The following is a 144,179-nucleotide window of genomic DNA, read 5'->3' as shown; positions in this document are numbered from 1 at the left end:
TAGTACAAAGTTTCTGCGCGTCCTGAGAGTTACGTGGACTGTACGTGAACATACATTGCGGCGTTAGGGCTAATCGTGCCGAAAGAAGCCCAGCGATGAGGTTGTTGTTTAAGTAAGGTCAAGAAGATCGCAGAGCCTAAAATTATGATCCCATACATTGTGGGAATCGATGTAAGCGAAGTTTTCCATGCTGGATACTTTGATTGACGATAATTAGCGGTGATGTTGACGGCGAAAGCTTAATTTCTTGAACGTTTAGTCTAACACGAGAGTAGTGAGCTGATATTAAACGTTACCATGCGTGCACCCCTGTTATTTGTCTGCGTAGTACAAAGAACACACATGGAGAGGTGTTTGCTTGAGGCGTTATTGTGCGCCACATTTCATTACATCTGAAAGAGCTGAGCTTCGTCATTGCCTCGCATGGCATTGTGGCAGACCATGCCGACCATGCCAATGGCCGCATATCTCACGTGTAGAGTGCGCCGGGGGTAAAATGAGGCGACACGTGATGCGGTTGCCATGTGACTCCGTGAGCCAATCACTCTACCGCTGGGAGAATTTGGAAAAAAATGTATTTCTCCCGGATGCCGGCAGACTAGCCACTCCCAATAATGTATACATGTTTTTTTTATTTGCTGTTTCTCACAGTTCGTTTTTGTTTCTTGTACCGTCGTGTTTCACAAGAATTTCGTGAAAAAATCCCCCATTCCCTAGAGTCGCGGGAAGTGCCGTGCCAAGACGAGCCAAGCCGCCTTTGGCATCGCTCACTGAGTGGCTTGGCATGGCAACGAAAGCAGCTTGGTGGTTTCTATTAGCCTGCAGCAAATAGTCGCAAGGGTAGACACCGTTTGAAATTTTAGAAGCAAGGTCGAAATTACAATGCATGAGCAGGTTGTAATGTATGCCCGAAGCCCGTAGATCTGGCTGAGCTCCTCGTGGGTCCTGAGGATATATAGATAGAATAAACTTTAATGTCCAACGGAAAAGGTGATCTACCCACCCCCCGACACACAAGTCAGGGGGCGAGTGCCGCCGCCTCAGATGCAGGCTGGGAGGTCTTGGGTCCCAGCAGCCTCTTCAGCTAGTTGGACGAGCTGGAGCTCAGAGTCCGAGCTGCGCAGCAGGGTCTCCCAGGTGTCTCTACTACCTATTTTGTGCGTTCCCCCGGGAGAGCACGGATATTCCCATATTATGTGGTCGAGGGTCCTTCTCGCCCCACAAAGATTACATTTATCGCTCCTGGCCTCGGGGAACATGTGGTTCGCCATAACCGGGTGCGGATATGTATAAGTTTGTAGTCGTCTCCACGCGACTGCTTGTCTGTTGTTTAATTTTGGGTCTGGCGGGGATACCAGTCTACGAGCCAATCTGTAATGCTGCGTAATCTCCCCATATTTTAGCATGCGCTCTCCGCTCCCTCGGTCGTCGGGGGGCCCCGTAGCGGCTCGGCGGTAGAGATCTCGAGCCAGCTCGTGGGCCGCCTCGTTGCCGGGGACGGCTTCGTGCGCCGGAGTCCAAATTATTTGAATTTTTCTATCTAGCTTTCTCTGGCTTAGGATTCTGGCCGCTAAGGGCGAGATCCTTCCCTTGCTAAACTTTTGTATGGCAGTTTTGCTGTCACTGATCACAAATTTCGCGTCCGTTCCAGCGCAAGCTAATGCGATCGCAATTTCCTCGGCAACTTCTATGTTGCGCCCGCGCAGAGTGACAGCGGTCACGGGAATACCCCGGCCACTGACGGCCGTTGCCACTGTAAAACTGCCGCTACCTCCCGCCGCGTCTACATAGGCCACCTCATGTTCCGAGATATTACCGAATCTAATTTTTAATGCTTCGGCTCGTTTATGCCTCCTGTCTTTGCTATGTTCCGGGTGCATGTTTTTTGGCAGGGGGGGAGGGGGATAATCAGATTTTTTCTAACTTCCCTATCTACTTCCACCTTTTGGGTGGGGCCTCTGTCCGGATTTATTCCAACTTTGGCCAATATGGCTCTTCCTGTCCTCGTGGTGCTAAGTCTCTCAATTTGAGAGGTTCGCACCGCTTCCGCCAGTTCTGCCCATGTGTTGTGCACTCCTAGAGCCATCAGTCTCTCTGTTGATGTACACATGGGCAGTCCCAGCGCTCGTTTTACGCATTTTCTCATTAGAGAATCAATCTTTTCTCTTTCCACCACTTTCAAGTCGAGATATGGCGTTGCATAGCTCACCCGACTGAATATGTACGCCTGTATTAGTTTAATTAAATTTTTTCCCTTTAGCCCTCGGCCTTTGCTGGCCACCCGCCTAATTAGGCTCAGGGTCTGTATTGCGTGATTCTGCAGCCTCTTGACAGTCTCGCCATTGTGGCCGTGTGACTGCAGAATCAGGCCCAAGGTTCTGATTTGCTCGACTATTGGGACCTCTTTACCCGCCACTTTAATTTTGATCTCCGACGGTGCCTTGCACCTTAAGTGTTTCGGATTGTATATAAACAATTCTGATTTCCGCGGCGAGCATGCTAGGCCTCTCTCGGCCGCGTAATCGACTATGATGTCAGTGGCGGCCTGGAGCAGGCTTTCGACGGCTGAATCACTTCCCCGGTTGACCCAGAGGGTGATATCATCCGCATATATACTAAATTTTAATCCCTCGAGCTTTGCCAATTGCTCGGGGAGTTCCTTCATAGGCACGTTGAAGAGTAGGGGAGACAGCACTGATCCTTGGGACGTACCCTTACTCCCTAGATCAATTGTGGGGGATTCCAGCGTTTGGAACTTCATGCAAGCAGTTCTTCCCATCAGGAAGTCCCTGATGTATCGATATGTTCTGGTGCCTACATTAATCTTGTTCAGCCCTTCCAGGACAGCCTCATGCTTTACGTTGTCAAAAGCCTTCGTGAGGTCCAGTCCCAGAATTGCTTTTGCATCTTTAGACCTTGAGTCTATTATATCATGTTTGATTTGGAGCATGACGTCCTGCGTACACAAGTGAGGTCGGAACCCGACCATCTCATGTGGCCACAGATCGCCCTGCGCCATAAAGCCCATCAGTCTGGTCTGGACGACGTGCTCCATCAATTTCCCCACGCATGAAGTTAAGGAAATTGGCCCTAAGTTTTCCAATTGCGGAGGCTTCCCGGGTTTTGGTATTAAAATAATGCTTGCCGTCTTCCACTGTTGTGGGAGCTCGCCTTTTTCCCAACATTCCTGCATGTACTTCGTTAGATAACTAATGGAATCATCGTCTAAGTTTCTGAGCATTTTGTTCGTTACCCCGTCAGGGCCCGGAGCCGACTTCGTTCTGAGTCTTACAATCTCTGCTCGCACTTCCGATTCTGTGATGGGGGCGTCCAACGCCTTGTTAGGCGCTCCACCATAGTCGGGTAGTGGAGTTCGCGATGTTTCCCCCACGAACGTCTCAATTAATTTCTTCATGAAATAATCATCGTTCCCTACGAACGCGTGCCTAGCTTTTGCCAATCTTATACCGGATTGAGTTTTCGAGCTTGCGGGGTCCAACAAGTGCCGGAGGATGTTCCACGTCTTGGAGAGGTTCGTGCTCCCCTCCATTTCGTCACACTTGTTGGCCCAATTTTGTTCGCATAGTGTAAAAGTATAATCTTCGATTTCCTTATTATGCCTAGCAATCCTTCTTCTGAGGTTGCGGTTCCATTTCTGATTTTTGAGATTTTTGACTTCGTGCTCTTGCCTGTTTAGACATTGTATTGTCTGGGTCGAGCATGTTAGTGAGTTATATGCGCATGTTGTTGCTGAGACTGTGAGTGTTTTCCGGTGCGTGACCCACTGAATAAGGGTTGTACGAATGTCGGTATACGTGACATACTGGGCCTTTTAGACGCTTAGAGTTTTTTATTATCGAATCAGTTTGTATTCGAAGGTTGCTGTTTCTTTTCTCGGACATTTCAGTTCCAAGATAATTATAAGTTGCTGCCTTTGTTATAGAATTTCCATCTAGTGTGAATGTCAGTCCTTCATATTCTGTTTAGACTGATCAATTACGCTTTTTCTCTGCTGAACCTGATGCATTGCACAGCCGAAACTGAGGAACAGATACCTTCTGTAGGTCTGCTGCCGACTCAGGCAGAAATACATTATCGTCAGCGAATGCCAGGCACGAGATTTTCGTGTACACATACCTCTTGGCGGTCGGTTGCTATTGTGGAGAGTCTCACGCCAGGTCCCTCGTCGTTTAGCGCTATTTATCTAGGTATTAAATATGGTAGGCGATAAAGGCCATCCCTGTTTTAATCCGGCTTGCAGTTTAACTTTCTGCTATTTTAACTTTCCATCGATTGAATAAACTGCTGTGCATTCTTCATGATGTGCCTTCAGTAATTGAATAAACTTTTGATCCAATTTCATGGTTTCAAGCTTTTCTATATCTAGGAAGGCCAGATAGAGTTGCGATTTTTCATTGCACTTCATCTTGATTGTTTGGGTGCGAGCGAAACTGTCATCACTTGTTCGTCCTTCTGGACGGAAGCTATTTTGGGATTCGCTGCATAGTTTTTTTTTCATTACACTTTTGTAATCTGCGGTTTAGAGTTGTATACTGAATATATTTAAGATGTTGCTGAGGACAGCTACTGCACGATGGACATTGATGTCATTTTCTGCTTTCCCTTTGCGTTTCTGAATGAACTATATTCAGGTTTCTTTCCAAGCTTCAGGTATGTCTCGTGTCGCAAGGGTGCAGTTGAAACAGTTTAGCGTTTCTACTGCTTTTTCTTGAAGAGCTTTGAGACATTTATATGAATTATTATCAAGGACTGATGCTTTCTGGTTCTTTATCTCTCCGATCGAGGTGTCCTATAATTCTTGCGTTGAGCTTTGTCCGGAGAAAGTCTCACTGTGTGGTGGCGCAGTGCAGCGTCACATTCCGTTGTTTGTTGGTTGGTGCAGTGGTGTCGAGTAGTTTGCTTTTACCGTTTCAAAGTGGTGTGTTGTGTATAGTTCTATTCCTGTTATGTCGAGAGTCTATTCTTCACTTGTTAGGAATGCAACAGCCTTGTGTAGGTCGTCTTGTGGTTACGCGGCCTGTATATAGGCCTAGAAATTCTGGCTGTGGTGCTGTCGCTCCATTGCTACATGCTCCTCATGGTGCTGAAATGCCTTGTCCATCTTTTTTGCGACCAACGTTTTGACTCGCTCTTTTTGCGTCAGGTATTATTACCAGATAACATCTTTTAAGGTCATGTTCTGTTCGGGTGTACGGCGGTGCTGCTTGGAGAGTGTCTTTCGTTCTCGTATCTAAGTTTTCAGCTCGATTTTTGTCGCACCATGGCGATGTCGTAGACCGCCCTTCTTTAAGTGGTTTTTTTCAATGGTTTCATGAACTGTCGGGAGACACTGTTCTGTGAATTCTTTATAAGCTAGTGGTCCTTCTATTGATAGCTTCAAGTGTCTAGCAAATGCTCTAAGCACCGGTCTTCTCCGACTTTCCAGTGTGCTTTGGTGGGCTTTGCCGCAGTGTCCTTTCGAGGTTGAATCCGCTTTACGCGTATTATAATTCTATTATGGTCCCCTCCGCAGTTGTTATACTTGTTTTCATATGTGTATATGGAGGGACATATGCATGTGTTGCTGTGTTGCTTCGCCATTGTACAGCGTTTGAGTCCTATTTTCCTACCTTTGATGCATTAGTTGATGAATTGAGTATTGAAGAGTTATGGAAGCTGTTTGAACTGCGCGATACATTTGTTCCTACTCATGTTATCTCATCTAAACGGTCAAAGGATAAGCCTTGGTTTAATCACCAGCAGCGCACACTAATACAAAAAAATAGGAGAGCTTATCTCAAGTTTCGGAGAGCGAAGTCCCCGAATACTTGGTTAGAACTGAAATGTTTGAAAAAAAGCTTTCAGAATCTTGCGGAGCAGGCCAAGCATACGTATTTCGAAAACCTTGGTGTGAAGTTGCTCAAAGATTCCAGAGAGTTCTGGAGATTTGTTAGGTGCAACGGTAAAGAAAACAATTCTATACCCCCTTTAAAGAGCTCTGAAACCATAATTGACGCTGTGAAGACAAAGTGAAACTTTTTAGTGATTTTTTCTTGTCAGTGTTTAGACCAAGGCGTTCTCGTACTCCTAATGTGATCTGCCAAATGGACATTAAACAAATGCCTGAGGTTATATTTGGTATAGAAGGTTTGCGTAAATTACTGCAGGAGATGAAGCCGACTACCGCTTGTGGCCCTGATGATATTCCGGCAGCGATTCTTAAAAACTGTTCTGGAATATTGTTTTTTCTTTTCTCGGTTATTTACAAAGTGTTTATCTGAGTCTTGTTTACCGTGTGATTGGAAGCTGGCACGGGTTGTACCCATTCACAAAGGCGGATCGAGAAGTGCCGTTGAAAACTACAGACCGATATCTTTAACAAGTATCACATGCAAGTTAATGGAACACATAATTTATACTTCAATCATGTCGCACTTAGTTAAGCACAGTATTCTAAGTTTTAGTCAACATGGTTTTCGACAAGGTTTTTCATGCTCTACACAGTTAGTAGAATTCTTTCATGATCTGGCCTCGGCAATAGACAAAACCAAGATAATAGACTGCATATTTCTAGATTTCAAAAAAGCCTTTGATGTCGTTGCACATGATCTTCTCATCTCAAAACTTAAGGCCTACAAGTTGGTCAATAGTGTCATAGCTTGGATTGCCGAATATCTTCGTGCAAGAGAGCAGTTTGTGGTGCTCAACGGTTTTTCTTCTGTATATGTTCCAGTTACCTCAGGTGTTCCTCAGGGATCAGTTTTAGGTCCCCTTTTATTTCTACTCTTTATTAATGATATTGAAAGTGATCTTACGTCTTCATTTAGAATGTTTGCGGATGACTGTGTCATTTATAGAGTCAGAGATAACGCAAATGACATTTCATTATTACAGACTGATTTAGACCTTATAGGAACGTGGTGCAATACGTGGGAAATGTCACTAAATGTTGAAAAATGTGTTCACGTCACCATTTCAAGGAAGCGCGCATTTGAGCCAGGCACTTATACCTTGAGTAATATGGCATTAAAGAAACTTGACGAATACAAATATTTAGGAATTTTAATGACGTCTGGCTTAAGATGGAACAGGCACATTACGCATAATAAAAATAAGGCAATACGTTCATTGGGTTTCCTCCGCCGTAACTTCAGTCAAATACCGAATAAATTAAAAGAGCAATTGTATTTCACTTATGTTCGTAGTTTACTTGATCACGGTTGTATTTGTTGGGATCCGTACACGGCTGATCTCACAGAACAGCTTGAAAGAGTGCAGAATAGAGCAGCTAGGTTTATTCTTAATGACTATAGTAGAAAATTAAGTATGACAGAAAGTAAAATTAAGTTATCTTGGCAGGCATTAAAAGACCGGCGAAAAAACCTGAGGTTGAAATTTTTCCACGCTGCTTATTATTCAAAAGCAGGGATTGAGAGAGAAAGATATATTAAGTCGCCTACTTATACGTCGTTGAGACGCGACCATGCGCTGAAAGTCCGCGAGTATCCTTTCAAGGGTGACGTCTTTAGGTATTCTTTTTTTGTTCGGTCTATCAGGGAATGGAATGCTCTTTCGCCTGACATTGTTAATAGTGAAAACAATGATGCGTTTTATCACGCTTTATGTATGTGATTACTTGTTCCTTCCTTTAATATGTAATCCCCCCTGCTGTAATGCCCGCATGGGCGATGCAGGTATCTAATAAATAAATAAAATAAATAAATAGACAATAGCCAACTTGCTTGAATTTTGTGATCGTGTATATGCTCAGTTGTAAGTAAGGTCCAGGTCGGCTATTTGTAGGTTGTTGTCAGAGGAAGCGGTCTGGACACCGACGAATATGGTTTAAAATATATTTAAGTATCGGCTCCCCCACGCAAGCCTTGTTCATTAGTTTGTGAAACAGTGGTACCGCGAGCGCACCTTCTTTGAGGATGGAGCGACATCCACAGCTAAAACTACTACGACTGTTTTCATTCCAGACCAAGTTACAAGATGGAGTCCGCGTCCAGCAACCTCCGCGACTTGGAGAGCGCCATCCAGTCCCTGGATTCTGTCCGGCTTTCGACAAGGTTCCAGCAGCTACTCAACAGGCTCAAGGTCCGAGGCGTGGATCTGCACGAGCCCTGCGGCAGCATAGTGGGCAGTGCCAAATGCTGGCTCACGGGGCAACTGCCAGCACTGAACGAAATCCTTTGGGCAGCGTTTGTGCAGGTCGTCGAACACGCTCCCGGCGTGCTTACGTTGAGCTGCGTACGAAGTGCCCGAATCGACAATATACCCACGGCCTCCTCACTTCTGGAGCCTTCCTGCTTGATTTATTGGCTTCTCAGGCATCATGCCTGCATCGAGAAACTCGTCCTTGGCTTCAAGACTGTTCCGTTGATGCACTTCCCTGCAGTGCTGAGTAAAGCGCTGCAGGCCAGCAGGGGTCTCGTAGAAGTTGAGGCTCATAGAAGGCGCATGTATTGTTGTGGTGCACCGATGGATTGCGCAATCGAGACGCGCGTCCTGTGGCCGCTCACTCCTCGACTGAAATCATTGGATGTCACACCATTCGAACTTGACCGCGCTGCCGCCGACAGCCTCGCCGAAGCGATAAGTGGTCGTAGCAACCTACGTCGCCTAATACTCGGCTTTGTGGCGCCCGTGGTCGCAAAGAAAGTATACGGCGCTCTGGGTGCCTCTCAGAGCTTGAGATCACTCCAACTGTTTATCAGCGAATCTTTCTCGCTGGAGAGTTCTGATCTCCTAGCAGCAGCGTTGGCGCGCAACAAGACGTTGCGGGACTTAACCGTGAAGAATCTGCATCATCCAGACGCTGCCCCTATCATACTCGCATCCCTGAAATACAACGACGTGCTTGAGGAGTTGTGGCTTGACGATGGGAACAGTCGCTACCACACTATGAGGGAGGGCCTCCCGGCGCTCCGCACTAACAAGTCCCTCAAGTGTCTCAAGCTTACGAACATGCGTCTTGATGACTTTTGCGTGGCACTTGTCGCCGACGTTCTTTGCCAGAACGACGCGCTTCAAGAAGTAACTCTAAACGGCAACGTGATTGGCGATTACGGAGCTTATACTTTAGCTGAGGCCCTGTCGCGGAACTCTACCATAAAGCGTCTGGACCTGTCCTTGAACGGGTTGTCACAACGCATCGTGCCTGACTTTGTGGGAGCCCTTTCTAGAAACAGCACGGTTGAAAGCGTGCATCTCGGCAGCATTGCCATCCACGAAGACTGGAGACCGCCGTTGCCCCTCACGGCAGGCATTTTCGCTCGACTGCAAGTAACATGGGGCAAAGCCCAGCTCGAGGAATGGACTTCTTGTCTGCAACGAGAAGAGCACTGCGTTCCGTCCCGTTGCGTTTTCTGGTACGATCGTGACCGCACCCAAGTTATCACGCGATTCTTTTCTGCGGCAGTCGTGACCGGCACATCGCTCACTGAACTCGTTGTCTACTTTCCTGGATGGGCGAAGAGCGCGGAGGCGGTCAAAGCGCTCGTGTCCTTCTTGGAAGTCACACTTACACTCAAGAAGCTTGAGATACGCCCGCTTCGAATGACTTACTCGTACCCCAGCGAACTTCTTAGCAGCATAGCCCGCAACAAAAGCCTTTGCGAAGCAGAATTCAAGCAGCCGCTAGAGCATAGTGACGTCAAGGCCCTTGAAGCCGTGCTGAAAGCCAACCGTACCTTGCAGCGACTCAAGTTCTTCAAGAACTGTCTGGCAGAAGAAGATCCGCGCATGCTAGCACGCTCCTTGAAAAAAAAATTTGTTTTCCTGAATCTCGAATTCTGGGCGGTCGATGTGCCGATAGATATGTATCCAGTTCTGAGTGCGCTCAACAGGAATCGCACCGCACTCAACAACGCAGTGCGGTGCGTGTTGGACGCTACAGCGGACGAAAGCTCGAGACGGGCACTTCACGCCCTATCCGCGAGTGACTCGCTTCTCGATGCTGTGGTTAGTGCTTCGGGCAAGACTCGCGACGCATGCATGTGCCTAATACTTGATGCAGTCCGCCGGGTTCACTTGTCCAAGCACACTGCGAAGTCGTAGGGCATTTGCGTGGGCCGGAGACGGCATTACCTGATTAGTTCGTCAGTTTCGAACACTGCAGCAACACAGGCAACGGCTTCATGCCTCCGAGATATGGAGCGTGCGTAGGGTCTCAAAGATGTTCTGCTGTACGTGTTTCCAATGGAAGCCGCGTGGCGGCGTACGCTGCGCATTTTGCCGTATAAGTGCTGAAGTGCAACTGACACTAACATGTAAAAGCCTCAAATGGAGTTCAAAGTAGCAATAAAAAATAAATGAACTAATAGCCATTCCTAACGTCCTTTCAGTCATATGCAACTTCAACGTTGCGTCAATATTTGTGTTTCATGTGCCCCTGCACAATAGCTGCACGTGTCCTTTCGATACTCGAGGTATGCTGTGTGAAAGCGTACATTTCAATAAGTGATTCCGATTACCGTTTCGTACATGCCGCTTCGCGTGGCCCTTAATGACACACTAAAGGTAAAATAAGGTTTAGGATGTAATACTAAATGCCCTTCTACAGTAACAAAACAGCCAGTCTTAATATACTGTGAGGAGAGGCTTGGTCAGCTCGAAAGGACGCAAACACGAAAGATGGCTGCGGATGCCGCTTGGAAGTTACCGCACCAGCAAGCCGCGACGCTATGTGCATCTTGACGGCGTCTGATATATAGGCAAATGTTCAATAGTAAGGATTGCCTGTCGTGTGTACTCAAAGAACCGAAAAACTTAAATTAGCAGTTTTTAAGAACTTTAGCTAGTACACAAGCAGCACTAGTACACAAATATAATTCGAAATTCCTGACGTCACAATGGCACACCAGCATTCGTGTTTCGGTGCGTAAGGATGCTTGGACAGCTGTAGCAAGTCTACTAAGATGCAAAAAACTGCAGAAATTGGAATGTGAGATATACAAAGATGATTTCGACAAATATAACTCTGTCATGTGCGAATGGCGCTTATCACGGTATCACTTGCATTCTGTAAATCTGAACAAGCAGCAAAGAGCGAAGCTGTGGCAATGTTCAAGCTGTGATAAACTTATTGTGTTTTTTGCACCTTCTTTTATATTTTGTGATTGCAAAACAAAGTGTAACATATTTTGGATTGAATGAGCCACCGCGGCACGTACTAAACTGCATAAGAACTGTATAATATTGAGCGTGGAATGTGCAATGATTATCTAAACATATATGGCTGTCATATGTGACTGGAACTTATCATGGTCTTATTTCCTTGTGTACATCTGAGGAAGCAGCCAAAAGCAAATATGTGGCAATATCCCAGCTGTGATAAACTGATTGTGTTTTTGTAACTGCTTTTATCTTTTGTGAGTGCTAAATAAAGTAACATATTTGGGGTCAAATTTTTATTTGAAACCATGTCTCTGTAGTGTGGATATTTTCTTTTAGAGATATCGAGTAATATACAAAACCTAAAACATTGCAGAACACGGGTCCAGCGGTAGCTCACAAACACCTAAAACACCTAAAGGGTGGTACGTATTCATTGTTGCGCACAAAAAGTGAATCCGGAAGGACGTCATGTTAGACTAAACCAAGTGAAGAAATCCCCGTCTGTTCTAACTTTGCACAACGCCCCACTGTCTTGATGGGGAAATAGCAAACGAAGGGTGCAAAATTTCTCTTGGATGGACACACTTCTTTTGCAGGCATATTGTGCCAGCGTCCCCCCTCCCCTACTCAGTGTCCCGATCTGTGCTACGGTGGCATGTCAGAATAGGTGTTTCCGCTTGCGGACATTCGTAAATAATGCAAAAACTATACACGGGTGACCTACTGTGACATCATAGAACGACACATCTAGAATAAAATATTTTTGCATTCTCATCGACTGCAATGTCGACACTAATTTTCAGGAGTGCAGGCGCAGGTTGCCGCCATAATAAGTGGGACCCGATAAATGCCACCACTCTGGTTTGTCCACAAATTATCAGAACTGCTATGCATGCCGGCTGCGAGTACTGTGTTTTTTTTTCAAACACGCTGTCTGCTGAGCCAGCTGCCGGCAAATTTACACATCGTCAATTGTGGCGGCACAATAGCAGTGATACAAAAATGTTGGCAGTTCAGTCACATGGCTGCAGCTAGCCAATGGGGGCGAAGTGCCGGCTACATAGACAGTTCCTGCTTTATTAGGTCCTTTGTCCCTCGGAGAGCTTACTGCATGGTTGCCTTGGTGCCTTATCTCCCACTTCAATTGCTACTTCTGAAGCCAGTACCATTACTTATTGTAAACCAAAGCAAACAGCACACAAAGCTTCTCGTATATCGATTCCCACAGTGCGCGGGATCAGCATATCTTGAGTGTGTGGCCAATACTCAAGCGGTTAATGCAGCGAAAACACTTCACCTATGTTCGCATTTATCAGCTCTGCGATCTCCTCGGCCTTACCTGAGGAATGAATTGATCGCCGGGCTTCTTTCTGCAGGATTCACCCTAACACCGCAACTATTGCCGTACAAGACTGCGTAACTCTCAGGACACGTACAAACACTCTACCAGATTTTCTCATAAATAATAAGCACCTGCGGCCGTGCGCACACAACGTCACAACTTCCGTACTAATGTATGGGCAACTGAATACCCCTGTCACACTGGGAGTTTTAATGTCATTTGAACCGAATGGCATTAGCATCGAATGACATTATTTGGTTGCTACACAGCAATATTTAATGCCATTAGCACCGAATGACTTTTGCAATCGAATGAGCTCGAGAAACTCATTCGGCTTCACACTCGGAGCGAATGTGTACTCTCAACCCCAGAAACAAAGCAAAACAGGACAGAGCGTTTGCAAATTGAAAGCCGTACTCATAAAGAAATAATAACTTTTTGCAAGTTTTAATTGACTTGTTATTTTAAAGAGACAAAATGTGTGCGGCAGGCTGTCGAAAATGTTGTTACTCTCCAGCTCAGCAGCGTCTGGTCGCCGCCCATGCCGCCGCCACTCTGCTCGTCGGCCATAGAACGTCTAATCATTTCCTCCGATTATTACGCCTTGCTCGTAATGCAAAGTACGCAGCAACAAATCACTTCACCTGCTGCAACTTAGCGTCGTCATCCAGCGTCGCCATGTCAGCCATTTTGTTTGTTTTCAATTTATCGGCTACTCATGTGGCTAAGTCTTGTTTTGGCTTATAGTGGCCACATAGTCTGAAATTGAACTTTTTTTTTATACGCATTACTAAAATAATTTTTTTTTCAGTGAAGCGACGTCCCAAAACTATTTTAAATATATGGATTGCTTATGCAAGCACTTGATACCTATCTTGTTCCATTTTAGTCGCCACGTTTTTTTAGGGATGATCGCCATTGATATCGCCACCAAATGACATTAATTTTTCTAGTGTAGCACCTCCGCGGGCGAATGACATTCGTTGCACCGAATGCCATTCGATTCGAATGACATTAAAACTTCCAGTGTAACAGGGGTATAAGTCTGCATGGTGCCTTCAACGATGGATAACAGAAGTTTGCGCGACATATTCCTCTGGTATGCCTCCGACGCTGTGGGAATGACACGGACAGCAGCAATACGGCATATGCGTGGTTTAGGTACCACCATGCTTAACAATCACACTGTTATGCACAGTAGGCGAAGGTAAACCAACACACTTACCAGACTCAGTCAAAATGGCCGCAGATGGTGAATGGAAAATTCAGCTCAAATGGTAGCCGTAGTTGTCCCGTCTGGAAACCAACAGTCACACGCGTGAGCCTCTGAGGATCGCTCAGGTCAAGGTCCGTGGCTCCATTCCTGTTTACATCATTTGCAAACAGGTGCGACACTGCGCCGTTGGCAAATGGGAAGAGGACTTGGCACCTGGAAGTTGCCACGTCCCAGAGCTTTCATGTACTCATCAACCCAGCATCATTCGGTACATTGACACCGGCACTCCCCCTATTCCCGGGCAGACTGGGCGGCGGGCTTTGGTTCGGGCCACCGGTCCTTCTTGGACAAGGGGGCTGCTGTGGTGCAGCACAACTGACTTACTGCACTCAACACACAAACAGTCATGTTAGTCCTTATGGACCTTTTCATCGGGCGAAGAGGAAAGGGCGCGCGGCGAGCCTTTCCTCCTCTCTGGCTTGGGCGATCCGGCGCGGCGCTGCTTGAAAGTATTGCTGTCGCGTGCTGCGGAACGATTTCGAGATGTTTTAGATCGCACTCTGTGAAATTTACGCACTGTCCGTTCATATAAGGTCGTCAGGGAAACCTTTCTATGCATCTTACCGATGCATAGTACGCGGAAATATCTCTTGGCGGCGCAAACATGTGACGTGAAATATCAGCATTATCAGCCGCGTTGTGTGTATGTATTGTGAACCTTTTTGCCTATATCGAATTTAATTTATCGAAGAGCACCGGTGTATCTGTATAACGAGCATGAAAGGGAAGATCTGCTCATTATCTGATCGCTTGGCGTAGGGGCTAAAACATAAAACGTAAGAGCGCATGCTCGTGTACGGCCAACCTAAGGCAACTACGAAACATCTAAGCGGCAGGCGCTATCAAATATTTGTTATATACCGGCATCGTTCTCACGCATTTCAAATCTAGTAGGCCTGAAATCACTACATGTCTACGCTAGCTAGCCTTCTTGCATGAGGCCGATGGCACTGCTCAAAACAGCGATCGCTGCGGTTGGTGAACCAGCATGATATAAGCTATGTTATTCGGCATTGCCTTTTTGTCATGTAAAGTCACAATATATGATAGTGATCGCATAAAAAGAATGCGATGGCTATTTTTGAGGACAATATTTCCGTAATACGTGGGAGTGCTTAGTAGAGAACTGAAAAAACACAACCGAAAAAAAAAATTTCAGCATCCTCTTTCTCGAAAAAGGAGGAAAAGGGCTAACGCCGCAATACGAGCTCGCATAGTCACGCCGCACAACGTTTATAGATCTATAGACGTTGATGCCGCATGCTGGGACTATGCACTATATACAACACAGATATCTGTAATCCAGCACCTACCACTGCTTAGGATGCTCGCACGGTCGTTTTGCTGGACAAGTATAGTTCACACTGTAAGGTATGCTTTTACTACTAACCAAAACTATTTTATTTGTGGGTGGAAACCTTATCCATAGAACCAAGTAGTCACGCAATGTAATCTGTAGCTAACAGTTTGAACGGTTGTCAAAGTATAACAGCACAGCTCCTATCGTAGCAGAACGTTACGATCGTCGCGTATGTTTCCTTGCTCCTAAACCGCAGCTTAGAGCCAGAGGATAATGCTGCAATAAGATCACATTAGTGAATGGAACATGCAGAAATGCAGAATTTATCTCTGAGGCTGATGGTAGGCTCAAACATTCGCGCACACATCACGCTGAATGCTCCGTCCGTCTCAACGCCAGCGGAAACTTCGGTCATGCCGACTTAAACCACTTGAGCACGTCTCACAAAACCGTTTGCCACGTAGAAGACACACAAATACTAATGAACCGCACGAGCGCGAAAACAAACACCAGAAACTACCACCGAGCGTATGCATGCCATGTAAGCCAGCATGCCGACTGCCCATAGATAGTGCCACTGCGGAGCAGTAAGGTGGCGCTTATGAAAAAGCGGTCTATAGACACAAGACTGAATGACCGTCGTACTACCTCGACACAAAAGTGGTCAAGGCGTACAACCATGGAAACCACCAAGGCATCCGCGGAGCAGCGCGACCACACGAGGGTCCGCCACGCCCGGTTCTGGGTTCCACTGAGCCAAACAAAACCCTGTGGATCGACTGACACACACGGCCGAGTCGAGCGACATTAGGAGCCAACTTAAGAGCATGTATCATTACTTAATGGAGAGCTTTCCACCCGACTCATCAAAAATCCCGCCAGTACGAGCCCACACTTCGCAAAACTTCTAGTCGCCCATCTGATGCCGCTCCCAGGTGAGATGGAACCAGACCTCCTTCCGTGCTTTCGCAAGCACTGCGTGAAGGCCCGTCGCCCATCCCCTGAAACAGCCTCACAGCGTGCCAACCAAACTTGGTATGAGCACTCGACAAGAACAAGTACGAACTGGTTGATCGCCTGTTAAGGCAAAGGGTGCAAAAATTGAACAGTCTGATACAGAACACGTGGGAGCCTAAAGAGACTAGCATTCCTTTGGAGATTTGCCGGAAGCTAACACTGCGTAAAGACATGAACCAAATACTCACGGTTGCCACAAAAAGGCCCCACTCCACGAGCTGGGATGGCTGTGAAGGGCCTGTAACTCAACGGCAGGCGCACCCTCGCGCCAGGCGGTATATGAACGTAGCTCGCCTAGCGTCGAGGAAACTCCAGGGACGTAATGAGCTTCCAACTAGGCCTGTGGATGGACAGATCGTACCTTTGGCAATGGGGAGGGAGACTGAGTGAGGATATCGACTAGTTTTTGGATTGGAGTTGAAACTACGTCGATGCCGGGGTGAACCTGCGTAGCCTTACTTACCAGAGAATTGGCAGCCGCCGCATAAATGGTGGACGGAGAACCTGGGCGAGGCACACAGTGGGAAAATGTGCTCTGCGAAAACAAGCGGAGTCGAGTGCTAAGAAAAAATGAAGTAAAGCTTCGAGTCAGGAGCATATCCGAGTTAAGAGCGACCTGGGTCCACCTGACTGTATAGTGCAGTAGCCACGACGCCTAGGTCGTGAATTCTGACTCCTCCCTTATCCTTGGGCAACTTGAGCACCTTCCGAGCTACACAACGAGTTTTCCCTTTCCAGAGGAAGCGAAAGAGGACCATCTCCGAGATAAGCTTGGTTCGAGTTGGAACAGGAGACACACATGCCACATACGTAAGGAAGGAAAACAGAAGTGAGCGAAGAATTGTCGATCGAGCCGTCAATGGGCATGAGAACGCGCTAAATTCCTGAATACTGGTTTCAAGCTTCTCCTTAGCCTGCTGCTAGTTTTCAGGAGAGAGACCGCCTGGTTCGAATTGGAAACCAAGAATGCGCCACCGCGTTTTAACGGGGAGATCATGAACAGGCTGCGGACTGGACGGAGTGGAGTTCAAGTACATGGCTGCACATTTAGACGTATTCAACCTTGCACCGCTTACCCTGCAGTAACTGTCCATGACATCCAAGACGATCCAAGGTGATGCCTCTTCCGGGACGACAATAGACAAGTCATCCGCGCATAGGCAAAGAGTGCAACCAGAGGGGAACCTGGTGGGAGTAGGAACCTGCCGATTCTACTGTCACATGACAACCTCTGCAGAAGCGGTTCAAAAGCGAGAACGTAGAGGGCAGGCGAGAGACGGTCCCCCTGCCGTACACCAAGCCCCACAACAAATGCCTCCAAGACGCGATCCTGTATGAGAAAAGCAGAAGTCTGTCGAGAATAGAAAGCTTGGACCATCTGCCGATGCGGCCTATTCAAATAAATGAAAAATCCAGAAATGCTTTTCTGAGATAACCCCTGGATCGCATTTAAATTTGTTGCATTTGAGAAAGTGAAATTCTAGTGTCTCTTGGAAGCGGAATTTCGATTTAGCGCCTGAATCTTGTTTAAATATCTTGAAAAAGTCGAACGAAAAAAAAAAACATAGAAGCACGACGTTTGCAAACTAATAGCTCTGCATCAAAAACAGACATCGCGGCTCTGTAAACGGAATATATTATAACAGTCAAAGCGGACAAACTTGGCGTGTAAATTTGAATCTTATATGAATTGGTTACGTCGTGTACAAGTGTTCTGCAAAAGCCGAATTTCCATATTATCTTTTTTGAGATTCAAGTGTAACAAATCAATTTTGTCCGCTTAGATGTAGTATTAGGTGCTATTCACAGAATTGTGATATCATTTTTCATTGTTGAGTTAGAGTTTTAAACTTGATAGTTTCGTTTGCGAAAAATGTGCGATTTTGGTCAATCTTCAATAAAGAATTGACAACCTAAATGAAAAATTCGAAACCAGCCGTCACTAGAACTAAAGTTTTTCTGTTAAATGCAACAAGAGAGAGAGAGAAACAACTTTATTGAACCGAGCTCGACATCTTCTTAGACGCCGTCGATGGAAGTGGTTCCCTCTTCACGGGACCCATATGCTTCCCTAGCCGCCTGGCCCCTGGAGATCAGGACGAGCTGGTCTTCCAGGGCGGTGCTGGTTAGCAAGGTCTCCCATCGCTCGGTAAGGGTGGATGAGGGATGGGGTAGGGTAGCGGGGTAGATAAGAGGTGGAGGGATCGCCTTGATGAAATCGCATACTCCAATGACGTGTTGGAGAGTGCCTAAGTGAGTTTTGCAGAAGTTACAATCCTCCTCGTACCTTTCCGGGTACATCTAAAAAAAATGCAACATCTAAAAAAATGCAACAAACCTCGTCAAATTTGGTGCAGTGGTTGCAGAGAAAAAGGAATTCCCCTTTTATATGTATTAAGATATGAGCACCCGAGTTAAAGCTTCCTCTTAAGAGGACCCAATTCTGACGTGGCCTATTCAAATACATGAAAAACGCAAAAACGTTTTTCTGAGATAACCCCTGGACAGATTTTAATCAAATTTGTTGCATTTGAGTGAGAAAGTCAAGTTCTAGCGACTGTTGGAAGCGGAGTTTCGAGTTAGGGCCTGAATTTTGTTAAAAAGATTTTGAAATATACAACCGTCTGAAAGAAATAGAAGCACGAAGTTTACAAATTCATAGCTCTGCATCAAGAACAGAAATCGCGGTTGTGTAAACGGCATCTGTGAGATCATTCAAAGCGGACAAATTCGATATGTCATTTTGCATCTTACGTGAACCTGTTACGTTGGGTACAAGGGTTCTGCAAAAGCTGTATTGCCATATTAATTTTTTTGTATTCATGTGTAACATATCAATTTTGTCCGCTTTAGATTTACTATCAGATGCAATTGTACAGAATTGAATTACCCTTTTTCGTTGTTGAGTTAGAGAGTTGTAAACTTGATGGTTTCGTTTTTTGAAGATTTTCGATTTTTGCCAATTTTTCATAAAAAATTGACGAGCTAACTGGAAAACTCGAAACCAACAGTCACTAGATTTTAAGTTTTTCTTTTAAATGCAACAAACCTCGTCGAATTTGGTGCTGTGGATGTCGAGAAAAACGAATTTTCATTTTACATGCATTTAGATAGGAGCACTCGAGCTAATGCTTCCTCATAAGGAGGAGGCCGAGTTGCAACTTGAGCACTACCCCCCCCCTCCCCCCCCGAACGAAATTTATGGCTACGCCACTGCATGCCAAGGAATCTACGCACTGCCTTCTTGTCGATTGGCTGCGGGAACTTTGCGATGGCAGCTGTCTTCTGCGGGTCAGGGCGGACTCCAGATTTGCTGATGACGTGGCCTAGAAACAGAAGCTCGCCGTAAGCGAAGCGGCACTTTTCCGGCTTCAGAGTAAGCCCTGATGACCTGATGGCCTCTAGTACTGTTGCAAGCCGCCTAAGGTGATCGTCGAAATTTCCGGCGAAGACAACGACATCATCCAAGTAAACGAGACAGGTCTGCCACTTCAATCCTGCTGAAACCGTGTCCATCACGCGCTGGAACGTTGCAGGCGCCGAGCACAGTCCAAATGGCATAACCTTGAAAAGAGGCCGTCTCGGGTGATGAAGGCGGTCTTTTCGCGATCTCTTCCGTCGACTTCTATTTGCCAATAGCCAGACTTGAGGTCCATCGACGAGAAGTATTTAGCGTTGCAGCGCCGATCCAATGCGTCGTCTATCCGTGGGAGGGGGTATACGTCCTTCTTCGGTGATCTTGTTCAGACGACGATAATCGACGCAGAAACGTAGGGTTCCGTCCTTTTTCTTCACCAAGACTACAGGAGATGCCCACGGGCTTTTTGACGGCTGGATGATGTCGTCGCGCAGCATTTCGTCGACTTGGTGCCTTATAGCTTCAGGTTCTCGAGTAGAAACTCGATAAGGGCTCTGGCGGAGTGGTCGAGCCCACTCTTCGGTTATTATGCGATGCTTTGCGACTAGTGTTTCTCGAACCCTTGATGACGTCGAAAAGCACTCTTTGTATCGTCGAAGTAGACTTCTGAGCTGTTGTTGCTTAAGCGTGGGGAGACGTGGATTAATGTCGAAGTCTGGTTCGGGAACTACGGTCATCGGGGTAGATGCGGCAGAATCCGAGAGGACAAACGCATTGCGCGTTTCCAGAATTACCTCGATGTATGCGATCGTCGTGCCCTTGTTGATGTGCTTGAACTCCTGGCTGAAGTTTGTCAGCAACACATTCTTGTTTCCTCCGTGCAGTCGAGCGATCGCTCTTGCGACGCAAATTTCGCGGTCGAGCAGTAGACGCTGGTCGCCTTCGATGACGCCTTCTACGTCAGCGGGTGTTTCGGTGCCGACCGAAATAACAATGCTGGAGCGAGGCGGGATGCTCACTTGATCTTCGAGCACACTCAAGGCGTGGTGACTACGAGGGCTCTCCGGCGGTATCGCTTTACCTTCCGACAGCGTTATTGACTTCGACTTCAGGTCGATGATTGCGCCGTGTTGGTTCAGGAAGTCCATGCCGAGAATGACGTCTCGTGAACACTGTTGGAGGATAACGAAGGTGGCAGGGTAAATCCGGTCATGAACGGTAATTCTTGCCGTGCAGATTCCAGTCGGCGTAATGAAGTGTCCTCCAGCGGTTTGAATCTGAGGGCCTTCCCATGCAGTTTTAACTTTCTTCAGCTGGGCGGCGATGTGTCCACTCATTACGGAGTAATTGGCCCCTGTGTCCACTAAGGCGGTAACTGCGTGGTCGTCGATAAGCACGTCGGGGTCGGCGGTTCTTTGTCTGGCGTTGCAGTTAGGTCTTGGCGTCAGATCACGGCTGCGTCGTGTTGAACTGAAGCTGGAACGTCGCGTCGTCAAGTCGTCTTTCGTCGGTGTAGTCTTTGCTTCCACACTTCGTCGGGACGGCGGCGTGTCGTTATGACGTCGAGGTAGTTTCTTGGGCGTCTTCGTCGGCGGCAGAGGATCTTCGTCAGTTCGACGAACAGCAACCGCACCTCCATCGGTTGCTGCTTTTAGTTTTCCGGATATGGGCTCGCTGACCGGCCCCGGTCTGGGCCAGTGTATGGACGGCGCTGCGGCGACAGGTAGCGGCCTGGTGACGGCGAACGGGACGGTCGTCGAGGGCTCCACTGAGTGGCGGCGAGGTAGTCGGCGATGTCACGAGGGCGTTCACCTTCCATCGGGCGCTGTGCGTTGACGGCGAAGCCTCGCAATCCCAGGTCGCGGTATGGGCATCGACAGTATACATGGTCAGCTTCGCCGCAGTGGTAGCAGAGCGGACGGTGGTCGGGGGCGCGCCAAATGTCTGTCTTCCTCGGGTAGCTGCGCTGGGCGACGGGTAGGCGTGCTGGCGGTGGTGGCGGTGGTCGACGGAATTGCGGCGTTACAGGGCCCTGGCGCGGTCGCGGAGGGGGACCTTGACGGCGGCGTAGGTCATCACTTCTGGCTGGGGCTGCGATGATTGTGGTTGTACCTCGGGAACTCCGAGCGATCGCTGCACTTTTTCTTTGACAATTGCGGCGATTGAAGCCACTTGAGGTTGCGATGAAGGGAAGATTCTTTGAAGCTCCTCTCATACGACTGCCCGGATGGTCTCGCACAGGTAGTCGGTGGCCATTGATTGAACTCCGGCGTAACTTGTTGGCTTGGTGCGTCGGTCCAATTGCCGGTTCCGCAATTCTAGTGTCTTCTCGATGCCCGTCACATCACGAAGAAACTCGTCGACGGTCTTCGGTGGGCTGCTTACCATTCCGGCGAAAAGTTCCTCCTTTACACCACGCATCAGTAGGCGGACTTTCTTCTCCTCGGACATTTCTGGGTCGGCGTGGCGGAACAGACGGCTCACTTCCTCAGTGAATATCGCGATCGTCTCATTCGGCAGCTGCGCTCTGGTTTCCAATAGAGCTTGGGCTCGCTCTTTTCGCACGACGCTTGTATATGTTTGCAGGAAGCCGCTTCGGAACAGGTCCCACGTCGTCAAGGTAGCTTCTCGTTTCTCGAACCACGTCCTGGCGGCGTCCCCCAATGCGAAATAGACATGTCGCAGCTTGTCGTCGCTTGCCCAGCTGTTAAACGTAGCGACCCTCTCATACGTTTCCAGTCAGCTTTCCGGGCCCTCAAATGTGGAACCGCGGAACGTCGGTGGTTCCCTGGGCTGCTGCAGCACGATGGGGGACGCTGGGGCTGCCATTGGGGTTGCTTTGGTCACAATCTTCTTGGTCTTCTCAGGTAGAAGTCCGTGCACCGGGGGCAGCTGTTGAAGACGACGGCTTGCTCGATGGTCGGGGACTACGTTGGTGTTCTCTTTGCGGTCCGGGCTTGGATCACGGCTTGTCGGGGGCGTCCGGTACGTGAACAAAAAGCACGTACACCAGATGTCACGTGGTGGTGACGTTGAAGAACACAGTAGCAATACTGTGAAAGACAACTAACTTTTATTGGGCGAACCTGTGCCCACAAAAAGATGCTACACTTATAGCACAACGATAGCGGGGAATATTCAATATCATGGAAAGCCTCTAATATCTCTTTTTCACTATATTCATTACCAGTATCGGTAGGTAAAGACAAAGAAGTAGAGAGTGTTTTTAATAAAATATTTGAGAAAAATGCCGCACGGTCGGCGATCGTCGAAAATCTGATCAGCGGGTCAAGCGCGTCGGCTTTTATACAGCAGTCGTTGAATGTTCCAGACTAATCGTTGGGACCCGCGTGCCTTCCACAAAGTTCTACACCATTCGCATCAGGCGATGAAATCAGATAACACAAGGTTCGGCGACAACAGACAGCGGATAGAAGCGTCGATAACTTTCCAGAAACTTCGGATACATGCAGGCGCGTCCCGCGCTGTGCGATAACATTTGTCAGGCGGCGAAACGTGGTCGCCCGATAAAGGTAAGTACGCGTGTCAATATATATATATATATCGTCCCAATTTTTGTGATCCGTGGCAACATACATGGAAGGCATATCCGCAATCGTTTTGTTGAGACGCTCAGTTAAACCGTTAGTCTGCGGGTGGTAAGCAGTTGCCGTAAGGTGCGTTGTTCCGCTCAGCTGCAGAATATCTCGGACCAACTGGGCAGTGAAGGCCATACCACGGTCTGTGATGACGACAGCGGGAGCACCATGTCGAAGGACGATATTTTTGATAAAGAAGTTAGCAACATCTGAAGCAGCAGCTTCCTGAACGGCTTGTGTTTCACAGTATCGAGTGAGGTAATCGGTGGCGACAACGATCCAGCGGTTATCAGCCGAAGACTTGGGAAATGGGCCGAGTAAATCCATCCCGACTTGTTCAAAAGGTGAACAAGGAGGTCGGACAGGCTGAAGCAGACCGGCTGGTTTCAGTGGTGGAACTTTGCGACGCTGGCAATCTCGACAACTTCTGACGTACTGCTTCACGGTTTTTGTGAGTTTTCGCCAATAGTACTTCTGCTTGATCCTCGCGAGAGTACGCGTGAAACCAAGATGCCCGGACGTTGGTTCGTCGTGGCATGCACGTAGAACGTTGTCGCGGAGAGTAGCGGGAACAACGAGCAGGAAAACGGTTGCCGTAGGGTGAAAGTTCCGCTTGTATAGGATGTCGCCACGTAGGCAGAAAGAGGACAAGTGACGCGCGAACTTCCGTGGGGGTTGTGGGCGGCTTCCTTCAAGGTATTCAATCAAGGGCTGGAGCTCGGAATCTTGGCGTTGCTGTTGAGCAAGGTTTAAAGACGGAAGAGTACAAAGAAAACCAGAATCGTCGTCAGTATCTAGTGGTGCGGGTTCGACCGGGGCGCGGGAGAGACAGTCGGCGTCAGTGTGTTTCTGGCCAGACTTATAGACGGTGGTCACATCAAATTCCTGCAACCGAAGGCTACATCTTGCGAGACGGCCTGAAGGATCGTTGAGATTCCCCAGCCAACAGAGAGAGTGGTGGTCGCTGACGACACGGAAGGGGCGTCCGCACAGGTATGGGCGGAACTTCTGGATGGCCCATATGACTGCCAGACATTCTTTTTCAGTTGCTGAGTAGTTTTTTTCAGCAGCAGACAAGGTTCGGCTGGCATACGCAATAACGCGCTCAACACCAGCTTGAAACTGTACGAGGGTCGCTCCGAGACCAACGTTACTAGCATCAGTATGCACTTCTGTGTCAGCCTCGGTGTCAAAGTGACCAAGGATCGGTGGTGTCTGTAGACGTCGCTGAAGGTCGTGGAAGGCGTCGGATTGTGCCGGGCCCCAAACAAATGTGACGTCGTTCTTGATGAGTCGTTGCAAAGGTTCGGCAATTTCACAAAAATTGGGTACAAAACGGCGGTAATACGCACAAAGCCCTAAAATCGGCGGACATCGTGTTTTGTCGTCGGTATCGGGAACAGAGCAATTGCCATGGCTTTGTCGGGGTCAGGGCGCACACCGGTGCTGCTGACAATATGACCTAGAAATTTGAGCTCCTCGTAGCCAAAGTGACATTTTTCGGGCTTCAGGGAGAGGCCGGCGGTGCGGATAGCTTGAAGAACCGCCTCAAGCCGCTGGATGTGTTGTTCAAACGTGGTGGAAAAACAACTACATCGTCTAAGTAGACTAAACACGAGCTCCACTTGAGGTCAGATAAAACTGTGTCCATCATGCGTTGAAATGTGGCCGGAGCGGAACACAATCCAAAAGGGAGGACCTTAAATTGATAGAGACCGTCGGGTGTTATAAACGCTGTTTTTTCCTGGTCCCGTTCGTCAACTTCAATTTGCCAGTACCCAATACGCAGATCCATTGAAGAAAAGTAACGGGCATGTCGCAGGCGATCCAAGGAGTCGTCAATTCGAGGAAGTGGGTAAACGTCTTTTTTCGTGATCTTGTTCAGTTTGCGATAATCGACACAGAATCGTAGTGAACAGTCTTTCTTTTTAACTAATACAACAGGGGAAGCCAAAGGACTCGTCGATGGTTGAATGACATCATCGTCGAGCATTTGTTTAACTTGATGACGAATAGCATCCTGTTCTCTCTGCGGCACGCGATAAGCGTGTTGGCGAACAGGTTGGACGGTCGGTTCAGTGATGACTCTGTGTTTGATTAAAGGAGTCTGTTTGACCTTCGACGTGGTGGCGAAACAGTCGCTAAATGAAGAAAGCAGAGTGAGGAGCCTCTCCTCGTTTAGGTCTAGCTGTGGGTTGACGTTGATGTGACTGGTCAAGTCCACATCGTTGGGTTCCGGAATCGAGATTGTCGTTACCGAAACACAGGCGTTGGACTCGGCCACCGCTTCAAAGTAGGTCATGGTGGTATGCCTCGCAAAGTGCTTGTATTCGCCACTGAAGTTGGTAACTAGAATCGTGGTTTGCCTATGTTGGAGCTCTACGAGACCTCGTGCGACGCCGATTTCGCGATCCAGCAATATGGTGAGGTTACCTTCGGCGATGCCTATTCCTAGTTGGTCTTGGGGGCATTCATTCATTCATTCATTCATTCATTCTTTATTTACATCATATTTTACAAAATACAAAAGCCTTACTGGACCCATAGCCATTGGCTAGTCCCGGGTCCATAGTGAACTTAGGCTATAAAACGCAACAGGCGAGCACACAAAAGCAGCAGACATATTACATAATAGTAATATAAAACATAGATAACTCAGACACAAAAGTAAATATAACTCAGCGTTCTTTTATCCTCAACGCGCGCGAGCAACAAAACAGACATAATACTTAACAATGACATTGACATTCACAACTTGAGCAACTGACATGTACAACTTAGACAGGGATCTAAATTTAAAGTAGTTTCTTTTTATCGACTGTATTTTTCAAAAAAGTATTTTCTCACAGCAGACCTAAAGTTACGGGCTTCTTTTATATGTATTGGCAAAGAATTCCAGATAAGTACGCCGTTAAATTCCACGAGTCTTTTCCCGTACAGATTTTGACATGGGGGCAAATTAAAGCACTGATTACTTGCAGCTCTTGTATTTCGTAACGGGATTTTAAACAAGGTAATCGGAAGTGGATTATTGTTTTCGATAATACTATGAATTACCTCAGCAATTTTCAATTCATACAATGCCTGCACTGGCAACACATGCAATGAGCTATACAAGTACGTACTGGATTGTGTACACCTAGATGAGGTAATAATTCTTAATGCGCGTTTTTGCAGACGCAATACAGGCTCAAGGTAAGTTAGAAAGGTGTTTCCCCATGAGTCAATACAATACGATATGTGGCTCTGAATGAAGGAGAAGTACAGAATGCGTAGGACAGGATATCCGAAACATTCACGAGCCTTAAGAAGAATATAACATCCGTAAGCAAGCTTAGAACAAAGGTGTTTAATGTGAGTTTTCCAGTGCATGTCTGAATCAAAGAAAATACCTAAATATTTGTAGGAGACAACTTGTTGTAGTTTAATGCCACGTAATGATATGTCCAGCATTTCAGTATTGAGCTTTTTCTTCCTGGAATGAAAAACTGTATACTTAGTCTTAGTAAGATTAAGGGTCAGTTCATTAGACGTGAACCACTTAAAAACATTATCTAATTCTGCATTTATTTTATCCTGTATATCGGGCAGACTGTCTCCAGTAAATAGAAGAGCGGTGTCGTCAGCATACATCAAAGCCTGTGAATGCCTAAGCGTTGCAGGGAAATCATTTATGTAAAGTGAGAAAAGCATGGGCCCAAGAACGGAACCCTGTGGCACACCAGTAAGTACAGTTTGTAAAGTAGACGTATAATTTTTAAGTATTACTTGCTGTTTGCGGTTACTAAGGTAGCTTCGAAGCAGGTTCAGGATTTTGCCCCTAAACCCTAGATTGTTAATCTTGTTCAGTAATATCTGATGGTCAACTGTATCGAAGGCCTTTTTTATGTCTAGATAGACAACGACCGCAATTTTATTCTGCTGAAGCGCCGTATTAAGCAGGTGCGTTAGGGTGAAAACAGCGGTGGAAGTTGATTTCTGAGGTCTGAAGCCGTGTTGGTGGGGGCTCAGTATATTGTATTTGGATATGAATTTGTTTATGTGCACAGAGAGTATCTTTTCAAATACTGTGTTGATCACGCTAGTAATAGAAATCGGCCGATAACTTGATGGACTAGAGCGATCTCCGTCCTTATAAATCGGAATTACTTTTGCTATTTTTAATTCTGAGGGATATGTTTCGGAATCAAGGGAATGATTAAATAGGTGAAGGAGGGGACCCGCTAATATGTCAATGTTGTCCTTAATTAGCTTAACAGGTATTTGGTCCAGCCCAGCTGCCTTAGTTCTTAGCCCATTAACAACTGCTATTATTTCATCCACTGTGATATCCTCAATTACCATAGTATTCACCACTGATTGGATAGGCTGCGTACATTCAGTGACTAGAGGAAGTTGGTTTGCTAGTTGCGGTCCTATATTTACAAAATACTCATTAAATTCATCAACTGTTTCCTGGTTAAGTACATCAGGCAACATACGCTGCTCTGAACGAAGCCCTACTGCACCTGTTACAATATTCCAAATTTTACCTGAGTTGCCCTGAGCATTAATGATAAGAGAAGAGTGGTATTCTTGTTTTCTTTTACGCATTAGAGACACCGACAGGTTCCTGAAACGCTTAAACTGGCTTAGATAATAATTATTGGTTTTATCACGTTTCCACTTCTCGTGCCATTTTTCTTTCTCCTTCAGTATGCGCAGGATGTCGCGAGTCATCCATGGGCATATAGGTGCAACATATCGACCAGAGAACTTGTGTGTGGTGCTCTGCAAGACGGCACTCTGGACAACTGTAAAGAAGTTTGTATATTCTTTGTTTATGTCTGTATCATAGGTGTCCAAGAAGTTTACTTGCCGCAGGTTCTCGCGAACTAATTTATAGTCAATCTTTTTCTGCCGTTCATCACCAGATATGTTCGCAGATATCTTTCCTTCGATTTTGAAAGCTAAAAATATGGGCATGTGTTCGGCTATTGGATCTAGGTAAGTTCCACCCCATCTGTTACATGGGATGTTCGTAAGCGCATGATCTATTAAAGTGCTTGAACTACCTGTGATACGCGTTGGCTCTGTTATAAGATTGCATATGTTATATGACTGTAGAAGTAAGGTGTAATTGTTAGTTTCTCCAGAAACATCTATATTAAAGTCTCCTACAATTACAACACGGTTACTTTTTTTAGAGGTTAAGATTTCTATAATTGATTCAAGTTTCTCAATAAAAACTGAAACAGCAGAACTGGGAGGCCGGTACACCACACCGACCGTTATACCACACTCAATTTTGATAAAAAGTGCCTCAATTGTAGGGTCACTGATAGTAAGGGCAGGAAGGACTTCAAAATCAATACTTTCTTTTATAAAGAAGGCAACACCACCTCCTCGTGCCCTTGAAACTCTTGGCAGAGAGGAAAGTTTGTAGCCTGGTATAAATGGTGATTCTTTATCTTTGAGCCAGGTTTCCGTAATAGCGATCAAGTCAAAAAGAAATGTGTGCTTTGATAGGTAGGCACTCAGTAAGTTCAGATTTTTTTGGATACTGCGCACATTGCAATGAAAAACTGAGAACACATCTTGGTGTTTTATTAATTGATCAACTTGATCCCAACTAAATGTCATGATGAAACAGAAAGACAACGAGAAGATATGCACAAGAAAAAAAAAAAAAAGAAACTGTACAATGTGAGCCAGGTCGCTATCACTTTCAATTCTCAATACAGTTGAGGTTTCTGTCTTCCTCATGAAGATCTTTCCTTGCGAAACCCAGGCAAACTTCCATTTTTTCTCTAGGTGCAGTTGACGTGCTTTGCTCAATAGTACTTTGTTCTCAATACAGAGATGCTCATTAACATAAACCGGATTGCATTCTTCGAAGCCAAGAATTCTTCTGGTAAGCCTTGCCTTTCTAGCTGCAGAGAAGAACTTATCTCGCACAGCACGAGTGGAAAAGCGCAACACAACATTAGGTCTATCCTTGTCCTTTGAACGGACGCGGCGCACAACGTCAATGTCGTCATCGGAGACATCGACACCCACAGATGTTGCCATCTTTTCCACTGACTTGCGCAGATTCTCATCAGGCACCACTGGTATGCCTTTTATTTCTACGTTCTGGCTCCTGCTGTATTGCTTGAGCTCGATAATTTCTTTCTTAGCTTCCAATAGTGCCTTCTGCATCTGCTTAATTTCATACTGGCATTGAGAATTCTGCGTTTTGACTTCAGTCACCTCGCGACGGAGCTCAACGACATCCTTCTTGAACTGCTCAAAATTCTCATTCATGAAACCCATAGCCTCTCGTATTCCCTCTAGTTCAGAATGGATATCAGTGTTTGATGTTCGCACGGCTGCAATTTCGTTCGTCACGTCAGTTGCGAACTTGTCAAGCTTCCCTAGTACCTCGCCTAACACTTTCACAACCTCTTTTAAGCTATTCGGTTGCTTTTCACCAAAAGCCGTGAGAACGTTCCCGAGAGTACCCGAGTTTGCCATAATTCAAAGAACAGAGAACACCAGGGAACCGCAAATGTCCCGGCAAACACAAATTTGGCGACAAGCAGGCAATAAGCAATACACTCGTTGCAGCAACAGCGACGGCGCGGCGTAATATTTCCACAAATAGGAACGGAATTACCACCAACCTGCGAAAGGTAGATCAAGTTGGTTATGACGCGTCTGTACGCCGCCGCTGCTGCTGCCAAAGTGAATGTGGCACACAGGAATGCCGCCCCCTCGATGAAGCCGATAAGCCCAGGAGCAGTCTCCGGTCAGCGAAAACAGATGGCAGCAGGCGTGAGTCCTGTTGCACTTGAAGTACTGGCCTTTCTTCAGGATTGGCAATGCACGAAGGCAGATATGTTCCGGAGCCCTTACAATATGGTGGCAGCGCGCTTGTCCTGCTCCTGCGAAAGGTAGATCAAGTTGGTTATGACGCGTCTGTACGCCGCCGCTGCTGCTGCCAACGAGGACGAAGGTGCTACTTCGAGGCGGTAACGTCACGCAGTCATCGACCACGCGTAAAGCCGAGCGGTGATGTTCGTCCTCCACACTCGTATCCGAAGAAACATAGTTAGAAAAAGTCACAAACAAGTCACGAAGGTTAATGATCGCCCCATATTCCTGGAGAAAATCCATGCCCAGTATAATAGCCGAGAACACTTCGGCAGCACAAGGAAAGACGCTACGAAAGTCGAAGTAGAAATTGCAAGTCTGGCGGTGCATCGTCCAATGGGTGACACGAGGTGTCCTCCGGCCGTAATCAGATGTGGGCCGTCCCACGCTGCCAGCACCTTGCGTAGCCGAGTGGCCAGTGAGGCACTCATAACCGAGTAGTCAGCTCCCGTATCGACAAGTTCAGTTACCGGATAACCGTCGATGGAAGCAGTAATAGCAGCAGAAGTTATTTTTGCAGTTTCGAATGAAGGCGTCAGCGGTACGTCGCGAGGGGATGGCGTCGGCGGAGGATATGTGACGGTTCGCATGACAGCGGCCTCACCCCCGGAGGTCGCCGTTTTCAGTTTCCCCGGCCCGGGCTTCCACCGCTGACTCCAGCGGAATCAAAGGCGGGTCGAGCACGGTTTGGTGCCGCATACCGACGAGGTGAAGGCGACCGTGACTGTCTTCGCTGTGGGGCAGGAGGAAGCCGGTTACTTTCTAAGTATTGCTCGATTTCGTGCGGGCGTTCGCCATAGCGCGGGCAACGGGCGTCCGGATGGTATCCCCGCAGACCAATCCGTCGGTACTGGCAATCGCGATACATGTGACCAGCCTCCCCGCAGTGATAACACAACGGACTGTTGTCGGGGGCGCGCCATACTGTAAATTTGCGCGGACCAGGATGAAAGGGTGCTTGCGGATTCGTGCGGTGGATCGGACGTGGGGAGCGTCGAGAAATCCCAGCAGGCGGCTGCGAAAAATGGCCCGTCGACGGCGCGCAAGCCCGAACAGCATCCGCGTACGAGAACGTGAGAGGTTCGGGTCGTGTTGGTGGCGAGGGGTGAACCACTTTGCCGATTTCTTCCCGAATGACATCCGTAAGAACCGCGGCACTGGGAGGTGCCGGAGCCGATGCATAGGACTTCTGCAGTTGTCGAAAAATTTGTCGTATTAGCTCGGTAAGTGACTCCCTGTCATCATTTGCAGGTACGAGAGAGCATGCAGCAGTCATGGTGGTCTGGCGTTCATACTGCGAGAGCCGCTGCTGAAGCATACGTTCCATGACTGTTGCCTCACGAACGAACTGAGAGACTGTTGTAGGAGGGTTGCGCATGAGCCCCGCGAAAAGCTGTTCCTTTACGCCTCGCATTAACAGACGCACATTCTTGTCTTCTGGCATTAGTGGATCGGCCCGACGGAACAATCGCGTCATGTCTTCGACGAACATGGCGACGGTTTCGTTCGGCATTTGGAACCTCGAAGACAGTGCCTGTTCGGCTCTTTCTTTCCTTTCGGGAGTGCTGAAGGCTTCGCAAAGCCATCGGTAAAACTCCTCCCAGCTGGTAAATGAGGCTTCGTGGTTCTCGTACCATACTCTCGCCGCGTCTCAAAGGGAAAAGTAGACGTTCTTCAACTTACGGCGATCGTCCCAGTCGTTAAAGGCGGCGACCCGGTCGAAATGGTCCAACCAGTCTTCAACGTCCTCAAAGGCGCCGCCATGGAACGGGTTAGGCGTGCGAGGCGCGTTGAGAATGCATGGTACGGCAGCATTTGGGATCTCCTCGGTTTGGCTTGCGGTAGTTGTTGACATCTTCCTCACGGAGCCTGCCAGGGGACTGTATTGCGGTGGAAGACCTTGGAGGCGACGGCTGCTTCGATAGATTTCTGCCGTCCCCGAGGTACTGGCGTTGGTAGCTTCTGGTTCAGGACCCGTAGGCATACGATGGATGCGTACCCAGCATTTACACGAGTTTGTCACGAGAGGAAAAGCCAGTCAGTCAGTTCTAAGCGAACGGCCGTTTACAGTTCGTTTTTGCAGCAGCTACCACGCACACTTCTTCCTCGACTTCCTAAAATTTTCCCTACACAGTATGAGGCTAAGTGCCCATGGTGGGGAGAGAAACCAGATCTATACCACATATCATGGGCCTGTCAAAATATTGAGTCCCCAACTATCTATAAAATTCAAAACCCGAGTGCGGAACAGTGGGAGAGTATGCTTTCCAGCGTAAGCTTGAACGGCCAAAAGCGCCTAGGAGAGCGAGCTCGCGGGTTGGCCATACTCAGTGGAGCCTTGGACTAGGGCACCAACCCTGTGATTGCGGCCAGAAGAATCCATCAGAAGATGGAAGAGGCCGTCTGAAGCCGCGAAGATCTCTTTTCTAGAGCCCAATAAATTTTTTCCAATCCGATCCTCGACTTCTACCGTAACTAGTGCGTGCCTATATATATATATATATATATATATATTGTAAGGACGAAGATAGCACAAGCGTTACGGCGGCCGCATGGTTCCTGAAGTGAGAAAGACAAATACTAAAAGGTCGGTGTCGCTGTTCTTGCTCGCGCTGGCGCTTGGCTGGACTGGTTCGGCTGCTCTCTACGCTGGACCCGACGTGACTGCGATTCCCGTTAATAGTCAATAAACCTTGTAGCATTTGGTGGAAGTGCGGGGTACCCTGACGACTCGCCCTGGAACTCCGGAGTCGTGCTTTGCCCACCGCTACCACCACGACCGTGCCAAGCGACGCCGGTGAGCGACCCTCTTCGTCAATTGTACCAATCACCTGCGGTGCCGTTCATCAACGAGGCCCACCTGGGTTCAGTGGCACCGCTTATACTGACGTCGACGACTGGCTTTCGTCGTACGAACGGGTGAGCAACCACAACAAATGGTACGTTCCGATAAAACTCACCAACGTTATTTTTTCATCTTGCGGATGTCGCCAACCTCTGGTTCCGAAACCATGAGCCCACTATTCGGACATGCAATGACTTTAAGGCTGCTTTCGTGGAGGTATTTGGCCATCCGGCCGTGAGAAAGCCTCGCGCCGGACGCCTCCGCCAACGAGCGCTAGAGCTGGGCGAGAATTTCACTAGTTATATCGAAGACGTCATCGATCTCTGCAATCGAGTGAGCCGAACGATGACTGACGAAGAGAACATCAAACAAATCCTCAAGGGTATTGAAGACAACGCTTTTCAAATGCTCCTGGCGAAGAATCGTACTACCGTTGCAGCCGTAGACACCTACTGCCAAAGCTTCGACGAACTACCCCGGCAAAGAGCGCTCGCCCGCCAAACTGTTCCGCACGTGGCCTTCCTTTCCAGTTTGGCGACTGCTCCCGGGCAGACTGATGACCGGCTTCTGCTGCCTCAAATCAAAGCCTTCATTTGTGAAGAGGTGGCCCGCCAGCTCTCGCTGCTTACTCTCACCCAGGGGCCTGTCCAACCTTTGTCCTCGGCTGTGCAGCAGGCCATCCGCGAGCAGGTTGCAGAGGCTTTCCAGCCAGCCCACCAGCATGCTCCGATGGCCGCACCGCTGACGTACGCTGAAGTCGTGTCGCGTCCTAGACCAACGACGCTTCCCTATACCCGACGCCCCCACCGCGCCCAGCACTTCTCCCTGTGCCTCAAATGCCCCCTCAGTACTTCCGGCCCCCCAAGATCCATGGCGCACACGGGACAATCGGCCGATACGCTTCTTCTGCGGTGTGGCGGGACACGTGGCGCGCTTTTGTCGACGCCACCTGCCGCGTTCGTACGACGTCGCTAATCCACACGTACCTGCAGCCCTCCAGGATGCTGATTCGAACCTGTCACCGAATTTCTGTACCGGTCGTCAGAACTTAAGCAGCCGTCGTTCACCATCACCGCGTCGCCGTTATATATCGCCGAGGCGTCGTCGCCCGCCTTCTAACGAAGGAAACTAAGTGCTGCAGCTTCTGAGGCAAGAGCTGCACCCTTTTCGAAATGCCCAAGACCTCCGCTATCGCCGGAAAACATTACAGAATCAGAAGTTGAAGGAGTCGTTACATTCGCGCTTGTCGACACGGGCGCTGCCACTTCCGTCATACGCGAGAATGTTTGCCGTAAGATCAGGAAGGTCACCACATCACTTTCTTGCCTTGTACTCCGTACTGTCACCACGGAGCCCGTCAAACCTTCAGCCACATGCACCGCTAGGATCGTTATTCAGGACGTACTTTACACGACTGAATTCGTTGTGCTGCCTTCCTGCTCTCATGATGTCATCCTTGGATGGGACTTTCTCTCGCGCCAAAGTGCCGTCATTGACTGCGCCCGTGCCGAAGTTGCTCTGTCTGCCCTTAGCAACACTCTGCCGGTTGCCTCTCCCGCCCCCTCAAACATTAATGTCGCCGCCGATACTGATCTGCCACCAAGCACCTCAACATCAGTCCCTTTGTTTTGTCCATCGGAGCCCGACGCCCAGGTGATGTTCACGCCCTCACCTGCTTTTCTTGACTGCAAACCTCTACCGCTTCCACTCGCCGTTCTTGACGTAACCACTGGTACAACTATGCTTGTGCACAACCCGTTTGCATACCCGCTCACTTTCCTTCGCGACGAATCCTCAGCTATGTCGAACCCAATGACATATCGGATTGTTTGGACGAGCCGGTCTCTTGTTCTGGACTTTCGCTAGACGAGGTCTTTGATTTGTGCGTTGACTCCAACCTTCCCTCCAACACAGCGACCAAAGTCTCTCTCCTAGATAGTTACCTCTAAAGCTTCCTCGAGGGGAAGCTTTAGCAAGGCCCCAACTCCGACGCGGCCTATTCGAATACATGTAAAACACAAAAACGTTTTCCTGAGATAACTCCTGGACCGATTTCAATGAAATTTGTTGCATTTGAGAGAGAGAGGCAAATTGTTGTGTCTGTTAGAAGCGGATCTTCGATTTAGGGCCTGAATTTCGCTAACAAGATTTTCAAAAATTCGAAGTTTGAAAAAAAAAAAAAATGGAAGCACGAAGTTGCGCATCAAGATTATGGCTTCTTTCACTAGTCGATTCGGAGCAGGATTTCTTGCTCCGCGGCAACGGATCCGAATATTACTGGCCGATCTGGAGCGGGTTCGCGCGTTCCACTGGTCGTTTCGGATTAACTCGCTCCAGGCCGGATCGCTCTCACTTGCTCCGCCGCCGAGGCCCGGATTCGGGCGGAAATAGCTCGCGTCACTTCCGTCTTCAAGCGAAATCGGTACCCGGTTCGTACGCTTCGCAAGATGGCTGCGTTCGGTGCTGCGGCAGAACTCGCGTTTAGCGATGACAGCTCGGACGACAGCGATTACGAGGTGACGCAGGTGCTGTACGAAGCCTTCTATGCACGTTGTCCATGCACAATCCTTGCGGGCGAAACATGCAAATGACGGACTCTGCGACTACCGCGGTCAATTTACGCACTGGGGACGGCGACTTTAGTTGCCGTGGAAACGTACAGAGCGGAAGTTGGACATGGTTTCCGGAACCGGTTTGTGTCACGCGTACGCAGACTTCCTGTGTGATCCTCCGCGGAGCGTTCTTGCGCTCCGCCGGCCGATACGGATTTGTGAAACCCGAGCGCTCGCTCGAGGATTTCGGCGGCCGCTCCAGATCGACCAGTGAAAAACGCCATTAGATATCGCACTTCTGTAAACTGCATCCATTAGGTCATTCAAAGCGGACAAATTAGATGTGCCAATTTCTACCTTACGTGACTTTGTTACGTTGTATACAAGGCTTCGGCAAAAGCTTCCTGTTAAAACAATGCGCAATAGTAAAATAAAACGTGTCTCGGGCCGCCGAAGCCCTAGCAACTCGACGCGCGTATAGTGTGCAACGATTCGCATTACGTAGAAGTCAACTGCAGTAAAGTCTGTCAAATGTTTTAGTCACTTGGGATTGTACGTTTTTTTTTTTTATTAGTGCGATTTTCCAAAAATGTATGAACAAGGTTCCACTGTATAACGAAGTAATGGTTATAATGAAGTATTTTCAGCTCCTCCAACCTGGTTACATTGAAATTTTACTCAGATTTCTGAATCTTCCCGAAATCTTGTTCAGAATTTACATAGTACTATTTGGCCAGTAATGACATTGCCACCTTATCTCTTAGTGCACAGTGGAGGGGGTATCCGAGACATGCCGGCACTTTTGTGTTCACGTAATTGGGGACGAAGTGCTGCTATTAGATTTCGGCTTGCTCCATTAAGAGCTTTGTAATGATTGTTTCTGAGAACTGCCCCAAAGGTTTCAACAAGAGAGATATACAAATGTTCTTAACAGGCACAAAAAACTGGTGGGCCCATTTTATCAGTTTACCACTAGTAATAAAGTGAGGAATGTGATCAGACTGGAAAATACTGGTGCCACCTCCATGGCTGGCATTTTTTCCAAGCATGCTTTATCAGCAGAGATACAACACATGATGCCCACACATCAACCAGAGACTCAAAATATAAAACTTTTACTGGCAATCCTCGTTCTAGAAGGCACACACGGACGAGAGTCAACAGTTGCAAAGCTGTGTCTCACGCCACTGCTTTGCACAGCGGGACGAGCACAGCCCTGAGCTGACGCAGCTGGTGGTGGTGTCCATAACTTTCTAAGGTGAAGAAAAAAAAAGTTTGCGTGGCAAGCTTAAGCAGCACAGGGTCGCGTGCTACACACACACAGACACACACTCACACAGTTGAAACAGAAGAAGACAAAGCAAGAGGTGCAGAAGGGCTGCCACTCCACTTCTCATCCCTGCGGTTACCCTGGTCTGGTGTCACAATTATTGTCCTTGGTAAATTAGTACAGTGCCCAGCCCACAAGTGCATGATCTGGCACTTTGCATAGTGGGGCTTTCATAAAAAAGCTCGTTTTTCCCAAGCAACTGTTGGTCGACGTGCCCACCAGGCAGGTGGCAGCCTTCCTTCTCTCTGCACTATTCTGCCGTCCACATTTCTTTACATAAAGGTGGCACACCATGGATGCTTTGATGCACTATTGCAACTGTGTACACACTGCCCCTTGCCTGGTTTGCCATTAGATGTTCAATTCATGCATACCTTGCTGTTCTCTTGGAACCTTTGCTGCAAGTTGTCAGTAGTAGGACAGCCAATCTTCACAACGACAACATAGCAAGCACCACTTTTTAACTCGCCATTGCAACCGTGCTCGGCTTTTGCCTCCTAACGGATGATTTGGAGCTTCGGGCTGGGTGCAGAGCAGATCGCATTGCCAAGGACCATTCCTGCTCTTTTCGCTGCAGAGTGGCGATGCCCTCCAAAGCTGCATAGTTGGCTCGGCAACATCCACCGCCGGCAAGCTGCAGGGTGTTGCCGATGACGACGATTGTTCGGTTCTCCTTTGAAGGCTTGCGCAGCAGCAGCTGTTGGCGAAATCACTTAGAAAGCACTCCTGCCAGCGTACAAGCTGCACTTTGAGTCAACACACTCAGGAACATGCTCAGGCAATGCTGGTCCAAGCACGTGCCATGCTCTCCCTTCCCTGCCAAGTTCATTTTTCTCACTACGTTTTGCACAAAAGAAACACTTCACGGTTAGACATTTCTCTGTTTGGGGACTTGTGCTGGCAGCCTTAAGACAGTTCAGGAGCATAGGTAGATGAAGGATGAAATTAAAAAAATGCAGTGCTCCAGCCAAACGAGGCAAACGCCTTGTGGCCCGGTTTGAAGACGATGGCCACTGAACAAGAATTGCTGACGATGGTGTCGCTGGCACAGCTCAAGCCCGTAATGATTGTAGCAGCTTGAGCTTCGAATCCAGCATGGTCCCTAGCTCCTTCAGGGAGTCTGCATAGCTTTGCTCGATCCTCTGTCGCACCTGCTTGCTTAGTTCTTCAGTTCCCTGCGGTTGGACACAGTGGTCAGTGTGAGTGTCATGCAACAGCACTGCTTTGGCCTCAATGTCTTCCTCAAAAAAAAAAAAAAAAAAAAAAAAGAAAAAAAAAAAAAACATGATACTCAGAAACAAGTTAGCCCTATGGTGCACACACAATGGTAGCTTTACATCCAGAGAAAAAAAAACATAATTAGGAAGAGACGCTACAGACCTTTAAAACAAGCTTGAGCACATAAGCTGTGAATAGCATTACTAGATCATTTTAAGAAAGCTGTTGCAGTGCTGCTGTCAAGCCTTTTTTTAATTAAAGAGACACTAACACTAAGACTAATTTGAATTTTATATGTATGTTTTGACTACGTTGTGTCCGTCGCAAGCTATATCACATACTTATTCTGTGGAAAAAGTGACAACTGCACCAGAGAGAAACACACCAAAATACTAGTTCCTAAAGTAGTAGTCTATGTTCCTTTTGTGCTGTAAGTGAAGAGTGTATACTGTCAACAATACTCAGGTCACCGTGGTGTCATATGGTGTAGAGAATGTGTAACGACTGACCATATACATACACCAAGTCATGTAATTCGCATGCTTTCCCCCTAAAAAAGAACTAGTTAGCTAGCCAGCAAAAAGTTCATTCTGGAATGAGTGATCAGGAGTTTAACCTCAGTTTACTGCTTTTTTCATTAGAGCTGCATTCGTCAAGGGAGATTACTGACACTCAGTCACACAAACATTTCGGCTAGTTGGTGAGTCATCCTGAATGCACTTACATTAGCGTAAGGCTAAACATAGGCAGCGACAACGCTGTCCATATCTTTTCTTGCCTCTGTCCATGTTTATCCCAGCGCTGCAAGCACAGTTAATCCTAGATAGAATGACACTGGTAAAACCAGCAATTTGCTTCGTTATGTCTAAATTTCGTTGTATTGAAATTAGACCTTTTATGCAAATAAGTACAGTTGCCGGTCGATTTTTCTTACGCGGAAAGGGGTCGCAGAAGTTACCGAGTTACCAGGCAATAAAAAAGAAAAAGCCAATTTTAATGAGAAAACAATTCATTTTGATAAATTTAGGACTCGGCGAGAAATGATACGGTTTCATGCCATGTACATCGACGATATCTTCACACTGGCGGTACGAATTAAGTAAAGCCAGACACGCTTTCGTGTGCACTCCGCCCCCGTGGTTGATAGTGTCGCCCACACTGGGACGGCGCTATCAGAAGCCCCGGCAGAAGGGAGCGAATGCTTCGTCTGCCTCTCGCTCCAACAGGTCACCGAAACTAAGGGTGCGTGCCTGCATATATGCTCAGCCTGGCTTACAGCCATGCGCAGCCATGGCCGAGGCGCACACCAGAAATCGCAACGTGCGTTAACTTAAGTCTAACCTAAGCCTAACCCCCCTCCCCCACCCCCCTCGCACGTGCTTGATCGTGTTTCCGGGAGCTCGCTCCCTTCCCCCTTTTCCCTCTGCTCTCCCGGGAAGGTGTCACACGTGAAGCCACCATTTTTATTGTCTCACCTTTGAAACACTTCAAATCGCACCTAAAGCACACAGTGCGGCGTGGGGCGTGATAGGATCTTATTGCATTCGGACTCTATAGGGAACATGATGCGGCTCCACTCGGCGGTCACTATTGTTGCGTGGCACGCAATTAGGTGCATTTACAACCAGCCGCTTGTAATTCAATCATATGACAATCTGCGTCCACCGAAGTTTCCACTTATTATTTTGGCACTGTTTTGCAGCGGCATGTGAAATTTTGTTACACTGAGCTTATGAATACATGGTGTTCTATGGACAAGACGTTATGAAAAGTTAAATACTTCTTTACATAGAGAATTTCATCATAATGAAGTTCGTTCTATTAAGGTATAACTGTACATATTGGGACTTATAAGTTCACGTGACAGGCCATGTGCAACAACGTTGACAACTGCTATTACATCTAAAAGGGAAAGGGGAACCAACCTGAAGGAACGGTTCTTCGTGGTCAAGGTTTAGCGATGCCATGAGGTTGGCTAGCATGTCTGCGGGCGCCTGTGCCACTACAGCCTGGAGGTCTGTTGCCGCCAACTCCAATTCACCCACCAGAGAGACAAAGCACTTGGTCGAAGCCTGCAAGTACATTGGGTGGTGCAGACAGCAGGTGTGACAAAAGTGACCCAGGTCAAGGACTAGTTGCAGCTTTCGATGGCAATCATCATGAACCACCAACTGCTAATTTGGACAGCCTCATGGCACCACTACTCGCCTCATAGAGGTATGTATGAGGACAACCAAAACGTTGCACACCTACAGCCTGCCACCTGGCAACCACAGGGATTCCCAGTAAGAGCGATGTTACTGGTTGGATACGTTGCCAGTGTCACCAATACCTCCTTGGAAACAACCCAGTGAAGCCTAGTCGACCTAGTAGTTGCCAACAATGCACAATCTAACGGACAAGCCAGGCCACTAAGATGTAAAAGCTGCATTTGCGGATTGTCGTGCATGCTGCAAACCCAGAATTTGTTCCTTTACGGGTTAAATAGTGAAAACGTCCCTGGCAAATTCTGTGCTGCTCTTCGGAATTTTTGACGCTCATAATAGTGGAACGGCTTCAGTTGCTGCAAACTCCACCCTTGATGTCTATGCCATTGAGGGCAGCCATGAAGCGAGGGCTATGACTACTGTGAAGAAACCCCGCAATCGTTTGGCAATGGGAGTGCTAGGATATGGAAATCTGGTACATGCAATGCCTATACTGTCTGTATCAACAAGTACATTAAGGGTTGAAACATTGATGGACCAGTTCACATACAAGCCTGTACGTGTGCAGCCATGTGGTGACAACCTCCTTTGGCCATTGTGGGTTAATCAGATATCCTCAGGTGAATGAATTTATTTTAGACTCTTGATTATTCTGACGTTTAAGTCTGCCAATTCTGAACTACCCATCAGTGGCTACTGAAAATAAGAATGCTTTTAGAAGCACCCAAATCCGTAGAGCGGTGTAAGAAACTTGCAGCAAGGGAGATGCATGGTCACTCAAGCGGTGTATGGGTGCCCATCACATGTCTATACATTTCCTTCTATGTTTGTGTCTTTTACATTACTTTACCAATTCTAAAGCTCCCTCCAGGCTGAACATACAAGGACGCCTCTATCGGTCCCTTATGAGTGGCTTGCTAAACTATTTCCGTACCATAGGGAAAATAGGTGTTTTTTGCAGGTTACGCCGGATATTTTTTCTGAAGGAACTACTGCACTCAGTATTTTATGTAATACATAAACAAAAAGCAGAATGAATGCACTTTTCATGCATAAAAGCTTTACTAATGAGATGTCATAAAAAAGATATAAATTGCCAAAATCAAGATTACGGGATAAAATTGAACAAAGTTTGTAAAGACACGCTTGTATCTACTACGAAAAAAAATGTAACAAAAATCATGAGATATACAATATATATTGCCGTCTAATAGGCACTATATATCAAAAAATAAACATTTTTAATTTAGTAGGTTTTCCACTAGAAAAATTTATGTGCAAACACTACAGTTTCGCTTGCCAGGCTGCGGCCGCCAATATTCCGGGCTGGCTTGCGTTGTCATCGCTCTCAGAGTCCTGCCAGATCCACTGATAAAATCAGCCACAAACGCAGTGGAATAATGAGATCTGCAATCTTTCGAAGCGCGCGCTGCTCCCCGAGGTGGCTATTTTTTATTCCTACTTTGCCGGTCGCGAAACTTCGGAGTGCGTTAAAAAATTAACACCTTGTGGGGAAAAGGCGAAATGCTTAGAAAACAAAATATATGGTTCTCCTTAACGACCCATAGTACAGAGTGTCCGTGAGCAACGTGGAAGGTTTTGAAAGCACTGTTTCAAACCATCGATAGCGGGCGGCCATTTTTGCTTGCTACTTTAATGATCTTGAAAACTTTGGAGTGCGTTTGATATCACCTGCTGGAGGGAAAAAGCAAACTGCTTGGAAAACAAAAAAATAATTCTCCTCCTTCATGTCCGATAGCGCAGTGTCTCCATTGGCGGCACGGAAAGTCTTAAAACCGGCGTTTCAAACCATCGTTAGAGGGCTAATGATGCTCAATGGGTGCGGTACAGAAAGAGTTAAGAGGAGTTTTGTCTTGAAGACAGCAAACATGCAATTACCATATTTTTTTCAAATATGGGTCAACTCTATTTTCTTCGAAGATATTATGCAAAATAGGCTATTGACCTATACTCGTGAAGAAAGCTAGCAGAAGTAGTGAGCAAATGTGTCCTTGGTCACGCCTGTCATAAAGCTAGTCTATAGTAGACCATCCAGACTGGCTTTAAGAAATGCTGCATATTCAACGCACTTGGTGGCCTTGAGGATGCCTGTGAAGCATTCGGCGAGGACAACTTCTCTCGCAGTTCTGAAGAGGATGCAGTTTGTCGCAGTGACTAGCCATATTTAGCAGCCAAGCTTACTGTAAATAAAGGCGTGTCATGTTCAAAGAAATCCCTTTTTTCTGAAAAGATATGGGTGGACATATATTCCAATTATAATTTCTTACTTCTTGGCAGGTTCAATATATCGGAGTCGACTAATGAACGTGCTTGACCTATCTTTGAGTAAATACTAATTCCGAATGAAAACATATAAGCCTTTAATGCATCAGCCTTGAGTATAAGAGATCAAGATAAAACGCTCGGAAAATGAAATCGAGGCCTCAAGACAAGGTTCAAACTAATGCTCATTTTTCCTTGTGGGTGTCCACTTACACCCCCGGTTCACCAGTGCCTTATGGAGCATAGCGACCTTCTGTTTACCTCCTCAGTGAAGCTGGCTTCTTTCGTCTTCTTCTTGCCCTTCTTGGCAACTGTCTGACGTGAAGGCCGTGCTAGCGAGCTGCCAGTGGCTGCCACCAGGCTGCACCAACCGATCACCTGGGCAGGGAACAACAACTGCTTGTCAGTCATGGATGGATATGCCAGCACAGGTGCGTACCGACAAACAAACAATCCGACACACATTAACACCACGACAGTACTGCCAACATGTTCAATTCAAAAGTTCTCGGAACTTCACCTGCTGCCCTCTTCTTTGCCCAAACAATAAACTACTGTGAAATGGTGACCGTCGCTTCTTCAGAACCGTGCCGATACGAAGCGCAAAAGTAAACAGAAAAAGTAGTGCTTGCAGCACGCACATGAAACTTATACAGTACACTTCCGTTGATTCATCCCAGCTTAATTCCATTTTTCAGTTCATTCCCGATCGGAGGTCACAGCAGGCACTGGTGCATTTATTTCTATGGGCCCAAACATTCGTTATTTCAACCGTAAAATTTATTCGTTATTTTCAACCGTAAATATTATAAAGTTGTATGCCCACCAGGCATGCTCACAACTGAGAGCAGGAGTACCGAAAATAAATAACCTACACGTGCAAAACGCAGTCGTACACGTTAAAACTCTCAAATTTGACAATTGTTCTTTCTGCTGAAAAATAACATCTTTATACCACTGTAATCAAATGTCGAAGAAAAATTGTTCAAAATGAAGCCTGTACGCAAGGGATCACGTGAAACGTCATCAGACCATTAACCCTTTCGCTGTCGGGCCTTTCTGGCCGTGACGCACCCCCAGTGTCGGCTTGGTTTCAGGGAGCGAGCATAACAGGGAATGAACATAGCAATTTATTTTTGATTATGATGGGCATACAAATAACATAGTCAATACAATATGCATATTTTAATGTTCTGCAGCTGTTATTAGTAAACATCATCATCAGCCTGACTATAACATCCGTTCAACATCCGAATCTGACGATGCGGAACTCATCTCTTCGTCGCGTTAGACGCTGTCAGAGTCCAAATCCGAGCTCGGCTCGTATTCTGAATCGTAAGAGCCACCGCTCCAATGAACAGACGAAGGTCTCGAGCTGCTCAGCTATCCGAAAGTAACCGCGCGCAGGGAGGATGCGCTTTCAGTCGCCCGCGCAACGGAGATAAATGGGACGTTGTGTGATCAAGAAGAGGGAGATGGAAAAAGGCTAAAACAAAGTTCGAAGGGCTTTACGTTTACTGCTGCAAGTCGGAAGCAAGGGTGCAGTGAGAGAGCGAAAGCAGCAATCGAGTCACTCTTTTCGGAGAGGCCACGGCGGCGCGTGCGCCTGAACTTGACGCGCCGTAGCAGACACACCAACAGAAGAAAATAAAAACCTTCAAACCGGCGGAGATGGCAGAACAACCCTTGAACCCATAACCGCACGCGCGCAACGCATGATCCAGCGAACGCGGAGCCACCGCGCCACTCGGCAAGAAGAGAGGGGGGCGTGGCAGTCGCACCGTACTCTTCAATACGTCTACTAACACAGGCCGGGGCGAAAATACGAACTTGTAGGAAGAGTCAACAGATGGCGTGGCCAAGTCCGGGAGCGCCAGCTTTGCGCTCAGGCGCGAAATTTTGAACGCACGATAGAGAACGTAGTGGTACGTCAGTGACACTGTGGGGGGGAAGCGCGATGACGTACCGGTACGTCAGTGACAGCGAAAGGGTTAACCATGATTGGGATAGCCCGTGTAACTCTGGTGGACTAAGCTTCGCGTTAACCACGGTTGAGCGAGTTAACAACGGTTAAGTTTAACCACAGTTAAGCTGCCTGTGTAACTTGAGTATAAGAGGCAATCTGTAAAAAAGCGAAGATGCAATTTACGACTTAAATTGTTTTATTCAAGTTATAACAACCCAACAGGAATAAATGCTTCAGATTATCTACAACCAGCGCATTATCCCTTCTCCCGTCTGGATCACAAATTTAATGTTCGACCATACACCTCCAGGAACAATCTTTTTAAGAATTCACTTTTCCCCAAAACAATTTCCAAATGGAATTTGTTACCACCATATTTGGTTGGCCAAAAGACTGCGGATTCATTTTATTAATTGTGCAGCCCACAATGATGCCAACAAAGGTGCTACGGGTAATGTCTGAAATAAATAAATAGATAAATAAATAAATAAATAGATAAATAAATTGATAAATAAATGAGCCAGTGAAGCAGAACCTCAGTGTTACCATGTATTAACAGCTGTTTCCTTGCCTGATTTTGAGCTATGCTTAAAGTTCCGATAGCAACAAAGCAATCAGAGTGGCAGAGTCACAGCAACAAGCCAAAAGATCAGGCCACTGGTAGAAACATCTAATGGAACATGTACCACAATCAACAGCAGCACTGAAGTTTTCCTTCAGTAGCATTTGTTACTTTTTGTAGCATGTTATGCAAAGAAGAAAGCAGAATGAAAGAAGAAGCAACCGTTCCGTCAGGCCCTGTGTCCAGTATGGGCTGCTAACAGGCCGAAGCTACACTAAAAGCACAGTGCTGTTTAGCTACAATTTAGTCATCCATTCAATTATGTGACACAGATGTGACACCGGAAAACATGCAAATGCAGTTTTAAATTGACGGTGCACCACCTACCACATCTTTCACCACGGTCGAGGAATGACGACGGTGCAACATAAGCCCCCTCTTACCTCTGTCGCGTTGGTGAGTGCTTCGAGGAAGACACTTGTGGACTGTAGGCTGTCGACCTTGAGATCCTTCACCTTGGAAATCACACCTGAAGATTGAAAGGCCAGACAAGAAGTAGTCCATGCTGAATTAACCAGTAATTAATTATATTCCTTTCATTCTTGCTGCAAACGTTTGTCGTTTTGAATTGCTGCTGTGTTCGTATTTGCAGTCAAACAACATCACACAAGCAAAGCACGCATTTTTCACTGCGTGACACCGTTCCTAGGCAGTTGGCAATGTATTACACCACTTGCAAGCTGAGCACCAGCCTGGTTTATCGCACCAGCATTTCTTCCTAAAATCAGTCTGCCCTTGCATTCTATCTTCAGCAACGTGGGCTGGCGTAGCTAGCCACGTCAACCTGTGCTGTGCATTACAAGCTGCACGAGGAACTCCATGGTATAACATTTATCTTGAAAGTGGGAGACCCATGTTCTAGTCCTGGTCGAGATGATATTTCCTTTTTTTTTTACGCTACGCACAAAGCCCAAGGAAATGGCCTTTAGCAACTATCCTGTGCAGAACGAAAATTGGGGCACAACCTGTTGCCATTGTCAAAAGCTGCTGCACTGCTCGACTGGTACTAAATGTATAAAAAGAGCTTAGAACAACAGAAAGTTGAGCTATGTGGCAGGGACTCATGTTAGAAAAAGATTCCCCTTTGACTTCACATTACATTTTCTCATAAATCTGCCTGCCTGCCTCCAAATTTTGGTGCATTACAGTTTGTTTCGTCCACAAACTGAATCCTCTATTGTGAAATTGCTATGGCTTGCATGGTCAGGTGTCACACTGATAGTTCAGGACACAAAACAGCACGAAACACGGGACAGTAGAGAGAGAAACAGACACCACATGCACATATGCAAAGAGGATGCAGCAAGTGAAAGATGCGCTGGCAAGTGTCCTTAACGAGTTCGCTGTGGCAGGACTTTCTGAGAACTTGATTCCCATGTATCAAGACCCAAATGCCCGCAAGCCTTACACGTTATATCCCTAAGGTGCGTCAGAATCTGTTAGTCACACATCTTCGTAACTAAGGCGATTGCAATTGCAATTGAAAGCAACAAAAAATTTTGCATCTTCACAGCAGCAAACACCAGGAGTAGAAACGATAATCAACTGGGGCCAGATTGCGCAAGCGTCTTGCTTTCCAAAGCTTGCTTGCAATCTCTCGACTTGCTGACAGCGCGCTTCCTCAGTGCAGTGAGGAGGAAGCGCAAATTAAGAGGCAAAGTGGCCACTCGGAAAGCGATATACTTGCGTCATCTCACCCCCGGTGACCAACCCTGTAACGATCATGTTGTAGGGACACCACACAGAGGAAAATAATTAAGTTGAGCTGCATTAGTAATTTACATTATGACAACACCATAAAGGCAATTCTTACCACGAAAGGAGTCTTGGTAAGCCATAAAAGACCCAAAATTGAATATCCTGGTATGTATCCATGCAGCAGATCTAATGCTCTCAGCCTTCTTGATCAGTACAAAATTTTTATCTGTCAGAAAGCTATTACATTGCAATTTAACAAAAATGTTTCATTTGCACTAAATTGCCCTTCCGACTGTTCTACATGCAAAGTAAGTTATTACAGAATAGCAACCCCACTTGCTTTGCCTATAACTCTAATTTCTTATGAACATTAGTTCGTACTAACTATGGTAAAAAACATTACCATTCACTGCCATTACACTTTGAAATAATTTGCTGGTTCTATTAAAGACCTTGACCACATTATGGAGTTTAAATCTTCGTGACTGTAGACTAGCCTCAGATAATTTGCCCCATTAAATGTTTTTGATTACGTACTGTTCTTGCCTAGCACTGTTATCACCACATTGTCTTTTGTTTATCACAATTTGTGATTATGCCACTACCTTTATTGCTTGTTTGTTTTTCCACTTCTAAAAGATTGTACACTCTATGCCACTTCCATTGTTTTTTATATTTATATTGTACAGCCTAGCAGTAAAGCATTGCTTGATGACTTTCTTAGCACCTTTTCTCGTGTTCTAGCTTTCAGTTCATTCTTCTGATGTGCTGCTGCGTTGTTAACCTACAGCAAGTATAATACAGTTTTGTTCTAATTTTTAACAGAGGGTCTTGTCAGTATCACTACTTGAGGGCCTCGTTTGCATACACGAATTTTTGTAATTATAGCTTTTGTGAATATAAACTCAAAACAGAAATATCAGGCACAACATGCCCATGCAGCGTTAACCAGGTTTCATCCAAGCTTGTGCCGAATATCCCCGCCTGCACAGTTATAAATATTTTTTGGCAATCTTGTGGCATCCCGCCAGTCTCCATAAAATTTCACAAGTTTTCATTGCCAGTCATCAAATAAGAAAGGAAAGCGTACAAATACCTCACAGCATCAGCCCAACCAGGACTTGAAAGCCGGATCCTTGGAGCCCTAAACCCGGGGCTCCAAGGATCCTGCGAACATCACAAAAGACCAAGTGCCAAAGTGACACGCACAAGTGAGCGAAGCTAAAGCAAAAGACTACCAACTAGCCATTACATACTTGCCGCAAGTTGTTACACACACTTTCCAAGCACTATATAACACAACAGCAACAAGTAAAAGAAGTCTAGAAGAAAAGGCGGCACTCACTTTTGACTAGAGGGACCAGGTTATCCCCAACTTTGATTTCGGCACTGGCCGGTGCCTCCATGCTCAGCTCTGCGAAAGCCGGGAAAGAAAGAGCTAAAGAACATTTGAAAAAATGCAAGAGAAAATGCAAAAAAAAAAAAAAAATGCTAGGGTTGTCTAGAGCTTTCAAGGCCCCGACTTAAGTATTTTCGAGGATTAAAATCCCATAATGTCAGACAGCTTGAAACCAAAACAGTGCCTTAAATGGTGAGAAAACCTTTCTATTTATTGCACACAAAATGAAAAGTGCCCAGTTTTTCACTTTAACCAGTACCAGCCTACCACAAAAGTGCTAATCGAATCAGATTGGCTGAACCCTTGGCTTGCATGCACCTCGTGGTGAAAAGCACAGATAAAATCCGCTAAACTAAGCCAAAGGTAAAATTAAAGGATTTTTAAGTTTAAGCACTCCATAAAACTCAACGGCTTTCAAGACCTCGGAAATCACAGCTTTACACTTGAGAATTGTCAACGTTTTGAAGGACGACTACAAACCCTCACCCCCAACACGGACTGCATAAAAGCGAGAAATGTTGCGGGTGGCATGCTTGCACCTTGATAAGCTCCCCAATGTTGGCCTGAGAATTTTTGAGAATAGCAGGTAGAATTAGATGCTGTGAGAGCACATGCCCGTGAGAAGGCATTTTTCTAACCCTGTGCTAGGACATTGAAAGAGAGAAGAAAAATGCACACATGCGCAAGGAGACCTCCATGTGCCACTCAGCCATCCACTGCCCACAAAGTTGCAAGCCCCACATCAATGCATGCACCCCTTCAACATTTACATATTTTATTAAAATTTTACCACCCTGATGCCCAGTTTGCAGATACATAGAATGGATGGCGGGACAAAACCCCGGAAGGCAAATCACCGATGCAAACAGAAGTAAAAAACGACAAGCAAAACTCCAAACACCTATGACGCACATAATTAAACAATGTGAACAGAGCTGTCGAATTTAAGTACTTGGGCAAAAATTTTACAGGCTGCGCCTGAAGATTCTCTCGGGATTTGTGTACTGCAACCGTTGCACACCAGGGTGTCTACCAAGCTGACATTCCCAAATACCCCGAGTTTTGCAGGTTTTCCCTGAGTGCCTTTGCAAAATTCCCTGAGTGACACAAAACTTCGCTTTAGGTCAAGACGGGTTGACATCATGTCACCTGACGCTGCCACTCTCTAGTAAGCATGTTAAAAAAAAAAAAAAAAATTTATACAGTTTGAATAGTAAGGACTAGTGGTTAACAGAAGGGCGGGGCATCTAGGCGTTAGCGAACACTGTTTTTTGAGCTCAAGCTCCTTCAAAGAAGCTGCGGCACACTTCCTTTCCCGTTCATTCCTCAATGCGTAGGCCGTTCCTGTTCTCGTCTTCCTTCCTCTGTACGTTCACCCCATGGACCACTTGAAGCATCCTCTCAGTCAGTTGTGCAGTCAACACCCGTTTTTTCGGACTCCCTAGGGGCCGTGAAAATGCCAGAAAAATCTGGTAGTTCAAAAAATAAATGCATGCCTTTTACTGCTTAAGGGCTCCTCACCAGGCCACATAGCAAATTTTGGTTATATGCTAGAAGTTGTTACGTGGCCTCTAGGGAGCGTTCTGCTGCAATAATTTTTTTAATTCGTTCATTAATAGCTGAGACTGAAATATTTCAGTGCCGTGAAACCACAATTTCAGGAGGCGAGGGCCACTGCCAAGAGAGACACTTCTTCCGCTTGCCCAGCCTAGCCTCCGCAAATGAAATTCTTTCCCCGCATTTTCCCATACCGGACCTCAAGGATTGCGTGACGCATATGTCACGGGCCCCCCGCCTTCATTTCTTTTTATCCTCGCTTTTTTTGCGGTGTGGCGCACTTCCACTGACGGCATCGTACAAGAGCTGTTGCATTTGTCTCGTTTGACACAGCACATGATTTTGCGTGCAGTGCATAAGAACACCTGTCTAGCGGTACAGTTAAATCTCATTACCACAAACCCCACATTAATGAATTTCTTAAATTTAAGAATATTTAAAAATTCCCACAAGATTGCCTATATTATTAATGTAAAAATATTCCAGAACTATGAATTTCAATACAGCACATATTTCAGAAGAACGCACATAATTTATTTTCCCTTTTATAACCGAGGAACATCAGTATTATGAATTCAGCTAAAAGTAACAGCGCTGCAACTCTTGTGTGAAACAGAAATGGCGAGTGCAGTAGCTATCATCATCACCATCTCGAGTGCCAATTGCTTCACCGAACTTCAACACAAACTTCACAACAAAGCTGCGGCGAAGCATGCGCAAGATCCAACGAAGCATGCAGCTAGCGACAGTGCCAAGAAGAAGCGAAAGCAGTTTTTGCTGCAGGACAAATTGGCCGTTTTGCAGGAAATCAACACAGGGAAAAAACAAATCAACGTGTGCAGACAGCGTGGCATTGCCCCATCGATTGTCGGGACCATTTTGATAGACCAAGACAAGATTGTCAAGCTTCACCGGGAATCGCAACTCGTTTCTACGAGGAGACGGCTGCGACTGGGAAACTTTCAAAATGTGGACCAAGCTGTTCTCACGTGGTTCAAAGATGGCAGACTGCAAAACGTTCCCATGTCTGGCCCAATGCTCCAAGAAAAAGCCCGCGAATTTGCCGATGCACTTGAAATAACTGGGTTTGACGCCAGTGCAGGTTGGCTCTTTCATTTCCGCCAAAGGAATGGAATAACTTGGCATGTAGTCTCGGGCGAGGAAAAGGCTGCTGACAGAGAAGGAAGGCGCGGATTCCTGGCGCAATGATAGTTCTCTAGAGGTGGCTGAATCGTACTATAAAGATGATAATTTCAATACAAATGAGACCGCATGTTTTGATCAGCTTCTGCCAGACCGGACAATGCACTTCAAAGGGCAGCGGTGCAAAGGAGGGAAGAAGTCGCATCTTTGCGTGACAGCCCTGCTCTGCTGCAAAGCAACAGACACGAAGAAAATTAAACTGCTCGTCACTGGCAAATATGCAAAGCCTCACTGCATGAAAAACGTCGTGTCATTACCGTATGACTAACGCACCAACAAGTGGGCCTAGATGACAAGAGAACTCTTTTCCGAGTGGCTCATCATACTCGACGACCAAATGAGGAGGGATGACCGAAGAATTCTACTGGTCGTTGACAACTGCTCTGCTCACACTGTGAATGTTCGCTTGACGCACGTTCGCTTGGAGTTTCTGCTGCCAAACAACACGTCCTTGCTGCAACACCTAGACCAGGGCATTATAAAGAGTGTGAAAGCAGGATTTCGTAAGCGCCTTGTGCAGTGACGAACTATAAACCTCCGCCTAAAGCAGCCGACTGCAATCAATATTCGTCAAGCAATGGAAATTCCCACGGGTGCTTGGTGGAGCTCGAAGGCGTCCACTATTAGCAACTGCTGGCGAAAAGCAGGGCTTGTCAAAGCGCCTGTGCAGCTTGAAGATGAACTGGAGGTGACCAACAACAACCCTGGAGACCTGTAGTCCGAGGTTGCGGAACTGCTGCCTGCCGTCTCTTCCTTCAATGGCTACGTGGAGAGCGACACCGCAGCACTAATGGCAGCGGACCTGACAACCGAAGAGATTGTTAACTGTGTTTGCGATGTCTCCAGTGACGATGACGACCTGAAGGAAGACAACTGTGGGTCACCGAACACAGAAGATGAAATCGCGTCAAACATAGATGTTTTAGTGCACATGAACAAAGTCTGCCCTTTCATCGCTCGGTACAATGACGTACCCGATGAGGTATTTATTGCGCAAAGTGGAAGATGTAGACACATTCCTAATTGGCCGCGCATGCTGCACGTGCTAGAAGAAAAAAGCTGATTTCTTCAAATAAAGCAGCTCTGAAGTGAGTGAAACATTTTTATTTGAGAGTACACTTGTCTGCACATGTGTCTACCGCCAAGGTACGTCATTTTCATTCCTAGGTTTGACCACTGGCTTATAACCGCAAGGTTATAAGCCAGTGCGTGCGTGACTGCACGACATGGGAACATACAGATGAAATGGAAGTACTTCTCTCTTGCAGCCTCTTGCCTCTCTTACCTTGAATAATTCTCGAAGTCTGTGTCGCTACAAACGACGACACAGCAGTGCAATGTACACCCGTGAGCAAAAGTATATGGACCATGGATTGAGCGGTAAAGCAGATTTTTTCCTTGGCCTGTGAATCCAACTTGAAACTGCAGTCCAAACTTAGCATTGGGAACTTTCTAGTCTACTTGTCACTTTCAGTTTATGCATACTAATTTCAAAGAAATTTAGTTTTTTCGGAGACCCTATGGTCCGTATACTTTTGCTCACGGGTGTACGTAGGCATACTTGTGCGATTACGTCCACTCTCCGACTGGGAAGCACGGCACCCGCGGGCAGGGCAGACGGCATTTGGTTTGAAATTTCAGCTCTTTCTGCGGCACGTAGCGATGTAGTACTTAGCAGACACGATCGTTAGCGCGCATAGTATGCACGGCGCTTGTCAACTCAATATGGCCGGACCTGGTGAGGGGCCTTTTAAAGGCTCAAATTGCTGCAGGCACATCCGAAAAAGCTCGGAAGGCCTGCCAGCATACTAATTAGGCATAATGGTGCTTGCACTGTGACAGGAGATGGTGGGTGCACGCGTACATGCCGTATTTACACGATTGTAAGTCGACCCCTCCATATCGCGTGAAAGGGAAAAAAAAAGAAAGGAAAGAGCAAACCCGAGGGCGCATTCAATATAGAAAATTTATTAGTAGCTGACAGTGACAGTCACTGGACTACTCGTCTTCACTAGTGCTGCCATCGTCATCCCTGCTACGGTCCCACAGCGCGCCGTCCAGCGAAATTCCACATTTGGCAAACAACCGCACCACGACATCTTGTGGAACAGCAGCCCATGCCGAATGCACCCAACCACACGCAGGTCCGGTTAGCAAAATTTGTGGTCGTCTTCTGCCACCAGCCACTCAATGTACTCACAGCGGAGCAGGTCCTTAAAAGGCAAAGATCCGGTCTTGTTTCATGACCATGTCGCACTTCACTGACAAGGTCCGATCACGCATTTCAGCGACGTAGGCCTACAGCTTGGCCTACAGCTCCGGAAAACGTCCAGACTTCGGCACGTGGGAAATTCCTCACTTGCCGTCACAGGTGAAAATTTTGCTGCGCTGCAGTCACCACTCTCGCACCACCCGTTCAGAAACATCGAACTTGCGGCCCGCTGTGCAGTGATTTGTTTCTTCGGCGTAAAGGATGGCAGCCCTCTTGAACGCTGCTGTGAACGAGTGCCGAACGATTAGTGGGCCTGGAGCATTCACAACGACTGAGGAAGCATGGAAGTAGCACGTATCCGGCAGTCAAGTCGAATGCGCCAAACCAATGCCTTTGGACGAACTATAGAGAAAAACCCGTGAGCAGTGCCTGCTCTTCCATGAGCTACCGATACTGCCCACAAGTGCCGCCATTCTGAGGGTGCCGCCGCGAATGGAACAGTGGCGCTTCCATCAACTATCGACATCCCCCCATGAGTGTTGTGTGCACTGTAAAACTCTCAAAAATGTTGAAAAACCCTTCCGAAAAGCGAACAAACACGCTGGATAGCGAAAAGCTACGGGTAGGGCCATACAGCAAGCACAAAACTGTAACCACGTTGTAGCTCCTGTTGGTCTCGCTTTTTTGGCGGTGCCATGTTTTGGATTTGATTGTAAGTCGACCTCCCCCCACTTCATATTTCAAAAAAAGAAAAAAGAAAAAAAGGTCGACTTACAATCGTGTAAATACGGTAATTACGGAATACATACTCTGTCCCATGACAATTGCCCCCATACCACACTTGTTATGCTTCACCAGGTAAGACTGCTGTACTGAGGCGAAGCTGAGTTTTGGGTACCAACATTATGCAAAGCGGTGTGCTTTCTGAGCTTCGAAACAAACCGCGAGGTCCACAAAGGTGGAGTGGGTGCCGTTGCTGACAGTGGCGAAATTTTTTTCAATGAAAAACACGGCACGGAACAGCAAGCTTAATAGCGAATGCCAAAGCAGCTAGGCCTAGCGTTGCCGCGATGGTGGCTACAGCTGCCAGCAGAGCTGCGTGCGAGGGCGCCGGTTCGAGGCGGCACGGTGATCAAAATGGCGGCGATGGTGGTGGCTTTGATAAATACGGGCCGGCGGTCACGGCAAAAAGTCAGAAAACTCGGATGGCAAAGGGTTCTCGCCTCTGGAATTTCAGACGTTCTTATACATTGACTCTATGGGGGACCAAGAAGCCGTCCGAATTATCAGGCATCTAGAAAGTCTGTTGTTGACGGTACACTGGCAGCTCCTCCAGCGGACGACACGACGTCAGAGAGGTTTCATTACGATTCCTCTCTGTTACTCATCCAGCATTACCGCGACTTTCATTCCCTTTCAACGAAATTACTACTCATTTTTCCTGATAGAAGCACAAATTCCCTCAATTTTCCCACAGTATTTCCAGATTATTCAAGATCCCTGAGAATTCCCGGTTTTCCCGGTTGGCAGACACCCCACAGACCCTTTTCGTAATTGTAAAGCTAGTTTTCCTGTAATGAAGTTTGCCCAACTAAAAATAATGGCCTAGTCATTTTTGCAAACAGCGTGTACAAGTACAATATGCTTTTATTATGACATGAAAAATGCCGTTGTGGCTCAAGTGATGAAACCATGCACAAGAAGCAATCCCCGAATATGTGCATCTAGCATTTTGTTTTCATTTGAACGATGACGAGTGCTGCTGTTGGCTGAGCAAATGTGCAGTGTAGAGAAGTGCACTTGCAAATTATGAAAAGGGTCTATTGCACGCACCGCACCCGAAGGGGCAAAAACACAGGAGTTTGCCACTGCTGTTCGACCTGGGGGCACATTCTGCAGTGTCCATTAAGCCAACTGTCCACTTCAGTGCGCACTGATTGGATAAAATTCGAAGCCAATAGGGCAGGCACCAACTGTCACTGCTGTCTCTCAAGCTCTACCCTTTCGGTGCGTGATGAAATGGACAATAAACTTAGTGGAGACTTACAGAATGACCCCCTCTGCGAGATTATCTAGAACTCTCCGTCCCCACTTACAGTCCTAGTGACCTGTACTGTACAATAGATTTGGCCTGCATACCTTCATTGACCTTGTAGAGATCGACGATCCACTGGAAAGCAGCCAGCAGGGCCCGCAGGCAGCCACCAGAGACAAATGCACCTAAGCGGCCAGGCTGAGGGCAGAGCACTGGGTAGGGCTGCGCCACAGGTACAAACACAGTTCCTTATGTAGAATCTGTTCTCTTGATTGTATTTAGTACCATGTGCCTTGGCAACAACTAGTAAGATTGATTGATTGTAATGGCCAAAATAGCAGAGGGACTAAATGAAATGGCCATAGCGGAGGGCTCCATATTAATTTTAGGCCCCTGGGGTTTCTCTTTAATGTGTGCCCAAAACTTGCTACATTGGCATTTCTGTATTTCATCGCCATCATAATGCAGCCGCCACAGCTGGGAGCCCAACCTGTGGCTTCATGCTCAGCAGCACAACACCACAGCTGCTAAGCTATCACACCTGGGACAACTCAAGAGAGGATTGGAAGCGTGTCTACAATTTAGGTGGCCCCCAGACAGGTTTGAATTCAAGAGGAAATACCAACCGACAGTGTCCCAGCTTTTCAAGAGTAAAAGAGAGCAGTCGACTTGGGCTGCATGTGCAATGCGTAGAATTAAAATTTTGGCAGAACACGCCTGCGGTGATTATACAAGTTATGCGAGGGCCACTGGCATGGCGCACATACGTTATTCAACTTCCATTGCAGCCGAGTGAGTGGAGCGTGTCGGTGCATCCGTTTGGCTGCATCGCTTTTGCAGCCAAAGACACCGTACGTCTTGAGACCTTTTAATCCTCCATGCACAAAGTGTGCATGCAAAACGATGTCGTGACAGCACAATGGCAGTGGTGCTCTTTCACTTTTTGCTCTTCTGTGTGTAACTCTGTACCTCTTTTCAACTGTTGATGGTGTGCTGAAGGATAGGCATTCGCTTGCCATACTGCAGGCCTTGGTTCAATTCCTTGTAGGGGCTAAATTTTCATAAATTCTTTTGACGCAGTTGTCGTTTCAAGGACAGACAGACAGACCTAAGCGAGGCTGGGTAGCCAAAGAAATGCTCTCGCATTTAAAGCTTTTGTAGCTGTGTGACTGGAGGAACCAGTCAATGTGCATGTTTGGTGCTAGTCACTATCTTGCACAGGCTGCTGGTGTTAACACCCCTAACATGCTCCTATAAGATCAAAAGGTGAATATACTATGCACTGCACATGTGGCACTTCCTTTCAGTTCATTTTTTATGCTCTTGGCAACTTCGCATTTGAATTTAAACTGTTAGCACGTATAGACACAACCACATACAAGTAACGCTACACTATGTCTGACCAACTCTTTAACATATGAAAAGCATTGGGTTATGTCAACCAGTTAGAAGTGGAAACCAGAGGAGATGTTTGTCTTTTGATTCCTGCTGTTCTCCCCATATACAATTCAAATTGAATGTAAGGATTGCAAAAGCATTAACTGTGGACAGTAGGCAATCCGTGCTTTTTTAGAGACATGCAAGGTCATTGTTACTTCTGATAGTTTGCTTTCCCTGCACAGCAAAGAGTTAGTGAGAAGGTGAAACCGAGTGGATTGAGGATTTCCCTAAAGCAAGGTTTATTGCTTCAAGATTTGACTGTACACAGGCAAAACAATATGCATGTGCTTGACATAAGCTGATACACGAGGCATAGCCAAAGCTGTTCAAGTGACAGTCTGCTGTCTACCTTTTCTATGCATGTTTTTTCATGCTGTACACTTGGAAGAGTTTGTACCAAATTAGCAGTTTGTCTTTCACTGTGCCCACTCTGCCGCCACCAACCTACTTGCAGCATTTCACAATGACGAGCAGACCGCTAAGAGAACTTGCCTGGGGGTGTGGCGGTAGGGCATCTGCCTCCAATGCCACCTCGTGCAATGAGTCCAGGAGAGAGGTGGCCACGGCCAGCGGGCCACCCGTCCCACCGGCACTGGGTGCCCTCTCCCCATTGGCCAGGGGCCGCTCGCTGTCATTTCCCACGTAGTCGCCGCCTGCCGGTGCCAACGGGGTCTGCTGCTGTGGCTGGGACAGCAACTGCTGGGAGCACAGCTGGTGGCAGGCGGCCAGCAAGCGGAGCAGCAGATTCCGAATGCGCAGCCACACCACCTGTCACACCCAACATCAGAGGACACTGATCGATTGACACTATAGGAAGGAGCACTAAAGAAGACTGTTAAGTTAAGCTGGGACTGGTAAAGTATGCTTCTGGAATAGATATCACAAGAAGCCAACAAAGACACAAAGGAAAACACAGGGGAAATTATGTGTACTTAATAATTAAATTAACCCTTTCGCTGTCATGGACGTACCGGTACATCATCGCGCTTCCCCCCCACGGTGTCACTGACGTACCGGTACGTTCTCTATCGTGCGTTCAAAATTTCGCGCCTGAGCGCAAAGCTGGTGCTCCTGAATTGGCCACGCCATCTGTTGACTCTTTCTACAAGTTCGCATATTCTCCCCGACCTGTGTTAACCCATGTATTGAAGAGTACGGTGCGACTGCCACTCCCCACTTTCTCTTTGCTGAGTGGCGCGGTGGCTCCGCGTTCGCTGGATCATGCGTCGCGCGCGTGTGGTTATGCGTTCAAGGGTTGTTCTGTCATCTCCGCTGGTTTGAAGGTTTTTATTTTTCTTCTGTTGGTGTGTCTGCTGCGCCGCGTCAAGTTCAGGCGCACGTGCCGTTGCCTCTCCGAAAAGGGTGACTCGATTGCTGCTTTCGCTCTCTCACCGAACCCTCGCTTCCGACTTGCACCAGTAAACGTAAAGCCCTTCGAACTTTGTTTAGCCTTTTTCCATCTCCCTCTGTCTTCTTGATCACGCAACGTCCCATTTCTCTTCGTTGTGCGGGTGACTGAAAGCGCATCCTCCCAGCGCGCGGTTACTTAGGATGGCTGAGCTTGCGGGACCTTCGTCTGCTCATTGGTGCGGTGGCTCAATTCCAATTTAGAATACGAGCCGAGCTCGAATTCGGACTCGGACAGAGTCGCATGCGATTGAAGAGGGTTCCGCATCGTCAGATACGGATGTTGAACAGATTTTATAGTCAGGCTGATGATGATGATGTTTACTAACAGCAGCTGCAGAACACTGAAATGTGCATATAGCATTGACTACGTTATTTGTATACCAATCATAATCAAAAATAAATTGCTATGTTCATTCCCTGTTATGCTCGTTCCCTGAAACCAAGCCGACACTGGGGGTGCGTCACAGCCAGAAAGGTCCGACAGCGAAAGGGTTAAAGAAATGATAAATTAATGGCAATGAAAGTGGATGAAAAAACAACTTGCCAAAGGTGGGGAATGATTCGAGGCAACATCCGTTATTTGTGTAATCTGTTGGTTCAACAGACGAATTAAAGTTTAGAGAAATAATAAAACACACATACCGAATGTCTGCGTGTCCTTGTTTTACTTCGCACTGCAGCGAGAGATATGTATTTCCATTTCGTCTGCCTGTTCCCACGTCGTGCAGTCACACATACAGACAACAAAAGTATGTCATTTTCTGTGTTCCAGTGCACGATCATGGTCTATGAACCGCTTGTGCCTGCCTCGATATTCGTGTAGCACTGACTTATACCTCTAGTCAGGTGTCCTCATGCACAGAGCGAAAAAACGTGTGCAAAAATGTGCAGCGACAAAAAAAAAAAAAAAAAAAAAAAAAGAAAAAAAAGAAAGTGAGGAGAAAAAATAAAGAACGCCGTATGTGTCACGCGATCCTCGAGGTCCGGTATGGGAGAACGCAGGGAAGGAATTTTGCTTGCGGAGGCTAGATGGGGCGAGTGGAGAGAGTGTCTCGCCATGCAGTGACCGTCGTCTCCTGAAATCATGGGTTCACAGCACTGAAATATTTCGATCTCGGCTATTAATGAACCAATTTGAAAAATTCTTGCGGCAGAACGCTCCCTAGAGGGCGCGTAACAACTTCCAGCGCTTAGCTGAAATTCGCTATGTGGCTTGGTGAGGGGCCGTTTAATATATACCTTTAATGTCCTTTTAATTTCACTGCAAAAATCCTCTACAGACATTCTGCTCTGCATTCCCCTTTAGGTTGCCTTGAACCAGAGTACCACGAAAAAGCAGTGAGTACTGCTGTGCTAGTGTGCCGAACCAGGTGAATTTGGCCCACTGCTACAGCCAAGAACCACTTGCGCTGTGGGGGGGTGACAGAGAAGAAAGCAGAGTGTACTTGCCTCTTCCTGTCGTGTTCTCTCCAGGTACTCGTCCAGCAGTTTTCTGTGGCAACACAAGGAGGTTTGGAGCTTAGCGGTGGTTGGCATGACACAGCACCAAACAAAAAAGAAAGTAGAAAGCCAGGGGTGTGGATAAACACTTTATCTAGCATCATATTATTCAAGGTTGCTTGCTGGCACGCATTGAAATTTATGCGAAAATATTTTTTTTATTATACAGTCAACGACCGATTTTTCGGCCATGTCCGATAATTTGGATGCCTTGACATTGCAGCCATGTACCTCATAGAGGCAATGTATGAAGACGTCTGAAATTTCGGACGCTGACACCGTCCAAATTTTCCAGACTTCTTGCCGTGACCCCAGGTCTGAGATGGCATTAACCAATGCCACCCCCTCTGCCATTTGGACCACCTCACACAGTTGAAACCAGCGCTCTTGCAGACCCAATCCGGTGGCAGCAGCAATGCCTAGCTGCTTCGACATTCGCTAAGAAGATTCCGCTACCAAGATTCATGCCGTGTTATCAATTCAAAAGGATTCACTGTGGTCGGCAATGGCCTTCCTCAGCCTCGCCAATGGCGTCGAAGCACAAGAAGCAGAGCAGGTATCTAAATGTTGCATAATACTGGCTCCCAAGTCAGCTTTGCCACAATACAGCGATGTTAAGCGGCCAAGAATATGCAACGTATTGCGGTGAAGCATACCAAGAATAGAAAAGGGCCACTATTACGAGACATCGGCCCCAATTTTGTAGCAATGCCTTTTCCCGATGCTAATGCCTTTAGCACTTTTTGCGCTTGCGAGTGGTTAAGAGATGTTCCTCACCCAGTGGACCATCCAATGCAGCCACTCACAAACATGAAAAATGCTGAAAGGCATCGCTACGAAATCGCAGCCCTACGTATTCTTTAATTATAAACGCGAGCATTCCCCACGATGCACCCGTCACATTATGAGCACTGATACATCTAATAGGTGTGCTAGCAGGCCTTCACAGGCATTTCGAACGTGTCTGTGGCAATTTGAGCCCTTAAGGGCACTAAAAGGCATGCACTAATTTTTTTCTGACATTTTCGCAGCCTTTATGGAGTTCGAGAAATCAGACGCTGACTGTAGTCAAGCCTCGTTAAAACAGAGTTGCATTCAACAAGAAAACACCTTCATTAAACAGTAAATCTTGTGAAAAATTGATGGTAATTGAAATTCAGATGGTATCTGGCTGCACACAGATCAATTCGAATGATCCTAGCAGTGTGCCGAGCACCATAAATGTGTTACACAAAAGAGCAAAAGCGGTGCTAGTGTTTAACTGAAACAAGGCGGTAAAGTAGGCATCATGATAGTAATCAGCAAGAACCGTGTGGGAACAACATAATGCTCTAAGCCTTCATGTTCTTGCGTATACCACTAGGCATTGGATACATGCCTTTGAACTGCATAGTTGCCATTCATGATCCGTGTTAATACTGATCACAGATTTCCCTACAGTGGTTGCAGCGAGCAATAGTTTAGTTTTGATTGAGTGCGCAGTGCATACAATGTCACAAACAAGGCAAAAGCTGTTGAGCATAACGACCGATTATACTGCAGCCAGCGTGCTGCCATCAACCCTGCTACTTACATTGTGATAAATGATATGTTGACAACAAGCTCACTGGCGAAAAATTATTGGTGTGTGCATGTGGCAGTGAAAAAGCACATCTACTCAAATGAAGACGTAAGCCTCATGCCACGGTTGCACTGCAAAGAGAGTCGCGAGGCCCTCATAGCTGCAAATGCTTATCAGTCACGAAATTACAAGAAATGCAGCTTTTGTGCCGACTGTGTGCAAAACCGCAATAGCGGCTGCTAATTTCATCAGTAACTAAAGGAATGTTGATGTACTAAGCATTCATTGTTTTCTTGATACAGTGGCGGCCCATAGATACATTGATTACTGTTGTGTTTTCCCAGCTGCTACGTCATGTCTTCGCAGTCCTGACCTAAAGCCCATTGACTCCTATATATTATGTTCCCATTTGATGAGTCACTATTCTGTAATGTTCCTGCATGTTACATACATCCTTTCTCATGTCCTTTCTTTTTCTTTTTTCGGAAACGTATGAACGAGGTTCTACTGTATTTGTGTACATTCTGGGTTTACAACAGTTCGAAAGTATACAAACAAAGCAGATAAAAAAATTATTTTGAGAGAAATACGCTGGCTGCTTTACAGTGTGCTATTCAACAGCACACACCAGAGCAACTGACCTCCGAGTGGCACCCCATTCCCGGAAGATCCTGACGTCCCGATTGTCCGTCAGGGCACTCCACTCCATCTTGTCTGCAAGGAAGATTGTAGAACCTGGTTTAGCTCATGTAAGCTTACACAGTACATGAAGACAAACAGTGAAGTGAAAGCAAAACCAATGGTATATGCATAAACTTTTTCCTTCTACTTGGATGCAAGTTCAAGTGGGGCTAAACACATAGCAACTGCATCATGCAAGGCAATGGGCCAACAGAAACACAATACCAGGTACATGTGAGCATGAAATATACAGCGCATTCTCATGAGTCTACTCACTTTATGTAACAAAAATGTTGCTAATTATCAAGCTATCAATAACTTAGGTACCTAAGAATCAAGATGTATAGTACCACCACCATAATTATCATCAGCTTATCTTTATGTCCGCTACCAGGACGAAGGCCTCTCCCAGCAATTTCTAATTACTCCCGTCTTGCTCTAGCCGATTCCAACTTCCGTATGCAAATTTCCTAATTTACGCATAGCATGGTCAACTTTTATTAAAGGGAACACACAATTAGTATGCCAGCATTGATAACTCAGTTCGCACACGAAGGTCTGGAAAACTTTTTTTCATAAATAGAATGTCTGTTCGGCAGAATCCAGTGTTTTTCTCTTCATGAAGCTGAAGAAATGGTGAAGTTATGTTGTGCTGAATGTCTTGAAAAACAAAAGACCACATGCACGTGCACGAGAAACATACCATTGACAGGGTCGATTTCCATGCTCATCAGCATCTGCTTCAGGGTCTCCTGGCTGCATCGTTCGATGCATGCAAAGAAGAAAGAAAAACCTTAACAAAGAGAACAACATGAATCTTGGCAAGTTGGCTCTGATTAGGCATTTCAAAACCAGCCAGAACATCTTGGCTGTTTGTGCAACTTCTCACCCATGTCCTACAAGTTCTGTCTGCACCGATGCTCACTAAAGAGAACTCCACTGGTCCCTTATTGATAGCACAAGTCATGAAAGTACAATTCCCAAGGTAAGCACATCAACATTTCTGGTCGTACGTTTGCAAGGACGAATGCTACAGACATGCAGCCCTTTGCTAATGAACATAACTTACTTTCACAACCTCTACTGTATGCCCCCAGAGGATATGCCTTTGTACTTACGGAGGTCTCTATACATACCTGCCAACCTGTGAACATTAAAATTCATAAATACCCTGTGGACACAACAGGGGGTGTGAGAGGAGAGATAGCACATGTTTTTACATCTTTTTAAGGTTTACCCAGAGCACCCACCTTTTTGGGGGGATGTAGTTAGCTTTCGTTAATTCGATCCTGACAAGACCAACGAAACTGGTCAAGTTATCCGGCGGCTTGAATTAAACAAGAGACAGAAATAGCACCAAAACTCACCATCGGTCCACATTAGCAGTAAAGTAAAGGCTCGTTCATTCACAACTTGTTAATTAGGAATGTTGGATAATTTGAAGTAGCCGCCGCAGTCCGCCCAACAATGTATTGAAAGCAACATGTAACACATCCCGCTAATTCACATTGAAATCCACACCGTCGCCGATAATTCGAACTCCGTGCCATCGTGGATGAGGAGAATACTAGTGTGTGGGAGCATGTTGGTGACGCTGGCATCACCGTGCATGTCGCACAGCTTTGCTCTTTCTACTTGCGGCCCTTTGTTTAGGCCTGACTGGAGAGAGCTGCATTTGCACCTGGCCAGGCATGGCCAATGCCTCTGTTGCAGGTCGGTTCTTTCCCTCTCTCAAAACCTTCAAGATAAAAACGTGCACATGGCCCTGCGTGTTCTTTTTTTCTGTTTTCTTTTTTTTACATCTTTATGTTACATCTTGGAGGCTGTGCTCTTTCTCTATGAAATGTTCTTTCGAGAAGCGGCACCAGGTAATGTCTGAAACGTGGTGGCCATGATGTTTATCAGTGCTCGCATACCGAAAAGCATAGCCTTTGAGATTTGCGGCCATTAGCAGCCACCTGTATGTGTAATGGAACTCTGCAGCATGGGGCTGGTGCAGCTACAAAGTACAATGGAGACCAACATCACAGCAGGTTGTGGCGCGTTTCACAAGTGCATTTTAGAGTGCAGCTCTCGTTCCTGTGGTGAACGTAGGCGGTGCAAAGGCGTATTTAAGTCCAACGGTTCTGGCGGGTGTCACTTGCTGCCAGTCACACTTAATGCCCTTAAATCACGGTATGCCGCTTGTACTGCTCCAGCCGAAATACATTCCCATGGAGGACTTCGTCACGCGTGCCGTTAGCTGCTCTCTTCGGAGCATGCGCAAAACAATCCCCAACATGTGCGCCACTTTGAATGGCTGTTTGCGATCGTCAGCGAAGCAGTGTGGGCACCTCTTTTCTCCGTGCGATGCAATTTGGGTCTGCACGATGAATGCGCGGATGGAGCAAGAGCCATGTCGACGTTAGGCACGTCGGATCACGTTGGTTGCGTGCGGTTACGTTGGCCATGCCAGTGCTTCGAACTATAGATGCTGTTATTCTCGCCAATGTCATGTAGCATGTGTGCTCACACTACGTCAGACTATATACGCGCCTTAACCCATTGGATTAGATTGGAGCAAACTTTATTTTTGCCTGCAGTTGGGCGCTCGCGTGCCCCGACGAGGGCCTACGTCATCTACGAGGTTGCTGTTACTAGGCGCGGGTCTCCACTCGCCGTTGCCGGCTCGCTGGGTCCCCGCCTTAACCGAGTAATTTTTCTGACTTTCATTGGTTCGAATTCTTTATAATTCAAATTTTCGTAGCATTGCCGCGGTATTCAAATTAATGAGCTCTTACTGTATTGCTTTTAAAGTTAGCCCCACCGCACTGCAGCACTGTTTTGCAGTGAAGCATACTAAGTGAGAAAAGGTGCCACCGTTACAGACACGTGCACTTTCTGATCACAATACGAGCACTGAGACGCCTAAGTTTACTGGCAGGCTGTCAGAATTTTAGATAGACTGCACTCTTTTGTTGGCCCTAAACATCTTGCTGACTTTGTTAGCTCTTTATTTTTTTTTCATTTTGCCACCTTCCATTTTGTGAACTTTCCCAAAACGCAAATGGTTTGTCTCCGCTTCTCTGCGCACAGTGCGTGCACAGATAACCGAAGAATGCGTACTAGGCCCCGTTAATGGTACCATACACGACACATGCGGACTAAACGAGGGCCCAAAACACCACAGCAAAGCCAGAAACAGCCCTGAAGGGCTGCCAGTAAGCTTATTAGGCATCTAAGTGTTCCATGCTGTGACTGGAAACGGCGGGTGTGCGCTTGTATAATTAGGAACACATACTATGTCCTGCAACAGTGCCTCCTTTCCATTCTTGGTACAATTAACCTGAATAAATTGCCTATGCTTCGCCGCATAACACATCTGTATCACGGCGAAGCTCACTAGTCAAGTTCGAATTACCGGTGAAGGCCATCTTGAGATTGAAATGACGGCTTTGGGCCTATACAAATGTAGGAGCACCGGCCAGGAGCTTTGGTCAGAATTGAATTGACTGGAGTCAAATTAACGGACGTCTACTGTATATGCACTCTTCACTCCCGAAAAATATGTAGGCAACCAAATGAGTAACACTTCCTTAAAATTAATTTTTCACTATTTCAGGAGCTCAAAGAAAAAGAATTGGTGACATAAACAGCATTTTGAAGCCAAAAAGTCCTGTCCACAAAGGTGGATCCAAGTTATAAAAACATCACCAAGAGCTGGTCGCAGCCATTTTCCTTTCTTTCTTTAACGGCCCCCTCAGCCATTGTATGCTGCTATTCTTTAGAGGCAGGGTACACCATGACGAATGCTGATAAACAAGTGCAATTTGTATGTCTCGAAACGTTTCCCTGAGGCGCACGTGGCTTTAGAGAAAGTGTCCACAAATGTGGACAATGGTAGCAAACAGGAAGATTTATAAGAACGCTCGCAGCCATTTAAAACTATTTTTTTTAACAGCTGCCTCTGTAGAGATATGGCGTTCTCCTTTAGAAGCTGAGTAGGCCATAGTTCAGACTGAGAAAGTCATGCAATTTTACTGCCTTGCAACTTTTTAAAGCCTTTCTTTGCCTCTTCCTTCGACTTGCCCACAGCTAACGCATCGAGGGGTGGTTCAGAGCATGTGTGTAACGATAAGAGCGCGGCCGAGAGGAAAGGCAATGCCAGAAACCCCTTTGGACCTTTGCACCTTGTTGAATGTGCACAATAGGCTCTGGAGCTCCGTGGGCATTGCTGCATTAGCCTTTTGACAGTTGTAATTATCCATAACCCCGTCAAAAGCATCACAGAAATTGCAGCACTTATCTTTCTACCAACGTGCACGTCCAGAGGGAAGCTAGATAGAATGGGTAGAACCGACGCACTAACAGCCTTGCCACTCTTTGATCGCAGTTTACATGCATGCAAGGGGGGGGGGGGAGAGGGGGGATACAGAAAAGGTGAAGTGAGAAGGCAAGGAAACACTTCTACTAGACACGACAGCAGATGCAGGCAAACTCATTAAATTTAAGCTCGAGGTTCGGTATGGTACGTTTCTGCTATTTCTGAAAAATAAATGTTACGCAAATATGTCAAGCAAACAACTTATGCAGGGTGTGCAGAAGCAAAGCCGCATTAATTAAAGCACACAGCACAGTCTAGTCAATTATCCGGAAGTGGTCGCATGTCATTGCTCGAGGTCATGAATGTGATCCCGACCACGGCATATGCATTTTGACGGGGGGCAAAATAAAAATCGCTCATGCGCTCAGATCTAGGGACACAAAGAACACCGCAATTAATTTGGGGTCCGTCACAACAGCGTGTCTCACAATCCGATTATGGTTTTGGTATGTACAGCCCCGTAATTCAATTAAAGTTTAATACTTCTGCCATGATGCAATGCGCCATGCGAGCCAATGAATATGCTAACCCTCTCAGAGGTTATGAAGTATAGCGCATAACGCCTCAAGCAAATATGTCCCCCTGTGTGTTCTGTGTACAACGTAGACAAACAGTAGTAGTGCATGCAAGGTAGCACTTAACATCAGCTCACCACTCTTGTATAGGACTAAACATTGAAGAAATTGAAGGTTTGCCATCACCATCACCATCACCGCTAGTTATCGTCAATCAAAGCAAATAGTACAGAAAGCTTCGCTTACATAGAGTTCCACAGAGTGTGGGATCTGCATAACTTTTTCTCAGGAGTACTTGGCTTTAGAAAAGAGTGCACAAATATGGACAGGGGTAGCAAAGGGGATGCACACTTGTTTAACAAACATTTACCTTTAGCACCTTTCGTGGAGATTCAGCACAGCAGAAGAGAAGAAAGGAGGTTGGGATGACCACTCCAGGGCCATTGCATAAGCACTGAGGACTATATGCTTATGCAATGGCTATGCTTGCAGTATTTTTGAAATCTTGTGCAAACCTATATTTCAACACCTTCAAAACCTTTCCATGAGCACAGTTGATTTTTCATAAAACTTGATGCAACATACATAGAACAAGCCCTAATTCGTAAATTCTGGCCACTTTTGCTTTCCTTGAATTATTTAACCAGCTGCCACCAATATCAACAGAACAACACACACTACAGCATTTGCTTACCTCTTAGCTTCAAGCAACAGCTCTAAGATCATCTTGTCAACAGTCAGAAGTGCAAAGTGAAGAGAGTTGTTCAGCCGCTCACGAAACCTCATCATCTCCTGAATCTGTAAGGGAATGGGGACACTTCACATTTAAACTTTTTTTAGCTGGTTTTGCAGTACCACTGATTTGGAGCAACAAAGCCCCAGAATTACATCTCTCTTCCCCACCACACTTATTTTAATTGCTTATTAGGAATTTCTTCAAGGCCTTCAAAACAAACACTATGACCTGTGTGCGAGACTTCATACTGTTGAAAGATAATTACAGTGGATAAGTCTTGGAACATTCAACAACTTGGAGCATCTTTATCTTAGTAAAACAAAGGCTGCTGAAATTTAGTTAACTCCTAGATGTTCATACCTTGATGGAGTTTGAGACTGAACATTGCATTCTCAAGTGCTACTCCAGTCAACACTATGCTAATACCAGAAAGACAAGGGCTGTGCTAACTCCAAGCTTAAGTTGTCAATAAAGCAGTAATGGCGATTACTGAGCTAAGGGTTTGTAACTAGGCAGAATCGGCCTCCGTTCTAAATCAGTGAATTAGAGGTGCATTTCTCAAACACACTGTTGCAAGAACTACCCTAGAAGTAAAGATGTGCAAACACTAAATACAGTAGAACCTCGTTCATACATTAAAAATAAAAGCGAGAGAAAACATACTAACTAGAAAAAGTATGGTACAGCGTGACTAAAAAAATCTAACAGACTCAACTATTTCCATATATGTAATGTGAAGCGTCACGCATATTGTTGCGGCACGAGACATGCTCTGTTGTGTTCCTATTGTGTGGTGCTTTAAAAGGGCCACAGGAAACCGAGACAAAATCAAGCTAGTGGGAAGCCCACCATAAGACCAATTGTACAATGCCCCCATTTGTGAGCCATCTGTGAGGCCAAGTGTTCAACTCACCTTTGTGAAGGAGCCATACTTATAGCAAGCAATGAGGTAGTCTGTTGTCTGCAATGGAAACAACACAAAAAAGCTATTAATAGGTCTCTAATTTGTTGTCCTGCACTACCCAGGACTACTTAAGAACTGCTCTATACCATATTTACTCGCATAATGATCACACTTTTTTGTAAAAAAAAAAAAAAAAAGACACATATTCAGGGATGCGATCATTAAACGGGTTAAATTTCCCGAAAAAATAAATATTTTTTTTTCATCCCGCATTTGCTGTGGAATGACAACAGGTCAACAAACAGGCGGCTGCCACTGTAACAGTGCGGGACACCAAAACAAATATAACGGCCAGCAGAGCAAGCCAAATGCGCCGAACACGATTTTTTTTTTTCTCCTCATGAGTACATTACGTGCATTGAAACAGTTCCTTCCGTATCAGTAATAATATTGTTAATATCGACAAGTTTGCAGCAATAACGTAGCCATGTCCACTTTGAGGGCACAGAAACAGAGATGGGAGCACTTAGCTGCCAGTGACATAGAAACACATGGCGGGCATGCTGCGAAAACTGCGGCATCTGTCTTCACTACTATCCTAATATGGCACGTTCCTGCACTGCTAAGGGTGGGCGAATATCCTAGCTGTGTTACAAGCGTCGGCGTATGAATAGGGTACACGTCTAACGTATCAATGTGAATGTGGCTACTATCGTTGCCGCTTGCAATTTGTTGCGTGCCTATGAGTGCAGACAAGAAGAATCGAAAGGAGCTTTCTTTGTTACTGTTGTTGTTGACCACAACCATTACAAAGCGTACAAATAATAAAGCCAAGACAAGTTTGGTTGTAGCTTTTTTTTTTTTTTCATGGAAGTGCGGAAAGTGATGAAAGGAATGAAATGGGGCATCTGCTTAAGAATGTTAGGTGTGTGCAGACTGCTTGGTATGTCTTGAAGAGTCGTTCGCGTGTCATTCGACAGCATTCGATAGATGGTAAGCGCGATCTTTAGCTAGACTTGGCACACGAGATATCGCTGTGGCAAGTTTGGGGTGCGATCATTACACAGGAAAGAAAAAAAATATCAAATTTTAATGACAAACTTCAGGGGTGCCATCATTACATGAGTGCGATCTTTATGCAAGTAAATACGGTAATAAATTTGTCTGAGCAACTGCCTCAAGTAGACCGACACCCTGTGCAACACATTTCTTTTACAGTGATGTTCTACCTGCCAGCATGCTCTGCTTTTTTCAGTTGGGCAGAAAGCAGATAACAGAGCACACTATAGTCATCTGCAGTCATCTTAAGATAGGACTCCAGTGAATGTGTGTTTATGTTATGTCAGTATTTTACACTGTGCATATTGTCCAATGTGCTTGTCTTTATACTTGTGCTTTGTCGACGTACTGGTCTTCCAAAACCTGAACTCTAGCGCTCTTTCTAGCCCCATGTCATAAGCAATATTGTACGTATCTGCACTTTATTGTTTTTTTTTTTTTTTTGCATTATCATCACTCGCTGCATGCCGTAAAGTCACTGACCACTAATTCGAACTCGACGAGGACTGCCAGAAAGTCTGAATAATCAGGAGTCTGAAATACCGGATTCACCAAAAGATAAGTGACTATTCCACAAGTGGCCAAAAATTTTGCAGTTCTGCCCAAAAGACGAAGCATCCATTGCGATAGCAAATTAGTAGACAGCTATACAAAGTAAGAAGAGTAGTTTTATCAGCCTTATAAACTTGGAGACATTCGCTTAACTGATTTAACAAGGATGGTGTCAGAACGCAGAAACAAACATGAACACATCGCCCTCGACGAGTGCCGACACTGGTGTGAGCAAGTGTGGCAGCAGCAGCGAGCGAAATGACCTTCGTGTGGTCTATCACTTTAACGCAACAGTGGCGAGAACACAGTGCACACAAAGGTATAAGCCATCTGCAGATCCCTTTCAAGATACGGTGGGTGCGACCGTGCAAAGTACGCACCGCTTCCCTGCTTTCCTCCATATTTGGCACGCGAGACTGAGCCACAACCTATCAGTTCCCCTTGCGCCTGGTCGCAACATGCGCAGCTGCTGCCAGAGCACAATGTCATCCCCTCCCTCCCTCCCTCCCTCCCATCCCCACGGCCTTTCATAGGATGGAAGATGGCATGTTTGCCATCCACTTACTTTCTTTGCGCACACCAAATTGAGCCGCGATTGTCGGCTTCACTCGCACAAACAGCAAACGATGCATGACGACGATGTATTGCCCATGAAATTTATATGGAACATCATGGCGAAGCAAAAATGCGCCTGAAGTGTCCATATATTTGCAATAAAAAGGTGAACGGTATTCTCCAATCGTCACTTCGGCGATACCTTGAATTTAATGTGGCTAGCGCAAGACCTATCGGCGCATACGAGCGACGGCATTCCTGGCCCAGTGCCAAACATTACCATCCGGTGTTAGTCAATATCACAAAAGTGAAAACATCCCCAAAAGTGATTTTCCGAGTATACAGCCCAAGTTTGTCAACGCATCGCTGTGCACACATATGCTTACCTTTGCCCTAAATAAGTCTGTGGCTGCAATTTTCAAGCGATGCATGCCTTCTATAACACAGTCAACTACTGATCTTCCCAACGCCCGATTTTTCGAACGTGCCTGATAATTCAGATGCCTTTGCGGTGCCGCCACGTACCCCATTAAGTTTAAGTCAATGTATAAAGATATCTGAAACTTCGGACGCAATAAAACTTCGCCATCCAATTTTCTGGACTTTTTTCCATAACTGGAGGGCTGAAAGGGCATTGATCAAAGGCCACCACCACCACCATTTTTATTATCTCACCGCCTCGAACTGCTGCTCTCTCACTCAGATCCGCTGGCAGGTGTAGCCACCATAGTGGCAATGTTAGGCCTAGCTACTTCTACGTTTGCTACCAAGCTTCTTGCGCTTTGGTGCTGTGTTTTTCATCAAAACAATTTGCCACTGTTAGCAATAACTACGAAGCTCGGAAAGCATGATGCATTGCATAATCCCAGTTCCCGAATGTCAGCGTCGCCTGAATACAGCTATGTTACGGGGTAAAGCATACGCAAAGTATTGCAGTGAAGCATATCAAGAGTGGGAAGGGGTAATTGTCAGGGGACATGGTATGTATTCTTTAATTATACATGTATGCACTTGCCGTCTCCTATCACAGTATGAGCACTGATACACCTAATTAGTATGCTGGCAGGCCTTTAGAACAATTTCGGACGTACGTGGGCTGATTTGAGCTCTTGGGGGCAGCAATAGTCATGCATTCATTCTCTGGACTGCCTGATTTTTCGTATGTTTTCGCAGCCCCTAGAGAGTCCGAAAAATCGGACATTGACTTTTTTTTTTGCGCTTCATCAATGGTCAGAGTGACATTCTGCCCATAGTATCAACAGGATCAGCCGTCCATGAATGGTTGATGATAAGCATAGAATGGAACGCATGACAAATAATGCAAACTGCAAACGCAGTGGTTTGGCTTATCCTGTGGTTTGCACGTGGCTGACGATTACTAGATTAACTAGGCTTGGCTAGTTTTGGTTTCAAGACACCAGCAACATGGCAGGTGACCATACCAGCGACATATCAAAACGAAAATACTGCCATTTCTGCTCAACTTGGTGGCCAAATTAGCTCACGGCTATGCAGTTGGAGTTCAAATTATTGCACGACACTCTGTAAGGTGTACGAAATTTTGGTCGTACTTCTACAATAAGTCTATGGGTCTGTGACGGTGTCATCAAGAAATATGAGTAGTCAAGCTTGTCCAAATTATTGGTGTCCGAACGATCGGTCGGCGACTGTATGCTTATAACTGTCGCATGTGTGAGACAGAACTGAAGTTTTGTTTGTGCCTATCCTCTGTGGCATTAAAATGGCTTGTTATACAGTTTGAATATGAAAAGGCACTGCAGTCAATATAACTGGTTTGCTGTGCTACAATGTCCAACAAGTTTAACTCGCCCGAGGCAAGTGCAATTTGCATGCTCGTGCACATCCACTCATGCTGTCTGTTGCACCTGTACAAACTCGGTTGCTACCTTTATGGAGGCTGAAGTGAATGGAGCAAACAGGTTACAAGGGTGAGCTGCTGCTTCGTCGAACCACAAGTGCCACAAGAATCTGGGATCATTCAGAGCAGCTTGTTTACATTACACGTTATTTGACTTTCTAGCACGAGATTTACTTGCCAGCTATTCGAAGATTACTCGACCCTGGCAAATCAAAAATACAAAACACACTGAAAAAGTTTGGCTGAGACTTCAAGCCACCATGCTTCACGATGGAAGTGAAAGATGGCCAATGCGACAGGACAGAAAAGAAACTTGCACGGGAGATACTGAGGGGGTCTAGTTCGTTGGCTATTATTGTCGTAAAGGCACCGCATTTCTGGACGGATAGACAAAAAAAAAAAAATACATGAGTGTTTGTGTTCATCTGTTTTTATCAGCAACAAAGTACTTCTGTTTTGACGTTTGTCCACGTGTCCACATGCGCACTGTCTTTACTGCGACAACAGAAAAAGCAGGAATGATCAACAGGTGTCACCACTCACATCCTTGTAGTTGCCAGTGAAGAGCTTCAGTGAAAGGTTCATGTTGGCATTGGCTGCCTGGAAGTGGCCTGCCTTCAGGTACACAGGTGTGACCAAGTAGCTGGGCAGATAGAGATAAGGACAGCAATACATCAAAGGGGCCCTGCACCACTTTTTGAGCATGGTATATGAACCTACGTAGTTCCTAGACTGCTCTCATTCACAACTTAGCTGACTAGTATTTATAAGAGTACATATTCCAGTATTCCATCCAAGTCAGCATCTATTGGTCGAAACTTTCCCTTCAACCTCTTGCTGCATGAATTTTTCTGCCTGAAGAAAGACAGTTGAATCACATTTAAATCTACTACTTGCACGTGAGCACAGAAAAACGGAATTTGTTTGACAACATTAACCGTGATCAGTTTGACACCACTTAACACTTACCAGCCCTCCATTTTCCAGAGTGCTGATAAGTGTTAAATGAAAGAACGATGCATTTCGGGACAGCTTTTGAGGACACATTTCTTGAAACTCGTGCTAAGCCCTGGATTTCTACTAAATGGATATTACTTTATTGCTGCTTCTTTTTAATATTGAAGCTGGGACGTGTGCTTTAACACGTCTAATGTTCATTAGTGAAACTATGTTAATCAGCTAACATCACTAAAATTTGCCTTGCCTCCAGCTAACGTGACTGAACTGCAATAATTACCCCAGGAAATCTTTTAATAAGTCTGTTTCCAATATTATAGACAACCAAGTATAATTTCTTGCGACAGTAAAACCTTATTAATTTGAATTTACTGGGACTGAAAAAATAATGTTCTAATTAGACTAATGTCAAATTATCGAGACTATCAAGAGAACAACAAACAAATGCTTACGATATCAACACGCTTTTATTCAGTGAATGAATGAGCAAATCCTGTTTCTATTTTGCACAAGAGCAGTCAACTTGTCAGAGCAATTCTAATCATCTCGTGACTGATTAACGCTCACAGCAGCGAAGGCATCGCGACTTCTTTTGCAATGCAGTCCCAGCGCAAGACTCGTGTTTTCAACAGACATGTTCTTCATAACCGTGCGCATAGTCTGATGGTTTCTTTTTGCTTTTTCTCTGTAGTGAGCTGGTCAGCAACAGATCGTCCGCTCATTGCCAGTTGGTTTGATGCCAGCATGCAGATCGCGGTACAATTGCTCTTCCTCTTCGATGGCGTCTGCCATGTTTGCAACATTGTGTGCACATTGCACTGAGCCAAAACAAAACAACTACTCGCTGCAACTGCTGCGGACAAAACCGCAGTCACTATCAATGCGTTTTTGAGAATTGTTACTATGCAGCTCTGAAGGCATGCGGCCAATGTGCAACAAGTTCAAATTAAAATTGTTTGCTGGGACTGCTGCAGTTGAAACGGCGGTTGCTATCTACATGATCGTGGACCGTGGCCATGCAGTTATGGAGGCATGCAGCCAATGCGTGCCCCGAGTCAAAAACGAAACTACTGTTTGCTGCAACCACTGCAGACAAAACCTCGGTCACTAACAACGTAGTCATGGATGGTGGAGACATGGTTCTCAAGCCACACAGACAAAACGATGCCACATACAGCAGTAAATGCAAGAATAAAGGCTATAAGGGCACAAATAGGCATGAAGCATTTTGGAGCTCGTGTCGTTCCCATTTGGTTTTCGCTGATGATTGGGGCAATGTGGACGTCATGATTACAGGATGCTTTGTTTTGTCTGGTTGCTAGCGCCACTCTTGCTCTTTTCTTTCGCGTCGCATGTTTGCATCTTATCATGCTTGCCACACATCGAGGGTTATCTGAATTAACCAGTGTGTGGCCAAATACATTCAAACAAACGAAAGTTTGATGCCATTAAAATGATGCACACAGCTGTCGGGACCACAGGAAGAATCTGAATTATCCAATTTAACAAGGTTTCACTGTACCTCCACACTCTTAAACATATGTACACCCTTTGGGTTGGAAATTTTCCACACAATAATATTCGACATTTGTCTTGCTTGCGTTTCCTTTCTTGAAAACGCTGCGCTCGCTACTTTCCTGTCGAGAATGCTCTGTCATGCTGATGACGCGCATGCCGTTTGTAACTTGGAAGTACCGGGCTTGCAGCATTAAAGAAAGGAAATGCGGACAAGATACGACCCTACGGGTGTAATTTTGCTTAAGAGTGCATCTGCCAACTGACCCCAATGAGTACATTCAGTACATACATGAGTTCAATCAGGTTACGTTTCAAGTAGGGTCCCACGGGTCGCACACTCACCCCAGCGTGTCATGCTGAACGTGCTTGATGTCGAGTAGCTCGGCAAAATGGTGGCATGGGCCTGCAGACCCTGCAACAAGAGACACACGAGAGAACACAAGCTGAGAGTGGCGCAGAGCACAAAGTGTAAGTCAAACGCAGTGCTGCACACAGCTGCAGGTAACGAAGCGGATGCACAGTTAACTTAATTTTATTAAACTGACATTAGTGAAATCCAATGTGCCTTCTGTCCTGACCTTCTGTTGAAGGTTACCAAGCACACTAGGCGCATATTGTTAAAATCTAATCTTCAGATGGTTCGAATCATTCGTCATTTCATCAGGCAGTGACAGTCAGTTCCAAGTTGCCAATGCCAGTTACTCACTCAAACACACATTGAATTTTTGTTTTTTATGTGCAAAAATTAGCACTACCACCTAGCCTCTGTTTCCCCTGTCATCAATTCTAGCACATTTAAGATTCGTGTTACTGATTTATTTTAATCAGGAAATGCTGCCAGCTGTCTCTTGGTAACCCTGCAGAAGAGAGCACATGAATAGATAGGCTATATAACTCTGGTAAAAGAAAAACACAACGAACAGCTACGACAACAGAAACAAACATCGGTAACAGCTACAGTTGCCGACTGATAATTCTGAGATGCTTGTTTGGACAGCTCAGTGAAACCGCCACTGGCCTCGTAGACTGAATGTATCAGGACGACCAAAATTTCGGACGCCTTACAGAGCATCATGCGATAATTCAGACTCCGACTGCACGGTCATGAGCTAATTTGACCACCGAGTTGAGCAGAAATAGCGATATTTTTATACTGATAAGTCGTCAGCATGATCATTGGTCATGTCACTGGCACCTTCTCAATACAGAAGCTAGTGAAGCCTAGTCAATCTAGTAGTTGCCAACTACACTCAAACTGCAGAAAAAGTCAAGCTAAGGGTGCATATGTGATTAGCAAGATTTGTCATCAGTTTTGTTTCGCTCTTATCATCTGCCTTTCATGGTTGACTGATCACACTAATAACGCAGGTGAAGTGCCGCTCTGACTACTGACAAAGTGTGAAAAGGAATACAGTCAGGCTCATAGATTCTGATGCTTCTTGTACTAGTCACGTAAAGTTGAAGGTACAGTGAAACCTCGTTAAACCGTGTTTGGCCGGAGCTCGGAAAAAGTATGTACTAAACGGTAGTACTGCTTAACCAAAATAGCGTGGGATCACCCACTCACCTGTCAAAAATGGAACTCGGAGCATGATGAAAAGGTAAAAAGGCATGCAGTATTTATTCACCTTGTGCGACAAAAGTGTTATTTTCGTTTGATGCTGCAGCAGCCTAGCAGCATACCATCACGATGTATCACCGTGATTGTGCAACAGTAAGTGGAACCACTTGCGTTAACCAATAAATACACAATGAGCTGGTACGGTTTATGTGGACACAAAATTCATCATGTTCAATGGCAGCTGAGTCGGGGATTTGACTTTACTACTTTTAAAATGAAACTACTGTTTAGGCGGGTACGGTTTAACGAGGTTTTACTGTATTGACAAAAGCAACAATCTGAGAATACGGCACACCTTTCTCTCCACTTATGGAGTAAAGTCACTTATTTTCTGGCGCATTAAGTATTTTGGACTCCTGATGATTCAGGCTGTTTGGCGGTCCCCGTCGAGTCTGCATTATTTGTCAGCAACTGTACACACAAGTATGTTAAATAAAGGTATTAATGGCAAACTAGCTGTTTCCTGAGGAGAGCGTCAAATAAAGCAATGTTTGAAGCAGTTGGGGCTCCCATACCAATGCGGCCGTAGATTTTGAGCAAGAGTAGCTTGATCTGAAAGCAGGAAGGACTGTTGAGCAGGGCTTTCTCCAATGCGACCAGAAGACGCAGCAGCAGACTGCAGTCACCTGCATCAGGCAGTATATAACCACATTACTACACTACAACACTGTCAAACTGCCATGCAAAGCAGAAATTTAAGAGGAGACTTTATAGAAATGCAGCAGTCAAAAAAAAAAAAAAAAAAAAAAAAAAACTACCCAGAAGCAGACAAAGGTGAACTGCCAGAAAAGGGCAAGGATGCTTTCCTAATGTGAACCTTTTATTGCCCATCTGAGTGAGAGCTCCAAGTCCCTCATGCAAAACATTCCATTGGCAGGTGCACAGTGGACACTCGACTAGCACACATGTGTATAGGTACACTTCACATGTAGGTTGGCTCCTTTAACACATCACACTTTACGAAAAGGTAACTTTACAAGTTTCCATATACAATAATAATCAGCCCATATACAGCTCAGACCTGATTCTTGCCAGTACTCCAGCAGGAGGCAGCCAGCTAGGACGGCATAGTTATCCGCCGGCTGGAAGTCTGTCGCCAGCAGCTCCGCTCCTGAAAAGAGAGAATTTCATTAACTTAATGGCTTTAGGAGGCAACCAACAACTTGCTGCTTTTGGCACAGTACACTAGAAAATTTGAGCATAAACAATAAGCACAAAGCACAGGACAGTGTAACAGAGAAGAAACAAATGAAAGCTAGTCCATGTTAAAGGGATACGGACACAAAAGTTGGTGGGTGGTTTTTTGCATCAGAACAAAAGTTGAACTGTTGAACATGATGAATACAACAAGCTGCTTAGAAAAAAAGAACGAGCAACACCTTTATTTTGCGATTTTCTGTTGCGCCTTGCCTCCAAGCGGCCGCCGCGAGAAGCTGAAATTTGACGTCATGACACCCCTGCGCGCGCGGCCAAGGTTAACTACAGCCGGCGCAGTCTTTCCGGAGTGTCGGTCCCTTGCAGGGTTTGTTTATCGCCGTCGGCTATGTTCGCACGTAGTCCGTCTGAAACATTATCCCCGTCAGCGCTCCATGCAGGTGGTGCGTCTTACACGCGTGTTCGCACGGTCGTCGATCGGTATTGACGCATTCGTCGGGGCGGAAGAAAATGCCCAGACATTACTGCGCCCACGGCTATTATAACAGCATTATCGGTGGTGACACGCCGTCGCGCACGTTCCCCAGAGACGAGAAGATGCGTAAACTTTGCATACATGCCTGTCAGCCACCACACCCAGCATGGAGACTCCTAAATAATGGCTTCATTTGCGCAGACCACTTCATTGACGATGATTATGCCACCAGCCTGGCTGTGCTCAAAAACCTTGGCATGCCGCTCAAAAGGCTCCTACTGAGGCAATACAATTCAAAGAGCGGGTGCTTAGTGATGCATCCGTAACTCTCAGCTGTCTTCGCCACTTTTGTTGTTCTGGCAACAGACCCTCTCTCTTTTGTATGCATGTAGCCGCAGCAGTGACCGCAGGAGCGTTTGTTGAAAGAAGGGAAATTACCCTTTCATTGGCTGTGCAAGAACAGATATTCTCGGGTTGTGACAGATATTGTTTACCCTGCGGAGGCATGTTTTTGTCACAAAACAAAATAGTCATGTGTACACTTTCGCTGCGTCTAATATTGAACGACAGCATACGAGCACTCTTAATTGATCAAATATACAAAACACAGCCAGTGAATGAACGCCAGACAACAGCATGCATGTGTAATAACCTAAAAGTCGCAGCACATTTACCTACACACATTTTCACACGTTGCTTTTCAACCTCAAGCAAAAAATTACGGATTTTCATAGGTCTCTGCATGATCATGCGTCGGGTTTCATGACTTGGTCGTTCGCGCAGCATTTCCCCAGTAAATGTCACAGCCAAAGACTTTCCTTTCTCTACGGCCACAGAATCGATGTAGCTAAGTGATCTGGTCGACGGGTCCTTAGCGCAGCCGCCCATCTCAACGAGTTCAACCAGTAAATGGCTTCTAATGGCGTGAATGTGATAGTAGTCGTAAACACAGGGCTATGAAACGGCTGGAAAATTCTACAAATGCCGTGCCTCGTCGCGTAAAAACGAAGTGTGCAGCGGTCGAAAGCCGACAGCGTAGGTAAGCACAAAGCGACGAGCTACGCTACCTACGATTCAGCCGTAATAGCTGCCTTTCTGCCTCAACGCGGGTCACGAAACTAGGCATTTTGCATCCTACGTAACATAACTTTACGAACTGCTGCCGCTGCACTTCAAGTTTACTAGAAAAACAAATTACCATGTTGCTGGCCCGGATTGCCTGACCGGCATGTTCAAGGCCGCCTGCTCTTCGCCGCTTGACGCGGAAGGCTCGTAACCGTAAGCGGTTATATTTCTTGCTAAGTTGGAACAGTCCTCATCTACGGACGTGTACTCATCGCTGGTAGAGGCACCAGAACCCGAATCCATGCTCGCGATAGCGGCGGCGGCGCGCCTCGAATGACCGCGGCCGGCCGGCTGGCTATACGAGGGTGTCGTGACGTCACGCCTTCCAACTCGCTTGGGCCGGGCGGCGTTGCGCGCGCTCACAAAAACGCCAAAAATAAAGCCATCCGCTGAAAAATGAGCGAAGTGACTACTTCTTTTCGGTGTACTCGCGCACTGAGGACCCATTTCCTGTATTATCGTAAAATGTTCAGATTTTGTGTCCGTATCCCTTTAAGGAAACTGTCCAGCTCAATCTCATGCTTTTAGCAAATGTGTAAAATAAGCCTTCAAATTAATTTTTAATACTGCAATATACAAACTGCTTGTCTGTCTCATTTGTAACAGCACTGAGATTATGCCTTTCAAATATGCAAAGCAGCTTTACAGAATATTTTTGAATTATTGGTTATTTCAAGTCAACTACAGTCAACGACCAATTTTTCTGATGTCTTATATACGGATGCCTTCATGGTACCGCCAAGTACCCCTAGCACCCATAGAACCAACGCATATGGACGTCTCAAATTTTGGGCACTGAAACCATTCACAGTCCGATTTCAGACCGCATGTCTGAAATGAAATTAATTGAAGCCACCACTGCTGGCATTTTGTCTCGCAGCCTCAAACCATCACGCTGGCACGATGATCCGCAGGTAGCCGCAGTAGTCATATTGTGCTGTTATTAGGCCTAGTAGCTTTAATGTTTGCTATCAAGCTTCTAGCCGTTCGGTGTGTTTTTAATTTAAAGAATTCACTGACTCTGCCTTCCTCATCCTTGCCGATGGTGTCAAAGTACAAAAAGCACTGCAAGGGTCACTGCATAATGCCAGTGCCCGAAAGTCAGCTTCGCTGATGCGGTCAAGCATATGCGATGTATTGAGGTGTTCCATAATTATACAAGCACACTCTTGTAGGCTCCTGTCCCGGTACAACAACCGAGGCGCCAGTAATTGTAATGGCTAAAGCTATTTCAGACGTGGCTGTGGCGTTTAGAGCCCTTTAGGGCAGTTAAAGGCATGCATTCGCTTTTTTCTGACTGCCCTATTTTTTCAATGTCTTCACAGTTCCCACAGAGTTCGAAAATGCGGATGTTCACTGTATGCAAAATGTAAAAGTGCATGACATACACCTGTAAAAGCATTCCTCGGCAGTTAGAATATGCGTGATCTAGATGCATGTGGAAGGCTTTTCTGCAGAACCCCCATCAGTAATATGTGGCATGGGAGGTGCTTGCAACTTGCTTTCTTCAGCATGAACAAAATTTTATTGTGATAGCAATTATACGGACACACCAGGCATATTTCTGCTGTCGCTGTGAGGTTCCAGGCAAAATTTAAGGGCGATAAAATCGTCGCTGTGCACCGTATGCCGTATTTGCGAGTCAAAGCGTGCGAGGGTACCCAAGGGAGGGAAGTGGGGAGGAAGCGCACCGTCTTTCGTCAAGCGTATGGCTCCGGAGAAAGGAGAGGGAGGGGATTGCATTCTATTCCGGCGCCTGATGCGTAGCCGCGAGTGGGTGTCCAGGTGGCGCTACCTTGAAAGACATCTGCTATGGAGACAAAGTCCGCTGTGTGCTGTGTTTTCGCAGCTTAGTTTGTGTTAGTGCAAGACACAGCGCGATGGTCAATTCACGCGCTGCTGCTGCTGCACTTCCTCACTCCAGCATTTTCATAGCAAGTTTCCGTGGTTACTGGGTGAGATGTGTTCATGTTTTCTTGTGCTCCCGTGACACCATGTTTGTTGATTTAGTTAGTATGCCTATGTTTACAAGTTTATACAGCCAATAAAACTACTATCCTTACTTTGTATAGCTGTCCACTAACTTGCTAACGCAATCGATGCTTCGCCTTTCGGGCGAAACTGCAACTTTCCTTATTTCCAAAGCACCTAAGGTATTGCCTTGTGTATGGTGATGCAAATGACTGACGGCACGTGCACACAAAAATTAATGACAATGCTGATGTTTACCTCGCATGGTTGACTCACTTCATGCTTTGACTCAGTCCGTTCAGGCTAGTTGATGACTGCCTTGCACTTAGTTTAGACTACTTTTTTGATTCAACTTTATATACAGTAGAACCTCGGTGAAATAATCCCATTTCGTGCAATTTATCAGCAATAATGTTCGCGACAACAACGAAAGAAATGACCCAATACGGTTACGCTTCTTCTTTGCCAGCTGATGCATTCCCGGAAAACACAATCTTCTGGCACTGACGTAGAGCACATCGCCAAACTGCAATATGTTTCCAGGCCACTAGATCCTATGTAAACAAGAAAAGGTACGAGGCACGCGCAATCGAGAACAGTAGCCACTCACCGCAGCAGCTTCCCTACAATACTCGCCCGCTTGTGTCACGTGAAAACGCTGCCGTGCACTCAGTTTCTAATTTTGGCACCAGCAAATCTCCACGTGGGCAATTGCACGCTGCATACATAGCTTCACCCATCTGCGTCGCAGGGTGCATGGCGTAGTGCCGTTGGAAGCGTACTGCATGCTTTTAAAAGGCAATAACCCAGACACACCACCATTCCCTGCTACAGGTGGCGGGCAGTGAGCATCATATTTTTTTCTCTGGCAGCATGATATTCTGGCGAGGCCCACCAGCTTGATTGCATTTCAAAAACCCTATGCAATAGAAAAATGACAATGCACATCTCGGGCCGCTCGGAACTCCCCGCTCGGCCTGCATTGGCGTCTCGAGCCATAATGATTTCTACAACGCTTTGCATTGCGTATATATCAACTAGAGTTAGGCCTGCCAACATTCCTGTTGCTTCAGAGTGTATGCTTTCCCAGTTAGTATGTTTCTTCACGAGTTTTTTTTTTTTTTCTTTCTAAAACGTATCCACAAGGTTCTACTGTACAAATTGTCGCTATAGCAAATGCTTTTACAAAAATCATAGGATTCACTATAATGAGGCCGAACTAAATTCTCAGCTGCAACTACTAGTACATCGTCATAGGTGCCCTTTTGTTTTTCCTGATACATCTCTTCACCGAAATTCTTCAAAAATCAGATAACTACATCTTCATGTTTCTGAAAAGTTGCTAACATACAAACACAAAGAGTCCTGTCTTTGTGTGCCTGTTCCAGTTTGGCCCTTTCATTGTTTTTGCGCACAAACTTTAGTAAGATGACAACAAACAGTCTGCACTCACCAAACTGTAGACCGTGCTGGTAGCTGGCAAAAAGCTCCCTCACCACATGTAATCGGTCCTCTAGAGAAAGATGGCTGCCATCGTTTGAATAGTGCCGCAGCTGGCAAATGGTCAGATGCCTCTGCATAGCACTAACCTGCATAGTAAAACACGTAGAATAGGCTGATCGCAAATGGAGTGGGAACAAACAAACGGTCTTATTTAATGCTCTGCAATAAGTGTCTCACAAGTGATGATTACATAGTTACAAGAATAACAAATGCGATGGACGTCAGAGAAATACAATGTATATATTATGGTCCACCGACCATAATACCACAAGGCAATGCACACAAAGTATGATTTAAATTACTTCCAGTGAAGGCTAATTCTCCCAAGTTGTGGGGATGCGCGACTCTCACGCGTCCCCAGATATGTTGTTTTCCCGCATAGCTCCCATCTCCTGTAATCCGGCTTTGCTGCGTGGCTTTACTGCAACGGTCGGTATGCTTGCAGGGTAGTACGAGAGATGGCGAGAGTTGCTCTGCTAACACCACCGAACTGCGGGGCTACTTGGGCACAAAAAAAGAGAATGCTCTTCCTCTTTGGCTCTGGGTCGGCAAGCGGTGCGGATGTTCCGCGCGTATGCCAATCCATACTTTTGCGAGACTGTGTCACGAGGTCTACACTGGAATGGACGAACACAATCGGTCGAACGCGCCACCATTCGCATGACCGTACGCGTAAATGACGAGGCATTAGTATCCAGCATGAGGCGAAGATATTCGATCCCTATCCAGTCGCAGTGAGTTGGACTTCCGCAATTAGTCACGTGCCCATTGGCATGTTTTGTGGATAGCAACTCAGCTAGCAGGCATTAGTCTATGAAAGGTGCAATAAATGCTCTTGCGATTGTTTGCACTACTGTGTTGTCGCTCCTTTGTCCCAAGAGCATGGATGGGAACCCCACAAAGTTTATTTGTTTTTGTTTTTTATAATCAATATGCTACTTCTATAGGGATGTGTGAATATCAATTTTCTGGTTCCAAATGAAGCCAAAGCGAACAGCAATTTGTGTCGAACAATTTTGAAGTGAACAGTTCGAATATTTGTGAGATTCACATAAAACCTTGACATATTGTCACGTGGTATCACATGGTAGTGACTGTGAAGAAAGCAGCCAAACTGAGAAAGACGAAACTAGCGTTTTATTGGGCGAACTTGTGCCCTCAAAAACAGGCTACACTCAAAGAACAGCGACAGCGGCGAACACAGTTGGCGATCGTCGAAAATCTGGTCAACGGGTCAAGTGCGTCGGCTTTTATACATCAATCGTCGAATGTTCCAGACTAATCGCCGGGACCCGTGCGCCTTCCACAAAATTCTACATCATTCGTGTCGCGCACACATGCGATCAGATTATACAAGGTTCGGCCACAGACAGCGGATAGAAGCATCGATAACATTCCGGAAACTTCCCACACATGAAAGCACGTCCTGCGCTTTGCGATAACATTTGTTAGGCGGTGAAACGTGCCGCCCGATTAAGACAAGTACACGTGTCAATACCCCCCTCTTAAGAAAGCATTGACCCGATGCTGCAAACAAACGAAAGTAATAAAAAAAAAAGCACTCGCAGCAATGAAAACAACAAAATAAGGAAGTTCATCAGCGTCCGTAAAAGGGTTTAAGATGCATCACGTGCGTTCAGATCGTGCCCGACGCCGCTGTGAATTCGAAATGCCGTCTGGCACGGCCTCATAGTTCAGTGCGCCAATACGTCGGATGACCTTGTAGGGTCCGAAATAGCGTCGCACTAGTTTCTCACTCAGTCCTCGTCAGCGTATCAGGGTCCATACCCAAACACGGTCGCCGGGCTGGTACTCGACGAAGCGTCGTCGGAGGTTGTAGTGTTCGCTGTCGGTCCTCTGCTGGTTCTTGATCCGCAGGCGGGTGAGCTGTCGGGCTTCTTCGGCGCGCTGGAGATAGGTAACGATGTCAAGATTCTCCTCGTCAGTGACGTGCAGCAGCATGGCGTCGAGCGTCGTTGTCAGGTTGCTGCCGTAAACCAGCTTGAACGGCGTGATCTGTGTTATTTCTTGCACCGCCGTGTTGTAAGCGAATGTTACGTACGGCAGGACGGCATCCCAGGTCTTGTGTTCGACGTCGACGCACATTGTTAGCATGTCGGTGAGGGTCTTATTCAGGCGCTCCGTGAGACCATTCGTCTGCGGGCGGCAGGCAGTTGTCTTCCTGTGGCTTGTCTGGCTGTATTGCAGAATGGCTTGGGTGAGCTCTGCTGTAAAAGCCGTTCCTCTGTCGGTGATGAGGACTTCTGGAGCACCATGTCGCAGGAGGATGTTCTCGACGAAAAGTTTCGCCACTTCCGCTGCGCTACCTTTCGGTAGAGCTTTAGTTTCAGCGAAGCGGGTGGGATAGTCCGTCGCCACAACGATCCACTTATTTCCAAAAGTTGATATCGAAAATCGTCCCAGCAAGTCCATCCCGATCTGCTGAAAAAGTTGGTAAGGAGGCTTGATCGGCTGTAGTAATCCCGCTGGCCTTGTCGGTGGTGTCTTGCGTTGCTGACAGTCTCGACATGTCTTGACGTAACGGGCGACATCGGCCAGTAATACCTTTCTTGTATCCTCGATAGCGTCCGGGAGAAACCCGAGGTGTCCAGCGGTCGGATCATTATGTAGGGCGTGCAATACTTCTGGACGCAGTCCTGACGCGACAACAAGGTAGCTGGTGCACACTGGTGAGAAGTTCTTCTTTATGAGTAGGTTGTCTTGAAGCGAGAACGAAGACAATCCTCGCTTAAATGCCCTAGGGACAACGTCGGTGTGCCCTTCCAAATATTCGATGAGCTTTTTCAACTCCGGGTCTGCTCGCTGCTGTTCAGCGAAGTCTTCGTGCTTAAAATGCCAAGGAAGGTGTCGTCATCTTCGTCATCTTGTGGCAGCGAGTCAATGGGGGCGCGTGATACGCAATCGGCATGAGAGTGTTTTCGTCCGGACTTATAGGTTACAGTGATATCATATTCTCGCAGTCTTAGGCTCCACCGCGCCAGCCGTCCTGAAGGATCCTGTAAATTCGCTAGCCAACACAAGGCATGATGGCCGCTGACGACTTTGAATGGCCTGCCATATAGGTAAGAGCGAAATTTCGCTGTAGCCCAAACGATGGCGAGGCATTCCTTTTCGGTTGTAGAATAATCGCCTTCCACTTTTGACAGCAATCGGCTAGTGTAAGCTATCACGTGTTCATGTCCATCTTTTCTCTGGACTAGGACGGCACCGAGGCCTAGGCTACTGGCGTCAGTGTGGATTTCAGTATCGGCGTGCTCGTCGAAGTGCGCAAGTACGTGGCGGCGACTGCATGCGGCGTTTGAGTTCTTGAAATGCGTCGGCCTGCGACGTTTCCCACTTGAACTCGACGTCACATTTAGTTAGCTGTGTCAGCGGCTCAGCAATGCATGAAAAGTCCTTGACAAATCGCCTGTAGTAGGCACACATGGCAAGAAATCTACGCACTGCCTTCTTGTGGATGGGCTGCGGGAACTTTGCAATGGCAGCTGTCTTCTGCGGGTCGGGGCGAACTCCAGACTTGCTGATGATGTCTTCATCGGGCGACACATGTCAATATCCATATGCTGACAAACATAAAAAAAGCTGGTTTTTTACTTTCAAAAAGAGAAACAGGTTCATTCTGTTTATTTTCGAAGTGCCGTTATATGCAGATGTTTTCTTGCAAGAATGCAAGTTCTACATTGCACACAATTCTGGCTGCACAGAAAATTTGTTTACATGTTCTCGTTAACGCCAGTGCTTCAGTCCACTTAAAATTTTGTGCTGGTTGAGGCCGCAGGAGCGCTTCGCGTTCACTCGTTATCGTGATGCTGTGAAACTGGACTTTGACTGCGCGGTACCAACAGTGGATGCTGTCTTGTGCAAATTTAACTTGATGGTTTCCATCCACACAAAAGCTTAATGCATATTTCTTGTTTTCTTTTTTTCCTTTCAAGGATTTCGCATTTCACTACTTTTTGGCTCAGACACCCAGCAGCCAGACTTCATCGTCATAACCAATAATGTGGCAAGGGGACATTGTAGTAAGCAGGTTATTTCACCATGGAAAACATACAAAAGTTGCCGGTGAAGCAGCTTCTCATTGCTTTAACCTCATATTGTTAAAACCAGTATCATTATAAGTGGGTTCGACTGTATTAAATCAAATATTTGAAAATACTGAATACTCACACAAGCCTGTAGTTTTATCAACGAATGAAAGTTGGGTGTGTGTTGAATTTTCGTGTACGTTATTACCTTCCTCTGAACCCACAGAAATGGGTGCATGCAAGATTCAAGGCAGTGTTAAGACTTGAGTAAGCAGACTATTTATTTTCATAGTATATATCATTACTCAGCCAATCAGTCGGTAGACAAGTACCTGAAAAAGGAACTCCAGGAGCATGCACATCAAGACAACAAAATCTCTTCAGCTAAAAAACACCGTAGGTTTGTTCCGAATCTATTACCGATGTCATACAAGCATTTCGAAGGCTTTCTTTATACTAGCACGGCATTAGGCAAAGTGATGTAAGATATAAGACAGCAGAAACTATCTGCTTTATAAAAATAACTTACAGTAAAAGTTTGTTAATGCACTACTCGTTAATTCGAAATTTCGGATAATTCAAAGTAGTCGCCGCGGTCCGTCCAACAATGTATTGAAAGCAATATGTAACACATCCCGCTTATTCACACTGAAATCCGCACCGCCACTGATAATTCGAACTCCGCATCATCGTGGATTGGGAGAGTGCTAGTGCGCGGGAGCACGCTGGCGTCGCCGCGCGGGTCGCGCGGCTTTGCTTTTTTGATCAGCGGCAAGGACGATAACGTTGTTGCCGTGCACCGTGTTCTTTGTGTACGAGCGTGCAAGGGTGAGCCGGCGAACGCGGCTCAATCTCGCGTGCACGAGAGGGGAAGGTGGGGCAGAGCGCGCCCTCTCCTGTCGCGCGCGAGGGAGGGACGGGAGGACGATCTTCGGCGGACGGCGCGGCCATGCGGGCGCCGCATCTTGAAAGCCATCTTCGACGTGGCCAAAGTGTGCGCCCGCGTGGGCCTCATCTTCAAAGCGATCTGCGATGTTTGCAGAGTGCGCGTAGTGCCCGTAGCTTCATATGTGATGTGCTTTCTACATTTTGTTCGCGTTGAAGCGAGAGCTGTACTAACGTCAATTCGCTCGCTGCTACTGCTGCGTGTCGTCACTCCAGCGTTTTTCAGCGAGTTTCCACCGTCATCGAGCGAAAAGCGTTCATGCTTACCTGTACATGCGTGACATAGTGCTTGTTAATTTATTTAGTAAGCGAATGCTTAAAAGTTTATATGGTCGATAAAGCTATTATCCTAACTTCGTATATCTATCTACCAATTTTCTATCGCAATCGACGCTTCGCTTTTCGCGCGAGACTATGACATTTTTTTTTCCCTCCGCCCCAGTCAGTGCGACGAACGCGCGGATGGAGCAAGAGCCATCTCGACGTCTGGCGCGTCAGACCGCGCTGGCCACGTCCGCTTACGTTGGCTGCGCCAGTGCTTCTAAGTATAGACGCTGTTCACGCCAGCGTGACGTAGCGTGTGTGCGCATGCTCACGCCACGTCAGACTATATACGCGCCTTAACCGAGCGATTTTTTTTTTCTCTGACTTTCATTAGTTTGAATTTTGTATAATTCGAATTTTCATAGCATCCCCGCGGAATTCGAATTAATGAGCTTCTACTGTATTTCCCTTCGGTACCATCAGACGTCAGTTCCACAAGAAAAAAGCACTGCAACTGGCAACCTCATTGCTTTTCGCACAAAAATTTGCACAAAAGGCTGGAATGTAACAACAGGTTAACTAAAGGTAATACAATAGTTTATCATGACATTAAACGCCCTACAGCAAAGAAAATGTGCTTTTTACATACATATTTAGAATGATTTTCAGGGCTAGTTCCTTTTGGGGATGCAGACTTGTCGCTTAGCACAGTGGCACCAGAAGGGCTCAGTGAAACATTAATGAACTACAGTTATTTCAATATATTTCAATATGAAAACTTCAATATAACAAAATTCTCAATATAACGAAGTACAGTGGACTCTATGGAAGCTCAAGGGACCAGGCAAATTGGTTCTGTTTATCAGTAGTTTCATTTACTGAGAGACATTGCAGAGAGCAGTGCATAAATACACAGCCAACCAACTATGAGGGTGCCATTCCTTTAAGCAGCAGTTCCCTTTAAGCGATTTCCGTTTATCAAGATTTCACTGTATCTAACTTTCCATAACCTCTTGTCAATAGAACACCATGTATTTAAAACCTCAATATAACGAAGTGTGTTCGCATGCGATTCAATGTAATGAAATTTCACTGCTGCCACAAAGGAATGCCGAAACAATAAACGGAAATTATGCGGACACAGATGGTCAAATGATTGAATTACAAGTGGCTGCTTGCCAGCGCACCTCTCATATTGCAGGCTGCGTGACAAGAGTGACCCCCGAAGTGGAGCCGCATCACATTCCGTATAGAGTGCAAATGCAATAAGAACCTGTCACGCCCAACCCACTGTATGCTTTAGTTGCAAGTGAAAGTGTGCGAGGGTAAGGCAAGGAAGGTGGTGGCTTCACGAGTGCTGCCTTCCTGCGCGCGCATAGGGAAAGAGGAGGACGGGAGCAAGCTCGCGCGAGGGGGGCGAAATAACATTTATTTATTTATTTATTTATTCGGTATACCTACATCGCCTGTACGGCATTATCGTAGGGGGGTTAAAATACAGGTGGTCACAATGGAAACATATTCACCAACATCAAAAGAATACATCAGTAAATAGAACATAGTTTAAGCACTGAAATTAGCAAAAGCAGAATAGAAACTAACAAAGTACAAAACAAAGTGAGTGACAAAGTAACTAACTAACAAAACAGAAAAAAAAAAAGTTGCGTATGTGCAGAGATGAATAACAGAACAATCAAAGAATATGACTCTCAATAGCATTTTCAAAACTAGAAGCTGCCATCACTTCATTAGGGAGCTCATTCCAATCGCTAATCGTGTTAGGAAAAAATGAATACTTAAACACATTGGTACGGCACTGATAAGCTCTAATTTTGTTAGCGTGGTCTCTCCTAGATGAAACGTAATGCGGCTCCTTGATGAACAGTGTTTTGTCGATACCAGTTTTACTTTTATATATATTGTAAAGGAATTTCAATCTTAGGATTTTCCTGCGTGAAGAAAGAGTTTTCCAACCCAACCCTTCCCTTATTCTGGATCCTCTGGTAGTAAAATTACAATTTCCTGTTACGAAGCGTGCTGCTTGCTTTTGGACGCGTTCTATTTTTTCTGTGAGGTTTTTAGTGTATGGATCCCAGATAATGCATGCATATTCTAGAATGGGCCTGATGTTTGTTAAATACAAGGTTGCCTTCAGTGACGAAGGAGAATGCTTAAAATTTCGTCGGAAGAAGTGAAGAAGACGGTAAGCTTTCGCGCTAATTGAGTTAACATGATTAGTCCAGTCAAGCGTTTCAGAAAACGTAACTCCGAGGTACTGAACATCCTTAGCGGTACTGAGTGCAATATTATTTAGGCAATAGGAACTGGGGATTTTTTTCTTTTTCTTTTTCATTGCGGACGTCTCAGCCGTGGCTGCGCGTGGATGTAGCGTGGCAGAGTGCATACGCAGCTGCGCACTATGCTTTAGAGGTACAGTGCTGTGCATGCAAAAAGCGGGCGTACCGAGACAGTGTGGCATAATGAAAGCCGTCTTCCTGCGCATTCAGTACTGGAGGTTGCGCAACCTTGAGTTTCGGTGACCCGTTGCAGCAAGAGGCAGAAGAATCTTTCACTCTTTGTTGCCGGAGCTTTTCATGACGGGCAATGCTATCAGCCGCGGGGGCGGAGTACACACGAAAGTGTGGCTGGCTTCGCTTAATTATTCGTATTGGATGTGAAGATATTGTCGACATGGCATAAAACTATCATTCATCACTGACTGCCAAACTCCTCAAAATGAATTGCTTTTTCATTCAAATTTGCTTTTTTCAATTGCCCGAGAATTAGAAAAATCTGCAGCCACTTTCCGTGCAAGAAAAATTGATCGGCAACTGCACTTATTTGCATAAAATGTCTAATTTCTATAGAATGAACCAAACTGCCGATTTTGCCGACTGCATTATAATAGAGGTTTAACAGTATTTCGATGGCCATGAAGTTTGCTGTCTTGCAGCAATACAACAATGAGTCAATAGAACTTGAGAATTCTGAAAGCCATCAACACAACGGCGCTTAAAAAATGCCGGTGTGATGAGGGCATAAGTCGTGAAGGTTGAAGTTGTGCTGAATTTGTCGCAAAGAAATGAGGAGCTTATGAGTGGCCATGTAGCAGCACTTACGTCGGGAGGCTTTTGCCAACTGTCGGGCAGTGCCATTTTCAGCGATGCTTCCATCCTGTCAACCAGCTGGAAAGAGCGAAGTGTAGAAAAACAAGGTCAGAAAAACCACTACGAATAAAAGCAGGCCAAAATACAACTGTCGATGCACTTAAAAAGAATAAGGAGTGAGATGGTTCAAGACAAGAACCAGCAAGCACAAATGTGTATGAGCAGAAATAGTAGCAGTAGTAGTATGGAGCATATAGCAAAGGAATTCAGCCTACTCGGGTGGATTACCTCAAGAAGCAGACATTATGATCAATCACGTCTTAGTAGCTAACTGAAACATTCCTTTAGCAACATTTTTAGAGTGTATGTTACCACTGAGAAATTGAAACCAAATGGTACAGAGGCCATGTCAGTTTTGCCAAAATCCTAGGACTAGCAGCATCGTTGAAATATTCGCCCTCACAATGTTCTGTGAAATACACTGGCGTTCCAATGAACAGTTTCCCAAAACCCACCTTCTAGCAGATGTGGGAGGATTTTAACCAGGACAATAATGCAAGTTGAAATTCTTGTAGCTGAGCTGTCCCAAAAGTAGCTAACTTGCATCAGAACCACCAAACATGGTAATGCTGGCCAAAATGTACAGCCTAACTAGTGTGCTCTACTTCTGGCGTGAAGAATCTTGGCGAAACATTCAGCGGACTTACAGAAGCAATTCAGTGTAAAAACAGTTGGAAAAAAATAATAAAGAATGAATGAAAAACTAAAAGTCTCAGTGATTTTCTTTTCTACAAAGACAGAGGTGAATAATATTTACCTTGACAATATCTTCGTTGACGAAGGAACATAAGCCGATCAGATAGGACAGGTCTAGTAGGCAGGATGGCTTGTGGCTTGTTCTCTTGAAGAAGTCCATCAGCAAGTCCGCTGCAGATGTCATGTGACAAATGAAAAAGCAGGAACATGTAAGTCCCGATATAATTGCGACAATGGAAGATGGTTCATTCAGGCGGACTGTTCTTTTATCCAAGCCACACTTGTTTCATGATGTTGCATATTATAACCCAGTTCACTATTCAAAAGCTTGCGAAAAATGTGAAGTATCTATAAGAAAAAGAAATATTGCACTGAAGGTAAGCACAGGCTAGACATGGCACCTTCTGTGGACTTTTCTGTCCAAAAGAGGCCTAGATGCACGAATATTTCCCAAAATCAACAGCATCATGGGTAATGCGGCTGAGGCACAACGTTACGAGAACAAAATTGTAACTTAATTTTCTCTGCCAGTAACCAAGCCCTTGTAGCAAGATAGAGTTTCAGGAACCTTTTCCAAGTACTTCTGTGCACAGGGCATGTTGGTAAACGAACGTGGAAGGCATTTCAGTGCAGGCAGACAAGGACAGGTGGGGAGACGGAAATCAAGCTGTGTACTGTGGCATCTACACCTTCCTCTTGTTCCAGTCTGCCCCCACTAAAATTGTGTCCAAGTACGATTTCTGAGATGGATCTACTGATCCAAACTGATTCAGAATTCTCCTTTATGATCAAGTGAACCCTCATCAATGAAATTCTCTGGGAGTCAGAGGGAGGCCATCACATGCACGCGATATTCAAGTAGTGTACCGTATTTATTCGATTCTATAGCGCCCTCGATTTTCGTGTCCAAAAAAAGTAAAAAAAAAAAAAAAAATACGCCCTTGATTGTAACGCACACCCGTTTGCTGTCACTCAAAGAAAGAAAAGTCCTTTACAGTACCGCGCACCTCATTCTTTCATACAGAAATACAGCTTTCTCTCATTTGGAAAAAAACAAAGATTTACTCCCAATGCACTAAAGTTACGATAAATAAAAAAGGTAGCAGTTTCGCGCGAAAGGCGAAGCATCGATTATGATAGCAAATTAATAGACAGCTATACGAAAAGTAAGAATGGTCGTTTTATCAGCCATATAAACTTTTAAACATTCGCTTACTAACTAAATTAACAAGCATGAACTCATCTCACTCAATGACCGCGGAAACTCTTTTAAACGTTGGAGTGAGGAAGTGCGGTAGCAGGAGCAACGGAATTTACCTTTGTGCGGCCTCTCGCTTCGACGTGAACTAAGCGCCAAGAACACATCACGATGCACCTAGATGCATAGACTCTTGTCTCCGCCACGGATCACTTTAAAGATAAGGGCAGCGCAGCCGCACCCTACGTAGCAGCCGTGGGTGTAGAATGCCTCTCCTGTTTGCGCCAGTCCCGCCCGCAAGTTTAGGGAACTCCGAACGCCCGTGATGCGGCCAGATTTCTGTCCGTCTTTGCACACGTCACAGCTTTCCTTTTAATTGTGGCATCGTGATGAACACGGCATGTCCTTGCAGTCGGCACTTCCATGCTGATAGAGCAAACGCAGAAAACGGGAAGACGGACGGTGCACTAACCTAAGCCAAAGGAAGCATTGCCAAAGCATGCGTACTGCAGCACATGGAGAAAGCTACAGCAGCGAGGCTCGAAGTGCGTACGAGGTGGCCATTCTGAAATGCCGATGACGGTATGGTAACGCAGATTTAGGATCATACTCGATTTTAACACACATGCAATTTTTGGACCCGTTTTATAGGAAAAAAAACAGTGCACGTTAGATTAGAGTAAATACGGTAATCTGACGGGCAGAGCTGGTTGCGCTGACGCATTGTGGTGCAGGGAAACCATGTGGACATGACATCGCAAAAAGAAGTGGCGACAAATTTCCACTGCTGCCCAAATAAACACAGTCGCACATTCCTAAAAAAATTGCAAACGGGTTGCGAGACCAATGTTTTAACCATAGTACTTTTAACCAGAGTATTTTCCAGAAATGTACCAACAGGTAAAAAAGAAGCGTAACTTTATTGGGTCATTTCTTATGTTCTCGATCACAAATGTTGCTGCTGGAAAACAGTACGAAAGGGGAACATATCAATGAGGTTCTACTGTAATTAAAAGAAAAATATCAAGAGTACGGTGCTTAATGAAAAAAAGTATCAGGGAAAAGAAAGGCCAAGCACACTGGACACCTCGGTCACTTGTGTGCTATTACTCCTAAAGGCCGATGTAGCAGCATACAGCAAAGATCGCTTATAACGTAAGTCGCCAGAGTCTTGAATTTACCCACTATATAACCAAAACTAAAATTTTCAGAGGCGTGCACTATGTGCGAAACATGTAGACCAAGCAGCTGCATGTGTCTGCAAATTAAAGCACACGACCAGAATGTGCCCTCACTTTTGCTAGCGAGGTGGTTCCTGTGTTTTTCTAAATCCTGTACAACCACTGCGAAGCAATTCGTTGATTCTGCACCAAACCAAAACGTTGTCCGTAGACTCCAGACGAAACGCCGCTGATTAGGCCCAGCCAGCGAAGGTGTCTGGCGGCATGCTGATATGGGAAGATCGTCCTTCAGATATGTTCGTAGCCATAGACGAATATACGTTGATCTGATGAAAAATCATGCACACAGGCTGCACCAGCAGCAGCACACGTGAAGCAGGGTTCATGGGCGATCAGCCAGCAAATCCAGCGAACGCATACAGGAAAAGTTGGTATGCTTATATACTGGTGGGAAGGGTGAAAACTCACGTGTGCACAACAGTCCGAAGTGCATGATCAATTTTCAGTACACAGTTTAAACTGATAGCGTTGCAGAGTAAAGATTGCATGCACAATATCTGCACTTCCCAAGGATGCGCACTGCGACAGGAGAATCCAAAATGCACTTGTGGCCTCATCCAATTTTTCAGCAGTGATAGAGCAGTCGGGGAAAAAGAAAAACAGCTTTACCGTCAAAATTAGTTTTTCCCACATGCCCAATGATTGTGACATTTTTGCGACCCTGTGTGAAAAACAAAATTTCAGTTGGCAACTGTGTTTACTTTCCGCACACAGCTGACAAGCGGCCGGAGCGCAATGCTTCTCCGTTTCCTAGGCAACCCCTTCCTGCCCGCTGGGCCAGTATGCTGCTGAGGCAGTTTTTTTCCGCCTTCTTCACTTGCTCCACGCCTCCTCCTCCTCCTCTTACACATCGTCCTCGTTGCTCTCCCCTCGGCCAGCGCCCCTCATTGAGAAGCATGCTCGCTGCCTCGCTTGTCTGTGGGATTTTCCGGCAACCACATTATAACCAGTATTTTGTATCGTGTGGCTGCACTTAAGCAGCACGCATATACAGAGAGTTCTACGGAAGGATAAGCCGGAGTCAGAAAAGACCGCACTGTATCCGGTCCTGCACTATACAGTGGAACCCCGTTCATACGTTTTTCACCGGACCGAGGAAAAAGAACGTAACAGCTGGGAAAACGCAACAGTGAGGAAAGCTCCGAAAATGAATGAAAAAAGTGCAGCTTCAACCACAGACAATTTATTTCCACAGAGTGCGCTTAGAACTTAAAAAAAAGTCTAGAATGGTGGCTTGCCGCTTGTTTCACTCGCTAGAAATCACCACATGTTTCTCAATAGCCTGGAAGGCCGCATTGCTGTCAGCGTCGCTGTGAGGTGCGATGTACCTGCGGAGGAGGTCCAGAGCCGCGACGGCTTCTCCAAAGCTAGGATTTGGCAACTCCCCGGCATCATGCGGCTCATGCTCTTCGTCGTCACCGCGCCAGGCAACGGACGAATGAATATCCGCGGGAAATTTTGCCCTCTTTGGCGTAATCATGCTAACGTGCTAACGATTGTTTAGTATTGCTGCGGAGCGCGCGCGTCCGAGCAGCCCGGTTGCGCGCAGCACTGCGTGGTTCCGCGAGAAACGTAAACAAGAGAGGAGAGCTGGCCCGACGGGCGGAGCAACGCCAACTTCCGGCTTCCCTTTAGCTATAGCTTCCCGAAGAGTGACGTCAGGGCCTCTCCTGAGTTTCCTTCCTCCGTGAGTCGACCCGTCCAACAAACCATGCGGCACGCGGTGACCGTAATCAGTGAGAGCATCTTTCACGAATGGCCACCTAGTGGCGGCCTCTCGAACTGGCGTGCGGCTTCTTGCAGCCAGTTCTATAGCCAAGCCCGGTCAAAACTCGTCAAAAGCCAAAATGGTGGCTGGAGCGCGTTGCCTACTTTAGCCCAGGCGGGTTCGGGTTGCGACGCATCATGCGGGAACGTTTTCACAGCTACTACGTAACAGCGGGGTTCCTTATACATTGTATCCTATGGAAGCTATGCCGGGACCGGATGAAAGCGACGTAGCAGCCGGGAAAACGCAGCAGTGAGGAACGTAACAGCGGGGTTCTACTGTAGGTGGTTATGTTATAAGTGGTCAGAGTTGGAGTGGACGACTGAGCGAGCCAGAGTGAACGTCAAAACATTGCAACGTCCAGCTGCCCCGTGACCACATACTGCGTCATATGTCACAACACAGTACATACAAGATAGGCACTGGTTGTAGAAAAGTTATTAAATTAAATTATTTAGGGCACTGCGAGGCTCGACAGTATTTTTTTCTGGTATTCAGAGATACTGGTCTTTCATCTAAAGCAATTAAAGACACAAAAATATTGTGTATGTACCCCAGCATGTTCACGTGATTTTAACAGCATGTTCGCATAAAAAGTTTCTCAGATATTAAGTTTTTTTTCCTCACTGTCTCATGTAAAATGTATTAGAGGAATTCTGCTGTACTTGCCTGGGTGCTGCCATGTTCTTATGCAATCATAGTGACCAGTAGAAGCCACCGGGCAGACTTTCAGGCGGTAAGCGAACATTTCATACTGGCCATAAACGGGCCACATGAGCGACGGTAACCGGTTGGCCTCCGTGACGGTAAAACTTATCACTGGTCTCTCCTACTTGAACATCACGTGCATGTGGTCGCCATTAAGCTTTCCAATTTGCATTTAATTTATCCCCAACAGGATACACTGTACATTTGCATCTTTAGCAATTTTGCCGTTCACGGCTTCACGTCACGTGAACCAATTAGGGCAACCAGAATCCATTCCTTTGCTTCAGCTATTGCCACTTCATGTCACTTAAGCATTGTGCCAGCTTGCACGTTTAGTTAAGGCTCCACACCAGGTTTGGCGACCGACTAACGTGTGAGGGGTGTTCTGCTCTATGCGTTTCTCATTCGCATTTGTGCTGATAGTACATCCTTAAGTTGTCTTGCACTTTCTCAAGCAGCTCCTTTTTAAACAGGATGAGACGCCAAAAGTGGTCTGCAAAATCCCAGTTTTGCATACAGGGAAGCATTGTCTGGGCAGGCCTGCTCTTGCTCACCGAGTACTTCCGGACTGGCCTTCTCCCTGATCATGACTGCAACGTGAGCCATGCAAGGACCTCGGAGCAGTCCGCCTTTCTTGCAGCTCTCCTTGAGAGACTCTATGAAGGCCAAGGCTAGTGCGTACGTGTGGTCAGCCGCCGGGCACAGCTCCTCGCCATCACTGTCACTGCGAGCAAACGCAGCGCAAGAGCTGTCAAGGTACAAATGCACACAAACTGCCACTGTAGCGTGATTGAGGTGCAAGCATTGTGCAGTCTGCCGAGGCTTCAGACTCCAGATGGTAGCAATTTTGGTCAATTTCATTGCAGCAAACATGGAAATGCCGACTTTACGGCTACACTGAACCCTTGCTGAAATTTTCCAAGCTTCACATACATTTCGAACACTTCATAACAAACCCGAATGACCGCTGATATATATACACAAGACAGGACCCAAAAGTAGCAAGAATTGCTTTTTATAAATCGTATATTTTTCTAGCATGCCCAAACTATAAACACCTATACAAAATTTTTCCCGAGATGCAATTAACTTGTGCAACTGCTTCATCTAGTGTTCAAAACTGTTTAGTGACTCATGCAAACCAATGCCCTTCAATAGTTCCATCGTTTTCTTCTTTGGCTCTTTCACATCTTAAGGGGGAATGCGACAGAAATATGCTTTGATAAACGAGAAAGCTAAATCAATGAAATTTATGCAGAATATAGAATTTAATCTCATAGTCTCGGATATCTCTTAGTTTTTCAATATCATACCTGGCTATCTTTCAGTGATCCTTGAAAGTGGGAAAGATGCAGTCCCTTGTTCAGGGTTTGGGCTTCATACCAGACATAGGAGTGCTATAAGATAGCATATTTTGCTTTTTATTGGACGAATAATTGCAATGAAGCTCAAAAAATAGGTTTCCTTTACATTTAATATTTAAGAAAAGTTTTTAATTTCTGCTGTTATCATTTGGAACATCGATTAGCGATTTTCTGAAAGGCAGACGAGCAAAATTGTTGGAAATACAATAAGGCCTCAGTACTTGCATTTTACACATCTTTATGAATGTGCATACAAAATTTCTCCAACTCTGAGTCACATTAAATGTAAGAACGTTGGTAGAAATATTTTTGCACAATTTCTCTCTCTTGTAGCCTCTCTCAAAGTGCATGTGTTGCTTTGAAAAACCCCTGTAATTTCATTTGATAATAAAAGTACACAGCAAGTGAAATTTTGATGAAACAACAACTGGCCATGTGTTGAAGAACGCAACCGAGACACCATCGGGAACAAGCTCCAAATAGTGGCAGCTGCAGCTGGTGATGCAATCGAACGACTCACTCGGTGCTGGTTTCCTCGGGCGTCCAGCCAGAAGCCTGCAGCTTGTCCACACTGTCCAGGTACTGCTTGTAGTACTGCCAGTTGTCCGGGCTGGCAAAGAGAAAGGCAGGAAGAGCGGTTTCACATGTCAGTTAGGTGTAAACACAACTGGAAGCCAAAGAAAACTTGGAAAAGTGCACAAATGCTAGTGCAGTACAACACTAATCAATGCACAAAATTGACCATACAAAATCGAGGTGCATGAATACTTGAATATCACTGAATCGAATAGCGAATGTTCAAATAATTTGATATACAGTCAAACCTCTACATGACGAAGTTGTACTTCCAGTAAAAAACTTTGTTAAACTGTGAATTCTGTTAATTCGAGACTTTATAGTTTCAGCAGTAAAAACAACTTCGCAAATTCCCAAAGCATTCCTGGTGGATAATATCTTGTCGATAAGTACTTGCAAAGAAATCGCAAGAAGTTTGGGCCATAATAGCACAGTTAGGAGCCTGCGGTGCAGATCACAGCGAGAGCAATGCATTGACGTGGCTCACGGCATCGGAGATTTGCGTGCATTGTGTTGTGTTATGTTGTGTTATGTTGCGTGCGTTGCGTTGTGTTGTGTTTGCGTGCGTTGTGTTACGCACTGCTGTAAAACTGACGCCATGGCTGACCATGCTTATTACCTACAGCCGTCATCAGATGGTGCCCACAAATTAACAATTGAGCACGTTTTATTAGAATGTGAAGATATCTGCCCAGCAGTGGATTTAGGCACCTCTGGCCTTCTTGAAGTCCTTGGAGAGGCATTTCGAAGATTGGTAGAAGAAAAGTAGGGATACAACAAACAATGGAGGCGTACAAAAACATAGTTCCCAACATAGGGTCAGAAAGTTTGGTTCCTTTTCTTTTTTTCTTCTTTAACATAGGTAGGACATTAGGCAATATAATAACAAGAGCTTGATGGTGCAACCCACCACCCTGTTCCAAAGGGGACACTCATCCATCCATTGTAAAGAAATATGGATAATCATCCTGAGCAAAAAATTAAAAAAAAATGCAATAGTTTTGCCAGAAAGGCGGAGCATTGATGATGATATATCAGAAAGACAACTACACGAAGTAAGTTTTGTAGTTTTATCGGTCTCATGTGCACATGGGCAAACTTGAACAGATCTCACTGAAAGACCATGAACTTGCTGTCACAATGCGAGCGGACACTTCCCGCCGTGTCTCGGAAACTTGAGATTATGCGACTGCCAACACGAGAGGCACAGGAACACAATGCGCATCAAAGCACCAGCCGTTTCGGCTCGCGCTTTGCACTTGCCGCATGTTACCGCCAAGATACACTGCGTGGGTCACATGTGAGGAGAAGCGTGCGCTAGGGGGAGAGGGCAGATAAGTGCACCTGCCTGCCCTTCCCACTTCCCCCTGGCGTGTGCTTGATCACATTACCACATGTTCACTACCTCCCCGTCCCCCTTGCACAGAAGGAATTGCCAGCTCTCGTGTTTCTCCGAGTGCTGTGAGCGCGCCCTGCGCCTCCACAAGTGGTTCACCAAGGCGACAAATGGTGCAGCATTGTTTCCTGCCTACCCCGCCCCGTCCCGGCACGCGCACATTGATGGCTTTTTTGCCGTTCAAATGTTTCATGTGGAAGGACACTCGAAATGACTTTTGCGTCAGCCAACAATTTTGTAGTTTTCCGATAGATTTGCTAGTCATACAGGCTAGAAGTACATGCTCGAAAAGGCTGAAAATTTGGTTAATTGAAATTCTGTCACGAAATTGCATTGCTAAATAAAAAAAAATGCACATTTCCAACAGAACTACGGTCAGGAAATGAAAATAGTTTGTTACATCGTGAATTTTGTCAAATCGAGCTTCGTTGTTTTGAGGTTTGAATGTATTCGACGTAGAGACCCGGACAGTGCCATGGGTCAAAGTCCCGCACAGGGCCAAAGGCGCCGGCAACCGGGAGCGAATGCTTCGTCTGCCTCTCACTCCAATGGCTCATTGAAACTCGACATTACGCAACCTCCAGTACTAAATACGCGGGAAGACAGCTTACAAAGTGCCACGCCCCCTCGGCATGCCCACTCTTCGCACACGCAGCACATTACCTCTAAAGCAGGGTGTGCGGCTGTGTGTGCGCTCAGCCGCGCTTACGGCCACGATCAGCCACGGCCGAGACACAACAGAAATCAAGACGTGCACCAACTTACCCCCCCTTGCCCCCCTCCAACCCCTTGCGCACGCTTGATCACATTACCGCAAGCTCGCTCCTCTCCCCACGTTTCTCTTTGTACACGCGCAGGAAGGCGGCACTCGTGAAGCCACCATCTTTCTTGTCTCACCCTGTGCCCTTTCACTCACAACTAAAGCACAAGATGAGCGAGGCACGATAGAATCTTATCGCACTTGGGACTTTACAATGAAACACGATGTGGCTCCACTTCGGTGGTCGCTCTTGTAACGCCTCGTGCGATTCAAGAGGTGTGTTTGCAAGCAGCCACTTGTAATTCAATCATTTGGCCATCTGCGTTCGCATATGTTTCCATTTATTGTTTCGGCATTTCTTTGTGGCCGAAGCACTCTTTTGCTACATTTGAAATCGCATACAGTACAGTCCACTTACAACAATATCAAGAACGAAAAATCTGATTGTTATAACCGATCATCACTATATCAGGACTGCCATAAAAAAACAACAACAACATATGTTTGTAGCTCTGAAAGCAAACTTGCGCTAAAATACAGAGACTGTATAAAGTAGCCCGTAAAAAATAACATGTTTATTTATAGCTCTAAACAGCGTATATCAAGTGTATATCAAGGTCACACTGAAATAATCGGGAATCCACACTTGCTTTCACGGGAGTTTCAGGTTCACAACTGCGGCATCGAGCTGCTGCGCGAACACTAGCGGCAATAATTAAGCGTGAATGAAATCAATGAGCGACTCGATCAATGACAGTGCACTTCGCGTGGACATCGAGGTCGGTGTCAACGACGGGTCACTGTCAATCACATAGCACCCGTCGCACAACGCCGCCGTCTGCTGCGACAATGATCGCCCCAATCTCTTCGCATAATGAGGCAGCACTATCTGCATTAAAATACTCCTCCATTGAAGCACCACCTGTTTCATCAGCAGCAGCGACATGCTTGCAGAGCTCGAAATGCCAGCAGCGTTCACCGTGTTGGTTTCAGGGATTTCATTCAGGCCCACAAAGCCCGCCTTTTCAATTGGTCGGCATGGCCCCTGGTTGCGGCCGTCATGATCGCGGCACTCCTGTGTGAGCTCACACTTTGGGCCTTGCAAAATTTGCAGCTTCCTCTCAAGCAATACAACACTACGCTTTGTCGGTGGCGCCTTCTATCAACCGGGCTGTCCTCTGCTGCTTCCACGGTGCATTTCCGTGCTTGCTCAGAAGGGGGCAAAGCGCAGGCACCGCTTCACTTCACGCTGTCTTTTTTTCTCTCATGTGTAGCTCGATAGTGAGCGACGCGGACGCGAGGTAGCTGGCGCCATTTTGTGGCGCATGGGCAGGATGCACTGTGCAGTTAATGGCGGCAAATATGAACGCGCATAGGCAAACGCATCGCCCCGTCTCAGCATCGTATGCTTAAGGGGAACTTAGGAAAGCACATTTCACGATTTTTCTGCATCCAAAATGCCATCCGGAAGGCAAAATTTTGATCATTCTATTCGATATGAGATGAATAACATATCATTATATATGGGTTCTTTTCTCATAGCCCTATTGCAAAAGTTGACACTCTCAAATCGGGTCATCGTTATAACAAATATATTGTTATATGTGGAATATAAGTGGACTATAAGTGGACTGCACTGTACAAGCACACTTCATTTATTGAGGTATTAAATACATGGTGTTCTATGGACAAAAGGTTATGAAAAGTTAAATACTTCATTATATAGAGAATTTTGTTATATTGAAGTTAGTTATATCGAGGTTTAGCTCATCCGATTTTCTGAGTTGACAAAGGTCAAATTAACAAGGTTGTACTGTACTAAATTATGTAATTGAATGCTTTGATTTGAAACAAATGCGTGAAATTTGTATTGGAAATTTTGAACATTCGCACAGGCCTGCTCTTAAAATTTTTATAGTCTCAATGTAAAAAAAAAAAAAAAAGACTAACAGCAACTTCTGAGGAAGTGAGTGAAACAAACAACTGGGTTCCAATGTATGCTCAATAAAAAACAAAATGGCATACTTGCTGAGCAGCAGTGACTTGCAGACAGAGTTGACCTCGGGCCAGCGCCCCAGCTTAGACAGCAGCTCCACCTTGCGCTGGTGCACGAAGTCCAGGTAAGAGGTCAGGCTCTCTGCGTGCACCCACGAGGCAGGCGAAAGCAATCAAACATTGGTGCTTTTGCAGACTTCAATTAAAACCATTTATTCTAAATGCTTAAGAGAGCACTGAGAAAAATAAACAAATTGCACAACATTTATTGCATTGTGGCGACAAACTTGAAGCCAATAAGTGTGTTGCAAAGGTCTTGCATAGAATTACTGTAATTACTCTAATATAGCGCCCCTTTTTGTCTCATAAAATGGTTCCAAAAATTGCGTGCACCTTAGAATCGAGTACGACCCTAAACATGCGTTAGCATATCGCCATCAGCATTTAAAAATGGCCACCTCACGCGCGCTTCGAGCCTAGCTGCTATAGGTTCCTCCATGTGCTCTAGTACATGTGCTTAGGTTAGCACACCGTCCGTCTTCCTGTTTTTCGGGTTTGCTCTACCGGCATGGAAGTGCCAACTGCAAAGACATGCCGAGTTCATCACAATGCCGCAATTAAAAGGAAAGTGATCACATGTGTGGAGACTGACGGAAATGGGGCTGCATCAAGGGCGTTCAGAGTTCCCGAGACTTGCGTGCAGGCCTGGAGCGCAAAGTGGAGAAGCTTTCTACTCCCACGGTTGCTACGTATAGTGCAGCCGCGCGGCACCGATCTTGAAAGCGATCCGTGACGGAGACAGAGTCTACGCATCTATACACACAGCGCTGTGTTCTTGTCACATAATGCGCGTTGAAGCGAGAGGCCGCACAAAGGTCAATTCGCTCGCTCCTGCTACTGCACGTCTCGACTCCAGTGTTTCGATAAGAAGTTTCCGTGGTGATTGTGCGAGATGTGTTCATGTATGCTTGTGCGCGTATGACACCATGCTTGTTAATTTAGTCAGTAAGCAAATGTTTAAATGTTTATACGGCCTATAAGCTACTACCCTTACTTCTCGTATAGCTGTCTACTAATTTGCTATCGTAATCGATGCTACGCCTTTCGGGCAAAGCTGCGACATTTTTAATTTATCGCAACTTTAGTGTATCGGGAGTAAATCTTTGTTTTTTATGAATGAAAGTTGTCTTCCCGTATGAAAGAATAAGGTGTAAAAGACTTTAAGGATGTAAAGGACTTTCTTTTTTTAGGTTGTGGCAAATGGGTGCACGTTACAATCGAGGTTATTTTTTTCTTTTTGTCATGGAAAATGGGTGCGCGTTACAATCGAAGGCACGCTACAATTGAGTAAATACGGTAAGGTACAATGTGATGGCTGTACAATAGCGTAGTACAAACTAACCCTTTAAAACTGATGTAATGGTTATTGGATATAATGAAGTAAATTGAATGTTTGTCACCAATATCAGCATGTAACAAATATATGCTTATAACAAACATCGCCAAACACAGTCAATTTCTGTTAATTTGACCCTGATGAGACCGACAAAAGTCATCGAATTATCCTGGGAGTTGAACTAAACTAGCAGAAGCAAAATAAGCTGAGAAACACCGCTGATTCATTTGGCAGGAGTACATGAAAGATTATAAGATCAAGAACATCAAACTTGAATGCCATAGTGGATTGCAGCTTTGTTTAGGCTACAATACAGTGAAATCTCAATACCATCTACGCTTGTTACAACGGACACGCATACAACAGACTTTCTGATATAACAGACCATATTTCAACCTTAGCTTGCTCTATCTATTTTATTAATGCAACGAAGTTCGCTTTTAATGGACTGCGCTACAATAGACTATCTGCTACAGAGGACAAAATTAGCGTCAATATTTATCAAAATCGGGTGCATAAAATGGACTTTTGCCGTGTCGACACGAGCTAACAACCAACTTGCGAGGTTTGCAAGGGTCAGCCGACCATTGCAGCTCAATATCGCACGTGCAAGGGAGGAAGGAGAGACGGAAGCACACTATCTTTCACACACAAGGCACGGGGGGGGGGCAAGGCGAGGGCCGCGTGGGCGCCGTATCTTGAAAGCAATCTGCCATGTGGACAAAGTGCGCATATGCGCAGGCGCCGGATCTTGAAAGCGATCTGCGATGTGGACAAAGTGTGCGCATGCACGGGTGCCGTATCTTGAAAGCGATCTGCGATGTGGACAAAGCTTGCGCCTGCGCGAGTGCCATATCTTGAAAGCGATGTGGACAAAGCGCGTGCCTGTGCGGGCGCCGTATCTTGAAAGCGATCTGCGATGTGGACAAAGTGCGCGCCTGTGCGGGCGCTGTGTCTTAAAAGCGATCTGCGATGTGAACAAAGTGCGAGCCTGCATGGCCGCCGTATCTTGAAAGCGATCTGCAATGTGGACAAAGCGCGCATCTGCGGGCGTTGTGTCTTGAAAGCGATCTGCGATGTGGACAAAGTGCGAGCCTGCATGGGCGACGTATCTTGAAAGTGATTTGCGATGTGGACTAAGTTCGTGCCTGCGCGGGCGCCGTATCTTGAAAGCGATCTGCGATGTAGACAAAGTGCCCCCAGTGCTGGTAGCTTCGTATACGCTGCATTTCGACGTTTAGTTAGCGTTGAAGTGAGACCACATCAAGGTAACTTTGTTCACTGCTGCTGCCACATTTGCTCCCACCAGCACTTTCAAAGCGAGTGTCCACGCCCATCGAGTGTGATGTGTTCATGTTTACCTCTGCGCACGTGACACCATGCTTGTTAAGTTAGTAAGCGAATGTTTATAACTTTATATGACCAATAAAATTACTATCCTTACTTTGCATAGCTGTCAACTAATTTGCTATGGCAATCGCGGCTTCGCCTCTCGGGTGAAACTGCAACTTTTCTTTCGTATTTCTTTTACTTTGAATGTTCTTCACTCACTCTTTGTGATAACATTGTTACACATCGCAACCGAAGTTTCAGAAGTGAGGCGTTTCAGATATTACATACTTTGGATAAAATGGACATTTTTTGTCGGATTATCAGGGTCCGTTGCAACGAGAGTCCACTGTATAACGAACTTAAGGGGACCATGGTAAATTGTTCGTTATTCTGAAAGGTCATTACAGTCGCCGACAGATTTTCCGGACTCCAAAAATTCGGACATGCCCGATTATTCGGTCAGCTTCGCGGCACCGCCATTCTCCCCATAGACCATAATGTATAACAACTGCCGAAAGTTCGGACACCTTGCAACCTCTCGTCTGATTTTTCGGACTCTCCTTGAGCCAACTCGGTCGAGAGCACCGTGCACCGACTCTGACCGGTGCAGGGTTCGACTTGCTGAACGCCATTTTTGTTTTGAACGGAGCTTCCTTGCTGCCCCACGAAGTGGCGCTACTGGAAATCCCCGCTCATCATCATCGTTTCTGCCTGGTTCGATAGAGTGGCTCTGCAGCAGTTCCGGTTTCAGCTTAGTGAGCCATGTCAAGACAATCCAGCAGCTGATTTGTTTCTTCGCGCACGACGCTGCAAGCAGGCCGCGTTTTTTTCATTTGTGTGACTGGTGTCGGCACGGCGGTGTTTGCTTTGTGTGCTGTGTCGAGGTTTCAGCGATCCAACGCGGCATACGGAAACATCGCGTCAAGTCTCTAATGGCGCCGACAGTGCCCGCGCAGACTGCGCTGCGGAATGCCGGCAAGCGGGTGCCGGGAGGCCTAAGATTTGTCGCCTTCCGATGTGCTCCCTACCGACGCGGAAAATGTTCTGCCGAGACTTGCGCAGTGGTTGCATTGCGATTCCGGACACCGTCTCATTGACAGTTTCACAGGTGGTGACACTGCTGTACTGACGTGCGCAGAACTCGACGACGGCGAGATCATTCGTCCGGTTTCTGCTGCACCGCCGGACGATGACCGAGTCGGAAGTTGACGCACCATGTGCTACGCTGCCGTCGCATGCGGATCGTGTACAAGCAGTGGCTGTGCTTTCAGCCGCCTATAGTGACCGTACGACCCTCCCCGAGATTCAGGCTTATCTGATTGCGCGTAAACGGAACAGCGTGCAACGGCGCATTCACGATTTCTTTAAGCCTACTGCCGAGCCCGAATAAGTGCGTGGAAATAAAGGATTTCATTTTTTTTCCTTCTTAATCTGCTTTTTCGGACACCTGTTTATTCTGACATTTCCGCAGTCCCCGTGAGGTCTGAATAAACGGTCGGCGACTGTATAGTGAAAGTCCCAAAATTAACATTCCCCCCATCAACCCATCAGTTTATTAAGTTGTCACCATAAGCTATCCCCGAAAACGTTGCTCTGGGCTCTTGGCACCTGTTGCTGCTATATTCCATAGATTCCGCCGCCACACACCACCGAAGCACCGCATAATAAGAGTGACGCATGCAAAACAGACGCTGATGCCGAGAAAACTACAGACAAAAAGGAAGCCCCATGTCGCCTTCAGAGCACAATGTTTCTCATTGTTTAGTTTGTTTTTCACATTCCTTGCCCGTGGCCACCACAACTGTCTCGCTTGAGGCAAAAGCCTGAACAATTCCAAAGCACAAGGGTGCGTAAATAACACCGTTCGGAAAGTGCAAAGTGTGACCGTGTGGCATCCCGAGAATACAGATGTTACATTTCTTTGGGTGCATAGCTGGTACAGTGTGATAAGGCCACACAAAGATGTGCAAAAGAAAGGTGTGCGCAGAAAAAGGGCGAAAGAAGGAAGAGACGTTCCTCCATTGCTAGGCAACCCTCGCCTGGGTGGAGCATGCACACGAAAAACCCGACGCGTCGTCGCCCCCGCAATAGATAAAAACAAAGGAAAAACACGTTCTCTCCTGCGTTTTTTTCTTTCTCGGGCGCCCTTTCAGGTTTTCTGAACCCATGCGCTGGGATGTCCACTTTCTGCTCCTTGTTGTCTGCTAGCCTGTTTCAGCTGCCATGAAGGATATATGGAAATCTAAGAATCCCCAGATTTCGGAATATTAGTTCGCATTGGTATTCAGCCATTGTTAACATGACAGAAACTGAATAACGACCAGTATTCTGAAATGTTCGGTATTCTGAAGTTTGTAATACTGAAATATTTTTTACATCGAAACTATAAGAAGTCAGCAGAGAATTTCTGAAAAGTTTGTTTATGTGGTGTTAGCAGCCATGAGGTTTCACTGTAGTTTGTTTAGTTGAAGGTAGTTTCTGTGGTAGTTACTGTGTTTCTTGTCTTCTACCTTTGTGTAGCACTGCGAAACCATTATGAACCTTCATGGTAACTGCCACATAATTTCTTTTGATTGCGTTATGAAAGTAAGCAGACTGTTGACGTTTAAGCATTACGGTAATTATCACCATAGGAAAAAGAAAATAAGACAGCTGGGTCAACATGGCAGCAAGAGCCTCCATACCTCCCAGTGGCCCATGAAGGACGTCCAAGGCCTCCTGATATTTCTCTTGCATCTCTAGGACCAACAGGTAGAGTTGCACTTCTGCAACGATACACAAACCATTCGAAATTCATCAGCAGGGATACAGCGGCACCAATTACATGGCTATCGGAGCCTGCATGTTCATGCACGCACACATTACCAAGTCAGTCTGGACCAAAAGTGAACAGCTACTGCTCACAAACTGCTGTCATACTGCAAGTTGTAAGGCAGCCTACAAAAAGGTATGACATTGTCAGCAGCATAAGCCTAGAGAGACTCACTATCCTGCAACACATCTTATAGACATGTCATACGATCATCTTGATTAGCCCAATAAACCTATCCTTAAAGGACTATTGATGTGAAATTTATGCTCTTAATATTTCTTTAAATGACTATCTAAGCCCACTAAACCCGAGAAGAAAAAATCATGCAAACCCAATACACTGTGAAAATTGGTGTAAGTGAAGCTTTAATGAGTCAGCCAGATGAAATGGCACATAAGGATAAGAGACACACAGTAGAACTCGGCGGCGAACGATTCCTGCAACTGTCCCCAGCGACAGCAACAGACCTTGCAGACGGAAACATGACACAGTGTCACCACCGACCGCAGCACCTAACCATTCAGGCACTATACAAAAAAGTAAAAACACCCATCAGTAAACACGGTCTCCCAACTGCAGCCAGTGTTGTTCCACTGAAATTGTGGAGTCCAGTTTCAGAAAATATGCAATTCAGAATGAATGATAGAAAAACTGTGTGAATTTCTTTTTCAGACATAGAACTTCCATTCTACCTTTATAGTCAGCTACTACTGTACACTGCCCAATCTCACTTGTGTAATTGCTGCTGTTCGACATTACTCATGCACCAAGCATTTCAAGGCATTGCCTTGCATGAAGGAGGTTGGTAAAGGCGGTATTCTTTATATGCATTGCACATTGCATGTTGTATGCACGTTGTAAGCATCATGCTTACAACGTTCGTTGTAGCTTACAACGTTCGTTGTGCTCACAACGTTCGCTGTTCATCTCGAGGACGCCATGCTGCAGAGGCTGCAGAGGCCGTGCCTCTGCAGCATGGCGTCCTCAAGATGTCGAAAGGTAATCAAACGTAAAATCCTTGAAAAGAAAAAAAGAGAAATTCAAGCGATTGCATGATCGCACGCGGCCCCAACAGCTGCCACACGCTCATACAATAGAACCTGCTTTGCAGCCTTCTCCGCATTTCCAGCCTCGTGCGTATTTCTGCTGTTGTCCTTCCACCCCTCCGAACCTGATTGTGCTGCGCCCATGGCTCTATGTCGTGCCACTCTGAACCACCAATGGAAAGCGGCTACTGCACTGCTCCCAGATTGCTTGCTGGCCCTTCATCTGCGCAGTTCTGCCAATGGATTAAGTTGCTCGTGCTAGCCTTTGTTGGTTGCATCAAAGTCGTTCCTGGCCACGTGGTTTATCAGCCTTGTTTGACTCGCTGCTGAAACGGAAGATGGCTGATCGGCTTGCTGATCATCGGCAATGCACGACACTGCCAGTAAAAAGAAAGCGAAATTCTTTAGATTTGGAAACAAAGTGCTTCTAACTAATGAAGCAATCGTTGTGAATGTGCTTGCATCAGATAGCAACGGTGACAGTGAGAATAGCAGCGATGACACAGCAGGGCAGGCTGCCTTAACATTGCCGTCGCGTACGTTTTTGTGAGGGACCGTCTGCTGCATTACGTGGCACACCTGGATGCCTTGGAAAAGGATGTCGGCAAGCTTTGCGTAAAGAAAGCAAGGCTGACGGACATGGGGTTTCTCGTGCAAGCCAGTGAGAAATACGTAGCAAGATGCTCGCGGAGATCTCACCCCAGCGTTTCTTCTCGATTTCTCAAGCCGACACACTGCCGTGGCAACCTTCTCGCATTTTTTAAAAGGGCCCTTTTGGGGCCACCAAAGCGATGCCTTAGCGGAGTTCGCATGTCGCTTGCTGCCCGTGACCCCTTTTTGCAGTTGTTTAGCAGTGCCATTCTCGAACGCCGACAGCCGCGGCTTGTTACACGGGATTGCAGCACGCACGAAGAAGCGTTAAACAGTGAACACAATTAGCAGCCAGATGGAGGAAGGTGGTCGGGAGGGGCATTGGCCTCCCCACCATTATAGTTTTCTCACAACAGCCTTGCCACCCCCCTATTTAGATTTTCTTTCCATGCAGCCCAGTTACAACAATTATCGGTTATAACAATGGAATTTTTGTGGCACTTGAATATTGTTATAAGTAGGCTGGATTGTATAAGATGCACTGGCAAAACTTTTGAAGGAGATACCACACCTTATATATGGGAAAATATGATATACAGAAGCCAACAGATTTTTTTTGGACACCAAGAATTGAGAGTTGATGGATATTCCAGACTTCATAAATGCACCGTCAGGGTTCTCATAGAGCTGATGCATTTTCGCAACCGATTTTGCAGACGAATTTAGGCCCCAAAGTTCAATTTTCCAGACTGAATCACTGATTCCGAGCCATGCATGTAGGAAGGGAAGTGTAGGAGAGGCCCTGCCCAGCCCGCATCAGTTGAGGAGTGTGTGGCGGAAGTCACATGGTGTTTTTCGCAAGGGAACACTAGGACTCGTGTGCCAAACATGAACGTTGCCACAGCAACTGTGCTCCTGGAGCTCTGGTCACTGCTCTAGGCTTCTGAAATAACCCAAGCTTTTTTTTTTTTTTTTTCAGCCCGTGTCTTTCTTGCAGCAAATTCTGTTCACAACACAAGCTCACTCTGGAGTCTGGTGTGTAAAGTTGAAAATTGTGTTTAGGGTCTATGAGTGTGAATGTCAGCCAGCAACAGAGACACTCAAGTAATCACGACACAGGTCTTTGTTGTATTCTTCAATGCGCCACGGAAAAGCACAGGAGCGCATCTGCTTCACTAAAACTGTTACGGAAGTTTCGTAGCTTTGTTCCGGCGAGCATCGGCAGCACACACTTCCAGCAGCTCGTAGCCATGCAAGTTCAAAGCTCATGCCTATCTGCTTCGATGAGCTGATCAGAGGTGCAAAGGTAGATGGCACACCAACATGGCTGCAATTCCGCCTTCAAAAACGTGACGTCAGGCCTTCTCCTATTTTGTTTCTTTCGTCCATGGAGCCATGCTACCTGATCTTAGAGGCTGCCATGTTGGATTTTCCATTGGCTTGGCTTCTAGGGGCCCGCTCAATAGCCTCCAAGATTGGGAGGAGCACACTACCAATGGGAAACGTGCAACACCTACAAGTGGTGCAACAATTCAGTGCACCAGCGCCACATACAACAACTCCAGTTTCTACCCGCGTGCAACGAACTGCCGTCTCTCCATATTGTATGGAAGTGTGTGTGCGTGCGATGGCGAAAGGTGTGATAAAACGGATAGGTTTCAAGAAAGTTAACAGTGCAGTATTTTTTAGGGCCTTAAATGAAGAGAAGGGGTATAAATTATACCGAAGCAACATCAAACACAGCAACCACCGTCAGGCGTTGCCCCTTACAAAAGAGCAGGCCTCTTGCTAGCTCTCTGTAGTGGTGGACCATACTGTACAACTAAATGATAAATTGATTGTGGCACAGTGACAACTACAGCATGACGAAACAGATGAAAAGACAATAGATACCCTGTTTTGAGCTCTTCCCTGCTGCTCCAGTAAATGTGGGAGGACAAAGCAGGATAATGCATGCAAGTGGAAGGGAAGCAACCTACCAGCCTCGGCCTCGATGCGCCTTTCCTTGACGAACTTGTCAACCATGCGCTGCGCGAGGAGGAGAAGGGTGTTCCGCTCAGCAGGCGAGGTTGCAGGCTGGTCCGCCTCCAACACGAGGCTCATGACAGCCCAGAAGTAGTACGGGTTCTTGTGGCGCAGCCGGTGCAGTGCCAAGGCAGTCCGCCGCTGCTCTCGGGGCCGCCCCACCCGTACATAGCCCATGAACAGGTGTGACAGGAGTTCCTCGTTCTGTGGCTCCTTCTGGGTGGCACGCTCATATGCCTCCACCACCAGCTCCGCTGCAAGTACATGTGAATGAAAAGCTTGTTGCTGAGGTAACTCCCTTGACTACTAGGATAATGCAATAGCATTTCCACGAGTTTGACGTAGTAGTTCTGCGGAAACCCGCAAGGTGGAGAGAAGAGTGGATGTCTGATTTTCCCTTTAGAGTTTCCATGTTACGGTGCAAATTGTAATGCAATTTGTAAGTTTGTATGTGCTTATTGTGATTAGATATGCAACATTTGGGTACCTTTAATGCAGCACAAATGATTCCCTGCTCGTGACAGTGTGAAGTGTGTGGTATGCTAAAGTATGATGGCACATCTTCAAAATCAAGCTCTAATAAAAAAAGCCAATGTGAAATTCTTATACTTCTTGCAAATACACGATCAATTACATTTCTGGTCCTTGCAATAGAGATGAAGTTTGAATGTCAATGTACCTCACAATACGAGGGGCTTACATATTTTGTGATGCTAACTTTACTGTCACCCATGAAAACCATTCTGTGAAATAGGAGAGGAAGGTTACAACGTATAATATGACTTTTAGGGGGGGGGGGGGGCAATGCAATGGAGTTGAAAAGCAGTGGTAGAATGCCTGTTTCACAGTTGTGGGGTTCCTAATTGAAATGCAAGTAACTACAATTTTTCTCTTTAATATTTTACACTGCTTTAGCTTTGAGATCACGTAGCTAGCCAGATTAAATTAAGAGGGCAGTGATACGAAAAGGAAATGTGGTAGCATTTAACAAAGTAATAAGAGATGACGTCCAAGCCACGCTGAAGGACAGCTCTTTCAACCAATGGAAACCCACCCGTGATGCTTAGAATGGAAACAACTAAAAACAAATGCAGAACCATCTGTGAGCTATTGCTTGGCATGATCACAGTAGCACTTTTAGGAAATGTTCCATAGGTACCGTGCTTTTTAAAGTGCCTTCCAACTCCATAATATCCTGTGAAAAATAAAGCATGTGTGATGGCTCTGCATGGCCATCGAAATTATGAACGCTTCTGCCTGTACAACAAGCGAGGCAACATAACCTAGGAGGCTATGGTTTCGATATATCGTGCTCATTACCTAAAGAGGCACCAAAGAGCAAGAAATAAGCTCAGCTGTATTAATAAAACTTTCTTCTACAATATAAAATATGTTGCTCTTATCATTAAAGGAGGGAGTCTTAGTTTTTGCGTCCCCAAAGATGCAAGAACTAAGGATGGGTGGTGACACTGCTTCCACGCCAGCTCCCAATGGCGCCTTGGATTTTGAGGGCATCTGCTCGTGTCTAGTTGATTCTTTATCGTTGAAGGACTGAACTACACTGTATTCGAAAAGAGCCAGAGACTGAAAATAGCAAGTTTCAAGAACTTCTGCTGAGCCACAATGGCTCAAATACAAGAACATTGTTTGAAATCCGGGACATCACACTGACATACAGGCACTGGGGCTTCAGTGCGAAATTTTGCACTTTACACTTTCTTTTGGAATATCAGCCCCCCTTAACGGGAAATTAACAAAAACAGAAATGTTAAAATACACTTTACCAGACTGGCTCTAAAGTGGTGAAGTGTTTCTCTTTGTATCCCTTTCAGGTTGCCAGAGATGCAAAACATCTTGTTCGTGAACTGTAGAAATGCCTCGCAGAAGCAGACTTTATTCTGCTATGTAAAATTTTTGGCATCATGGTTGTGGTTGGGCGTGAGAAAACCCCAGAAAGTGTGAACTTCAGTATAGATTGGTGGCACCTGTCAATATACAAGACAGCCTGAATGTCAACTGCGAGCGTTATCTGGGTTTTTGCCTCATCTGCCCTTTATTCAGCCTTATTTGCCAATGTCTTGGAAGCCAAACATTCTTGATTTATGGGAAGCCTTATTTCAATTATGAGGCTTCAAGTCTCTCACTGAAAGCGTAGCGAGTCAGCCAAAATTTTCACATCTGTCCGAGTTAAACTCTATTTCTAATATTCTTGAAGTAATTATAGCAAGCTAGATCTCAATAATTTCTCATAATTAGAAAACCTAGATCAACAGATAGACAGGGGGTCTCTAGACTGCAAAACAAAAGAAACTGTACTGACAAGCCTCAACCAACATCCACGCATTTCAGCAAAAATGGAGGGACAAAATTTGCTCATCGCATGTGCAAATATAGTTTAAAACGACCCCCTTTCTACTGCATTTCCTGTCGTGCAGATCAAACTTTCAACATTATCATCATTAGCCTATCATGTCCATAAGAGGACAAGGACCTCTCCTACCTATCTCCAAATACCCCTGTTCGGTTTCAGCGAACTCCCTTCTACACTGGCAAATTTCCTACCCTGATGACACCACCTATTTCTCTGCCGTCCCCAACTGCGCTTCCCTTCACTTGGTGCCCATTCTGCAACTCTAGTAGACTACCAGCTGCCTTGCTCTATGCATTACATGTCCAGCCCAATTGTTTTTCTTCATCTTAATATCAACTAGAATATCACCTACCTCCATTTGCTCTCTAATCTACAATCTCTAATCCACGCTGGCATCTCCCATAGATTTGATGTTACACTTATTGCTGTTCCACTGCTCATTGTGCATCATTTAAGCTTTCACAAATTTCTTTGTTGTCCTCCCAAGTTTCAATGCCACGGGAATAGCCCAATGCACTGTTTTAGTTTTCTGTTCAAGAATATCGATAGTCCGCCATTCATAACATAGCAGCGCCTGACACATGCACTACAGCCCATTTTTATTTGTTGGACAGTTCCATTCTTATGATCTGGATCCCATGTGGCAGCATGGCCTTGATAAACATTGCCTTAAGCTTGAAGGACAATGAAAAAAAATAGGAGCATTGAAGACGTAAAGAACGAAGAACTGTGGGGCAGTACACACTGCCTGTGCACAGAATACCGAGCTACCTCTGCATAACGTGCTATTAAATTCCGGGGTATTTCTTAGTGTGTCGAAGCCCCAATAAAATTGTGAGGTTAATTTTGACCATCTGGTATTCTGTAACATGTACCTAAATTTAAGTACACAAATGTTTTTTTTAATTCCAGCCTGATCAGAACACTTGCCACCGCGGCAGAGATGAAACCCTCAACCGCGGCTGCCTACTGTTCAGTACCAGACGTAAATGGACATAAGAAGCTTCGTTCTGTTCTGTGAAAGATATGATGACAACGTTTTCAACCGACAGCCACTTGACTCGTGCCACTGTTATAACAATACAACTTGTCGAACCAAAATAACATACCCCTTGCTCTGCACTTGTCGCATGTTCGCGAGAACATGCGTGTGCCTGAGAAGCGAGTGCTACATGTGCTGAAGCAGTCATGGCCACAAGTCAGTGTTTCAGAATATGCTGTCATCTCCAGGCAGTTTACAAGCATAACAAAAGCACTGCCACTGCAAAAACAAAAGCATAAAGCGCGCAAGAAAAGCTAGGTAGCAGAATAACTATACTGAATGCTGCGCTGGTGTTCCTGGCGTCTCACTACTGCAGTTGTAAACTCCCTCACATCTACAGACCCAAAGAACCCCCATGACAATTGATCCCTAGCTCTCCCAAGAAAGCACATAAGTGGTTCAACTTGTTTTCACTAGATGATCTGGAAAGTCTTGCCCATTCCCCGACACAAAGCACAACAATAAAATTGCTAAAACTTACCGAGAGCAGCTGATTCTCCCAAATATTGGAACATGGTGATCAAGGTGCTCTTATATTGCATTAAAAATATGTGTTAATTCTACTGGGATAGAATAGCTGAACTAGAAGGTTGGGAGTCAATTCCTTGAAACAGCGCTGGCAACAGCATGGCAGAAAGAATCAAGATTGAAAAGCACCCACACCACATTACTTGTGCTGTCTTGTCTGCACTCCTTCAAGACGTTCGCATTAAATTTTTGCAGGTGGCCACAATATTGTGGTGTACCAATTGTAGACTCCTAAACGAGGTTGAAACACTTAAGAGCAAAAGTAGTGCTCTATATCCCGTGCAGTCTTATGGCACACAGCAACTTGCGAATTCTCATTTGAAAAACAAGCTATTAGGAAACAGTTCTCTGACAGTGAACACTCCATAAAATCTTCGTGGCTTTGTCCATTCATTTACATAAATTCAGGGCTCTCGTCCGGAATACAGACTGTTTCAGAAGTTCTGGTACTACCTGTTGTGCACTTTAAAAGCCAACATAGGTGTGAAAAGGTGACAATACAAACAAATGTTTTGCAGATCAGGGCTGTTGCCAGTTTGTCGTAACAAGTCCAGAAGTTTGTCGTGTTTTAAAACATCTATAAGCATTCCTGCTGCACAGAAAGAATAAGTGCAATCTTTAAAAACTTTCTTTTAATTATAAAAAGCTCAGCTCATTCGAGGTTAACACCTAGGTGTACAGTAACCTCAAGACACTGATAGTAGTGAGCCCACATAACAAGAGTTAAGAACCTCACAGAGCTCCCAAAGCCACAAGGATGCCTTCTCTTGCCGCTAACCTTGGGGAGGACAAAGGCCACATGTGAAAAGATTTTACATTTTCACTCACGTCGCTCGAGTTCCCGGTAGCAGAGGGTCATGGCCTGCAGGGTGGCATCGTCGGTGGGGGCCTCAGTCTGTAGCTCTTTGAGAACTGACAGGGCCTCATCCGATCGCGACAACCGCACAAGAGCAAGTGCCTTCAGGGCCTGGAAAAAAAAAAAGTACATTCCTCTCCTGCGACATCCTTCAGGATACATATCACCGGAAGACTGCATTCAATTTACAGAGGAAGTCCCCACTTGGTCCTTATCCAATCTTTTTGTTGCCACTGTGGAGGGTACTAGGCTCGTTGACACATGCTGCTAAATATTTAGGGCAGCAGCACATGAAAAACACCATATGTTTCCTTCCATTCACATGCTATGTGACTGCATCGGGCAAAAAAGGCTGTTCCACATCCATCCACTTTGGCTTTGAGTGGCGCTGGCTAACACTCCCAGGGCGAGATCTGGTAAACATAAATATCTAAGTTAGTGGGTGATAGCCACCACCGCAGCACAATTGCTAGGGCAATGTATACGTAATGAGGAGGTTGTGGGTTCAATCTCCACCAACAAGGTATCTTTTCATCCACTTTCATTTTCTTTATTATTTTCAGCATTTCAATTTCAGCCACAGCCAATTTTCCCTATGTTTTCCTTGGCTTCACTGACTGTTGGCTTTACAGTTAAAACTTGATCTGATGAAACTCAATTTTATGAAGTGTCCAATCTAACAAAAAAACTTCCATTCCCTGGCAGGTACCCATAGGGTTCAATGTTGTCATCAACCCAAATTACCGTAACTAACTTTGCCAAACTCGATTTAACAAAGTTTTCCCTGAAATGAATGAGTAAAAAAGTGGTTATTTCTTTCTAATTTTGACACAGATCGGTTCTTTGAATGTACGCTGCAAAGCTATTGTGTTAATACATCTAGACACCCTAGTCACAGCCTAGCATTATTTTGACGAGGCTGCACACCATGCACCCATGCACGGAACAGTGGACTCCACACCACCTCGATAGGGGTGGCGGTGGTTGCTTTCGTTATTTCATGGTTTATGCGACAGATGGCTATATTAACGGCAAATACAATGCCGCAGTAGCTTTCGCGTGTAGCTACGTTACAATTGTAGGTTTTGAAGGACCAAAAAATTCCTATCTCGATTTTACAAACTTGTCAATTTAATGAAATAATTCGAAAGTGCTCATCACTTCATTAAATCGAGTTTCAACTGTACATGATTATGATTAATGAAAAATCGAGCCGCTCAGTAGCCCTTCTCTTGCCTTTAGTACAGTCCTTTAAATGACACACAAGCACAGTGCCTGCATTAAAGTCCACATATACCGCGAAGACAGCACTACTCAATTGCGCTGCTGCTCTCCACTTTGCCTTCTCATCACGCTTGTTTCACAAATTGACTAGGCAATAAATGCGTCCAAGGCAATAAATGGCCCATCTGGGAACTTATGCCCCAGTCACACGGGTACTCACTAACTCCTTTTAACTCCGTCGTCTTTATCTCGAGGGAGATGCACTCGGTGCCACACGGTCGCCCTCCCACTAAGGGAGTTTAAAGGTGCTTTTGGTCAAGGGAGGTTGGCGATCTCCCTCGGCAGCTGAAGGGAGTACTCTCGTGCCCATACTTTTTGTTGTAAAAGTGATAATGTAATTATTGTTTGCATTAAAAGTAATGTAGCGTGTGCTTAGAATGTTTCCATTGAATTAAATAAAAGTCCAAGTACAACTCTGCAACAGTTATGCTTGCTGCTACACAATACTCTCGACCTAGGCTGCTTGGCACCATGTTTTTCTAGTCTTTCAGGGCGTTTACACAAACCTGGCACAATCGGGTTGAGGCGCCTTGTCGGGCTGGAATATGCCTGCCGCGTTCGCGTAAACACTAGGCGGTCGGACTGAACAGGCATCGAGTCAGGCTGAGTTAGCCCAACCAGTTTGCAACCTACATGTAGATGCAGACGGGTCCGGCCCGCCAGCACCGAGACTTGCACGGGAACACTGGGACGTCACAATTTATGCGGCGGCAGCGGGTACAGCATCAGGACAAGGTCAAGACAAGGCACTGTGCAGTGCAACCTCATTGTAGACATAGACCCATGAAATAGAGCTGTTGCAGACAGCAGCGGGAATCGGAAACCCTGTTTCAACGCGTTGATGTCTCGCCTCGACGGTGTGTGCCGTCGTCGTCCTGACTCGTCAGAAGTGAGTTTATGTAAACGTGGTATGGTCGGGCTCGGTCAACCTGAATTCCGACTCGACCCGCTCACGTCAGGTTCATGTAAACATGGCCTTCATCGCGCTAGTCGTGCAGTGGTCGGTGTGGTCACTCATGACTGACAGCGGCACAGTAGACAAAAAAGAAAAGCTCACGAGATCACCATGCACGAAATGTTGCATTTTAGTATAATTTGCAGAGGTTCGGGTAGCAGAACCCAAAGCCAACTCACCACGCCGCAAAGGAAAACACAGATAATCACAGGGTGGCTAGCGTCGCTGTCAGCACTGCTACGTTTAGTGAGTGCACTTTGATATTTAACGAGGTGTATGTTTCTCGCATGAATTATATTGAATAATATTTTTATTAAAAGATTGTTAATTTAGCTATGAGCGTAATTAGAAGTTACATTCTTGTACTTGTATAAAAATGAAACACCGCTGACTGCGCCTCTGGCAGCTATGTTTAAGAAGTCCTTACTGGCAGTGTGATACGACCACAACTTCCTTAAGGTTGAACTCCTATAGGAAGTCTCGCGCTTCCTTATCCTAAAGGAGTTCATGGATGCCCGTGCAACAAGAGTATTAATGGCACCAACCAATTACAGCAAGTGCTGGTGGTGAGGAAGCTAGAGAAGGAAATCACTGGGAAAGGGAGAATGACACCTCCTTCAAGTATATAACTTCAAGATTGCAAACCTAGGCTGGTTGATTAAATTAGTTATATTCTGGGAGTTTTAACGAGCCAAAACACAATCTGATTATGAGACACGCTATAGCTTAGCAGTGCAATGCCACTGACATTGGGATACTGCGGTGGGTATTGGGCTGGTTGACACATGTTGCTAAGTATTTAGAGCAACGGCACATAAAAAATACTATCAGTTTCCTTCCGTTCACCTTGTACCATGTGCTATGTGCTGTAACTCCAATTATACCTCAGCTGGTATGACACTCTGTCCCTCTGGTAACAGCACAGGGAACGAAGAGATCACACTTGTCTGGCTACTTCTAGTCTGTCTGGAACAATCAGTTGTGCTGCATAGTGCCTACATCCCTGGTTTCTTGATCACTGGACTGAAGTGTCCTCAATGCAAGGCATACCTATTGTGTCGACTGCTGCCAGTCAGAAGCTGCAGCCTATAAAATAACCTTCTTTCTCTTGCTTTTAGGTATCTTCGAATGTTCCAGTCACTATGGTAGGAGTGTGGCAGGAGTTACCTGAATTGTTACCTTTCACTAATCTTTAACTAATGCCGTTACTTTTACAAATGCTGTTGATGTTACAAATACTGTAACATCAAATGGCAACTTCTGTCTTTTCAATGAAAAAATAACGACAGGGTTGTAGTTCCACTGTGAACCCATGGCTTTGGCAGGCGCACATTTTGTGTGAAATGAGTTCGTTTATTAATGAAGCAATATTGCGATTACTGCTGCGTCACTGGCATTGGTGGGCGTCAACAGTGACACTTTCCAATACTGCAATCAGTAACCGTGTTGTAGATAAACAGCACTTCTGTATCCATTATGCAACAAGGCAAACCACACTTGACTGTCAGTAGTGTTGAACGACAGTGAACGCGCTCTGAAGCGCAGTTAACAGCGCTGCGAGCTGTATTGCAGGCTACCTTTGATGTCGACCCACCAGGACTAAGTTGCATGCAATGAGTTGTAACGACGCTGTTGAACCGTTCTCATCAATGTGTTTCATCGCCAATAATTAAAATTACGTACGCATTTATAATCTTCGAAGCGGCGGGTCAAGTACAGTCAAGTGGACAACTGAATGAGAGAAATACAAAACCTGACCGCAGGGAATGCTTATTTCTTAGTACTACATCAATCTCGCTTCTGTGCTTAATCTACGCGCTACGCGTCGCGAAAGAAACAGTGGGTCAATCAACTGAGACATGCCCCGATCCCGCGTGATTACACAACCGAAGGTCCGCGATGCAAGAGGTTGAGTTAAGACGCCTGTTTCTCTCACCTTGGCACACGAGAAGTCTTTTTGCTTTTTGAGCAGCTTCTCCGCTTCCTGCAACGCTTTCTTGTGGTTCCCATTGTCCAGGTAATCTGGCGATAAAAGCATGCAAAGGTGAAAACGATGCGCGAAAGGCCGACGTACAGGGCGGCACTATAACAACAGACGCCAGGAAACGCTCAAGCAAACAACGCTCCACCCACACTCAGCCTCATGGGATCACTGTCGCCACGAACGTGGTGATATATTACAGTCTACGAGTAGAATATGCAAAGAAATTAAAGCCCCCACTAAAGAATCAATTGGAAACACGCCGAGTTGTGAGCGGTTTGGGAAGGCACGTTTTCTGTTGCTCTAGGGCTACGGAATTTTGTGAGCACCGGGGAAGAAGGTCGGGACGCTTGGAGTATGGACAGTTGGTTTGAAATACAGATATAAAATGCAATTCTTACCGTAGACAGGCCGCAATCGCCTTTCATTTATGCTGGAGTCTGCGTGTGAACGTGCGGCTAACATGCTCGCCATTACTGAAGGCTTCCCAGTGTTAGGGGAACAAGAACAGAATAGCGCTGAATTTAGCCAAAACTTTCACTTTTGTACAATGCAATATATTGCATAAACGTTAAAAAATACGTCTTATAAATGATGCCGTTACTGAAAACAATATAAATATACGCAAGCCTTTCTTTTTTGGGCAATTGCATGTGACGAGAGGTGGCGCCAAATATAAAATGCGGAAAAGGATGGATGGGTTATTACTGAATGACAAAGAATTGTTACCACGTGCCTTAGAGCCTGAGATGTATGCTTGTTTTATACCTCGTCTTGACATGCGCAATGCGTCAATCTTTTTTTATATATGTATTTTTTCCATGCGTGCATTAAACATCCTTTGCTAGTTAGCGCTTATGGTGTGTGCGTGCCTTTTCTACGTACTGTCTCTTTATATATATAGCGCTCTAAGTTTTTCTAATAATGAAATACGTGTTCCTGCCTTGTGTAAAAAAACGGGTACCGGGAAATAGCACCGGTGACGGTTGGCCTCTGAGCAACTGCCTGCAAAAAGGGGCGGGAACAACCAAACAGTGGGAACAACAACAGTATAGAGCGAAAGGGAAACATTTGATGATGATGATGATGATGATGATGATGATGTTCTTGATGAGTTTGGCGCATACCCACTCACGGGGATTGGTCAAGAGTCGGGCAGACTTTGCTTATGTGTTCAGGAATTGAATTTAAAAATTTATAATTTTGTTACATAAATTTAAGCGAGCAAAATTCAAAATGGTTCAGTAGACTGGCATTTATAGTGTATATATACTGGCATTGAATGAAGAGGAAAGAAAATTATCTATAATATTAATAAGGCAATAGAGGAGGAATGAAACGAATAATACGGTCACCGAGGAAATCGGTTTGATTCAATAATACATTTTTCTAAGGCGAAGCACACATTCCTGTGCGAGTGCCAAAGCACAGACGCTCCAAAAGACAGCAGCACCGGAGTGTTCAAGGGCAGGCCGAGCTGTATTTGTGGCAATGCTCTGTCCACACCACCAAATAGAGCGAGACGAATTGAGGCTTCGCTCAGGCTCAATTTACCAGGGCCATTTCGCCTCACATGGAGAACATGCACATCATTAGTGCATTTCAGAATAAGCCATCTGCCCACGGGCCATTGTGCATAGCAGGAGGTTCCGAAATTTGCAAAGCTCCCGCCTTTGTCCGAGTGTCAGCTCAGTTCGAGGGTCGTCTCCCACTTTCGTAAAGAAGCGACATTGACCGTCCAATGTATCGTCTCTTCGCTCACTCTATTGCTCAGGATTGCACACATATGCCCCCTGTTGTGCTTCCGTGCGCAGAGATGACTTGAAGGCCAGAAAGCTCGATGGCTGTGTTATTTACTAAAACCAGAGTTATTTAAAGCGCAACTAGCCGACTGACGACACTGTTGACTCTGTCAACAAGGTTGAATCTCGTGGGTTCCGTTGTTGGCCCAGGGACACCTTCGCACCATAGGGATGGCCGAAATGAAAAGGCTGATCCGCTGGCTACAGCTTGCGCTCGAAACACCTGCGACTGCCCGGAAATATCGTGCAAGCTTGATGGCGCTCGTCTTCTGATTCGTCGCCACCTGCTCAAGCAGCACCCAGACCAGCGTGTCGCAAATGGAACGTCTCCGCCCTGTGTTCGCGGTCTAAACTTGCCTCGTCGCGCTAGAGCACAACCAATGAAGCTAATGGTTGGCTGTGTGTGTGAACCTATGTGAGCGTTAAAACTGACGAGGACGTGTGGACAGTCCGTCGTGTACGTCTTGCGGTCGCTGCGAGACACTCCGGCTCCTGACGTTGGAGTGTCTCACTTTCATTGCGCATTTGTCGCTCGGTGTCGCTCGGCGAATGTTTGCACACCAGTGGTTGTGCGTCTCGACGCGATCAAGCTCATCGCGGCTCGTCTATATCATAACAACCTAAGAAACAGAAACACCAGCGACAATACAGTGAGAATTGTTCTTACTAACTGAATTAGAAAATCATCGATGAGGGGAATTAAAAAATATGAAAATGCAACTGGCGAACTTTTTGTTTTCGAATGATACCACCTTAGACGTTATTTCTTGTAACATTCTTTTAGCAGCGTAACCGGTCGTACCCTGCTTTTTGTCGTTAATTGTTCTACTTTATTCTTTGAGACCTGTCGCCTAGTTCTTTACTTCCTTCCTTACTTCCATTTCTCCTTCTGCTCTCTGTTTCCAGCCTGCTTCTCGTTTTCCATTTTCTGTCAAATGCATATATATATATATATATATATATATATATATATTGTGACGCTCTTAGGTGCATAGTGGGTTCACGAATGTGACGCGCTTAGGTGCATAGTGGGTTCACGCCTCAACAAACAGTATGTGGGGGCACCGAAGGGTAGTGAACGAGGACGACGACGTGTGGCTGGCTGGCTGAGTCTCGACAGGCGCTCAGTTGACCAAGGCCATCGCTTCTAACTCTACCCGGCTTCAAAGTAACGCCTTTTGTGGGCGTAACAGAGTGGTGGAGGTGCTGGGTACGACAGAACGTACCACGGAGTCGCAACATCTAGAACTTCGCCGGAGCCGTCGTCTTGCCGGTCTCTTGCCAACGACCTTCCCTATGGCTCAGGACGGAGGTGGACAAATGCCAGCTATAGTTTCACCTTCTCAAAGGTCAGCGCCAGTTGGACCTTTGCGGCACTACATGGAACCACGCTCGTTCGCGGGAAAAGTGGGCGAAGACGTCGACGAGTGGCTGATGCACTACGCAAGGGTGAGCCGCTACAACCGTTGGGATTCTGTCACTCAGCTTGAATATGTTGCACTCTTTCTGAGTGAGACAGCGTTGATGTGGTATGAAAACCACGAAGACTCCCTAACAACGTGGGAGCACTTTGTTGAGGAAATTAAGAAGTGTTTTGGCGACACCCACGCCAAACAGAAACGCGCCGAGAGAACACTTGCTCAAAGAGCTCAAGCTCCTGGAGAAACATGCACTATATACATAGAGGAAATCCTCAAGCTGTGCAAAATCGTAAATCCGCAGATGTCCGAGGAAGACCGAGTCGGACATCTCCTCAAAGGAATTGCAGAAGATGTGTACAATTTCCTCATAAGTCGGGAACACGTTGATTCCGTCTCAGATGTCGTGCGTCATTGCCGTACGTTTGAGACGTTGAAAACACGTCGCATTGTGCCAAAGTTTGGACGCCTGGAGAATGTGACAACCATTGCCAGCGTCGATGAGAGCCCGTCTGCCGATCTTTCGTCTACTATACGGCAGATCGTGCGTGAAGAACTGCTGCGGCACCAGGAACTTGCGCGCGACGTCATACGACAACCTGACGCTTATTACCCGCAACACATGGCGCCTGCCGCACCCTGCGCTTCCTGGCAACCGGCGGTATGTGTCACAGACGTCAACCACAGAGGTGCTCCATGGCCACGTGAGGACACATTTACGCCCGAACACCGACCAGCAGAACACCCTCGCCCCAGCAGGTTTGCACGCAGACCGACCGTTCCTCCTGTGCAGCAGGCTCAGCCGCTCCGCTCTGCTACACGACCCCCCACGGCTGAGCGCTTCGAAGGGCAGTTCATCGATCGTCGTTTACCTGTGTGCTATAGCTGTGGCGACTTGGGTCACATTGCCAGGTACTGCAATCGCCGCCAACCACCGAGGTTCGACCGATCGACGATGTCTAGGCGGTACCGCGCTCCTCTGGGCGAAACATATTCGCCCTCGAACACATATTTAGGAAGCTTGCCTCACCAGCATCCGGAGCCGCTACGGAACCGTTCTCCAGCATCCGATCGCAGCTTGACACCACCACCCGCTCCTCGTGTAAGCCGGTCGCCCTCTCCGCGGCGTCGATACCCGTCGCCACCCCCGGAAAACTAGCCAGCGCGGCCGTTGGAGGTGAGGTCGCTGGACAATCTTCGATATCGACAGAGATACCTCCAACCATTTGTATGTTTAAGAATAAGGTGTTTGTATTAATTGACGGGGTTTCATCCATGGCCTTAGTGGACACGGGAGCAACCGTTTCAGTGATGAGTCTTGCGTTTAAAAGCCTCCTAGGACGAAAGGTGATGTTTCGCTGGGACCGTGCCGATACGTTTCGCGGAGTGAGTGGGGAGTTGTTGTATCCTGTGGGCGTGTGTAATGTAGACGTTACCTTGGGTGGTCAAATATTTAACGCGGAGTTCGCTGTTCTACCTCATTCTACGCATGACGTAATCCTGGGTCTTGATTTTTTGACACTGTGTGGTGCCACCGTCGACTGCAAAACGGGTGAAATCAGTGTAGGTACGAGCTTTGCTGCGGCGTTTATGGAAGCCCCACCGTGTCGTGAAAGTGTGCTTTGTGTATCCCGGGATACAGTTGTGCCTCCGTTATCCGCAACGTGTGTTTCAGTCGCCTGTTTCCCCACCACCGACGGAACGTTTGACGCTACCGTGGAGCCCGTTCACCTGAGTTGCATCAAGAGGAATGTACTGATACCGTATTGCACGCTGTCAGTTGTTCAGGGACGCACCAACTTATGGGCCGTAAACTGTTCGAGTGAACCTGCAATACTACCACAGGGTCTGAAACTTGCCGCCTACCATGAAGATCACGTGCTATCGCTCGCCATTCTTACAGAGGCCCTTGATTCTGCGGATGAGCGCCATTTCGCTAATGTCTGCCCTGCGGCGCACTCCTCATTTCTGACTATGGTAAACAAGTCGCTCAGCACTAAGCAGCGTCACGAAGTGGCGAATATTCTGCTAAAACATGCCCGACTGTTTGACTTCTTCCAGCAAGAGGGACCACCATTGTTTCCTCCTTCTCGTATACACCATCGCATCGATACGGGATCTGCCCAACCGCTGCGACAGAAACCATACAGAGTCTCACCGTCGGAACGCAAGGTGATCAATGACCAAGTCCACGAAATGCTAAATAAGAATGTAATCCAAGAATCCTGTAGTCCGTGGGCAGCGCCAGTGATCCTGGTTAGAAAGAAAGATGGTACATGGCGATTTTGTGTTGACTACCGCCGCCTCAACACCATCACTAAAAAGGACGTATATCCTCTTCCGCGTATTGATGATGCTATCGACTGCCTCTCATCAGCGTCTTACTTTTCGTCTGTTGACTTGAGGTCGGGGTACTGGCAGATTCCTATGCACGAGGCAGACAAGGAGAAAACGGCATTTGTAACACCAGATGGACTTTTTGAATTTAATGTGATGCCGTTCGGGCTCTGTAATGCGCCTGCAACTTTCGAGCGCTTCATGGACAACATCCTGCGTGGTTTGAAGTGGGAAGTATGCATGTGCTATCTAGATGATGTAGTGATTTTTGGGCGCACGTTCAGTGAGCACAACGCACGTCTCGATCTTGTGCTAGACTGCTTGGACAAAGCGGGTTTGGTGCTCAACTCGAAGAAGTGTCATTTTGGAGAGCGCCAAACACTCGTTCTGGGACACCTAGTGGATAAGGACGGTATACGGCCCGATCCAGCGAAGACTGCTACGGTGGAAGCCTTCAAGCAACCTCGCCATGTAAAAGAGCTACGCAGTTTCCTAGGGCTTTGCTCGTACTTCCGCCGGTTTATTCGTGGATTTGCCAACATCGCGTATCCGCTGACATGCCTCCTCCAGAAGGGCGTTCCCTTTGAGTGGACTCCTGAATGTGAAGCTAGTTTTCGTGAGCTGAAGTCTCGTCTGACGTCTCATCCCATTCTCCGACACTTCGACCATGCGGCTCCCACAGAAGTTCATACGGACGCTAGCGGTATTGGCATCGGCGCCGTCCTTATTCAACGCGTCGACACCAAAGAACACGTCGTCGCCTATGCGAGTCGTTCTTTAAGTAAGTCCGAGCGTAACTACACCGTTACAGAGCAAGAATGTCTTGCAGTTATTTTCGCAGTACAGCGCTTCCGGTCGTACCTGTACGGGCGCCCCTTCACTGTGGTGACAGACCATCATTCTCTCTGCTGGCTGGTTAATCTCCGTGATCCGTCGGGCCGGCTTGCGCGTTGGACACTCCGTTTACAGGAATATAACTTTACCGTTTCTTATAAAAGCGGCCGCCGACACGCCGACGCTGACTGCCTCTCGCGCATGCCGCTTCCAACGACGAACTGCGACGCGGACAACTTCGACTGCTATATCGCATCACTGGAGCCGGGATTTCCTGATATAAATACCTTCAAGGTCGAGCAACAAAAAGACAGAACTTTAGAACCACTGCTCATTACTGCAAGGCAATCAGCACCATCCACTCGTTTCTGTGTTCGTGATGGGGTTCTTTACAAAAAGAACTATTCTACTACAGGCCCACGATATCTTCTGGTGGTCCCGGAGAGTCTCCGTGTCTCCGTCTTGCGCGCTATGCATGACGATCCAACATCTGGACATTTGGGTTCTGCGCGAACTCTCTACCGCCTCCAAGAAAGGTTCTACTGGCCTAAAATGCGCCAGACGACCGCCCAGTATGTGTCAAGCTGCAGCGAGTGTCAACGTTATAAGCGTCCGACGAGTGCTCCTCCTGGTCAACTCCATCCAGTGCCACCCCCCAGCTCTCCTTTTGAGCAAGTTGGCATCGACCTCCTCGGTCCTTTCCCGCGTTCATCCAATGGGAATCGCTGGATTATCGTGTGTGCCGATCACTTGACACGCTACTGTGAGACAGCTGCAATACCATCGGCTACTGCAACCGAAGTGTGTATTTTTCTGCTGCGTTTTGTCATTCTCCGACATGGACCTCCCAGAGTCATCATCAGCGATCGTGGGCGGCAGTTCACTGCAGACGTGGTCGAAGAGATGCTTCGTCTATGTGCTTCGAGGTTTCGACATTCCACCCCGTATCATCCCCAAACAAATGGCCTTACGGAACGCACGAACAGAACTCTTACTAACATGCTGTCCATGTATGTCGAGTCAGATCATAAGAACTGGGACAGCGTGCTACCTTTCATTACGTACGCATTTAACACCTCAAAGCATGAAGTTACGGGCTACAGTCCCTTCTTTCTTCTCTACGCTCGTCCGCCTCGTTATACACTAGACACTATCTTCCCGTTTTCCAGCCACGATAATCTTTGTATATCAGAGACAGTCTGTCTTGCTGAAGAAGCCCGACGACTTGCTTCGTTACGCACTCTTGTTTCACAAGACCGCTCGAAGGCACGCTGCGACCGCCGACGCCGACACGTGATATATGACCCTGGTGATTTAGTGTTGCTCTGGAAACCAACCAGGAAACGTGGACTATGTGAAAAACTGCTGGCCCACTATGTTGGACCCTATGTTATTACGGAGCGCATCAGCGAATTAACCTACCGCATAGCACGTCTCACATCAAATGGCCGACGGTCAGCAAAGACTGAACTTTCGCATGTCGCCCGTTTAAAGCCCTTTATTTCTCGACAGCCTGTTTGACTTGCCCGGCGGGCTTCGTCTGCGCGGAGGGAAATGTGACGCTCTTAGGTGCATAGTGGGTTCACGAATGTGACGCGCTTAGGTGCATAGTGGGTTCACGCCTCAACAAACAGTATGTGGGGGCACCGAAGGGTAGTGAACGAGGACGACGACGTGTGGCTGGCTGGCTGAGTCTCGACAGGCGCTCAGTTGACCAAGGCCATCGCTTCTAACTCTACCCGGCTTCAAAGTAACGCCTTTTGTGGGCGTAACAATATATATATATACGAGAACGAACGAAACATTACTGGCGCAGCACGACAGGATCGGCAAGCCCCACAACGAGCAACGAGCAGCGAGCCAGGCGCAAGGCAACAGAGGGCCACCAGCCAATTCCGCAACGGTTGCAATTCATCTGGACGAGGACGTCAGGCGGCGTCCCCAGCAGCAACGGGTGAGCGGGATTCCTTGCGTTTTGTCTAGGTTGGCATGGCTGTTGTTCAGTGAGGTTAATGGTGTTCACGCGCAGAACAGAAAATTTGATTGAGGCTGACGTAAACATTGATACGGCATCTGAACAAAGAGAGGGTCAGAGACGGCAGGAACTACAACGCGTCGGAGAGACCGAGTCTGAGACGTCGGATACTGAAATGGATAGTGAGACGCAAGGCGCTTCGCAGGCTCCGAGCACGACAGATCCAGAGGCCATGGCGGTAAGACGCCTGGAGCTGGAGCTGGAAAAGGTGCGCCTGCAGCTAGAGTGCGAGCGCATTGCTCTACGGAGAGTGGAGCTTGAGCAGTCGGGCAGGCCGCCTTCGGTGTCGGAAGGAAGCGATCTCCGCCGTGCCAGCACGGATGGAATATCACAATGTGCTAAAGTGCTTAAGGCATACCGGTTGCCGTGTGACGCTGACGTTCCGATATGGTTTGATGAGGTTGAAAAGTTGTTTTCATCTTTTCAAGTACCAGAACACAGCCGTGTACATTTGATAATGCCTGCGCTGGCCGAGCGGGTCCGTTATCTGTTGCGTGGCCTCAACGACGAGGAATGTACAGATTATGAGACTGTAAAGAAGGCGGTATTAGATGAACTTAAGCTCACGCCAGCTAAATACTTGGAGAGGTTTGAAAAGGCATCTAAACGAAAGGATGAAACTTGGGCTCAGTTCGGGTCCCGCACTAGAACCTACTTGGCCTATTACCTTCAATCTCGAAATGCAAACACAAAAGAAGCCATGACGGAGCTTATGGTCGCTGACCGTATGAAAGCCAGTATAGGCTCAGAAGCCCTTGAATATGTTCTTTTGCGGGAGGGCGAAGATTGGTTTAGGCCAGTGGAGGTGGCGAAAGTGCTCGAGACTTTCGAGCAAGCTAAAGGAAAAGGACGAGCAACTAAGCCAGCCGCAACAGCCTCATTGCTGCAGCACGCAAAACTAGCTAGCCCGCAGAGGACAAATTTAAAATGCCACGTGTGTCAGGTACAGGGTCACCTAGCCAGAGACTGCCCAAAAGCTTCAAATAAAGTACAGCAGGGGAAGGCGCCGACTGTGCAAAAACAAAGGGTACAGAAGGTTGCTGTTGTAAGTGAAGAACCTCCACCAGAGCAAGAAAGGGTGCTAAGTGCTAGAGTACAAGTCTTAGCTCAAAATGCTAGTTCAGGGAGATCAAAGCTGGACATTATCCCTATCATGTGCGGGGATAAAGCAACGGAAGCTGTGTTGGACACAGGTAGTGAGATAACGGTCGTCCGTAAAAGTATGTTGCCCGTCGTTTTACAGGAGTCATCAGGAACAGTAAAACTCGAGTCGGCATTCGGAAACAGCGTTCGAGCTAACCTAGCTACGCTGCCCGTAGGCATGCATCGCCCGGGGGCTGTGATACAACCGCAGAGGATCGATCTGGTATGCGCGGTTACAGACGAACTTGCAAAGGGGGTTGGCTGCCTGCTGTCGAAGAAAGACTGGGAACTACTACAGGCGCAGGAAAAAGAGGAGTTTGGACGAGAAAATATTCCGCGGGTAGCCAATTCCGTTGGGGTCCAATCAGTCGAAATGGTCGATAACACTGAGCTGGACTGCGGTCTCAGTTTCGAAGAAACGACAGATGAAATCCCTAAATTGCAAGAGAATAGTTTCATACACGATGTCACTGGGGTGCCCAGTCAGCGGGAGGGATTTCGAGCTTCTCAGCTTGCCGATGAAAGCCTGAAAAAGGACTGGAATGATGCGAGAAACGGCAAAGCTGGCACGTTCGTGTCAGACGGATTTTTGTACCATTGGGATTCCTTAGCAGGAGACAAAGTCAGACAACTGGTCCTACCAGAAGAAAGACGCAATGAGGCAGTACTGCTCCGATCCCTGACAGCGAGGGCCACATGCGAGGCTTTACTGGAAATCCTCAGTCGTACTGGAGTCCCGGAAACGATCTGTTCAGACCTAGGTACTAACTTTAAATCTGAACTGACACAGTTAATGTTAGAAAAACTGGGCTGTCCACCTAGGTTCTCCACTACCGAACACCCTGAGAGCAACGGAGCGGTTGGGAGATGGAACAGAGTCCTCAAAAATAAGTTGTATCATGCAAGGGAACGCGACCGAAGAAAGTGGGACAAGCTGATCCCATTTGTTCTGTGGGCGTATCACGAAGTGCCGCATGATACCACCGGGGTGGTGCCGTTCAGGCTATTGTACGGTAGAAACCCAAATAGGCCCCTATCAATATTGCAGCAAACTTGGACGGGTGAAATCGCGTTGCCCTCAACTCTGAGAGAGAAACCTGCCAAGTATTTGCAGCAGCGGCGGGAGCAACTAGAACTAGCCGCGAGTGGAGCTGAGTTGACAGGCACCGAGTGCCAGAGCAAATATGTTGACGTTTACAATAGGAGGGCACGGACTAAAGAATTTAATGTCGGGGACCAAGTACTCCTCTTTGACACAGATCGGGCAACCAAGACAGCTGTCATAGAAGGCCTTGTGCCACCTCACACAAAGAAAGAGTTGCGAAGTCTGTTGGGGCTTTGCGGGTATTATCGGGACTATGTCTCAAACTACGCCGACGTGGCGAGCCCGCTTACAGCTTTGACAAGGCGAGGGGTTCCTAATTCAATTCCATGGTCGGAAGAAGCGCAGTGCGCGTTCGAAAGTCTGAAATTATCTCTCTGTCAGGCTGTCGCCATGAACACTCCTGAGCCTCATCAGCCGTACTGGCTATTCACTGATGCGTCGGCGACGGCGGCCGGTGCCTGTTTAGCTCAAATGTCAGCGGACGGAAAAGAAAAGCCAATCGCTTTTGCTAGCCATCGCTTTAACCCGACACAGGCGCGCTGGTCGACTATAGAGATAGAAGCCTTTGCTATTATTTGGGCACTCAAGAAATTCGACTACTGGCTTTTCGGAGCAGTGGTGAATGTTGTCTCTGATCATAACCCATTGTCATATTTGACAACCAGCACCCCGCAAGGAGCCAAGCTGGCAAGATGGGCGCTTTCACTACAGCGCTACAATGTAACGGTGCGTCACCGGAAAGGAACATGTAACGCCAATGCTGATGCATTATCAAGGCTCTCGAATCGTTCATGGGAGCCAATCGAGTAAAGAGCAGAAAAGAAAGGATAGACAAAAACAGCCATGCCAGCTGGGACAGGCGCGAATGTTCCCGTTCACCCGAAGGACGTGTGCGTGGGACAGTTCAGCCTTGATGGAACTTTTCGTGGTTGTTGTCGTCCATGTGTGTGAGGGTTATAAGACTGTGGACATACTATATATGTATATAACCTGCATATGTCACTTTTCTGCTGTTGTGCCGTGCAGTGCGTTGGAGTGTTACTGTACATACATGAGTATTTCTTTTGCATGCTCACTGCCATGAATGTGTTGATCTTTCGCCCTTTCCTTTTATCGCTGTGAGAAAATTGTTTTTTTTTTTCGTGGTCCGTTCAGTTCATTTTCCTGTTCCTTACGGACTCCGCAGCACCCGTGTTGGGCAGCATATGTCAATTTTCTTTGACGGAACTTTCAGAGCCTAAATTCTAGGATACAGCGCCCTTTGGCTCTTGTAGTATAGCTGGGAACATTGTGAGCCCAGTATACTCTTTAGGAGGGACGTGTAAGGTCGCTCTGATTGTTCGTGTTCTTAAGTGTCACGAATCGGCCACGTGCTGTGTGTATAGAGAGGGGGTTCTCTCCCCCCCCCATGTCAGCGGGGCAACCGTTTCTGTATTATGTGGGGTCACGGACCGCGCGGTGTTGGGTGACGCGTCGCGGCGGGCGCTAGGAGGGCGAGTGCCGATTCCGGGAGGTCGGTATTGTGCGCAGGGCGTTGGCAGACCGCCGACGGTCACGCAAGTCCACACAGACCGGCCTTGAAAGGGACCGCTTTACACGGTATCGTGGGCCTGGCGCCCGAGTGCCTGACTAATTGGAGGCGCCGGCGAGGTTAAGAAGGGCTTAGCAAACTTGACCCCGTGCCGCATATGCGGAGAAGGAATCTATTCTTCTACGCGTCCGGAACGCAATCGCCAGCCTTGTTGTTGGGTGCGACTGCCTGTGTGGTGTCGAAGGCCAGCTTACAGTGCACGCTGTAGGGATGCGGTGCACACGTGAAGAGTGCATTCGGACGGCGGTGTCTTGTAAACGCGCACTCGAGAACTTTGTCTTGTAGACAATAAGTTTGAAGGACAAGGAGGGCCATCCGTCTCCCACACGGCCAAACTTTGAGTACAGCGGCACTACGTGGTGTCGATGCCCCTCCCCTGCTTCTGAGACATTTGCGGCCTAGACGCCGTTGGGATTTGAGGCGGTCTAGCGATAACTTGTTCGGGCCTGGCGTGTTTTGCTGAGCCCGTCACTAACTACGTAGAAACGAGAGGGCAACGGAGTTTTGGGGAAGAAGGAAAAGAGCTTTGTTTTTCAATATGTTTATTTTTAAGAGTAAGCCCATCCCTGTGGGTTGCGGCTTAACAAACGGTTGACTCTGATTGGCAACTGAAGGAAGGAAGGAAGGAAAAAGTGGAGAAGGAAGGCAGGGAGGTTAACCAGTTTTGCCTAACCGGTTTGCTACCCTACACATGGGAGGGGGATGGGGGGGATGAAAGATGGGGAGAAGAGATAGAGGGCACATAACACGGCACACACATCGTTGGTTACAGTCTGTCACTCTTGTGTGGTACGTGACATCACTGTCACAGTCGCTTGTCCAAGCCCGTATCCTTCATAAACCGAAGTAGTCCCTTCGTCGCCTTCAGCTGCGATGTCTTCAGTCGGCGATATGTGAAAATGGTTGCAACTGACAATGGTCTACTGTCAAGGTGCGCTAGAACGGACGCCATGGACTGTCTCTGAACATTATATTCAGGACAGTCGCACAGAATGTGTTCCAGCGTCTCCTCGCAAAGACAGGCATTGCAGAGAGCGTTGTCGGCCATTCCAATGCGAAACGAGTAAGATTTCGTGAAGGCCACCCCTAGCCATAAGCGATAAAGCAGGGTGGCCTCACTTCGGCGGAGTCCGGTTGGCATACAGAGATGCATCAAGGAGGGCAGGTCGTGTTGATGATCGCTGCGGTTGGTCTGGCTGCTTGGTGTGCACCATAGAGAGAGCGTGATCTCCTGTGCAAGCACTTGAAGTCTGCTGGCTGCGTCGGAACGTGAAAGTGGTATGGCCTCTTCCTGTGTGTCTTCAAGAGCTGTCCGAGCGGCTTTATCGGCGTCTTCATTTCCGATGACGCCGCAGTGACTTGGCAGCCACTGAAATGTCACGTGATGTCCTTTCTCATGTGATGTATGAAGTAGGCATCTAATATCGAATACGAGCTGTTCAGATGGCCCGCGACGCAGAGCTGATAGTACAGATTGTAGGGCTGCCTTTGAGTCGCTGAAAATTGACCATTGTCGAGGTGGTTCCCGATTGACAAAACAAAGTGCAGCTCGAAGAGCAGCTAGTTCCGCAGATGTAGATGTCGTTGGGTGGTCAGTCCTAAAGCTGATGGTAATACCTCTTTCTGGGACGACTGCAGCACCGGACGAACACTGGATGTTTGTGGAACCGTCAGTATAAATATGTGCACTGTCTGCGTACCTCTCGTGCAGAAGAAGCAGAGACAGTTGTTTCAGCACAGGCGACGACAGCTCAGACTTTTTCCCGATTCCTGGCACGTTGAGATGGACTGTGGGGCTGACAAGGCACCAAGGGGGCATCGATGGTTTAGATGCAGCGGTGAAGCCCGAGGGAAGTTTGTCGTTGTACTTGACAATAGTTTTTGAGAATGATGCTTGGTGCCTGTCTGAAGGTAGTGTTGCAAGGTGGTGATAGGGCGCCCGTGCCAAATGTCTGATATGCGTTCTCAGGGTTTCCACCGTGATGTGAGTCTGCATTGGATGGTCCCGAGCAATCGCAATAGTTGCCTCAGTTGACGTGCATCTCGGCAAACCAAGACAAACTCTGAGTGCTTGAGCTTGCGCTGCTTGCAGAACACGAATATTTGTCTTGCAGGTGTTGTTCAGTACAGGTAGACTGTATCTTAAAAAACCGAGAAAGAGAGCTCTGTAGAGTCTCAGCATTGCGTCTACTGACATCCCCCACGTCTTTCCTGTCAGGTATTTAAACAACTGGGAGGTTGCTGTTAGGCGTCGTTTCATGTAAGCCACGTGCGGGCTCCAACAGAGGTCTCGGTCGATAATTACGCCTAGAAATCTGTAGGTTCTGACATAGGAAATGGTCCGCCCGTTGATTGAGATGACATAAGGCGTCATTGGTTTGCGAGTAAACGCCACTAGGGCGCATTTTTCTGGCGATATGCTGAGACCTTGTTCACACAAGTAGCTCGCTGTCAAAGTAGCCGCTCTCTGAAGCCGTGCACGTATCTGAGGACGTGTGACTGCCGACGTCCAGAGACAGATGTCGTCTGCGTATACTGAAATTTTGGTGGTAGTTGGCAAGTGTTCAGCAAGCCCAATAAGAGCGAGGTTGAATAGCGTCGGGCTGAGAGCACCGCCTTGAGGAACGCCCTTGCTGGTATAGCGTCGCGTAGTTGGGCCATCGTCAGTTAATACATAGAATGATCTTGCAGATAGGTAACTTGCAATCCATAAAAATACTCGGCCACCTAGGCCAACCGTCACAAGAGCGTCGAGAATAGCCTCATGCAATACGTTATCGTATGCCCCTTTCACATCTAAGAATAAAGCTGCAGATAAACGTTTACGGGACCTTTCGTGCTGGACATATGAAACGAGATCAACTACATTGTCGATGGAAGAGCGGTCACGTCGGAAACCAGCCATGGAACTCGGATAAATCTTGTAGTGTTCAAGGTACCATTCCAGGCGGCCAAGGATCATCCGTTCCATTATCTTTCCTACACAGCTGGCCAACGCTATCGGGCGGTAAGAGCTGAGCTCTAGTGGGGATTTGCCCTGCTTCAATATTGGCACCAGGCGGCTCACTTTCCATTCGTCAGGAACATTTCCCTCCTGCCATGAGGTGTTGTAGAGACTCAATAGTGCTGTCCGTGCGGATTCTCCGAGATAGCACAAGGCTCGGTATGATATACCATCTGGACCCGGAGATGATGAGCGCCTGCAGAGAGCTAGTGCCGCCTCGAGCTCCTCCATTGTAAAAGGAAGGTCCATGCGGCAATCTCGGGAATGGGGGACATCATCTCGGGCTGGAGGATCTGGGCGTGTCGCTTGGTCTGCCATTCGCACACAAAAGTCTTCTGCGACATCGATGTCTTGCCGCCCTTGGAAAAGCGCGAGTGCCTTGAATGGAAAACGCTGTTCCGGAAGGCAACGCAGACCTTGCACCGTTTTCCAAATGTGAGACAGCGGCTTGCGGGGGTCGAGTGTTTGGCAAAACGTTGCCCAACGTTCCGACGCTAATCTATTCATTCGACGCTGAATCTTCTTTTGTATCCTCCTGGCTGCCCTAAGGTCAAGGATTGATCTTGTACGCCGATATCGACGTTCCGCCCGGCGACGAAGTGCGCGAAGTCGCTCCAATTCTATGTCGAAGTCGTTTCGCGTGTGAGAGATCGTCAGTATGCGAGTGGCGTTCCGCATCGTATTTTTAATTGTTTGTTCTAACCCAGAGGGCAGGCCCTCGCTGCAGGCATCTTCCATATCAGATTTGAAGTTGGCCCATTGAATCGTCCGAATGGTATTCCGTGGGCCAGATCTAGACATCAAGCCTTTGATGTTCAGATAGGTGGGAATGTGATCACTCCCATGGGTCTCAATATCTGGAAACCACTTCACATATCTGGCGAGAGAGTTGGAGACAAAAGCAAGGTCGAGGCAGCTGCCGTATGTCACGCCTCGAAGAAAGGTGGGGCTACCATCGTTCAAGAGAGTAAGGCCATAGTTGTAGGCGATGCTTGATAATCTTCGTCCTCTTGCATTTGTCTTTGTACTTCCCCATGCTGGATGGTGTGCATTGAAATCTCCTATGATGACCCATGGAGCGGGGCAAACACTCAAGATATCCGCTAATCTTTTAGTGTCGAAATTGTTGGAAGGCGATATATACACGCCTATGAGAGTAAACAAGAGTTTGTTCTTTTTAACTGTGACGCATATATACTGATTGTCGTCGTGGGGCGCAATCGGTTGCAAAACATAGGTGAGTTCCCGACGAACAAAAATGATGATTTTGCTGCATGCACTATTTGTTGATGACATGAAACATTCGTACCCTGACAGTCTGATTGGTTTCGACAAGTTGGGCTCACAAATGACGATGAGTGGAAACACATTGGTGTACACATACTGACGGAAATCTGAAATTCGTGATTTTAGCCCTCTGGCGTTCCACTGCATGACGGACGCTGCCTTGACTTCTTTTCGGAAGGATGGGGTATGGGTAGCCATCTTTCTAGTTGAGGGATTCAAGCACTGGGCTTAAGGCGTCCAGCACTTTAAGTGCGCTTCGAGCAGACGGTGTCCCCATCTCAACTAAAATCGTTCGGATGGCCTCCATGAGGGAACGTAGCACCGAGATGACTTGATCTGTTTTAGGTGAATCATCAATGGCCGGAGAAGGCTCCGGTGGCGCCGTGACCTTCTGAGGTTCCTTAGCAAGGGAGCGGCTCGGTAGCGTAGGCCATTCCTCTAAAGAAAGAGTCTTATCTGATGCCCTCGTGGAAGTGGTGGGCCCTATCGCGTCGCGACTAAGTGGTGCCGTAGTGGAGCGGGTACTATCGCTTCGCTCATGCGCCTTCTTTGAAGACTTACGACGGTGCCGACGTCGACGCCGACGCCGGACTACTTCGGCTGCCTCCCTGTGGGCCGAATTGTCTCTGGCCATTTGCTTCAGAACCGCGCGCTCCCTCTTGATGCGGGGGCAGTCTTTCGACGAGGCTGCGTGAGGGCCGCTACAGTTGGCGCACTTCAGAACTGTGGCACCGCAGGTCACTTCTGCATGAGGTTCAGCGCAACGGGGACACAGAAGCGAGTTCGGACACACGCCCTTTACGTGTCCTAGCCTGAAGCACTGATGGCATTGAAGCGGCTTCTGGATGAATGGTCGAACTGGATGTCGAAAATGTCTGACTTTAACGTGGGAGGGTATGCAATCCCCCTTGAAGATTACTTTTACGCAGCGCGTATTCCCAAGACGGCGCACTTGCGTAATGATCGTGCCCTCGTTTGCCGGCTTGATGAGGCTAGGTAAATCTTCATTGGGAATGGCAATGTCAATGTCGTAAATTACACCGGCTATCGATGTGTCGTCGATCGGGATGAAGGGGCGCATTTTGATTCCGCCAAGCTCCGTGATTTCTTGAAGTGTTCCAAGCGCACTCGCGTTGTACACGTCTATGGCGAGTATATTCTTGCGTGGGTTTATTCTGATGTCTTTAATTTGATCCGGCACCGCACGTTCCAGAAAAATGGATAGGGCTTGCCTGTTCAGCAACCGTAGGTTGCTTGACGGTTCTTCCGGCATAAAGATGATGACGTGTGGCCAGCGCGCAGGCCTTGACTTCATAGTCGTAGTGCTCGCAGGAGGTGACGGCGCTGTGTTGGCGACCTTTCTCTTCGCCCTCTTACTCCGGACGGGTATGAAGCCGTCGTCGGATGAGTCGTCTTCCGACATAGAGTACAGCTCGGTGTCCTCGGTGTCGCTGGGGGAGCCAACTCGCTTCCTTGCGGTTGACAGCCGTGATGACTTCTGGCCAGGAGGGCCTGTGCCATGCTCCGCGTCCATGGTCGCAAGACGGGGAGGTAAGGCACCCCGAAAGGCAAAGAGTTCACCAAAAATGCAGAGAGCACAGAAACAAGCGTTCTGTCAAGAAGACACTTCGTCGTCTTCCAAAGGAGGCAAAATCATTGGCAACTGAACCTGTGGGACGGGCCAACGGCCCTACCGCCTTTTTTTTCTTTGTATATTTGGGCTATAAAAATCGGGACGACATGCTGTCCCTCAGACTTGGCTGAAATCAGGATTACTGATAGATCAGTGAGGCTCCGTACCATGTACGTTAGACTTGGCTGAAATCAGGATTGCTGATAGATCAGTGAGCCTCCGTACCATGTACGTTAAAACGAGATTGGGCTCTAACAGTCATTGAGACCGTCGAAGAGTGAGACTGCGTTTCTCAATTGTTCAAATTTGTAATGTATTTGTTTTACTTGCCTTGTATATAGAAAACTTTAACTATAAAGATTTCTTGTACATCTGATCTCATCGCTTCCTGCCTGCGTTTGATCAACAACTGCCGATCATCGTCCGAGAAGCTTCAAGTTCCAACGGTGAAGCGAGGACAGAGAACGAACGAAACATTACTCTTACGAAAAGGGTTCTACTTAAATTCAGGACGACGCAACGAGCTATGGAAAGAAGAATGATAGGTGTAACCTTAAGGGATAAGAAAAGAGCAGATTGGGTGAGGGAACAAACGCGAGTTAATGATATCTTAGTTGAAATCAAGAAAAAGAAATGGGCATGGGCAGGACACGTAACGAGGAGGGAAGATAACCGATGGTCATTAAGAGTTACGCAATGGACTCCAAGGGAAGGAAAGCGTAGCAGAGGGCGGCAGAAAGTTAGGTGGGCGGATGAGATTAAGAAGTTTGCAGGGACACCATGGCCACAATTAGTACATGACCGGGGTAGTTGGAGAAGTATGGGAGAGGCCTTCGCCCTGCAGTGGGCATAACCAGGCTGAGGATTATATATATATATATTAAACTGAGAGGAAAGGGGAGAGCGCCAACGCTCCTATTCCCTCTCAATCCACCATATAAGTAGTAGTAGTAGTAGTAGTAGTAGTAGTAGTAGTAGTAGTAGTAGTAGTAGTTGTAGTAGTAGTAGTAGTAGTAGTAGTAATATTAATAATAAGAAGAAGAAGAAGTAGAAGAAGAAGAAGAATAAAGCATACTGTTTTAGGGGAATGACACTTGTTGTTGGGCAAATTGGTTCATACTGCGAGGAAATAAATGTACTGAGCGAAATTCAACACAAGGGCGTAGTAAGGGACACAAACAAGCGTTAACTTGAAAGCGCTTGTCCGTCTCCCTTACAGCGTCCTTGTGTTGAATTCCATGCAGTATACATATTTCCTCGTTGTTTCAGGGGAATGCTGGGAGTTTTGTCTTTGTGTCATCTATGAACTCACTCACTAGTCGCAGTCGGTGTGTGTGAGAGAGAAATAGATCTCTTTCTCTCACACAAGCATATGAAACTAAGGAAAGCACAGGCGAAATTACTTGTTTTATTGAAGTGTAGAGAAGATAACATAGATGGAAATGAAAGTTGTCTTCATATGGTTATGACAAGAGTTGAGGAGTGGCCTATCCGAAATTGGCATGATTCCGGAATCGTTCCGCATTTTCAAAACCCCGCGGAATGGAAATGGGATTTTAGTGGTGGCACCAGTAAGACAGGTGTAATGGGAATGGAATGAGATCCCGACATTCCGGAATGGTAGTTGGAATGGAATGGTCACTTATTCCTGGAGCTCGATCAACCGAAACTCCTTTTAAATGAGACTACAAACCGGTATATTTGCCAATGACCCAAACTAGACTCGTCCGATTTCTCACACTTGTCAGTTTTTTATTGAATACCGGTTCTTTTGGCATCTACTTGTAGGTCACTGCCTCTGCCACGGTAATAGCAAACAAAACGACATTCTACCCTTCTAACGACCTGGACGCTTTCCTGCGTAACAAGATTTGCGTGCACTTAAATACAGCGACTTTCAGTTGCCAAGAACGGTTCGTTTTAGCAAGAGCGTGCTTGGTTTACGACACAAGGATGGAAGCCATAAATGATGTCGCAAACTTTTGCACGTACCCTGCGGCCATTGCACGGTGATTTGGAACTCGTGCAAGTTTTTTTTTTCTTCCGCGCAATGTTTAGTATCCAAAAGGCGCGACAACAGGTGGTTACAGAGTTGTGCTTGAAAAAAATAATGAGGCTGGTTAAGATCTGCCAGTAAAAATGAAACAAAAAAAGACCATCCTGCAAAACATAACGATGCGTTTCACTTTCAAAAATGACACGATAATAGCATATACCCGAAAAAAATAGGGCGTAACAATATATGTAAACTGCTGAAGAATTCAAAAAATTTATTTATTTATTTATTTATTTATTTATTTTACGATGCGCACAGGTGGTAAATAATTACGGAGAAAGCGCGTTTCAATTACTGGAACCGGAGGGGTGGAATGGACCAACCCAGCCCCTCTAGGAGTGGGAATGGCTCAGCTTGCACCATTCCGAGGAGTTAAATAGGGTGGTATTAACGGGGACTTCCACTCTCCAGAATTGGAACGGAATTGAATTTAATTCATTTATTGGCTTTTACCTGCCAAAACCACGATCTGATTATGAGGCGCGCCGTAGTGTGGTACTCCAGATTAATTTTTACCACCTGGGGTTTTTTAACGTACACCTAAATCTAAGTAACACAGGTGTTTGTGCATTTCGCCCCCATCGAAATGCGGCCGCCATGGCCGTGATGGAATGGAATGGAAGACCTGACCGCTGTAACTAACAAAAAATCAGGCCCCTCGGTTCCCTTCTCGTATGTATAAAGGGTGTTTTCCTTTCGACTATGCAGACTTTTTATGAAAAAGTAATGAGAGCAGCAAACGTGCCGTTTTTGCAGCCGAGTTTCTGGGCGAGACCGATACGTATACTTTGCCGCTAATAACATGAGTTACCAACGTTTCATTCATTAGCATTTCTACGCTTACCCACCGAGAAAAACCGTACGTCCGTCACCTAAGACGATCGCTTTCAAGATGGAGCTCGCAGCGGCGAGCGAATTCACCTTGGTGCTGCCCCTCGCTTCAGCGCGAGCGACGAGCTAGCACATATATGATTTACTTAAACACAAATTCAAAGTATAAACGGGGATCTCAAGTTTTTTATCGAGAATTATTTATCTCACGTATGTGAGCAAATATACCTAAGGCGCATTTATCACTTCATTCTTAAAACTCAGAAACAGAAAGCAAGCCCATAGCCAGATTGCAAGCTGATCCTGTGAAGGAGTTCCTCACAAAAACGTTTTGTGTCTGTTTCCCATCTTTGTCAGTTCGGAAAGGAAGTGTTCTGTCTCCCACAGGATGTGAGAAGGCGTGGGAGTAACATAGCGCCTGTGGGCGATCGTGCAGCAGCATGCAAGTTTCCGCCGTTTGAGAAACTGGCTCTCACAATCACAAAATTAGAAATATTAATTGCCTTCACGACTTGACTCTACTTTACGTATTCACAATACAACTTATAGGATAAATAGACGCCTGAAGTCAATGCCAACATCAATGCTGCACATATTGGGGTGGCACTGGTAGGACATGAATGCGACTGTTCCCGCCATTTTTTTATCATTTAACGGCGCGCCATAAACACGAGACGCATTCGTATTTCGCGACTGCTCCCAAATTCAGATATCTGCTAACAATAACCAGCAACAACGAATTCATCATGTACCGGGCAAAAGGCTCACAGAACGCGGAGAATCGACACGGTATTCCAACTTCCCTTGTTCTCTCGACACAATTCAAAATATGGCGGTCAGCATCACGGCAGGTCGCCGCTCGGCGTCTTGCGCTGCAACTGCCTTAATTTTTTTGTCAACCCCCTAACTGCCTCTTTTCTTTTAAGCTTGCAACGTGGTGGCGGATATTCCCGTCTGTTCTTCTTGTAATGTTCTAGAATGTTGTAATATTTGCTTTGTATCATTTCGTCTTGGTCTGGCGGTTTACGTTGTCCTGTTGGGAAGTTGCCTGTCGTAAATTTTTTGGGGATGTGGCATGAGCCGTTTGGTTTCCCACCAAGGATTCGTGTCCCGGGGTCCACATCGCGTGTATAGTAGAGTGTCGTGGGGAAGTGATTGCCCATCTGAAGGCGTCATACTACGCCGACTTCAGATGGGCAGTTACCTCCACGGCACTCTACTACACGTGATGTACCCCTTAATATACAATAATACAAGAGACTGTCAATTCTGCAATACGCCAAACACCATTTACCATGTGGTCTGGAACTTAAAAAAAAAAAGAACCCGCGGACAATGCCCATCCAAGCCCCAACAGAAGAAGTGCAGTGGGAGGCCCAGCTGACAAGCCCAACACTTGGAAACCAGCTACGGCTGGTGAACAGGCCTAGGCTATTTATTTATTTATTTATTTATTTATTTATTTATTTATTTATTTATTTGTATTACCCTCTAGGCCAGGTGGCGTTGAAGAGGGGAGTGGTATGAACAGTTTCAAAAGGTTACAAGAATGCAGTATGTCACAATAAAAAGAAGAAATAACCATTGCTGATATTATACAATGTTAGCTAAGTTACAAATGAAATGAACATAAAGTCAGGTTAGGAAAACTAGACAGTAATATACAATATTAGCTAGTGCTAGTTTAAAGGCATTGTTATCAGTAATAGTAACGATGTCTGGAGGAAGGTAGTTCAATTCCTGAGATGCTCACGGAAGAAATGACTGAAAAAGACTTGGTGTGGCACGATACAAACCCTACTTTGAGAGAATGCTCAATGCGATGAGAAACGTACATTGGTGGAGTAATTAAATAATTTCGTAGCACAGGGTGATAGTGTAACTTATGAAACAGAGCTAGACGGGATATTTTTCGGTGAGAAGCTAATGGAGGTAAGTTGAGGTTACTTTTCATAGTGCTTATGCTTGCAGTTCTGTTATAGATAGAAAGAATGACACGACCCGAACTATTTTGAACAAGTCCAAGGGAATTAATTAGGTTAACTTGGCATGAGTCCCAAACAGCTGGTATGGTATGGTATGGAGAACTTTATTGGGTCCTGAAGGTCAACCATACGTTGACGCGGGCCGCTCCCACGTTGGGACTGTCAGGCCGAGCCCAAACAGCTGGTGCATATTCTAATTTTGGGCGTATTAGTGTCGTATACAGCAGTAGTCTTAAAGTTGGCGGAGTGGAAGGAAAA

The 144,179-nt window shown here is 46.5% G+C and overlaps 1 protein-coding gene across 1 annotated transcript; it reads right to left on the bottom strand.

Annotated features, from left to right (window-relative positions):
* Positions 1-36,403: 36,403 nt before the first annotated feature.
* Positions 36,404-121,346, bottom strand: psidin (phagocyte signaling impaired). Its single transcript, XM_050172882.2, has 27 exons — positions 121,262-121,346; positions 120,816-120,901; positions 116,613-116,751; positions 111,798-112,097; positions 108,054-108,134; positions 102,672-102,783; positions 98,435-98,524; positions 97,105-97,274; positions 91,697-91,806; positions 90,892-90,957; positions 82,465-82,600; positions 77,307-77,396; positions 76,801-76,911; positions 75,007-75,076; positions 72,733-72,832; positions 68,154-68,201; positions 67,199-67,302; positions 62,330-62,382; positions 61,587-61,659; positions 59,334-59,376; positions 56,967-57,242; positions 55,139-55,256; positions 47,974-48,042; positions 45,314-45,399; positions 42,604-42,720; positions 39,778-39,924; positions 36,404-37,809 (listed from the first exon to the last, which is right to left on the bottom strand). The coding sequence occupies exons 1-27, from the start codon at positions 121,332-121,334 to the stop codon at positions 37,687-37,689; spliced, it is 2,991 nt and encodes a 996-aa protein (XP_050028839.1). The 5' UTR covers positions 121,335-121,346; the 3' UTR covers positions 36,404-37,686.
* Positions 121,347-144,179: the final 22,833 nt, after the last annotated feature.

Source organism: Dermacentor andersoni, chromosome 3 (assembly GCF_023375885.2).
Source record: "Dermacentor andersoni chromosome 3, qqDerAnde1_hic_scaffold, whole genome shotgun sequence".
NCBI classification, from domain to species: Eukaryota; Metazoa; Arthropoda; class Arachnida; order Ixodida; family Ixodidae; genus Dermacentor; species Dermacentor andersoni.
Note: the sequence above shows the minus strand (reverse complement) of the source record. Positions and strands in the feature narration are given on the sequence as shown.

Coding starts and splice junctions, on each gene's coding strand:
- psidin (XM_050172882.2), bottom strand. CDS start 121,334: ATGGCGAGCATGTTAGCCGCACGTTCACACGCAGACTCCAGCATAAAT. Junction 102,784..108,053: donor CCTTCATGGGCCACTGGGAG/GTATGGAGGCTC, acceptor GGGTGCACGCAG/AGAGCCTGACCTCTTACCTG. Junction 72,833..75,006: donor GTTCAGCATGACACGCTGGG/GTGAGTGTGCGA, acceptor CTATCTGCCCAG/CTACTTGGTCACACCTGTGT.